We start from the raw sequence: 143,699 nt of genomic DNA on the forward strand, positions 1-143,699 counted from the left end.
AATTATGAAATGCATGGACCACAGAAACAAATAAACTAAGAGTACTGTAATCCTTGAAATGCACCGTACACATATAGTCTCTACTATTTTATTCTTTCAACAGAAGTAATAACAGTCCAACCATGTATGTGAAAAACACACAGCCTCTGTGTTTGGGGAATGAGAGAGACAGCACACTCTCACTTTAAGCAGAGACCTCACTAATCAGAAGGTTTGTTGAGTCCATCAGCAGCACTCAGCATCTGCTACTCATAACCCAGAGGCAACATCACAGATGCCTGTCACACCCCCACACCCCCCAAACATCAGTCCCTGCCCTCTGCACAGCAGACAAGAAGTTCCCATGACCAGCTTTGCATGGAGCTGCGCCAAGCGCAGGGGCACTGATACAGAGGGCACCAGGGAGCCATGCCCCATTGCTTCTAATATCACTTTTTACAAGCCATAAGGGCAAGAAACATCCCTATTTCTCAACAGGACAGGATTCAGGACACACCTCGTGTTCCCATGAGGCATACTATTGATGACACACCTCTTGTTTATGTAGGGTTAGTATTCAGGACACAACTCTTGTTTCCGGAGGGGACACTATTCAGTACACATCCCTTGTTCCCAGGAGTGATATTGATGACGGACATCTTGTTTTTGCAAGGACATTATTCGTGTCACACCTCTCATTTCCAGTGGGGATGGAATTTGTGACACATCTCTTGTTTCTGGAGGGGACACTATTCAGGACACACTCCTTGTTCCCAGGACGACTACTATTGATGACACCTCTCTTGTTTCTGGGGGTGGCAGTATTCAGGATACACTTCTTGTTTCTAGGGGGACTGCAATTCACGACTCACCCTTGTTTTCTGGGAGGGGACAGTATTCAGGACACACCCTTTGTTTCTGGGGGGACTCCAATTCACGACTCACCCTTTGTTTCTGGGTGAGGGACATTATTCAGGATACACCTCTTGTTTCTAGGGGGACTGCAATTCACGACTCACCCTTTGTTTTCTAGGGGGAAAAGTATTCAGGTTACACCTCTTGTTTCTGAGGAGACTGCAGTTCACGACACACCCTTTGTTTCTGGGGAGACAGTATTTAGGATACACCTTTTGTTTCTGGGGGAGACAGTATTCAGGATACACCCCTTGTTTCTGGGGGGACTCCAATTCACAACACACCCTTGGTTTCTGGGGGCACTGCAATTCACGACACACCCTTTGTTTCTGGGGGGACTAAAATTCACGATACACACTTTGTTTCAGGAGGAGACATTATTCAGGACACACCCCTTGTTTCTGGGGGGACTCCAATTCACAACACACCCTTTGTTACGTGTGGAGGGGGCATTATGCAGGATACAGCTCTTGTTTCTGGGGGGACTAGAATTCAGGATACACCTCTTGTTTCTGGGGGGACTGCAATTCACAACACATTCTGTTTCTGGGGGACTACAATTCACGACTCTCCCTTTGTTTCTGGGGGGACTGCATTTCACGACACACCCTTTGTTTCTGGGGAGACAGTATTCAGGATACACCCCTTGTTTCTGGTGGGACTACAATTCAGGTCATATCCTTTGTTTCTGGGGGGACTCCAATTCACGACACATTTTGTTTCTGGGGGACTACAATTCAGGTCATATCCTTTGTTTCTGGAGGAGACATTATTCAGGATACACCTCTTGTTTCTGGGGGGACTGCAATTCACGATACACCCTTTGTTTCTGGAGGGGACATTATTCAGGATACACCCCTTGTTTCTAGTAGGACTACAATTCAGGACACACCCTTTGTTTCTGGGGGGACTCCAATTCACGACTCTCCCTTTGTTTCTGGGGGGACTGCATTTCACAACACACCCTTTGTTTCTGGAGGGGACATTATTCAGGATACACCTCTTGTTACTGGGGGAAACAGTATTCAGGATAAACCCTTTGTTTCTGGTGGGACTCCAATTCACGACTCACCCTTGCTTTCTGGGGGGGGACAGTATTCAGGTTACACCTCTTGTTTCTGAGGAGGCTGCAATTCACGACACACCCTTTGTTTCTGGGGGGACTCCAATTTGCAACTCACCCTTTGTTTCTGGGGAGACTGCATTTCATGACACACCCTTTGTTTCTGGGGGAGACAGTATTCACGATACACCTCTTGTTTCTGGGGGGACTGCAATTCAGGACTCACCCTTTGTTTCTAGGTGGGGGGACATTATTCAGGATACACCTCTTGTTTCTGGGGGGACTGCAATTCACGACACACCCTTTGTTTCTGGGGGGACTCCAATTTGCAACTCACCCTTTGTTTCTGGGGAGACTGCATTTCATGACACACCCTTTGTTTCTGGGGGAGACAGTATTCACGATACACCTCTTGTTTCTGGGGGGACTGCAATTCACGATACACCCTTTGTTTCTGGAGGGGACATTATTCAGGATACACCCCTTGTTTCTAGTAGGACTACAATTCAGGACACACCCTTTGTTTCTGGGGGGACTCCAATTCACGACTCTCCCTTTGTTTCTGGGGGGACTGCATTTCACAACACACCCTTTGTTTCTGGAGGGGACATTATTCAGGATACACCTCTTGTTACTGGGGGAAACAGTATTCAGGATAAACCCTTTGTTTCTGGTGGGACTCCAATTCACGACTCACCCTTGCTTTCTGGGGGGGGACAGTATTCAGGTTACACCTCTTGTTTCTGAGGAGGCTGCAATTCACGACACACCCTTTGTTTCTGGGGGGACTCCAATTTGCAACTCACCCTTTGTTTCTGGGGAGACTGCATTTCATGACACACCCTTTGTTTCTGGGGGAGACAGTATTCACGATACACCTCTTGTTTCTGGGGGGACTGCAATTCAGGACTCACCCTTTGTTTCTAGGTGGGGGGACATTATTCAGGATACACCATTTGATTCTGGTGGGACTACAATTCACGGTACGCCCTTGTTCTCTGGGGGGGGACATTATTCAGCATACACTTCTTGTTTCTAGGGGGACTGCAATTCACGATACACCCTTTGTTTTTGGAGGGGACAGTATTCAGGATACACCCTTAGTTTCTGGTGGGACTGCAATGCACGACTCACCCTTTGTTTCTGCAGGGGACAGTAGTCAGGGGTCACCTCTTCTTTCTATTCATGACACAGCCCTTACATCCAGAGGGCAGGGGAGTCATAACACATCTCATGTTCCTACAAAGGACACTATTCAGCACACACCCCTTGTTCCCAGGAGGAGTACTATCTATGACACACCTCTTGTTTCTGCAGGGGGACCGCAATTCATGACGCACCCCTTGTTTCTTCAGGGAGCACTATTCAGGGGACACCGCTTGTTTCCAGAGGGGCCAGTATTTGTGACTCACCCCTTGTTTCTGGAGGGCAGAGTACTCATAACACATCTCACGTGCCCAGCAGGGACAGTACACAGGCCACACCGGTTCTTCTCACGAGGAGTACTATTGATCACACGTCCCTGCTTTCTGGAGGGAATGTTATTCAAGACACACCTCTTGTTTCCAGAGGGGACAGTATTCAGAACTCATCCCTTGTTCCCAGGAGGAGTAATACTGATAAAACACATGTTTCGGGGAGGGGGGGCAACAGGGAGGAGACAGTATTTGTGTTACACCTGTCGTTTCTGAAGGAGACATTATTCAGGGGACACCTCTTGTTGCCAAAGTATTCATGCCACACTCCATGTCTCCGGAGGACACTGTACTCATAACACATCTCTTGTTGCCAGAAAGGACAGTATTCAGGCCACACCTCTTGTTCTCAGGAGGACTACTATTAGAAGGGGTGACTCATTGTCTGGAGGGGACACTATTTGAGACACACCGCTCCAGAGGGAACAATATTCAGAACATACCTTTTGGTCCCGATGGGGACAGTATTTGTGACACACCTTGTGTTTCTACGAGAAGTACTATTGATAACACACCCTTTATTTCTGGAGGCGACAGAATTTGAGACACACCTCTCCTTTCCATAGGGGACACTGTTCGGGATTCACTTCTTTCGAATTAGGCTTCACAGAATTTACAAAGGACCCTCGGGGGTATGACAGGAAGCTCACACTGAGACAGATATATCCTTAAAGACTTTTTATTAAAATCAATGAAATAGTAAGTAAATAGTAAAATACCCAGAGTTACAAAGGTACAATTGCATTACTGCTATTCAAAAGATACATATGATAATATAGTATTATATGCAGCAAATCTTTGGTTAACATACTTACACCCTTTCTTTAAAAGCAGCAAAGAATCCTGTGGCACCTTATAGACTAACAGACCTTTTGCAGCATGAGCTTTCCTGGGTGAATACCCACTTCTTCAGATGCAAGTAGTGGAAATTTCCAGGAGCAAGTATATATGCAAGCAAGAAGCAAGCTAGAGATAACAAGGTTAGCTCAATTAGGGAGGATGAGGTCCTGTTCTAGCAGTTGGTCCATGTATAGGTCCATGTGGCAGGTGCCATCTCACCTCCAAATATACCTTGAGCAGGGCACCTGCCACCTATGAACAGAACATTAAAAACACCTCACAGACTGACCAGGGTGCCTAGTGACTGCACTCTGTGTGTGACCTGCTGTTGATCCTGCCCCCATGTCTGTACCCTGGTGATGGTGAATGTCCTACGCAATTACAACCCCCCTCCCCCTTCACACAAAGTCTTCTGCAAAGAAACATGGCGGAAACAGTAATTAACAGCAAACTACTTTTAATACTCAACAACACAATTGGGGGATGAAACTGGGATTTGGGCTTGGGTGAGCCAGAAAGGTAGGGACTTTTCAAAATTTATGGACTGAGCGCTTTTGGGTAATTGAGCTCTCTGCTGAGGTGCAGTGACAGTTTTCACGGCCCCTTGCGCCCCTCCTTCTGGTTATTTTGGGTGAGGGGGGTATTGGACTTTGTGGCGGGGGAGGGCGGTTGCAGATACAGTGCAGGGGGGGCTCTGTCCTCCTGCCTGCAGTCCTGCAGAACATCGACAAGGCGCCTGAGCGTGTCCGTTTGCTCCCTCGTTAGTCCAAGCAGCATTTGAGTTGCCTGCTGGTCCTCCTGACGCCATCTGTCCTCCCGTTCGCTGTGTGAGCGCTGCTGCTGAGTGAGGTTCTCCCTCCGCTGGCTCTGCTGGTCCACCTAGGCTCGGGAGCAGCCCATAAGTTCAGCGAACATCTCGTCCCGTGTCCTTTTCTTGCGCCGCCTAATCTGCGCCAGCCTCTGTGAGGGGGATGCTGGGGCAAGTCTGGAGACAGTCGCAGCTGTGAGATGGGAAAAAGGGAGTGAATTCCTTGCAAAGATACATTTTTGCGAACAATGAACATAGTCTAATCAGTGTCTGTTAACAAGACCATGCACAGCACCTATCTCATGCGAACTCACTCAGGGAAAGTTTGATTTTTCTGAATTCGCTTTCATTGCCTGGGGTATTGCACTGCAGATCAGAGAAGCGGGGCAGGACAGCAGAATCCGTGGAGCAGCCAGGCATGGTAAGCCAAAGACTTTTGGCTGCTTAAAAGTGAATGTATAGCTCTGTCCTCTTGCTGCAGGCAATCCTGAAAGCATAAACTCTGCCCCTGTTCCACCCCCTCGTGGCTCTTCCCTGGGAAAGATCCCTGTATGCTGCCACTCTGCAGCCCCCACCACATGGCTGTAAAGTGACGCTTCTTGTTGTGCAAAGGAACAGTGAAGCACTACCAGTACTAATAGTACACAAATCACTCTACTTAAATGCAGGAGTTTGCGCGCGAGATCACCCTGAGGAAGGTCAGTGAGGCAGACAGAGAGCGCATGCTGCATGAAAGCCAGCACAAACCAGGGGCCTTTCCTGCCATGCTCGTGAAGGCAATGGTCCCGGAGTACCAGGTGAGAGCCTGGCACGGAAAAGTGTGCTACCACGGAGCACCCAATAAGCCAGCTCTCCCCAGGAACCTCCTGCGGAGGCTTTTCGATTACCTCCAGGACAGCTTCCTGGAGATCTCCGAAGAAGATGCCTGTTCCGTCCCCCTATATATAGACCTTCTTTTCACCTAGCTTATATTCCTGTTTTGTTAAAAAATAAATGTTAACATGTTTAAATCACTTACCGACTGATCCTTCTCCTGATTCAGGGTCCATGGTAACGGCTGGGGAGGGTTGGTAGGGGATCTCAGTGAGGGTGATGAAGAGATCCCGGCTGTCGGGGAAATCAGCATTGTAAGCGCTGTCGCCTGCCTCGTCCTCCTCACACCCTTCCTCATCTTCCCCGTCCACGAACATCGCCAAGGAACTGGCCGTCAACACTATCCCATCGTCAGAGTCCATGGACACTGGTGGGGCGGTTGTAGCAGACCCACCGAGAATGGCATGCAGTGACTCGTAGAAGCGGCATGTCTGGGGCTGGGCTCCGGAGCGTCCATTTGCCTCTTTGATTTTTTGGTAGCCTTGTCTCAGGTCCTTGACTTTCACGCAGCACTGCATTGCATCCCGGCTGTATCCTCTGAGTGCCATGGCTTTGGAGACCTTCTCATAGGTCTTTGCATTCCGTTTGTGGGAGCGCAGCTCCAAAAGCACAGACTCATCGCCCCACACAGCAATCAGATCCAAGACTTCCCGGTCAGTCTATGCTGGGTCCCTCTTTCTATTCAGAGGCCTGGTCTACACTAGGCGTTTAACCCGGTTTTAGGAGCGTAAAACCGATTTAACGCCACACCCATCCACACTGAGAGGCCCTTTATATCGGTATAAAGGGCTCTTTAAACCGGTTTCTGTACGCCTCCCTAACGAGAGGAGTAGCGCTAATATCGGTATTACCATATCGGATTAGGGTTAGTGTGGCCGCAGATTGATGGTATTGGCCTCTGGGCGGTATCCCACAGTGCACCACTGACCGCTCTGGACAGCAATCTGAACTCGGATGCAGTGGCCAGGTAGACAGGAAAAGCCCCGCGAACTTTTGAATATTTCCTGTTTGCCCAGCGTGGAGCTCCGATCAGCACGTGTGGCGATGCAGTTAAAAATCAAAATAAAGAAAGAGCTCCCGCATGGACCATGCGGATGTGATCGCTGTAAGGGCAGGCAAATCTGTTCTATCAGCGCTCCGTTACAGAAGACGAAATTCAAAATCATTTCTAAAAAATCTCCAGACAGACGCCATAGCAGGGGCTCAGCGCACTGCTGCGTGACAAGCGTAATGGAAAGCCAAAGAATCAAATGGATGCTCATGGACTGGAGGACTCAAGCTATCCCACAGTCCCTGCAGTCTCTGAAAAGTATTTGCATTCTTGGCTGAGCTCCAAATGCTTCTAGGGTCAAACACATTGTCCGCGGTGGGTCAGGGCATAGCTCGGCAATTTACGCAAGCCCCCCCCCCCCCGAAGTGAAAGGGAAAAAAAATCCTCTCTTGACTCTTTAACATGTCACCCTATCTTTACTGAATGCTGCAGATAGACGCGATGCTGCAGCACTCAACACCAACATCCTTGCTCCCCCCCGCCATGGGTGGCTGACGGTACAATATGACTGGTATCCGTCCTCGTCATCAGCCTATTGGCACATGGGGCAGTGCAAAAGGACTGGTAACCATGCAGACTAGCATCGGTGAGGTCTATCAAGGGCGCCTGGCCCTAATTTTTCCTGGTAGATGGTGCAGTATGGCTGGTAACCATCATCATCATAGCAACAGGGGGCTGAGCTCCATCAGCCCCCACCCTTCATGTGTAAAGAAAAGATTCAATTGCCCCTGGACTAGCAGATGGATGCTGGGCTCCTCTCCTCCACACGCCTTACTGTCCTGTCATAAGAACATAAGAAAGGCCGTACCGGGTCAGACCAAAGGTCCATCTAGCCCAGTATCTGTCTACCGACAGTGGCCAATGCCAGGTGCCCCTGAGGGAGTGAACCTAACAGGCAATGATCAAGTGATCTCTCCCTGCCATCCATCTCCATCCTCTGACGAACAGAGGCTAGGGACACCATTCTTACCCATCCTGGCTAATAGCCATTTATGGACTTAGCCACCATGAATTTATCCAGTCCCCTTTTAAACATTGTTATAGTCCTAGCCTTCACAACCTCCTCAGGTAAGGAGTTCCACAAGTTGACTGTGCGCTGCGTGAAGAAGAACTTCCTTTTATTTGTTTTAAACCTGCTGCCTATTAATTTCATTTGGTGACCCCTAGTTCTTGTATTATGGGAATAAGTAAATAACTTTTCCTTATCTACTTTCTCAACATCACTCATGATTTTATATACCTCTATCATGTCCCCCCTTAGTCTTCTCTTTTCCAAACTGAAGAGTCCTAGCCTCTTTAATCTTTCCTCATATGGGACCCTCTCTAAACCCCTAACCATTTTAGTTGCTCTTTTCTGAACCTTTTCTAGTGCTAGAATATCTTTTTTGAGGTGAGGAGACCACATCTGTACACAGTATTCGAGATGTGGGCGTACCATGGATTTATATAAGGGCAATAATATATTCTCAGTCTTATTCTCTATCCCCTTTTTAATGATTCCTAACATCCTGTTTGCTTTTTTGACCGCCTCTGCACACTGCGTGGACATCTTCAGAGAACTATCCACGATAACTCCAAGATCTTTTTCCTGACTCGTTGTAGCTAAATTAGCCCCCATCATGTTGTATGTATAGTTGGGGTTATTTTTTCCAATGTGCATTACTTTACATTTATCCACATTAAATTTCATTTGCCATTTTGTTGCCCAATCACTTAGTTTGGTGAGATCTTTTTGAAGTTCTTCACAGTCTGCTTTGGTCTTGACTATCTTGAGTAGTTTAGTATCATCTGCAAACTTTGCCACCTCACTGTTTACCCCTTTCTCCAGATCATTTATGAATAAATTGAATAGGATTGGTCCTAGGACTGACCCTTGGGGAACACCACTAGTTACCCCTCTCCATTCTGAGGACTATCTGGACTATCATTGTAGCTGGAGGCTGCCTTCCACTCATTTCTCACTAACAAGTCACTGTGTCTTATTCCTGCATTCTTTATTACTTCATCACACAAGTGGGGGTACAATGCTATGGTAGCACAGGAAGGCTGGGGGAAGAACGGAATCAACAGGTGGGGTTGTTGCAGGAGCACCCCCTGTGAATAGCATACAGCTCATAATTTCTGTGGGATCTGACACAGAGCAGCTGTGCTCTCTGACTCTATGATACAGTGGTTCTCTAGTACACTTGCCCATATTCTAGGCAGGACTGATTCTATTTTTAGATACCAAAAAGGAGGGATTGACTCAGGGAGTCACTCCCAATTTTGGCTTTTGCGCCCCTGGCTGATCGGCCAGGGGCACTTATGACAGCAGCAAATGGCACAGTGCAAAAGAACTGGTAACCATGATCATCTTATTACCAATTTATGGTATGGTAGATGGTACAGTATGGCTAGTAACCATTTCTGCTGCCATGCAAAAGCAAAAGCATGCCTCTGTGAGCAGCATCTAGTACACATACGGTGATAGTCACAAAAGGCAAAACAGGCTCCATAATTGCCATGCTATGGCATCTGCCAGGGCAATCCAGGGAAAAAAGGTGCGAAATGCTTCTCTGCTGTTGCTTTCCCAGAGGAAGGAGTGACTGACGACATTTACCCAGAACCACCCGCGACAATGGTTTTTGCCCCATCAGGCACTGGGATCTTAACCCGGAAATTCCAAGGGGCGGGGCAGGCTGCGGGAACTATGGGATAGCTACAGAACAGCTACCCACAGTGCAACGCTCCAGAAATCGACGCTAGCCTCGGACCGTGGACGCACACCACCGATTTAATGTGTTTAGTGTGGCCGCGCACACTCGATTTTATACAATCTGTTTTACTATACGGGATTATTCCGAATTTACATAAACCGGTTGTGTAGACATACCCAGAGATTACATGAACTCCTCTGCTGGAGAGCTCTGCATTGCTGCCGGTGCTGCTGAGCTCGCCCCGATGTCCAACCACGAAATGAGATTCAAACTGTCCAGACTTGAATTCCTTTTCCTATTTTCCCGGGGCTTTTCCTGTGTGGCTGATCAGAACATCCAAGCTCGGACTGCTGTCCAGAGCGTCAACAGAGTGGTGCACTGTGGGATAGCTCCCGGAGCTACTATGTTCGATTTGCATCCACACCTAGCCTAATTCGACATAGCCATGTCGAATTTAGCGCTACTCCCCTCATTGGGGAGGAGTACAGAATTCGAACTAAAGAACCCTCTATGTCGAATTAAATGGCTTCCTGGTGTGGACGGGTGCACGGTTAATTCAAATTAACACTGCTAAATTCGAATTAAAGTCCTAGTGTAGACCAGGCCTCAGAGGAACAGTGACACCATGTGGCCACGCAGGGTAATGCACAGAGCTTTTCCTGCATGGAGCTACAGTGACACCATCTGGCCATGCAGGGTAATGCACAGAGCAGTTCCTGGAGCAAAGTGGGCAGTGAGCAGAGCAATCACCAAAACAGACACTTATCTCATTGAGAGTGGTGGCTGCTCCACTCCCAGCTGGACGGCTCTTACCTGGCATCAGTAATGCTTGCTATCTCATCGCTCTCACTCGCTTTCCATTGCAGGAGAGGAGCGGACGCTGACCCTCCACTTCTTTTCTATTGGTACTAACCCAGCACAAAGGGGGGAAACAAACAGGTTAGCATCTCAGTCTGCAACGTTACATAGGTTCTTCTCCCATTTTCCACACCCCAGACCTCCACCCATAACCCTTTTTCCATTACACCTTCAGGACCACAACTAGAAAGAAGCCTGTTGCAACTACACGCAAAACAGCCACTCTGAACAGGAGACTTGTGCCTTTCCCTCATCTGAATCCCACAGAGCCACATACCCTACGAAGAACAAAACTGGAGTGACAACAGAGGAGGAATTCCAAGCTCTAACCGCTTACTCACACCCCGTTATGTGGAAGGTAGAAAGTTGAGGCCTGTTAATCTCTGCTTAGAAGGATGTCCCGGCTGCTCAGGTCCATGTCTGCCAATTTCTCCTCTGGCTGCTGCTCCTGGATGATCCCTCTGCAAATGCAGCAAGTAACCCAAGCAAAAGCCATCACGACACAAAATTCAATTGGTGCACGAAATCTTGCCCTCATCCCTGCCTCCCTCTCCCATCACATCTGCTTCAGCTGCACTAGAGCAGAGACTCAATCAACACCCACAGTCACCGTTGCACTCTAGTGCCCACTACCCTGCATGATTTCGGTCCCTTCCTACTTGTTCATAGCTCCCGAGACCAAGCCTGTGGGGATGCACACCTACCACACCTGTCCATGTCCTAAAAAAGGAGACAGCACAAGGAAAAAGCAAGGACAGAGAGAGAGTGACAGACAGAGTGTGTGTTGGCCAACACATTAGAAGAGAGACAGAAAAACGTGGGAGGAAGTCAAGAAACTCACTAGCTGGAGTCATCCCCCTGGGTCCAACCCTCTGCTGCGTAGGACACACTGCTTGTGGACGGAGAAATGACCAGCCTCTGAAAACGGGAACCTTGTCTCCCTCGTAACCACAGCTAGTCAGGAATCTTTTCCTACAAACCGAGCCACATTTAATGACCAGTCCAACCCTGGAGGCAGGTGTGCCGTTACCAGAGTCTTCAGCAAACTAGACACTTATCTCACTGGTGGTGATGGCTGCTCCGCTCCCAGCTCGATGGCATCGCCATAGCCTGGCATCAACAACGCTCGCTGTCTCACGGCTCTTGTGTGCTTTCCATCTCACAACGGGGACCTTGACTTCTCTCTCTGTGGTACTAAGCACAACACAAGAGGGAAAAACAAAGGTTATCATCGGAATCTGCTGTGTTGTGTAGGTTCTTCTTCTCTCATCTCCCATTACACCTTTATAGATACAATTAAAAAGCACACAACGCACACTTGACATGTGGAGCTCCTTGCCAGAGAATGCTGTGAAAGCCAAGACTATAACAGGGTTCAAAAAATAACTAGGTAAATTCATGGAGGACACGTGCATCAATGGCTATTGCTGAGGATGGGCAGGGATGGTGCCCTTAACCTCTGTTTGCCAGAAGCTGGGAATGGGCGACACAGGATGGATCACTTCTTGATTCCCTGTTCTGTTCATTCCCTCTGAAGCACCTGGCGTTAGCCAGTCAGAACACAGGATACTGGGGTACATGGACCCTTGGTCTGCATAACATTTTGAATGTAAGAATGGCAGTGCTTGGTCAGTCTATTGCACCTGCACCCAATAGAGCAGGGGTCCCCAACCTTTTAGTGTGGCGGGCACCAGACAACTAGCCACCGAAGAGCTTGGTCACCAAACAAGCAGCCGCTGAGAACCAGCTTCATCATTGCCGAGAACCAGGGTCATTGAGAGGCGCAGCCGCCAAAAATCAGCAACATTTCGGCGGCAACGCTTCTTGATGACGCTGGTTCCAGGTGGTATTTCGGCCGCTGCTTGTTTGGCAATTAGTAGGCAGGTGCACATAGCTGTCTCGGCAGGCATCATGGCACCCACAGGCACCGCATTGGGGACTCCTGCAATAGAGTCACACTAAAGGAGACTATTGTCTCTTCTCCTCATCATAATCCCACAGCTACTCCCACAATAGTGAAATTCTCCTCCCACATCCAGAACAAGGAGGAAAACTTTTATGAGAAACCAAACCCACCTAAAGGGAAGCAGCCGCCTGTACTCAGCTTCTACCCTGCATTTACCTTAGGCTTCAGATGTGACGCTAAAAGTCGTGCAGTGTAGTTATGCAGAAGGCAGAAAGTGAGGACTGTTCATGTCTGCTTAGAACAATGTCCAAGCTGCTCAGATGCAGTTTCTCCTCCAGCTACGGCTCCAGAACAACAATTCTTCTGTAAGAACAGCTAAAAAAGCCAAGCATGAGCCGTCATTACACAGAGCTCTTGCCCTCATCCCTGCCTCCCTCTTCCATCCTACCTTCATCGGCCCCCCACGATGAGACCAAGTTAACAGTGACAGTCACCGCTCCACTCGCACCGACAGCCCTCCATGATTTTCGTCCCCTCCTACTACTCCCTGGCTCACGAGACATGCAATACACACGTGCCAGTGTTCTATAAAGGGAGACGGCACAAGAAGGGGGGCGAAGAGAGAGAGTGTGTTGGCCAACACACTAGAGTAGAGAGCGAGAGAGAAACATGGGAGGAAGTCAAGCAACTCATCACCTGGAGTCATCCTCCTCAATACAACCTTCTGCTGCGGGGGAGAAACTGTTCCTGACCAGAGAAGTGAGCCATCTCTGAAAATGGGACCTTTTCTCACTCGTAACCCACAGCTAGTGGGGAACCTTTTCCTACACACCCAGCCCTACATTACCGGGCTACCCAACTTGAACTCAGGCGGGGTGTGAGCAGAGCCCTCCCCAAACCAGACACTTATGTCACTGACAGTGGCCTCTACTCAGCTCCCAGATGGATGGCGCTTGTCTGGGATCAACAATGATCGCAGTCTCACAGCTCTCACTTACTTTTCACCATGTCACGGCAGTAGACTGACTCTTGACTTCTTTTCCCTTGGTACTAAACCCAGCACATAGAGAAAAAACCCAAAAAATTAGCATCACCATCTGCAATGTGTTGTAGTCTTTTCATTTCACTTCTCCCATATCCCACGGCTCCGCTCGCAACCCGTCTCCCATTACTACTATAGAACTGCAACTAGAAGGGAGCCATTGTAACGGCACGCAAAATAGTCACTTAGTTCAGGAGATTCTTGTCCCTTCCCCAGCCTTAATACCAGAGCCTCTTACCCAGTCAGAAACATGAGAATTATTCACATCTCTTTAGAAGGATGCCCAAGCTGCTCAGATCCACTTCTGATATAGTCTCATCCAGCTAAGTCTCCTAGACAATTCCTCTGCAAACTAATGAAGCCAAACAAGAACTATCACTACACACAGCACTATTGGTGCTTGGAATCTTGCACTCATCCCTTCCTCCCTCTTCCATCCCATCTACATCGGCCCCACTCGATGAACAGAGACCAAGTTAACACCAACTGTCATTGCTCCACTTTAGCATCCACAGCCCCACATGACTTTCGTCCCCTCCTACTACTCCAGGGCTCCCAAGACCTAACCTGTGGCGATGCACACCTAGCATGCCTGCCCATGTCCTACAAAGGCAGATAGTGCAAGGACAGAGAACGGGTGTGTGTTGGCCAATATAGTAGGGAACAGAGAGAGAGAGAGACAGACAGACAGACATGGGAGGAAGGCACGCAACTCTCCACCTGCAGTCATCCTCCTGGATCTAACCTTCTGCTGCAGAGGACACAGCGCTACTGGCCAGAGAACTGAGCAGCCCCTGAAAATAGGTATCCTGTCTCCCTCATAAGCACAGCTACTCAAAAAACAGAGCAATCACCAAGACAGACACTTATCTCATTGAGAGTCATGTCTGTTCTGCCAGTTGCACGGCTTGTTCGTGGCAGCAATAATTCTCATGGTCCCATTGCTCTCGCTTGATTTCCATCGCATGAGGGCAGTAGACTGATGTGAGCTCTCTTTTCCCTTGGTACTAAATCCAGCAGAAGGGGAAAAAACAAACAAGTTACCATCTCTGTTGGCAACGTTGGGGAGGCTCTTCTTTCTACCTCTCCCACACAGTGGTGATCTGCCCTGAACCCTCCTCCCATCGCACCTTTAGCATTACAATCAAAAAGCATCCCTTGAAACAATGCCTGAAATACTCAACTCTGCACAGCAGAATCTGGCCAGACGCATCAAATCTTATGAAAGGAGGAGAGCGGACTCTGACTCTCCACTTCTTCTCCATTGGTACTGAACCTAGCACAAGGGGGAAAACAAATCCGTTACCATCTCAGTCTGCAACATGCATAGGTTCTTCTTGCATCTACCACACCTCACGGCTCCACCCTCAACCGTTCCTCCCATTACAGCTTTAGCACCGCAACTAAAAAGCAGCCTGTTGCACCTACATCCAAAATACTCACTCTGCACAGGAGACTTGTGCCTTTCCCTAGTCTGAATCCCACAGAGCACCGTGTTCAACTAGGAAGTTCACAGTCTCTGAACAAAACCGAAGCGAGTAGAGATGAGGAATTCCAAACACTGACCCCTTACTCACAGCCAGTTATGCAGGAGGCAGAAAGCTGAGGACTGTTCATGTCTGCTTAGGATGTCCAGACTGCTCAGGTTCCCTTCTGCAACTTTCTCCTCTGGCTGGGGCTCCTGGACAGCTCCTCTGGAAGCGCAGCTGCAAAAGCCAAGCATGAGCCATCACTACACAAAGTTCTATTGGTGGTTGAAATCTTGCCCTCATCCCTGCCTCCCTCTCCCATCCCATCCACATCGGTGCCACTCGATGAATAGAGACCAAGTTAACACCGACAGTCACCACTCCACTCTCGCACCCACTGCCCCGCGTGAGTTTTGTCCCCTCCTACTTCTTCCTAGCGCCCGAGACACAGCCTGTGGGGATGCAAAGAAGCATGCCTACCCATGTCCTATGAAGGGAGACAACACAAGGAGAGGAGAGGAGAGAGAGACAGAGAATTGGCCAACACACTAGAATACAGAGAAAGAGAGAGAAAAACCATGGGAGGAAGGCAAGAAACTCATCAGCTGGAGTCATCCCCCTGGATCCAATGTTCTGCTGCAGAGGACACACACTCCTAGCCACAGATATAACCAGCCCCTGAAAAGCTTGTCTCCCTAGTCAGGACTCTTTTCCAACAAACCGAGCCCCAGCTAACGTTAATTCCCGGCCTAGAGGCACGTAGACAGTTACCAGAGTCCTTCCCAAACCAGACCTTATCTCACTGACGGTGACGGCTGCTCCACTCCCCGCTCGACATCATCTGCATAGCCTGGCATCAACAATGCTCACTGTCTCATGGTTCTTGTGCACTTTCCATCTCACAACGGGGGTGGGCTCTTACCCTTCACTTCTTTCTCGTTGCTACAAAGCACAACCAGGAGGGAAAATCAAACGTTATCATCGGAATCTGCAGTGTTGTGTAGGCTCTTCTTCTCTCATCTCCCATTACACCTTTACAGGTACAATTAAAAGCACACAACGCACACTCAACCTGTGGAACTCCTCGCCAGAGAATTATGTGAAGGTCAAGCTTAATGGAGTTCAAAAAATAACTAGAGAAGTTCATGGAGATCCATCAGCTATTTGTCAAGATGGGCAGGGGTGGTGCCTTTATCCTCTGTTTGCCAGGAGCTGGGAATGAGTGACAGCAGATGGATCACTTGGTTATTGCCTGTTCTGTTTGTTCCCTCTGGGGCACCTGGCATTAGCCACTGTCTGAAGAAAGTAGCCCATTGCACCTACATCCAAGAGAGACTCACTGTGCAGAGGAGACTATTGTCCCTTCCCCTGGTCATAATGCCACAGAGCCCCATGCCCAACAAGGAGGCTCACAACCTCTGAAGAAATCTAGAGTGGTACGGATGAGGAATAGAGTGCCGTAATTGTTCACTCACAGCCAGTCATGGAGAAGAGAGAACGTAAGAATGGCCATAGTGGGTCAGACCAAAGGTCCATCCAGCCCAGTATCCTGCCTACTGACAGTTACCAATGCCAGCTGCCCCAGAGGGAGTGAACCTAACAAGTATATGATCAAGTGATCTCTCTCCTGCCATCCATTCCACCCTCTGACAAACAGAGGCTAGGGACACCATTCCTTACCCATCCTGGCTAATGGACTTAGCATTTAAAAGAGAACTGGATCAATTCATGCAGGTTGTTAGTCCTAGCCTTCACAACCTCCTCAGGCAAGGAGTTCCACAGGTTGACTGTGCGCTGCGTGAAGAAGAACTTCCTTGTATTTATTTTCAACCAGTTGCCCATTAATTTCATTTGGTGGCCCCTAGTTCTTATATTATGGGAACAAAGTAAATAAATTTTTCCTAATTCACTTTCTCCACACCACTAGTGATTTTATATACTTTTATCATATCCCCCCTTAATCTCCTCTTTTCCAAGATGAAAAGTCCTAGCCTCTTTCAGCTCTCTTCATATGGGCAATGTTCCAAACTCCTAATCATTTGAGTTGTCCATCTCTGAACTTTTTCTAGTACCAGTATATCTTTTTTTTTAGATGAGGAGATCACATCTGTACAAAGTATTCGAGATGTGGGTGGGCCATGGATTTATATAAGGGCAATAAGATATTCTCTGCCTTATTCTCTATCACTTTTTTAATGATTCCAAACATCCTGTCTGCTTTTTTAACTGCCGCTGCACACTGCGTGGACATCTTCAGAAAACTATCCATGATGACTCCAATATGTCTTTCCTGATAAGCTGTAGTTAAATTAGCCCCCATCATATTGTGGGTATAGTTGGGGATATTTTTTCCAATACGCATTACTTTACATTTATCCCCATTACATTTCATTTGCCATTTTGCTGACCAAACACTTAAACCCAAAGAAGACTGTGAAGAACTTCAAAAACATCTCACAAACTATCTTGAGCAGTTTAGTATCATCTGCAATCTTTGCCACCTCACCTTTCTCCAGATTATTTATGAATAAATTGAATAGGAGTGGTCCTAGGATTGACCCTTGGGGAACACAACTAGTTACTCCTCTCCATTCTGAAAATTTACCATTTATTCCTACCTTTTGTTCCCTCTCTTTCATCCAGTTCTTAATCCGTGAAAGGATCTTCCCTCTTTTCCAATGGCTATTTTATTTACCTAAGGTCCTTCACTAAAGGCTCTTATCAAAGGCTTTCTGGAAATCTAAGTACACTATGTCCCAAAATAGTCACTTTGTTCAGGAGTCTCTTGTCCCTTCCCCGGCCTTAATCCCAGAGCCTCGTACCAAACGAGGAAGCACACTGCCTGTGAAGAAAACTACAGTGAATACAAGTGAGGAATTGAAAGCACTCACCTCTTACTCACAGCCCAGTTATGCAGAAGGAAGAAATCTGAGGACTATTCAAGTCTCCTTAGAAGGATGTCCAGGCTGCTTAGGTCCAGTTCTGCATATTCTCGTCCGGCGAGGGCTCCTGGATGATTCCTCTGCAAACTAATAAAGGCAAGCAAGTACCATCACTACACCGAGCTCTATTGGTGCATTTAATCTTGCCCTCATCCCCGCCTCCCTCTCTCATCCCATCTACATCACCCCACAAGGGCAGAGACTCAGTCAACACCCACAGTCACTGCTGCACTCTAGTGCCCACTGCCCTGTACTATTTCGGTCCCCTACTTGTTCACAGCTAACAAGACCTAGCCTGTGGGGATGCACACCTACCACACCTGCCCATGTCATGTGAAGGGATACAGTACAAGGTGAGGCAAGGACAGATAGAGAGAGAGAGAGACAGAGAGACAGAGACAGTGTGTGTGTTGGCCAACACATTAGAGGAGAGAGAGAGAAAACGGTGGGATAGAATCAAGAAACTCAGCAACTGGAGTCATCCTACTGGATCTAATATGCTGAGGAGGACACACCAGTCCTGGCTAAAGACATGAGCAGCCCCTGAAAATGGGGACCTTGTCTCCCTCAAAACCACAGCTAGTCAGGAACCTTTTCTTACCAACCCTGCCCCAGCCGATGGTGCGTCTCTACCTGGAGTCAGACGGAGCGTGAGCAGAACCCTCAACAAAACAGAAACTTATCTCAGTGTCGGTGGCGTCAGCTTGGCTCCCAAATGGACTGCTCTTGCCTGGCATGAACAATGCTCACAGGCTCGCTGCTCTCACTCACTTTCCATCGCATGAGGGCAATAGAATCTGACGTGTGACTTCATTTCCCTCGGCACTAAACGCAGCAGAGGGGAGAAGAACAAAGTAAATTAGCCTCTCTGTCTGCAGTGTTGAGTAGTCTTCATTTCACAGCTCACGTATCCCATGGCTCCGCCCTCAACTACTTCACACCTGCAACTAGAAGGGACCCATTGTAACTGCACCCAAAATAGTCACTTTGCTCAGTAGACTCTTGTCCCTTCCCCAGCCTTAATCCCAAAGAGCCTCGTACCCAACTGTGACCAAGTGGGAATGTTCGCAATGTTTTCTCTGAATACTGTGTGGGTGCCTCAGTTTCCCCTACGCCTTTATTAAATATCTAGGTGTGGGGGATCAGGGTGTATGATTTTTGCAGAGCCTTAGAGGGCCCCTGTGATACTGTCTGCATAGAGAATGGCCGGCACTCTCTCCTGGCAACTAACAGCCTGGGCCCCTCCTCTGTTCTCTGACACCTTCAGTTGGCCCCTTTGCAAAGAGATCCGGTGACCTCCTGGCCCGGGAAAGAGACAAAGGCCAGAGAGGAGGGGCTGGAGAGTCTCCGATTTGAGCTGGCTGGGAAAATGGAGGGGAGCCCAGACGGGGCTCTGGCCTCCCTGGGGCCCCCCAAGATGGACCTACCTGAAAGGGTCCTGTGATCTGTACTTGCAAGACCTGTCTTGGACTGTGTTCCTGTCATCTAAATAAGCCTTCTGTTTTACTGGCTGGCTGACAGTCATCATGAATCGCAGGAAGCCGGGGGTACAGGGCCTTGTCTCCCCCAAACTCCGTGACACCAACGAGGAAGCACACGGCCTGTGAAGAAAACTACAGCGAGTACAGATAAGGAATTGAAAGCACTGACCTCTTACTCACAGCCAGTAAAGCGGGAGGCAGCAAGCTGAGGACTGTTCATGTTTGCTTAGAAGGATGTTCAGGCTGAGCAGGTCCACCTCTGCCAGCTTCTTCTCCGTCGAGGGCTTCTGGACAATTCCTCTGGAAGAGCAGCTGGAAAAGCCATACATGAGCCATCACTACACACAGCTCTATTGGTGCTTGAAATCTTGCCCTCATCCCCGCCTCCCTCTTCCATCCCATCTACATCAGCCCCACTCGATGAACAGAGACCGAGTTAACACCGACAGTCACCACTCCGCTCCCGTGCCCATTACTCTGCATTATTTTAATCCCCTTCTACTTCTTCATGGCTCCTAATACATAGGCCGTGGGGATGCAATCCGAGCATGCCTGCCCGTGTGCTACGAAGGAAGACAGCACAAGGAAAGACAAGGACAGACAGACAGACAGACAGACAGAGAATGTTGGCCAACACAGTAGAAAAGAAAGAGAGAAACATGAGAGGATGGCAAGCAACTTTCCAACTGCAGTCATCCTCCCGGATCTAACTTCCGCTGCAGAGGACACACTGCTACTGGCCAGAGAACTGACCAGCCCCTGAAAATGGGGACCTTGTCTCCCTCATAATGACAGCTACTCAGGAACCTTTTCTTACAAACCCAGCCCCAGCTAACAGGATGTCCCTACCTGGAGGAGCAGAACCCTCAGCAAAAGAGATACTTATCTCAGTGATAGTCGCGGCTGTTCTGCTCCCAGATGGACGGCTGCCGCCTGGCACCAACAACGCTCACCGTCTCGTCACTCTCACTCATTTTCCATCACGAGGGCTGTAGACTCTCACACGTGAAGTCTTTTTCCTTCACACTAAAACCAGGGGATAAAACAAGTAAGTTACCAGCTCAGTCGGCAACATCTCGTAGGCTCTTCTTTTCGCCTCTCCTGCACAGCGGGGCTCCACCCTCAACCCTCTTCCCATTACACCTTTAGGACTACAAGTAGAAAGCACACCTTGCAACTACACCCAACAGAGTCTCTCTGCACAGCAGACTCTGGCCACTCCCCAGCCTTAATCCCACAGAGCCCCGTACCCAACAAGGAACCACATAGTCTGAAGAAAACTACAGTAAGTACAGATGAGGAATTGAAAGCACTGACGGCTTACTCATAGCCACTTAAGCGGGAGGCAGAAAGCTGATATCTATTCATGTCTCCTTAGAAGGCTGTCCAGGCTTCTCAGGTCCACTTCTGCCATATTCTCGACCAGTGAGGGCTCCTGGATGATTCCTCTGCAAACTAATAAAGCCAAGCAAGAACTATCACTACACAGAGCTCTATTGCGGTGTTTAATCTTACCCTCATCCCTGCATCCCTCTGCAGTCCCATCTACATCTGCCCCACTCGATGAACAGAGACTGAGTCAACGCCAACAGATACCGCTCTACTCCACTATCCACTACCCTGCAGGATTTTTGTCCCCTCCTACTTCTTCACAGCTCCCGATACACAGCTTTTGGGGCTGCACACCTAGCACGCCTGCCCGTGTCCTAGGAAGGGAGACAGCACAAGGAGAGGAAAGGAGAGAGAGAGTCCATGGGGCTGATCAATGGACAAGTTCAGTAGGAATTTGGGGTCCGTGCATCAGTGGCTTAGTTGTATGATATTTGGGGGTGGGGACTGCACTGTGAGGTAGAGGGGTTTAGGGTTCCCAAGCTGTACTGAGGGAATGTGGGATTCATAAGCTTTGGAGAGTAAGGGCAGGGTGGAGGGGGTTGAAAGGCCCCAGTGTGGCTGGGAAAGGTAACAGGAATTGGAGAGGGAAGCCTGGCTGGCTGTGGGTGGCATGGGGAAATGCGGTGCTGGGGAAGTGGGGCCCAGCAAAGGAGAAATAGGTTGGAGCCAACTGGGGTTGAGGTGTAGGGATTGGGTGTCATGGAGAATGTTGGGGTGCCCTGAGATGGGGAACAGATGGGGTGGATTGGAGGGCCACATGCAGGGGGCAGATTGGGGTCGGGTGAGCGGAGTGCTGGCAAGTCTGGGGATGGTGTCCCTAGCCTCTGTTCGTCAGAGGATGGAGATGGATGGCAGGAGAGAGATCACTTGATCATTGCCTGTTAGGTTCACTCCCTCAGGGGCACCTGGCATTGGCCACTGTCGGTAGACAGATACTGGGCTAGATGGACCTTTGGTCTGACCCGGTACGGCCTTTCTTATGTTCTTATGTTCTTATGATGCCGGAGCAGGTTGGAGGAGGTTGAATGGGTCCCGGTGGGGGGCAGGCTGGAATGCACTGAATGAGATGCTGGGTGCATTACCTCGAGTGGCCACCTGGTGTCACTAAGTATTTTCCTCCCAGAGCAAGAGTGAAACCGGGTGGCCAGTCCAGATAACTCACAAACCATTTCCCCTCATCAAGGGACAGTGACAATGAGGGGCCACTCGGGGTTAATGCACAAAATATTTCCCTCATGGAACAGCAGTGTCAGTGGGTGGCCTCGTGGGAGAATGCAGAGAGCATTTATCTCATGGAGCAAGACACACACCGGGTGGGCCAGGGCTGGCTCCAGACCCCAGCGCACCAAGCGTGTGCTTGGGGCGGCCTTCCGCGGGGGGCGCTCTGCCTGTCGCTGGGAGTGCAGCAGGCGACTTCGGTGGACCTCCCGCAGGCATGCCTGCGGATGCTCCACCAGAGCCGTGGGACCAGTGACTGCCAGTGCACCCCCCGCGGCATGCCGCCGTGCTTGGGGTGGCAAAATTGTTAGAGCTGCCCCTGGGGTGGGCACTCTGACTACTGGACAAAGCATTTCCTTCTTGGAGCAACTGTGCATCACCCTGCGTGGCCATACGTTGTCACTGTTGCTCCACGCAGAAACTGCTCTGTGCAATACCCTGCGTGGCCACACGGTGTCACTGTTGCTCCACGCAGGAAATGCTCTGTGAAATACCCTGCGGGGCCACACGATGTCATTGTTGTTCCATGCGCAAAATGCTCTGTGCAATACCCTGCGTGGCCACATGGTGTCACTGTAGCTCCACGCAGGAACTGCTCTGTGCAATACCCTGCATGGCCACACGGTGTCACTGTTGCTCCACGCAGGAACTGCTCTGTGCATTACCCTGCGTGGCCACACGGTGTCACTGTTGCTCCACGCAGGAAATGCTCTGTGCAATACCCTGAGTGGCCACACGGTGTCACTGTAGCTCCACGCAGGAAATGCTCTGTGCCTTACCCTGCGTGGCCACACAGTGTCACTAGTTATTTCCCTCATGGAGCCACAGAGACACTAGGTCAGGGGTCAGCAACCTCCGGCAGCCACGTGCCAAAGACGTGACGGGAGCCGATTTTCAATGGCACGCGGCTGCCTGCCGGGACTCCAGGGTGCCATTAAAAATCCTGCCAGCACGGCAAGCCGCAGGGTCCGCGCTCCCGGGCTGGAGCACCAGGTTGAGCGCAGCAAGCCGCCGGCCCCTCCCCCGGATCCCTGCCGCCACGCGCAGAGCTCTGGGGCCGGGGCTGCGCGCTCCCGTGGGGCAACGTTTGGCTCTGCAGGGAGGCAAAGACGCTCCCTGCTTGTCCGGAGCCCTGCCCCCGCACGCGCAGCGCTCTGAGGGGTGGGGCTGTGCGCTCCCGCGGGGCAGCATAGGCTGGCTCTGCTTGGAGGCTTATGTTAAGGTGATCTGGGGCCAGGCAGGTTGAGTAAGGGGTGGCGGCAGTCAGGGGACAGGGAGCAGAGTTGGTTGGATAGGGGGTGGGATCCCGGGGGGTGGCTAGGGGCGGGGGTCTCTGGAGGCGGCAGACAAGGAACAGGGGCGTGGATGGGGCAAGGGAATTCCGGGGTCTGTCAGGTGGTGGGGGCTGGATAGGGGTCAGGGGGGTCAGGGGACACTTAGGGTGGGGGGCTCTCTGGAGGAGATGGTTAGGGGACAAGGAGCTGCGGCGGTTGGATGAGTCAGGAGTTTGGGGGGGGCTGTCAGGAGGCAGGGGGAGGGTTGTATGGCTCAGGAGTTCTAGGGGTCCTGTCAGGGAGTGGGGGTGTGGACAAGGGTTGGGGCAGTCAGGGGACAAGAACAGGGAGGCTTAGATAGGGGATAGGGTTCTGGGGGCCAGTTATGGGCAGGGGTCCCAGGAGGGGGTAGGCAGGGGACAAGGAGCGGCAGGGGGTTGGGGGAGCGGAGCAGTCACCCCGCCCTCTGCCCTGAGCCCTAACCCCCCCCCCACACACACACAGGCCCCTGCCCTGAGCCCGGTACCTCCCTCATACACACCCAGCTCTCTGTTGACTCCTTCACACACACACACCCCCGACCCCAGCCCTGACTCTGGTACCCCCACACATACCCAGCCCCCCCGCCCTGACACCTGCACCCCCCTCACATGGCCCCAGTCCTCTGCCCTGACTCTTGCACCCCTACACATCCCCACCCCCACCCTGAGCACCAGAGGGGAGCTCCTGCACCCCCACTCACATTCCCACCTGCACCTCTCACACCAAATGGGAGCTGCCCAGGTAAGTGCCCCCACACCCAGACTTCCTGCCCCAACCCTGAGCCCCCTCCCTCATTCTAGCTCCTGGGCCAGACCCTTCAGCCCCAGCCCTGTGCTCGGTCCACTCCAACCCTCAGCTCAGTGCAGCGAGAGGAAGAGAATGGGCCAGAACCAGGGAGAAGGTAGCTACCGGCTGAATGTGGGCAGGGCCCCGCCCAGCCTGCTGGCGGCCTAGTGGAACAGAACCCCAGACCAGCAGCGGGTTGAGCAGGCCAGGGGTGTAAGATCAACATTTTAATTTAATTTTAAATGAAGCTACTGAAACATTTTGAAAACCTTATTTATTTTACCATACAAGACTGGTTTCTATGTCTATATATTATAGACCTAAAGAGACCTTCTGAAAAACATTAAGGTTTTGCGTGCCCGTAATACATTTTAGAGTGAATAAATGAAGATTCGGCCCACCGCTTGTGAATGGTTGCCGACCCCTGATATAGACAATAACGCTATTTCACTCCAGTGTCTTCCTAAATGTTAATAGTGCTGTTTTGATCTTTGAATCACAGCTATAGAAATAGAGATAGAAGGGTAAGTGTTAGCTCGGGTCTTGTCTAACAATGCAGGCTGCATTTCAAACCTCTATTCCTTTACAGATCTTCCTAACCAGTCTTTAAAGTTCAGCCATGGGTCAAGGTCAGTTTGTGAGTTAACTAACTCTTGCAGGCCCCATCACCTTACAATGAGATATTACATTACACGCAGATCACCACAAGGTCTCTGTGGCTTTGAGCTCCTTAGGACCTAGCCTTTAAAATGCTCTTTGCCACTGACCAATCCCTGTGAGAAGGGTGCAGGTCTCCCCTTTCTAGCTCCTCTTGGGCCGCTGGCACTTGCTGGGCAATGAGACCACACGCTCCTGAGGGAACAGAGGTCTCTCATTTACGGCGCTTTTCTCTCTGCCCCATTCGAACGCCCCTGGCTTAAGGACCACCCTGTAAGGAAGGTTTGGGTCTCCTTTGCCAAGCAAATTAAACCACAGGTCACTTTGACACGCCCGGCAAAATGACTGCCCTGTAACCAGGGTGTAAGGTCTTATCCCTCGCACGCTTAAACTAGAGGAGCCTTTTTGTGCCTGTGGCTGAGTGACACCCCACCGCTTGAGAAGGCTTGAGCTTCTGTTTCTCTTAGTGACAGGAAATTCCCCCACAATTATTTCTACTGGACTTTTTTGAGATTTGAAGTGAAATCTTACTTGCATCTGACCTGGATAGGTCACAACATGGTGTGGCGAAGGGGCAGCTGTAAGGGGATGGTGGTGGCCGTGGAAAAGTCGCCCCTTTTCTCAAAAAAGCCAAGAAATGGCCCAACCCATGCAAATGTCACACCGTCTGGAAATGAACAGGTGAAGTGGGGGGCTCCTTTCAGACCCTCACTTCCACCTCATCTTTTCTCAAGTCCTTTTGCCCTGCCCAACTTACACCGCTCAACCAACCACAACTTTGACCCTGTGTTTTCTTGTGCACAAGAAACACACCGTCGCACTGATGAGTGTTCAACTGTAGACATTCGGACAGCTCCCTCAGCTGTGTCCAAATTCCAGGCCTTGTGTCTCTTTGGAGATAGACAGAGGAGATTCCTAGGGCTACGTCCGAAGGGATTGATATGGCTATCCTTTCTGAAATGTGTTGATGTTCAGGTGTTGTAATCACATGCGGTGGTATTCAGAGCCAGCACGTGGGTGCACCTAACCCTACTAACAGGACTGCGTCACAAGGAAGAGGGGTCTTTTCTGGTAAAGGTTAGGGAGCACTAAGTTATTTTCTTAGGGTTAGGGTAGGAAGGTAGGAAGGTAAGTCCGGAAGGGTGTTGCTGAGAGATGGAGGATTCATCGGAAAGGAGACACTCAGCAGGATCCCTCCCTTACCTGTTCATTTCCAGATCTTTTCACATTGGGGACTTCACCCCGCCCCCCACACACACCGAGTTTAAAGGAGGCGTATTTTACTAAAGAAAGGGTGACCGCCCTGTAATCAGAGTTCAGGCCCCTTTTCTCCTGTCTACATTGGCCCTCTTAATGGCACCCAACATAGTCACTCTGCAGAGCAGATTCTGGCCCCTCCCCAGCCACAGAGCCCCGTACCCAAGGAGGAAACACACGGCCTATGAAGAAAACTACAGCAAGTACAGATGAGGAACAGCCAGTTATGCAGAAACCCAAGGACTACTCATGTCTCCTTAGAAGGATGTCCAGGCTCCTCAGGTCTGCGTCTGCCGCTTTCTCCTTCAGCTGCTGCTCCTGGACAATTCCTCTGCAAGCGCAGGAAATGAGCGTAGCAAGGGCCATCACTACACAAAATTCAATTGGTGCAGGTAATCTTGCCCTCATTCCTGCCTATCTACATCAGGCCCACTTGAAGAGAGACAGTCAACATCCACAGTCACCCCTCCACTCTAGCGCCCACTACGATGCATGATTTCCGTCCCCTCCTACTTGTTCATAGCTCCCGAGACCTAGCCTGAGGGGATGCACACGTAGCACTCCTACCCGTGCCCTATGAAGGGAAACAGCAAAGAGAGTGTGTGTGGGTCAACACAGTAGAGTAGAGTAGAGTAGAGAAGACACAGAGAGAAACAGAGGAGGAAGGCAAGCAACTCACCACCTGGAGTCATCCCTCATGGATCTAACCTTCTCCTGCCGAGGACACACCGATCCTGGCCAGAGAAATGATCAGTCGCTGAAAATGGGGACCGTGTCTCCCTCAAAACCACAGCTAGTCAGGAACCTTTTCTTACAAACCCAGCCCCACCTAACGGGGTGTCTCTACCTGTAGCCAGGTGGGCCGTGAGCAGAACCCTCAGCAAAACAGATACTTATCTCAGTGATAGTAGCAGCTGTTCTGCTCCCAGAGGGACAGCTCCTGCCTGGCACCAACAACGCTCGCAGTCTCGTCACTCTCACTCATAAGGGCAGTAGACTTTGACATGTGACGTCTTTTTGCTTGGTACTAAAACCAGGGGATAAAACAAGTAAGCTACCGTCTCAGTCAGAAATGTCTCGTAGGCTCTTCTTTTCCCCTCTCACGCACGGCGGGGTTCCGCCCTCTACCCATTACACCTTTAGGACTAAAAGTACAAAGCACCTCTTACAACAACACCCAACAGAGTCACTCTGCAAAGCAGACTCTGGCCCCTCCTCACCCTTAATCCCACAGAGCCCTGTACCCAACAAGAAACCACACGGTCAATGAAGAATACTACAGTGAGTACAGATGACTCTGTGACTTCAAAGCACTGAGCCCTTACTCACAGTCAGTTATGCAGAAGGCAGAAACCTGAGAACTATTCTTGTTTCCTTAGAAGGATATCCAGGCTGCTCAGTTCCACTTCTGACATTCTCATCCGGCTGGGGCTCCTGGACAATTCCACTGCAAACTAATAAAGCCAAGCAAGAACTGTCACTACACAGAGCTCTATGAATGCCCTCATCCCTGCCTGCCTCTCCCATCTCATCTACATCAGCCCGACTCGATGAACAGAGACTGAGTAAACATTGACGGTCACCATTCCACTCTAGCGCCCACTACCCTGCATGATTTTCATCCCCTCCTACTTCTTCATAGTTCCTGAGACCTAGCCTGTGGGGATGCACACCTAGCACTCCTGCCCGTGTCCTATCAAGGGAGACAGCACAAGGAGAGGCAAGGACAGACAGAGAGTGTTGGCCAACACACTAGAGAAGAGAGAGAGAGAAACACAGAGAAAGGCAAGAAACTGATATGGGCCGTGAGCAGAACCCTCAGCAAAACAGACACTTATCTCACTGACAGTGGCGTCTGCTCGACCCCCACATTGACGGCTGTTGCCTGGCATGAACAATGCTCACAGGCTCGCTGCTCTCACTCACTTTCCATCGCACGAGGGCAGTAGACTCTGATGTGTGACTGCTGGGTTTAGTACCAAGGAAGAAGTAAAAGGAAGAAAAAAATAAAATAAAATTACCATCTCCGTCTGCAATGTCCCATAGTCTCTTCATTTCACATCTCCCGTATCCCACAGCTCTGCCCTCAACCCTCTCCCAGTACTTCTTTACAGCTGCAACTAGAAGAGACTCATTTTAACTGCACCCAAAATAGTCACTTTGCTCAGGAGACTCTTGTCCCTTCCCCAGCCTTAATCCCAAAGAGCCTCGTACCCAACGAGGAAGCAGACGGCCTATGAAGGAAACAAGAGTGAGTACAGATAAGGAATTGAAAACACTGACTTCTTACTCATAGCCAGTTATCCAGAATGCAGAAAGCTGAGGACTGTTCATGTCTCCTTAGAAGGATGTCCAGGCAGTTCAGGTCCACTTCTGCCAGCTTCTTCTCCAGCTGACACTCCTGGACAATTCCTCTGCAAACTAATAGAGGCAAGCAAGAACTATCACTACACCAGTGGTTCTCAACCTTTTGTACTGATGGTCCCTTTTACATAGCAAGCTTCTGAGTGTGACCCTCCCCTTATAAATAAAAAACACTTTTTGTATATTCAACACCATTATAAATGCTGGAAGCAAAGTGATGTTTAGGATGGAGGATGACATTTCACAACCCATCAAATAACAACCTTGCGGCCCCCTGACAGGACCTAAACCCCAGTTTGAGAACTCCTGCACTACATAGAGCCCAATTAAGGCCCTTTTCCCTGCGTCACTTTCGATCTGTCTTAGCCCCACAACACCCACAGTCACCGCTCCACTCTAGCGCCCACTGCCCTGCATCATTTCGGCCCCCTACTTGTTCATAGCTCACAAGACCTAGCCTGTGGGGATGCACACGTAACACACCTGCCCGTGTCCTACGAAGGAAGACAGCACAAGAAGAGGCAAGGACAGAGAGAGAGAGAGAAAGAAAGGCAGACAGACAGAGTGTGTGTTGGCCAACACATTAGAGGAGAGAGAGAGAAAAACGTGGGAGGGAGTCAAGAAACTCACCAGCTGGAGTCATCCCCCTGGATCTAATATGCTGCGGAGGACACACTGGTCCTGGCCAGAGACATGAGCAGCCCCTGAAAATGGGGCCATCGTCTCCCTTGTAACCGCAACTAGTCAGGAACCTTTTCTTACAAACCCAGTCCCAGCTAACGGGGCATCCCTACCGGGAGCAAGATGGGCTTTGAGCAGAGCAATCGCCAAAGAAGACACTTATCTCATTGAGAGTGGTGGCGGTTCCGCTCCCAGATGGACGCCTTCTGCCTCGCATCAACAACGCTTGCAGACTCATCGCTCTTGCTCTCTTTCCATTGCAGGAGGGCAGTAGACTCTGGCCTGTGACTTCTTTTCTCTTGCTACTAAACCCAGCACAAGGGGGGAAAACAAATCAGTTACCCTTTCAGTCAGCAACTTTGGGTAGGCTCTTATTTTCCCCTCCCGCACACAGTGGGGCTCCGCCCTCAACCCTATTCCTATTACACCGGTAGGACTACAAGTAGAAAGCACCCCTTGCAACGACACCCGAAATAGTCACTTTGCACAGCAGACTTTGGTCACAGAAACCAAATCTCAAGGGGGAAAATAAAACATAGAAATTGGGCTTGTTTTTGACCTGTACCTTATTGCTCATTGTAGCTTGCTGCTTCCGGCAAGCAGGGGCAAAGGGGGGAGAGAGAGTCAGGGGTGCACAGTGGACCCACCACAGTCCCAGCCTGCACGCCAGGAGAGATCTAGTCATTGAGTGTTGGGGTTCTTAGGAATCGGCTTGTTTTGGCCTTATTGGAAATAGGATTAGCTTGATTTTTGGAATACTGTGAATTCAGGGTTCTTATCTACCCAGTGAAAGTTGGCAAGTATGACTCTGGTCTCTTCCCCAGCCTTAATCCCACAGTGCCCCATACCAAACAAGGAAGGCAACGGCCTATGAAGAAAATTACAGTGAGTACAGATGAGGAATTCCAAGCACTCACCGCTTACTCACAACCAGTTAGGCAGAAGGCAGAAACCTGAGGACTGTTGAGGTCTCCTCAGAAGGATGTCCAGGCTGCTCACGTCCACTTCTGCATATTCTCATCCGGCAAGGGCTCCTGGATGATTCCTCTGCAAACTAATAAAGTCAAACAAATACAATCACTACACATAGCACTACTGGCGCATTTAACCTTGCCCTCATCCCTGCCTCCCTCTCCCATCCCATCTACATCCGCTCGACTCGATGAACAGAGACTGAGTCAACATCCACAGATACCGCTCCACTCTAGCGCCCAATACCCTGCATGATTTTCATCCCCTCCTATTTGTTCATAGCTTCCGAGATCTAGCCTGTGGGGATGCACACCTAGCACTCCTATCCGTGTCCTATGAAGGGAGACGGCACAAGAAGCAGCAAGGACAGAGACAGAGTGAGAGAGAGAGACAGACAGACAGTGTGTTGGCCAACACATTAGAGGAGAGAGAGAGAGAGAGAGAGAGAGTAAAAAACACAGGAGGGAGTCAAGAAACTCGTAAGCTGGAGTCATCCCCCTGGATCCAACCTTCTGCTGCAGAGGACACACCCCTCCTGGCCAGAGAAATTACCAGCCCCTGAAAATGGGGACCTTGTCTCCTTCATAACCACTAGTTAGGAACCTTTTCTTACAAACCCAGACCTTGCTAATGAGGCATCCCTACCAGGAGCTGAGACGTGAGCAGAACCCTCAGCAAAACAGACACTTATCTGAGTGACAGTGGCATCTCCTCGGCTCCCAGATGGACGGCTCTTGCCTGGCCTGAACAATGCTCACAGGCTCGCTGCTCTCACTCACTTGCCATGGCATGAGGGCAGTAGACTCTGACGTGTGACTTCTTTTTCCTTGGTACTTAACCCAGCAGAGGGGAGAAAAAGAAAAAAAAAATAGCATCTCGGTCTGCAATGTCGCGTAGTCTCTTCATTTCACGTCTCCTGTATCCCACAGCTCCGCCCTCAAACCAACTCCCCTTACTACTTTACACCTGCAACTAGACAGGACCCATTGTAACTGCACCCAAAATGGTCGCTTTGCTCAGGACACTCCTGTCCCTTCCCCAGCCTTAATACCACTGTGCCCGGTACCCAACGAGGAAGCACATGGCCTGTGAAGAAAACTATAGCAAGTACAGATAAGGAATTGAAAGCACTGACTGCTTACTCACAGCCAGTTGTTCAGAAGGCAGGAAGCTGAGGGCTGTTCATATCTCCTTAGAAGGATGTCCAGGCTGCTCAGATCCACTTCTGCCAGTTTTTCCTTGGGCTGGGGCTCCTGGACAATTCCTCTGCAAGCGCAGCTGCAAAAGCCAAGCATGAGCCATAACTACACACAGCTCTATTGGTGCTTGAAATCTTGGCTTCATCCCTGCCTCCCTCTTCCATCCCACCTACATCGGCCCCACTCGACGAACAGAGACCGAGTTAACACCAACAGTCACCGCTCCACTTTAGCGCCTACTGCCCAACATGGTTTTCGTCCCCTCCTACTCCTCCAGGGCTTCCAAGACCTAACCTGTGGGGATGCACACCTAGCACACCTGCCCATGTCCTAAGACGGGAGACAGCATAAGGAAAGGCAAGGATAGAGACAGGGTGTGTGTTGGCCAACATACTAGAGAACAGAGAGAGAGAGAGAGAGAAACACAGGAGGAAGGCAAGCAACTCTCCACCTGCAGCCATTCTCCTGGATCTAACCTTCTGCTGCAGAGGACACATTGCTCCTGGCCAGAGAACTGAGCAGCCCTGAAAACGGGGACCTTGTCTCCCTCATAACTACTAGTCGGGAACCTGTTCTTACAAACCCAGCCCCAGCTAACGGAGCATCGCTACCAGAAACAAGGGGGCCATGAGCAGAGCAATCACCAAAACAGACACTTATCATTGAGAGTAGCAGCTGTTCCACTCCCAGTTGGACGGCTTTTCCGTAGCATCAATAGTTCTCGCGGTCCGATCACTTTTGCTCACTTTCCAACGTATGAAGGGAGTAGACTCTGACGCCTGATTTCTTTTCCCTTGGTACTAAAGCCAGCACAAGGGGAAAAAATAAGTTACCATCTAAGCAGGCAACGTCACATTAGCTCTTCTTTTCACCTCTCCCACACGGCGGCGCTCCACCCTCAACGCTCTTCCCATGACACCTTTAGCATTTCAGCCAAAAAGCAGCCCTTGCAACAGCACCCAACAGTCACTCTGAACAGCAGACTCTGGCCACTCTCCAGCCTTAATACCACAGAGTCCTGTACCCAACAGGGAAGCACACGGCCTGTGAACAATACTAGAGCAAGTAAAGATGAGGAATTAAAAGTATCACTTTTAAACAAACAATTTAATACTGTAACCAGTAATGATGATTGTGAAGCTTGGTTGAGGTGGTGCAGACAGAGGGTGGGATGTTTCCCAGAGAATGCCTTACTGCTAAATGATGAACTAGCACTCAGCTGGGCCCTCAAGGGTTAACGCATTGTTGTTAATGTAACCTCACACTCTACAAGGCAGCACGAATGGAGGGAGGGAGGGCAGACAGCATGGCAGAGAGAGACAGAGACACACCCTGTGTGTGTGGGGGGGAAGAGAGTGAGAGATGCACATTGCCCCTTCAAGTGCGCTGACACCACTTTAAGGACATTGCCTTTTTAAGTAGGTCAGGAAGTTGAGACAGCAGCTGCAGGCAGCAGACTCTCTCCACCCTGTCGAAGAAAAACTCAGTTCTCGCTTTTCGTTTGGGTGCAGCAAAACCAAATACTTTATTATTTCTCCAGTAATTACCATGGAGGGAGAGAGTGCCATAGGACACAGGGTCACCCCAGTCCTGGACAGGTCTCTCAACTGGTAAACAATCACAGCAAGCCTTTATACCTTTTACAGACAATTTCTAACAATAATACAGACAGTAAAAAGCAACAAATACATTTTGTTTATACATAAGCTTCTCTGCTATCTCACTAGAAAAACAAGACTGCAAGACTGCATATTGCAAGGTCGTAATAACTTTCACACAATTCCCTCTGTCTTACATTATCTTGCTTCCTCACGTCACCAGGGTCACAGTTAACCTAACTCATGCTAACTAACATTCATTAAGATCTCTTTAAAACCTTGTTAATTATTTACTGGCTTCCACACTCCCCCCTTTTGTACTTCTAGTACAACAAACAATTTCAACTCTCAATTCGCATGAAACCATGGACTTCAGATTCTACAGCAAACATGTCAACCGTCATGGGACGTAATGACAATGCATGATTAGAATGAACATGAAAGGTATTGCTATTCTTACGTTATTTACAACAACAACAACAATAATATAATCCTAAATTAACTAATAACATTACAAACAATAACAATCCCATAGGAATAATATAATGGGGCTGTTGTACAATTGCGAACACAAAGCACAAAACATCATACCTAGTACATAAAGTAAACACTCTATAAGCTGTATGAAAGGCATTCCTTCCAGCTTGATATATATTCTAAAGCATGGGAATTTGCCCTTGCAATTCAGAGATTCTTAGAACCTTTGGTAACAATGAAAGCAAATTTTGAAACCGATCAGGCATTATTCTAGTCCAATCAAAATATACCTAAAATCTAAGAGCTACTTGCAATATTTTATCTGCATTCTATCTACATTCTATCTGCAGGCCAGTAAATGATATAATTGCCTGCAGCAGTGGTAAAATCAATATGTATATCCCATCAGGTGTTATTCTAGGGGTACTGTCTATAAATCAGGTAGGTATACCAGGTGGTCTAATTTCCCAGATGTCTCGGTAAATAATTCAGTTCCACATGCATCCTCCCCATGGACCCAGCAGGATTCGGTATGTGGGAGCCCACAGTCCCTAACTGGTCCATATGCTTGGAAGGAGCACTTGGAATGTCCACACTTCCATCCAGAAAGTGTCCAAGTATGTCTTCATGACCACAGATCAGATGGTACTCCTGACGTGTCTGTAAGGGCAGTGGGCCAAGTCTGGTCCAGATCCCACTGCAATGCCTTCCCAGCCTCAGTGATATTCAATACCATCTCTGTCAGTTTCCTTCTGGGTCATAGAACTAAGGGTGGAAACGACAATCTGGGTATGTAGAAAACTGGATGAGGGCAATGTCAGTTAAAATCCAATTAAGGAGGGCAATACATACTGAAGGATTTATCCAGAACACAGGGCGCAGCCTGTAGAATAAACCCCAAAATCCAATTAATACCACAGTCCCAAGCATGGGTCCCACAAATTTCTTCCTGCCAGAATGTAATTCTTTGTTTCTTCACCAGGGTCAGTTCTCAATGTCCTTTTCAGTCAGGAATTCCTGGACTTTGGCAATGTCAGTGGAGTGAGTGCTTCTTCTTCTTTCCCAAAACAATCAAGGTTCAGCATCCTACAGGGGAGAGGTTTCCAGCACATATCACCCTGTAATAGCTGTGCTTTTTCTAGAAAAGTCTAAAGGCACAGTTGGTCTGTCAGTGGACAAGGGAGCTTTTTCCCTGCTGTCCAGAAGCACAGTAGAACTAGAAGAAAGAATAGGCTAAGCATCAATAGGAAAATTCGTCTGATGTGGAGGGGTGTTTTTGCAGTGAGAATCCTGGGTCCAAGCAGTCAGTCTGTGGCACTGCACAGCGGTGTCGGTAGTCAGCAGGACTTGGAAAGGGCCTTTCCAGCATGGAGCCAAGGCAGTCTTTCGCTGATGGATCGTTATGTAGACCCAGGCTCCTGGTTCCAACGAGTGGCAAGGTTGCACAGGATCCTTTGGTAGTGCTTCCATCACCTGTGTATAAAAAGACTTAACACATTTCATTAGTGCCTGACAATATTTAAGCATTATGTTATCCAGCAAATGAATGTCCATCTGAGCTGGGGTTAGTGGGGATGCAGTTGGTAGTCACATTGGGCGTCCTGTCAAAACTGCATGAGGGCTGAGTCCAGTCTTTCGATTGGGAATGGCTCTCATACACATCAGTGCCAAAGGAAAGGCATCTGGCCACTTCAAGTGTGTCTCAGCACAAATCTTGGCCAGTTCATTTTTTTGTAAGTCCCGTTCCGGCGTTCCACTGTCCCAGCAGACTGTGGGTGGTGAGGGCAGTGAGTTGCACATAACCCCTTTACAATCTGTCCAGTAAAATGAGTTCCATGACCACTGTTGATAGTCACAGGGATGCCAAAACGTGGTACAAAATCTGTAAGCAAAGACATCTACTGTCCTGCAGGGAAAAGCTTCAACCCAAGTGGTAAATACATCAATTAAAACTAATACATATTCATAACCACAACATTTAGACATTTAAATAAAATCAATCTGAATATTTACAAAAGGTCCCAAGGAGGAGAGTGGGCTGGCCGGTGCACACCAATCTCGTGTAACTGCAGCAAGCATTCCCCCCCCCCTTCCCTTGGTAGGCAGCCAAGCGGTGTCCTTGACTGGGGCCAGCGCATGTTAGCCATTCTCTTCTTGGCTTTTTTTTTTTTTTTTTTCATTTTACCTACAAAGGAAACTTTTACTCTTCAATTATACACCTTTTTCATACCATGAACACATAAACAGTACTGTTATACAGTACAGAAGTATTATCATTCAATGTATGCCACATATACCCTTTCACTAAAATAACCTTATTACAGAACTTTGGAAGAACAAGCCAGGACAAGCACACCCACTTTGAGAAGTCCACTTAATATAACTTCTAGTCCAATAGCTATCCACCATCCCCAGCCCTCTGGCTAAAAGTCTGAGGTAGCCAGAAGGATCCCTTGTACAATATGGGGAGTGGGTTAACTTTTCATGTCCTCGCTTCCAATTAACCCTGTCAGTATGCAAATTTTAACAACAATTCTCAATTAAAAGATGTGGCCAATGTAGTTTCTTTCTCTTACTTAAGAAAATGTATTAGACTTTAGTATATCACATTTTCTGATGTAACCAAACACTTTGTATTCTAAATTGAACAAAACAAGTATCTGCATCTCAATCCAACATTTCCGCTTGATATCAAATCAGACCATCTCATGAAAATATTAAACACAACAATTCTGGCTACGAAAAAAAAAACACAACAAGACAGAACATAGAACACACAACATAATTTTTTACTGTGCCAGTAAATCAAGGTACGTTGAATGCTGTGCTGCTGGCATTAGTTTTCTTTGATTATCTGAAAGACAAACAGAGGTCCACCCCGTCTGGGCAATTAAATACTTAAAATATACAAATACTCTTGTTGATTCTAGGCAAAACAGAGGAATTACCCCATATTTTCTCGTATGTGTTTCTTAGACAGCCTTGGTTTCAGAGGCCTTTACCTTATCAGTTAGTTAATTTGCAGTAACACAGATTATTTCTGGCTTGCTTTTTATTTCTTCTAACTCCTGCTTTTAAACACTGAAAGAAAACATCACCACTTATAGTGCCTGTAGAGCCTAATAAAATTTTCATTACATAGCACTGTATACAGTTTTCAACTGATTTAACAAAATTGGTCACAGCCAAATTATTACAATCTAATAAATTTATTTGCCTGAAGTTATTTACAAACAGTTCAAAGACACCAAAACTGTTCTCTTAAAAATCACTCGCTTTTCCCTTCCAACAGCCACTTTACCAATTCAAATCACCATTCCAAATATCCTCTTGAGTATTTGAAATTCTCATGCTTATATTCACTTACTCCTTCTTTCCACTACACCCTCAAAAGTTTCCAACCTGTTTTCCAATCACTCTGTCTGTTGCCTGGTCGCCTGGGCCTGATCCTTTTTTCTCGCTGAATCGTCCCGTCCATGGACACTAGCTTGTTCCACAACCAGTTTAGCTAGGATGGTGAGCTTCTCAACTAGCCCCACCCTACTGGTCTTTTCCCCAAAATATTTCTACTCACAAGACTACCTGAGTCCTCCCTAGTAAGGCTTGCCACCTGGGCAAAAATACATGGCCATTCACTTAACACATAATCCAGACCCCTTTGGGGGTCTACCCAGAGACCCACCCATTTGTCTGCTGACACTTAAACAGAAAAGAAAATTACACAAAAAGCAAAAAATTACAGTCTAAGCCAAATTTTTCTACTTCTATTATATTGTCCGCTACGCGGGGGCGGGACTGTAAAAATCTCAGGACAACCTCAGAGCTTCATCGCACACATGGCTTCCACCCTGAGGAATTACGAACGAGAAGTTCAGTTCCGCTCACTCACCTAACGCCCAAATGAACAGAGCAGAAAAACATCAGTAACCGGTTAAACAAAACAGAGCCAAAGCTAAATAGTGTTTCCTTATTCTATTAGAGCTCACCTTTAATCATGCAACCAACAATACCAAACAAAGCAAACACAAAATAACAAGGGTAAACAGAGAGATGGTGTAAATTCTGCAGGGCCCCCCCATTATTAATTGCACACCAAACTGTGACAAATTCCTGTTACTAATTTATCCCTCATGTCAGGTGATCAGACTGACAGAGCATACAATCAAATTTTAAAGCTTCATTAAAATAATAAAACAACAATGGAGAGTATTGGGAATGCTCCCACCTCACACAGGAAAACATGAATGCCCCAAGCCTTAAACCACTTCAATACTCACACATGTCTCACTGGGAAGTTAAGCTTTGCAAATATAATTCCAATTCTGTAACTTGTACAGCCTTTGCACTTAGCATAGTCCGCACTGATTCATGACCTTGAAGACAAAACAACTTCTCCTTTATCTCAGGGCTAAGCCGAATTTCAAATTAACCCGTTCCTAGACAAATTGCTCACACTGTGTCAGAGGCTTTTCTCTGTGATTAAAGCTCCACTGAGATATATGATCTTATCTAGATTGAAGGTACCTTCTAATGGGCATTGTTTAAATGAATTTTTCACGCATGTACAGATTCCAATCATTTAAATACCTGCAGATTTTAGAACCATAATGTACGTACATGTAATATGCTGGGGTACCCTTAGGGGGTGAGGTGGAATATTTAGACAGTCCCTTACCCATTTTCCACTCACACAGGAGAAACTCACAAGGAAAGGGGAGGGAAGATGGGTTCACACACTCCTAGACCCAGGCAGCTTCCTCGCCGGACAATGCCTGGCCGAGTCAGCCCACTGTGGGTCAGATCTCCTAAAGATCCACTAGTTACCGGGCTAGCCCGGTAACAGCCACTCACACTGGTGTACACACACACACACCAAGGCCTCTTTTTCTTCCTTTTCTTTTTTCTTTTTAACCCTTTTTTTTTTTTTTTTTTTAACCTTTTTATCTCTTTTTTTATTTTAACCATGATGCATCTTTACCTGGTCCGGACCAATACCATGAGGCGGTATGACAACCCCTCTTGAGGCGGTAAAAACCCCTCAGCACCGGTGCATTCTAATGCATTTACCTATGCATTACCTTATGCATTTACCTATGCATTTACCTTGGCCAACTCAGCAGTTCCCAGTACTGCTATAAACTAACCTTATTGGGGCCTCTCCCCAATACCACTTTGCATCTGATCCTGCTGCACAGTCAATAAGTTCAGATGGCGTGAGCCCAACAGAGACAGACGTCCTCACGGAAAGTCCTCCTCCGATACCCCAATAGAGATTTCAAAAGGTCTCATACCTCTCATGTGGCGCCATGGGGTTCGAAGGGGAATGATCCGTAGTAGCCGTCTGTGGGTCCGTGGGCGTTGCCATCCCGGACGAGCCCCCAAATTGTCGAAGAAAAACTCAGTTCTCGCTTTTCGTTTGGGTGCAGCAAAACCAAATACTTTATTATTTCTCCAGTAATTACCATGGAGGGAGAGAGTGCCATAGGACACAGGGTCACCCCAGTCCTGGACAGGTCTCTCAACTGGTAAACAATCACAGCAAGCCTTTATACCTTTTACAGACAATTTCTAACAATAATACAGACAGTAAAAAGCAACAAATACATTTTGTTTATACATAAGCTTCTCTGCTATCTCACTAGAAAAACAAGACTGCAAGACTGCATATTGCAAGGTCGTAATAACTTTCACACAATTCCCTCTGTCTTACATTATCTTGCTTCCTCACGTCACCAGGGTCACAGTTAACCTAACTCATGCTAACTAACATTCATTAAGATCTCTTTAAAACCTTGTTAATTATTTACTGGCTTCCACAACCCTGAGCCCTGTCCTGTCCCCACCCTGCTCTAGATGAAGGGGTAAGTGGGGGGCAGGAGTAGGGGGACACCCTGACATTAGCCCCCCTTTCCCCTCTCCCCTGTACAGCAAGCACGAGGCTCCGGGGAGCAGCTCCAAGGCAGAGGGCAGGAGCAGCACATGGCAGTGGGGGGGAAGGGACAGCTCAACTGCCAGCAACTTAGGGGGGCAGGGAGCTGATGGGGGGCTGCCGGTCCACCCTGGTTCCAAGCCCCCACCAGCGAGCTGAAACGGGCTGCTTTTCCTGCAAGGACTGGATAAACCAGGCAGCTGCCAAGCAACGTTATAAGGGAGCATTGCGCAATGTTACACAAGCATGTTCCCTAATTGATCAGCAACGTAACAACTTTAACCGGGGCAACTTTAAGTGAGGAGTTCAGTGCTTTGAATACAGTATCACTTACTCACAGCCAGTTATGTGCAAGGCAGAAAGCCGAGGACTGTTAATCTCTGCTTAGAAGAATGCCCAAGCTACTCAGGTCCACATCTGCCACCTTCTCCTTCGGCTGCTGCTCCTCCATGATTCCTCTAGAAGCGCAGCTGCAAAAGCCAAGCATGAGACATCACTACATACAGCTGTATTGGTGTGTGAAATCCACTCAATGAATACAGACCGAGTAAACATTGAGTCACCGTTCCACTCTCGCACCCATTGTCCAGCATGATTTTCATCCCCTCCGACTTGTTCATAGCTCCCAAGACCTAGCCTGTGGGGATGCACACCTAGCACGCCTGCCCGTGTGCTATGAAGGGAGAAGGGATAAGGAGAGGCAAGGACAGAGACAGACAGAGAGAGAAAGAGAGTGTTGGCCAACATACTAGAGAAGAGACAGACAGAGAGAGAAACATGGGAGGAAGGGAAGCAACTCGTCACCTGGAGTCATCCCCCTGGATCTCACCTTCTGATGCAGAGGACACACTGCTACTGGCCAGAGAACTGAGCAGCCCCTGAAAATGGGGACCTTGTCTCCCTCATAAACAAACACTTTCTCACAAACAGCCCCAGCAAATGGAGCGTCCCTACCAGGAGCAAGGTGGGCCGGGAGCAGAGCAATCACCAAAACAGACACTTATCTCATTGAGAGTGGTGACTGTTCCACTCCCAGTAGGACAGCTTTTCCTTGGCATCAGTAGTTCTTAAGGTTCCATCGCTCTCGCTCGCTTTCCATGACATGAAGGCAGTAGACACTGACACGTGACTTCTTTTCCCTTGGTACTAAACCCAGCATGAGGGGAAAAAACAAGTGAGTTACCATCTCAGTGGGCAATGTTGGGGAGGCTCTACTTTTCGCCTCTCCCACACAGTGAGGCTCTGCCCTGAACCCTCATCCCATCACACCTTTAGGACTACAAGTAGAAAGCAACCCTTGGAATGAGACCTTAAAACAGTCACTCTGCACAGCACACTCTGGTCACACACACACCACACCTGTGGGGATAAGCATGATTTGGCTTGTAACTTATTGCTTTCTGTAGCTTGTTGCTTCCAGCAAGCAGACGCAAAGGGGGGGGCGAGAGTCAGGGGTGCACAGCGGGCCCACCACAGTTCCAGAATGCAGACGCCAGGAGAGATCTAGAGACTCTGGTCCCTTCAAGCCTTAATCACACAGAGCCCCATAGACAATGAGGAAGCAAACAGAGTGTGAAGAAAATTGCAGTGAGTACAGATGAGGAATTACAAGCCCTGACCTCTTACTCACAGGCAGTTACGTGGGAGGCAGAAAGCTGAAGACTGTTCATGTCTGCTTAGAAGGATTTTCAGGCGGCTCAGGTCCACTTCTGCCAATTTCTCCTCCGGCTGCTGCTCCTGGATGATTCCTCTGCAAACGCAGGACGTAACCCAAGAAAAAGCCATCACTACACAAAATTCAACTGGTGCATGAAATCTTGCCCTCATTCCTACCTCCCTGTCCCACACCATCCACATCAGCCCCACTAGAGCAGAGACTCCATCAACACCCACAGTCACCGCTGCACTCTAGCGCCCACCACCCTGTGTGATTTTGGTCCCCTCCTACTTGTTCATTGCTCCCAAGACCTAGCCTGTGGGGATGCACAGCTACCACACCTGCCCATGTCCTACGAAAGGAGACAGGACAAGGAGAGGCAAGGACAGAGACAAACAGACAGAGAGTGTGTTGGCCAACACATTAGAGGAGAGAGAGAAAAACGTGGGAGGAAGTCAAGAAACTCACCAGCTGGAGTCATCCCCCTGTATCCAACCTTCTGCTGCAGAGAACACACTGCTTGTGGACAGAGAAATGACCAGCCCCTGAAAATGGGGACCTTGTCTCCCTTGTAACTACAGCTATTCAGGAACCTTTTCCTACAAACTCAGCCCCAGCTAACGATAAGTCCTGGCCTGGAGGCAGGTGGACCGTTACAAGAGTCCTCATGAAACCAGACACTTATCTCACTGATGGTGACGTCTGCTCCACTCCCAGCTTCATGGCATCTGCATAGCCTGGAATCAACAATGCCACAAGCCAGCTGATTGCCACAGGCAGGAGGCCATGGGGGAAGGCACTGATCCGCGGGGTCTGCTGGCGGGCGGGAAGTGCTGGGGTGGGGGGGCATAGGAGAGCTGATGGGGGGCTGCCGACTGTGGACAAAGCAGGCAGCCAAACGCCGTTATAGCGAAGCATTGCACAACTTTAAATACAGCATGTTCTGTAATTGACCAGGGACCTAAGATTGAAACAATGTTAAGCGAGAGGATGTTAAGTGGAGAGTTACTGTCAATTCATGGAGGATGAGTCCATCAACGACTATGAGTCAGGATGAGCAGGGATCGTGTCCCTGGCCTCTGTTTGCCAGGAGCTGGGAATGGGTGACAGTGGATGGATCACTTGGTAATTTCCTGTTCTGTTCATTCCTTCTGGGGCACCTGACATTAGCCACTGTCGGTAGACAGGATACTAGGCTAGATGGACCTTTGATCTGACCCAGTCTGGCCATTCTTACGTTCATATGTTAAGCAGCCTGTTGCACCTGCATCCAAGACAGTCACTGAGCAGAGGAGACTGTTGTCCCTTCCCTTGGTCGTAATCCCACAGAGCCCCATGGCCAACAAGGAGGCTCACGGCCTCTGAAGAAAACTTGAGTAGTAACGGATGAGGGATAGAGGCCATAATTGTTCACTCACAGCCAGTCATGGAGAAGGCAGAAAGCTGAGGACTCTTCATCTCTGCTTACAAGGATGTCCAGGCTGCTCAGGTTCACTTCTTCCAGTTTCTCCTCCGGCTCCAGCTCCTGGACAATTCCTCTGCAAACTAATAAAGACAAGCAGGAACTATCACTACACAGAGCTCTATTAACACCCTCATCCCTGCCTCCCTCTCCCATCCCATCTACAGCCACCCCAGTCGAGGAACAGAGACTGAGCCCACACTATCAGTCACCGCTCCACTCTACAATCCACTGCTCCCCACGGGTTTCGTCCCCTAGCTCGCCTGCCCGTGTGCTAGGAAGGGTTAGTGTTGGGCAGGAAGGAGAGAGAAGGGCTGAGGGGCCCCATGGGTGGAGGGAGGAATGGGGGTGCAGGTTGGGGAATGTTGTACAAAGGAGAAAAGGGCACTGGGCGTCCCACAGATCTAGGGACAGAGTGGGGTGCAGGTTGCGGTGGGAGGGAGGAAAAAGGGGACTGAGGGGCCCAATGGATGGGGGAATGAACTGGGGGGGCTGTTGGGGAGGAAGGGGAGCTGAGCAGTCCCTACAGGTGGGGGCATGGATGGAGGCGCAGGTTGTGGTGAGCTGGGAGGATGTTGGAGAGAGATGGGATCTGAGGAGTCCCTTGAATGGAGGAATGAACTGGGGGATACAGGCGTGTAGGTTGGGGACAGTTGTTGCAGGCTGGGGGGTGTTGGGGAGGGAGGTAGGGAGGGGGGCGGAAGGGGGCTATGGGAGAAGGCATGTACGGGGGAAAGTAGGGATGGGGTGCAGGTTGGGGTGGCCTAGGTGGTGTTGGAGGGAGAAGAAAGGACTGAGGGGCCCAACGGATGGGGGGATAGATGGGCGTGGGCTGGTTTCGGCTAGAGGAACGGGCGTTCAGATTAGAGAAGGCTGCAGGCATAGGGGGCGGGGTGGGTGGGTTGGGGACTGGGGAAGCGGGTTGGGGAAGGTTGGGGCGGGCTGGGGATTAAAGGGGGGGGACGAGAAAAGTCAGGGCGGGCTGGGGGGTGTGGGAGGGAAGAGGAAGTTTGTGAGGGGCTGAGGGGGGTTAGAGAATGTCACAGGGAGCTGGGGAGGTTGGGGGTGGGGAAGGTGGCGGCGCACTAGGGGGGCTGGGGGCACCAAGGGGGCTTGGGAAATTCACAGTGTGCTGGGGGCTCCGTGGGGGAAGGGAAGCTTGCGGCACACTGCAGATGTGTGGGGAAGGTGGTGGCCCATGAGGAGCTGGGGAAGCTCACAGCAGTGCGGGGGCACTGGGGGCGGGGCATGGGGGGCTGGGGAAGGTTGCAGGGGCTGTGGCTGGGCGGGGGGCTGTGGGAGCCTGGGGGGGGGAGAAAAGGCACGCTGGGAGGGTGGGGGGCATGGCTGGGTGAGAGAAGCTGTGGGGATGGGGGGGCTGTGGTTAGGCAGGGGGGGAGGAAAGGTGTGCTGGGGGTGCCGGGGGGGGTATGGGAGCCTGTGGGGGGGAGGAAAGACACACTGGGGGGGCTGTGGCTGGGTGAGGGAAGCAGTGCAGATGGGGGGGCTGTGGCTGGGCGGGGGGGAGGAAAGGTGCACTGGGGGGAGGAAAGACGCGCTGGGGGGTGATGGGGGTGCCTGGGGGGCCCGTCAGGGGAGGGAAGCTTGTGGCACACTGAAGGTGTGTGGGGAAGGGGGTGGCCCATGAGGAGCTGGGGAAGCTCACAGCAGTGCGGTGGCACGGGGGGTTGGGGAAGGTTGCAGGGGCTGTGGGAGCCTGGGGGGGAGGAAAGGCAGACTGGGAGGGTCGGGGGCTGTGGCTGGGTGAGGGACGCTGTGGAGAGGGGGGGGGTTGTGGCTGGAGGGTTATGGGGGTGCTGGGGAGGAGGGGAAGAGGGGGCTGTGGCTAGGCGAGGAGAGGCGCGCTGGGGGTGCCGGGGTGGGAGGAAAGATGCGCCAGGGGGGGCTGTGGCTGGAGGTGCCGAAGGGGAAAAGGTGGGGGTGGGGAGGGGGCTGTGGCTGGGCGGGGGGGAGGAAAGACACGCCGGCGGGGGAGGCGGGGTGACTGTGGGAGCAGGTCGGGGGGGCGGGGGGGCCGGTCCCAAACACTCCGGGGGGGCGGGGTCGCTGCGGGGGCCCCACGTCCCGGCACCGCAGCGCCTCCCGCCCACCGCACTAGCGTCCCCCGGTTACCACGGGCGGCCTCCAGACCGCTGACGTCACTTCCGCTCCAGGCCCCGCCCTGCGAGCGCAGCCCGTCACGCCCAAAGCGCCGCCCGCTGGGTCCGCAGGGGCTGATGGGAGTTGTAGGCCGGGGTGCACTGCTACTCCAACAAGCCCCTGCGTCCTCCCGCCCTGCGCCCCTCCCCGCAGCGGGGGCTGGGGGCTCTGGCTGGGACCCCCGCTATTAACCCTCCCCCGCCCTGGTGAAGGATTGAACAGCTGGAGACTGGGGCCGTGTGCAGAACAGATGCAGAACTCTGCAAAAACCACCAGTGCCCAAGAGCGAGAGGGACATGGATCGATCCTATCGGCTTTAGATCTACAGACTGGAGCCAATGAGGCAAACAGTGACACCGCGTGGCCACGAAGGGTAATGCACAGAACAGTTCCTGCATGGAGCTACAGTGACACCGTGTGGCCACGACGGGTAATGCACAGAGCATTTCTCTCAAAGGAACAGTGACACCATGTGGCCATGGAGGGTAATGCACAGAACAGTTCCTGCATGGAGCAACAGTGACACCATGTGGCCACCCAGAGTAATGCACAGAAGAGTTCCTGCATGGAGCAACAGTGACACCGTGTGGCCACGACGGGTAATGCACAGAGCAGTTCCTGCATGGAGCAACAGTGACACCGTGTGGCCACAACGGGTAATGCACAGAGCATTTCTCTCAGAGGAACAGTGACACCATGTGGCCACGTAGGGTAATGCACAGAGCATTTCTCTCAGAGGAACAGTGACACCGTGTGGCCACGCAGGGTAATGCACAGAGCATTTCTCATGGAGGAATAGTGACACCGTGTGGCCACGCAGGGTAATGCACAGAACAGTTCCTGCATGGAGCAACAGTGACATCGTGTGGCCATGACGGGTAATGCACAGAGCAGTTCCTGCATGCAGCTACAGTGACACCGTGTGGCCACGCATGGTAATGCACAGAACAGTTCCTGTGTGCAGCTACAGTGACACCGTGTGGCCACGCAGGGTAATGAACAGAACAGTTCCTGCATGTAGCTACAGTGACACCGTGTGGCCACGACGGGTAATGCACAGAGCATTTCTCTCAGAGGAACAGTGACACCATGTGGCCACGCAGGGTAATGCACAAAGCACTTTTCACGAAGCAACAGTGACATCGTGTGCCCACGCAGGGTAATGGTGTGTCTGTTCCTCTGAGAGAAGTGCTCTGTGCAATACCCTGCGTGGCCACACGGTGTCACTGTTGCTCCGTGAGAAATCGTCTGTGCATTACCCCACATGGCCACACGGTGTCACTAGTTATTTCCCTCATGGAGCCACAGAGACACTAGGTCAGGGGTCAGCAACCTCCAGCAGCCGCGTGCCAAAGACGTCACAGGAGCCGATTTTCAATGGCACGCGGCTGCCTGCCGGGACTCCAGGGTGCCATTAAAAATCCTGCCAGCACGGCAAGCCGCAGGGTCCATGCTCCCAGGCTGGAGCATCGGGCCCAGCGCAGCAAGCCGCCGCCCCCTCCCCCGGATCCCTGCCGCCACGCGCAGAGCTCTGGGTCCGGGGCTGCGTGCTCCTGTGGGGGAGCGTTTGGCTCTGCAGGGAGGCAAAGACGCTCCCCACTCATCCAGAGCCCTGCCCCCGTGCGCGCCGCACTCTGAAGGGCGGGGCTGTGCGCTCCCAAGGGGCAGCATAGGCTGGCTCTGCTTGGAGGCTTATGGTAAGGGGATCTGGGGCTGGGGAGCTTTGGTAAGGGATGGCGGCAGTCAGGGAACAGGGAGCAGGGTTAGTTGGATAGAAGGTGGGATCCTGGGCGGGTGGCTAGGGGTGGGGGTCTCTGGAGGCAGCAGGCAGGGAACAGGGGGGTGGATGGGGCATGGTAATTCCAGGGTCTGTCAGGGGGTGAGGGCTGGATAGGGGTCAGGGGACAGTTAGCGTGGGGGGGTCTCTGGAGGAGGCTGTCAGGGGACAAGGAGCTGGGGCGGTTGGATGAGTCAGGAGTTTGGGGGGGCTGTCAGGAGACAGGGGTGTGGAGGGGGTTGCGGCAGGCAGGGAGCAGGGTGAGGATTGTATGGGTCGGGAGTGCTGGGGGTCCTGTTGGGGGTGGGGAGTGGTTGGATGGGGCGTGGGAGTCCGGAGGTCTGTCTCGGGGTGTGGATAAGGGTTGGGGCAGTCAGGGGACAGGTAAGGGGTAGGCTTCTAGGGGGGCAGTCAGGGGACAAGAACAGGGAGGCTTAGATAGGGGATAGGGTTCTGGGGGGCAGTTGGGGGCAGAGGTCCCAGGAGGGGGTAGTCAGGGGACAAGGAGCAGAGGGGGTTGGAGGTTCGGAGGGGGGCAGTCACCCAGCCCTCTGCCCTGACACCCCCCTCACACACACACACACAGGCCCCTGCCCTGAGCCCTGTACCTCCCTCATACACACCCAGCCCTCTGTTGACTCCTTCACCCCCCCCCGGCCCCCAGCCCTGACTGTGGCACCCCCACACATACCCAGCCCCCCCGCCGTGACACCTGCACCCCCCTCACATAGCCCCAGTCCTCTGCCCTGACTCTTGCACCCCTACACATCCCCACCCCCACCCTGAGCACCAGAGGGGAGCTCCTGCACCCCCACTCACATTCCCACCTGCACCCCTCACACCAAATGGGAGCTGCCCAGGTAAGTGCCCCCACACCCAGACCTCCTGCCCCAACCCTGAGCCCCCTCCCTCATTCTAGCTCCTGGCCAGACCCTTCAGCCCCAGCCCTGTGCTCAGTCCACTCCCACCCTCAGCTCAGTGCAGAGAGAGGAAGAGAATGGGCCAGAACCAGAGAGAAGGTAGCTACCCGCTATATGTGGGCAGGGCCCCGCACAGCCTGCTGGCGGCCTAATGGAACAGAACCCCAGACCAGCAGATGGTTGAGCAGGCCAGTGGTGTAAGATCAACATTTTAATTTAATTTTAAATGAAGCTACTTAAACATTTTGAAAACCTTGTTTATTTTACAATACAACACTAGTTATATAATATATAGACATAGAAACTAAAGAGACCTTCTGAAAAACATTAAGGTTTCGCGTGCCAGTAATAAATTTTAGAGTGAATAAATGAAGACTCGGCACACCACTTGTGAAAGGTTGCCGTCCCCGATATAGACAATAACGCTATTTCACTCCAGTGTCTTCCTAAATGTTAATATTGCTTTTTTGATCTTTGAATCACAGCTATAGCAATAGACAAGACCTGAGGTAACACTTACCCTTCTATCTCTAACAATACAGGCTGCATTTCAAACCTCTATTCCGTTACAGATCTTCGTAACCAGTCTTTAAAGTTCGGCCATGGGTCAAGGTCAGTTTGTGAGTTAATTAACTCTTGCTGGCCTCGTCACCTTATAGTGAGATATTACATTACACGCAGATCACCACAAGGTCTCTGTGGCTTTGACCTCCTTAGGACCTAGACTTTAAAACGCTCTTTGCCACTGACCAATCCCTGTGAGAAGGGTGCAGGGCTCCTCTTGGGCCGCTGGCACTTGCTGGGCAATGAGACCACGCTCTCCTGAGGGAACAGAGGTCTCTCCTTTACGGCGCTTTTCGCTCTGCCCCATTCGAACGCCCCTGCCTTAAGGACCACCCTGTAAGGAAGGTTTGGGTCTCCTTTGCCAAGCAAATTAAACCACAGGTCATTTTGACACACCCGGCAAAAGACTGCCCTGTAACCAGGGTGTAAACCTCCAACGCTTAAACTAGGGGAGCCTTTTTGTGCCTGTGGCTGAGCGACACTTCACCCCTTGAGAAGGCTTGAGCTTCCATTTCTCTTAGTGACAGGAAATTCCCCCACAATTATTTCTACTGGACTTTTTTGAGATTTGAAGTGAAATCTTACTTGCGACCTATCCAGGTCAGATGCAACATGGTGTGGCGAAGGGGCAGCTGTAAGGGGATGGTGGAGGCCGTGGAAAATTCGCCCCTTTTCTCAAAAAAGCCAAGAAATGGCCCAACCATGCAAATGTCACACCGTCTGGAAATGAACAGGTGAGGTGCCGGGCTCCTTTCAGACCCTCACTTCCACCTCATCCTTCCTCAAGTCCTTTTGCCCTGCCCAATTTACACCGCTCAACCAACCACAACTTTGACCCTTTGTTTTCTTGTGCACAAGAAAGACACCATCGCACTGATGAGTGCTCAACTGTAGACATTCGGATAGTTCCCTGAGCTGTGTCCAAATTCCAGGCCTTGTGTCTGTCTCTTTGGAAATAGACAGAGGAGATTCCTAGGGCTACGTCCGAAGGGATTGATGTGGCGGTCCTTTCTGAAATGTGTTGATGTTCAGGTGTTGTAATCACATGCGGTGGTATTCAGAGCCAGCATGTGGGTGCACCTAACCCTACTAACAGGACTGCGTCACAAGGAAGAGGGGTCTTTTCTGGTAAAGGTTAGGGAGCACCAAGTTATTTTCTTGGTGAGGTAGGAAGGTAAGTCCGGAAGGGTGTCGCTGAGAGATGGAGGATTGATCGGAAAGGAGACACTCAGCAGGATCCCTCCCTCACCTGTTCATTTCCAGATCTTTTCACATTGGGGACTTTCCGCCCCACCCACACCGAGTTTAAAGGAGGAGTATTTTACTAAAGAAAGGGTGACCACCCTGTAATCAGGGTTCAGGCCCCTTTTCTCCTCTCTGCATTGGCCCTCTTAATGGCACCCAACATAGTCACTCTGCAGAGCAGATTCTGGCCCCTCCCCAGCCACAGAGCCCCGTACCCAAGGAGGAAACACACGGCCTATGAAGAAAACTACAGCAAGTACAGATGAGGAACAGCCAGTTATGCAGAAACCCGAGACCAATTCATGTCTCCTTAGAAGGATGTCCAGGCTTCTCAGATCCACTTCTGCATATTCTCCTCCAGCGAGGGCTCCTGGACAATTCCTCTGCAAACTAATAAAGCCAAGCAAGGACCATCACTACACCGAGCTCTATGAATGTCCTCATCCCTGCCTCCCTCTCCCATTCCATCTATATCCGCCGGACTCAATGAACAGAGACTGAGTCAACATCCACAGACACTGCCCCACTCTAGCGCCCACTATCCTGCATGATTTTCATCCCCTCCTACTTGTTAATAGCTCCCGAGACCAAGCCTGTGGGGATGCACACCTAGCACTCCTGCCCCTGTTCTATGAAGGGAGATGACACAAGGAGAGGCAAGGACAAAGACAGAGAGAGAAAGAGTGTTGGCCAACACACTAGAGAAGGGAGAGAGAGAGAGAGAGAGAAACACAGGAGAAAGGCAAGTAACTCACCATCTGGAGTCATCCTCCTGGATCCAACCTTCCGCTGCAGAGGACTCACCGGTACTGGCCAGAGGACTGAGCAGCCCCTGAAAATAGGGACCTTGTCTCCCTCGTAACCACAGCAGAGCCTTCACCTAACAAGACACTTATCTCACGGACAGTGGTCCTTGCTCCACTCCCAGCTGGATGGCTCTTCCCTGGCATCAACAATGCTCAGAATCTCCCAGTTCTCGCTCCCTTTCCATGGCATGTGCAGAGTGGACTCTGACTCTGCACTTGGTACTAAACCCAGCACTAGGGGGAAAAACAAATCAGTTAGCATCTCAGTCTGCAACGTGCATAGGTTCTTCTTCTCCCATCTACCACACCTCAGGGCTCCGCCCTCAACCCTCCTCCCATTACAGCTTTAGCACTACAACTAAAAAGCAGCCCACTGCACCTACATCCAAGATACTCACTCTGCACAGGAGACTTGTGCCTTTGCCTCGTCTGAATCCCACAGAGCACCGTGTCCAATGACGAAATTCAGAGCCTCTGAAAAAAAACCGGAGCCAGTACAGATAAGGGCAGAAATCTGAGGACCATTCATGTCTGCTTAGAAGGATGTCCAGGCTCCTCAGGTCCGCGTCTGCCACTTTCTCCTTCAGCTGCTGCTCCTGGACAATTCCTCTGCAAGCGCAGGAAATGAGCGAAGCATGAGCCATCACTACACAAAATTCAATTGGTGCAGGTAATCTTGCCCTCATCCCTGCCTATCTACATCAGGCCCACTTGAAGTGAGACAGTCAACATCCACAGTCACCCCTCCACTCTAGCACCCACTACGATGCATGATTTCCGTCCCCTCCTACTTGTTCATAGCTCCCGAGACCTAGCCTGAGGGGATGCACACGTAACACTCCTGCCCGTGCCCTATGAAGGGAGACAGCCAAGAGAGAGAGAGAGAGAGAGAGAGAGAGAAAGAGAGAGAGAGAGAGAGAGAGTGTGTGTGTGTGTTGGCCAACACAGTAGAGTAGAGTAGAATAGAGAAGACAGAGAGTAACAGAGGAGGAAGGCAAGCAACTCACCACCTGGAGTCATCCCTCATGGATCTAACCTTCTCCTGCCGAGGACACACCGATCCTGGCCAGAGAAATCATCAGCCCCTGAAAATGGGGACTGTCTCCCTCAAAACCACAGCTAGTCAGGAACCTTTTCTTACAAACCCACTCCACCTAACGGGGTGTCTCTACCTGTAGCCAGGTGGGCCGTGAGCAGAACCCTCAGCAAAACAGATACTTATCTCAGTGATAGTAGCAGCTGTTCTGCTCCCAGATGGACGGCTCCTGCCTGGCACCAACAACGCTCGCAGTCTCGTCACTCTCACTCATAAGGGCAGCAGACTTTGACATGTGACGTCTTTTTGCTTGGTACTAAAACCAGGGGATAAAACAAGTAAGCTACCGTCTCAGTCAGAAATGTTTCTTAGGCTCTTCTTTTCCCCTCTCACGCATGGCGGGGTTCCGCCCTCTACCCATTACACCTTTAGGACTAAAAGTACAAAGCACCTCTTACAACAACACCCCACAGAGTCACTCTGCAAAGCTGACTCTGGCCCCTCCTCACCCTTAATCCCACAGAGCCCTGTACCCAACAAGAAACCACACAGTCAATGAAGAATACTACAGTGAGTACAGATGACTCCGAGTTCAAAGCACTGAGCCCTTACTCACAGCCAGTTATGCAGAAGGCAGAAACCTGAGAACTATTCTTGTTTCCCTAGCAGGATGTCCAGGCTGCTCAGGTCCACTTCTGACATTCTCATCCGGCTGGGGCTCCTGGACGATTCCTCTGCAAACTAATAAAGCCAAGCAAGAACTGTCACTACACAGAGCTCTATGAATGCCCTCATCCCTGCTTCCCTCTCCCATCTCATCTACATCAGCCCGACTCGATGAACAGAGACCGAGTCAACACTGACGGTCACTGCTCCACTCTAGCGCCCACTACCCTGCATGATTTTCATCCCCTCCTACTTCTTCATAGCTCCTGAGACCTAGCCTGTGGGGATGCACACTTAGCACTCCTGCCCGTGACCTATGAAGGGAGACACCACAAGGAGAGGCAAGGACAGAGACAGAGAGTGTTGGCCAACACACTAGAGAAGAGAGTAAGAGAGAGAGAGAGAGAGAAACAGAGAAAGGCAAGAAACTCATATGGGCCGTGAGCAGAACCCTCAGCAAAACAGACACTTATCTCACTGACAGTGGCGTCTGCTCGACCCCCACATTGACGGCTGTTGCCTGGCATGAACAATGCTCACAGGCTCGCTGCTCTCACTCACTTTCCATCGCATGAGGACAGTAGACTCTGATGTGTGACTGCTGGGTTTAGTACCAAGGAAGAAGTAAAAGGAAGAAAAAAAAAATAAAATTACCGTCTCCGTCTCCAATGTCACAGTCTCTTAATTTCACATCTCCCGTATCCCACAGCTCTGCCCTCAACCCATCTCCCATTACTTCTTTACAGCTGCAACTAGAAGAGACCCATTTTAACTGCACCCAAAATAGTCACTTTGCTCAGGAGACTCTTGTCCCTTCCCCAGCCTTAATCCCAAAGAGCCTCGTACCCAATGAGGAAGCACACGGCCTATGAAGGAAACAAGAGTGAGTACAGATAAGGAATTGAAAACACTGACTTCTTACTCATAGCCAGTTATCCAGAATGCAGAAAGCTGAGGACTGTTCATGTCTCCTTAGAAGGATGTCCAGGCAGTTCAGGTCCACTTCTGCCAGCTTCTTCTCCAGCTGAGACTCCTGGACAATTCCTCTGCAAACTAATAAAGGCAAGCAAGAACTATCACTACACCAGTGGTTCTCAACCTTTTGTACTGATGGTCCCTTTTACATAGCAAGCTTCTGAGTGTGACCCTCCCCTTATAAATTAAAAACACTTTTTGTATATTCAACACCATTATAAATGCTGGAAGCCAAGTGATGTTTAGGATGGAGGATGACATTTCACAACCCCCCAAATAACAACCTTGCAGCCCCCTGACAGGACCTAAACCCCAGTTTGAGAACTCCTGCACTACATAGACCCCAATTAAGGCCCTTTTCCCTGCGTCACTTTCGATCTGTCTTAGCCCCACAACACCCACAGTCACCGCTCCACTCTAGCGCCCACTGCCCTGCATCATTTCGGCCCCCTACTTGTTCATAGCTCACAAGACCTAGCCTGTGGGGATGCACACGTAACACACCTGCCCGTGTCCTACGAAGAAAGACAGCACAAGAAGAGGCAAGGACAGAGAGAGAGTGAGAGACAGACAGACAGAGTGTGTTGGCCAACACATTAGAGGAGAGAGAGAGAGAGAGAAAAACGTGGGAGGGAGTCAAGAAACTCACCAGCTGGAGTCATCCCCCTGGATTTAATATGCTGCGGAGGACACACTGGTCCTAGCCAGAGACATGAGCAGCCCCTGAAAATGGGGACATCGTCTCCCTTGTAACCGCAACTAGTCAGGAACCTTTTCTTACAAACCCAGCCCCAGCTAACGGGGCGTCCCTACCGGGAGCAAGATGGGCCTTGAGCAGAGCGATCACCAAAGAAAACACTTATCTCATTGAGAGTGGTGGCGGTTCCGCTCCCAGATGGACGCCTTCTGTGTCGCATCAACAACGCTTGCAGACTCATCGCTCTTGCTCTCTTTCCATTGCACGAGGGCAGTAGACTCTGGCCTGTGACTTCTTTTCTCTTGCTACTAAACCCAGCACAAGGGGGAAAAACAAATCAGTTACCCTTTCAGTCAGCAACTTTGGGTAGGCTCTTATTTTCCCCTCCCGCACACAGTGGGGCTCCGCCCTCAACCCTATTCCCATTACACCGGTAGGACTACAAGTAGAAAGCACCCCTTGCAACGACACCCGAAATAGTCACTTTGCACAGCAGACTCTGGTCACACATACCAAATCTCAAGGGGTAAAATAAAACATAGAAATTGGGCTTGTTTTTGATCTGTACCTTATTGCTCGTTGTAGCTTGCTGCTTCCGGCAAGCAGGGGCAAAGGGGGGAGAGAGTCAGGGGTGCACAGCAGACCCACCACAGTCCCAGACTGCACGCCAGGAGAGATCTAGTCATTGAGTGTTGGGGTTCATAGGAATTGGCTTGTTTTGGCCTTATTGGAAATAGGATTAGCTTGATTTTTGGAATACTGTGAATTCAGGGTTCTTGTCTACCCAGTGAAAGTTGGCAAGTATGACTCTGGTCTCTTCCCCAGCCTTAATCCCACAGGGCCCCATACCAAACAAGGAAGGAAACGGCCTATGAAGAAAATTACAGTGAGTACAAAAATTCCAAGCACTCACCGCTTACTCACAGCCAGTTAGGCAGAAGGCAGAAACCTGAAGACTGTTGAGGTCTCCTCAGAAGGATGCCCAGGCTGCTCAGGCCCACGTCTGCCAATTTCTCCTCCGGCTGCTGCTACTGGACAATTCCTCTGCAAGTGCAGCAAATAAGCCAACCAAGAGCCCTCACTACAAAAAATTCAATTGGTGCGTGAAATCTTGCCCTCATCCCTGCCTCCCACATCAGCCCCACTAGAGCAGAGACTCAGTCAACACCCACAGTCACCGCTCCACTCTAGCGCCCAATACCCTGCATGATTTTCATCCCCTCCTATTTGTTCATAGCTCCCGAGATCTATCCTGTGGGGATGCACACCTAGCACTCCTATCCGTGTCCTATGAAGGGAGACGGCACAAGAAGCAACAAGGACAGAGACAGAGTGAGAGAGAGAGACAGACAGACAGTGTGTTGGCCAACACATTAGAGGAGAGAGAGAGAGAGAAAGAGAGAGAGAGTAAAAAACACAGGAGGGAGTCAAGAAACTCATAAGCTGGAGTCACCCCCCTGGATCCAACCTTCTGCTGAGCTTCTACCAGGAGCTGAGCCGTGAGCAGAACCCTCAGCAAAACAGACACTTATCTCAGTGACAGTGGCATCTCCTCGGTTCCCAGACGGACGGCTCTTGCCTGGCCTGAACAATGCTCACAGGCTCGCTGCTCTCACTCACTTGCCATGGCATGAGGGCAGTAGACTCTGACGTGTGACTTCTTTTTCCTTGGTACTAAACCCAGCAGAGGGGAAAAAAAGTAAAAAAAAAATAGCATCTCGGTCTGCAATGTCGCGTAGTCTCTTCATTTCACGTCTCCTGTATCCCACAGCTCCGCCCTCAAACCATCTCCCGTTACTACTTTACACCTGCAACTAGACAGGACCCATTATAACTGCACCCAAAATGGTCACTTTGCTCAGGAGACTCCTGTCCCTTCCCCAGCCTTAATACCACTGTGCCCTGTACCCAACGAGGAAGCACACGGCCTATGAAGGAAACAAGAGTGAGTACAGACAAGGAATTGAAAACACTGACTTCTTACTCATAGCCAGTTATCCAGAAGGCAGAAAGCTGAGGACTCTTCATGTCTCCTTAAAAGGAAGTCCAGGCAGTTCAGGTCCACTTCTGCCAGCTTCTTCTCCAGCTGAGACTCCTGGACAATTCCTCTGCAAACTAATAAAGGCAAGCAAGCAAGAACTATCACTACACCAGTGGTTCTCAACCTTTTGTACTGATGATCCCTTTTACATATCAAGCTTCTGAGTGTGACCCTCCCCTTATAAATTAAAAACACTTTTTATATATTCAACACCATTATAAATGCTGGAAGCCAAGTGATGTTTAGGATGGAGGATGACATTTCACAACCCCCCAGATAACAACCTTGCGGCCCCCTGACGGGACCTAAACCCCAGTTTGAGAACTCCTGCACTACATAGAGCCCAATTAAGGCCCTCTTCCCTGCGTCGCTTTCGATCTGTCTTAGCCCCACAACACCAACAGTCACCGCTCCAGTCTCGCACTGACTGCCCTGCATGATTTTCGTCCCCTCCTACTTCTTTATGGCTCCCAAGACACAACCTGTGGGGGTGCACACCTAGCTCGCCTGCCAATATCCTAAGAAGGGAGACGGCACAAGGAAAGGCAAGGACAGATTGAGAAAGAGTGTTGGCCAACACACTAGAGAAGAGAGAGAAACACGAGAGGAAGGCAAGCAATTCACCACCTGGACTCATTCTCCTAGATGCAACCTTCTGCTGCGTAGGACACACTGCTCCTGGCCAGAAAACTGAGCAGCCCCTAAAAATAGGGACCTTCTCTCTCTCAAAACCACAGCTAGTCAGGAACCTTTTCTTACAAACACAGCCTCAGCAAACGGGGCATCCCTTTCAGGAGCAAGGTGGGCCGTGAGCAGAGCAATCACCAAAACAGACACTTATCTCATTGACAGTGATGACTGTTCCATTCCCAGTCGTACGGCTTTTTCAAGGCATCAATAATTCTCGCAGTCCCATCACTCTCGCTCGCTTTCCATCGCATGAGGGCAGTAGACTCTGACTTGTCACTTCTTTTCCCTTGGTACTAAATCCAGCGGAAAAACAAGTCAGTCACCATCTCAATTGGCAATGTTGGGCAGCCGCTTTTTTTTGCCTCTCCCACATGGTGCCCTGAACCCTCCTCCCATCACGCCTTTCTGACTACAAGTAGAAAGCACCCCTTGCGACGACACCTGAAATAGTCACTCTGCACAGATGACTCTGGTCAGACACACCAAACCTGTGGGGAAAACACATAGAAATTGTGCTTCTTTTTGCCTTGTAACTTATTGCTTCTTGTAGCTTTTTGCTTCCAGCAAGCACGGACAAGGAGGAGCAAAGAGGACGGCTAGTTGAGGTGCACAGCGGGCCCACCACAGTCCCAGACTGCACGCCAGGGGAGATCTAGTCATTGAGTGTTGGGGTTCTTAGGGATTGGCTTGTTTTGGCCTTGTTTTCAAATGGGTTTCTCTTGATTTTTGGCTTATTGTCAAAGTAGGGGTACTTATTTCCCCAGTGAAAGTTAGCAATTGTGACTCTGGTCCCTTCCCCAGCCTTAATCCCAAAGAGTCACACACCCAACAAGGAAGCAAACAAAGTGTGAAGAAAATCACAGCAAGTACAGATGAGGAATTCCAAGCACTCACCGCTTACTCACAGCCAGTTAGGCAGAAGGCAGACCCTGAAGACTGTTGAGGTCTCCTCAGAAGGATGCCCAGGCTGCTCACGTCCACTTCTGCATATTCTCGTCCGGCGAGGGCTCCTGGATGATTCCTCTGCAAACTAATAAAGTCAAGCAAATACAATCACTACACAGCACTACTGGTGCATTTAATCTTGCCCTCATCCCTGCCTCCCTCTCCCATCCCGTGAACATCCACAGACACCGCTCCATTCTAGCGCCCAATACCCTGCATGATTTTCATCCCCTCCTATTTGTTCATAGCTCCCGAGATCTAGCCTGTGGGGATGCACACCTAGCACTCCTATCCGTGTCCTATGAAGGGAGACGGCACAAGAAGCAGCAAGGACAGAGACAGAGTGAGAGAGAGACAGACAGACAGACAGAGTGTGTGTTGGCCAACACATTAGAGGAGAGAGAGAGAGTAAAAAACACGGGAGGGAGTCAAGAAACTCATAAGCTGGAGTCATCCCCCTGGATCCAACCTTCTGCTGCAGAGGACACACCCCTCCTGGCCAGAGAAATTACCAGCCCCTGAAAATGGGGACCTTGTCTCCTTCATAACCACTAGTTAGGAACCTTTTCTTACAAACCCAGACCTTGCTAATGGGGCGTCCCTACCAGGAGCTGAGCCATGAGCAGAACCCTCAGCAAAACAGACACTTATCTGAGTGACAGTAGCATCTCCTCGGCTCCCAGATGTACGGCTCTTGCCTGGCCTGAACAATGCTCACAGGCTCGCTGCTCTCACTCACTGTCCATCGCATGAGGGCAGTAGACTCTGACGTGTGACTTCTTTTTCCTTGGTACTAAACCCAGCAGAGGGGAGAAAAAGAAAAAAAAATAGCATCTCAGTCTGCAATGTCGCGTAGTCTCTTCATTTCACGTCTCCTGTATCCCACAGCTCCGCCCTCAAACCATCTCCCGTTACTACTTTACACCTGCAACTAGACAGGACCCATTGTAACTGCACCCAAAATGGTCACTTTGCTCAGGAGACTCCTGTCCCTTCCCCAGCCTTAATACCACTGTGCCCGGTACCCAACGAGGAAGCACATGGCCTGTGAAGAAAACTACAGCAAGTACAGATAAGGAATTGAAAGCACTGACCGCTTACTCACAGCCAGTTGTTCAGAAGGCAGGAAGCTGAGGACTGTTCGTATCTCCTTAGAAGGATGTCCAGGCTGCTCAGATCCACTTCTGCCAGTTTCTCCTTGGGCTGGGGCTCCTGGACAATTCCTCTGCAAGCGCAGCTGCAAAAGCCAAGCATGAGCCATAACTACATGCAGCTCTATTGGTGCTTGAACTCTTGGCCTCATCCCTGCCTCCCTCTTCCATCCCATCTACATCGGCCCCACTCGACGAACAGAGACCGAGTTAACACCAACAGTCACCGCTCCACTTTAACGCCTACTGCCCAACATGGTTTTCGTCCCCTCCTACTACTCCAGGGCTTCCAAGACCTAACCTGTGGGGATGCACACCTAGCACACCTGCCCATGTCCTAAGAAGGGAGACAGCATAAGGAAAGGCAAGGATAGAGAGAGGGTGTGTGTTGGCCAACATACTAGAGAACAGAGAGAGACAGCGAGAGAGAGAGAGAGAGAGAGAAACACAGGAGGAAGGCAAGCAACTCTCCACCTGCAGCCATTCTCCTGGATCTAACCTTCTGCTCCAGAGGACACACTGCTCCTGGCCAGAGAACTGACCAGCCCCTGAAAATGGGGACCTTGTCTCCCTCATAACCACTAGTCGGGAACCTTTTCCTACAAACCCAGCCCCAGCTAACGGAGCACCGCTACCAGAAGCGAGGGGGCCATGAGCAGAGCAATCACCAAAATAGACACTTATCATTGAGAGTAGCAGCTGTTCCACTCCCAGTTGGACGGCTTTTCCGTAGCATCAATAGCTCTCGCGGTCCGATCACTTTTGCTCATTTTCCAAAGTATGAAGGGAGTAGACTCTGACGCCTGATTTATTTTCCCTTGGTACTAAAGCCAGCATAAGGGGAAAAAACAAGTAAGTTACCATCTCTGTGGGCAATGTTGGGGAGGCTCTACTTTTCGCCTCTCCCACACAGTGAGGCTCTGCCCTGAACCCTCATCCCATCACACCTTTAGGACTACAAGTAGAAAGCAACCCTTGGAATGACACCTTAAACAGTCACTCTGCACAGCACACTCTGGTCACACACACACCACACCTGTGGGGAAAAGCATGTTTTTGGCTTGTAACTTATTGCTTCTTGTAGCTTGTTGCTTCCAGCAAGCAGAGGCAAAGGTGGGTGAGAGTCAGGGGTGCACAGCGGGCCCACCACAGTCCCAGACTGCAGACGCCAGGAGAGATCCAGAGACTCTGGTCCCTTCAAGCCTTAATCACACAGAGCCCCATAGACAACGAGGAAGCAAACAGAGTGTGAAGAAAATTGCAGTGAGTACAGATGAATTCCAAGCCCTGACCTCTTACTCACTGGCAGTTATGTGGGAGGCAGAAAGCTGAGGACTGTTGATCTCCACTTAAGAGGATTTCCAGGCGGCTCAGGTCCACTTCTGCCAATTTCTCCTCCGGCTGCTGCTCCTGGATGATTCCTCTGCAAATGCAGGACGTAACCCAAGAAAAAGCCATCACTACACAAAATTCAACTGGTGCATGAAATCTTGCCCTCATCCCTACCTCCCCGTCCCATGCCATCCACATCAGCCCCGCTAGAGCAGAGACTCAGTCAACACCCACAGTCACCGCTGCACTCTAGCGCCCACCACCCTGTGTGATTTTGGTCCCCTCCTACTTGTTCATCACTCCCAAGACCTAGCCTGTGGGGACGCACAGCTACCACACCTGCCCATGTCCTACGAAAGGAGACAGGACAAGGAGAGGCAAGGACAGAGAGAGAGAGAGAGACAGACAGAGAGTGTGTTGGCCAACACATTAGAGGAGAGAGAGAGAGAAAAACGTGGGAGGAAGTCAAGAAACTCACCAGCTGGAGTCATCCCCCTGGATCCAACCTTCTGCTGTAGAGAACACACTGCTTGTGGACAGAGAAATGACCAGCCCCTGAAAACGGGGACCTTGTCTCCCTCGTAACTACAGCTATTCAGGAACCTTTTCCTATAAACTCAGCCCCAGCTAACGACAAGTCCTGGCCTGGAAGCAGGTGGGCCGTTACCAGAGTCCTCCCCAAACCAGACACTTATCTCACTGATGGTGACATCTGCTCCACTCCCAGCTTCATGGCATCTGCATAGCCTGGAATCAACAACACTCACTGTCTCACAGCTCTTGGGCGCCTTCCATCTCACACGCTCCTGTGTGATAAGAGGACCGGGGGGGGGGTGTGAAGGGAACCCAAACCCCGACCAGCCCCAGCCTGAATCCCAGGCCCAGCGGGCGTCTGTGTGAGCCTGTCCGTGAACACACAGCCCTGTTTATACCCCAAACACAGACTGTAACAATGTGATTCCCTCCCGGCCCCAGCCCTGCCGGTGTCCCTCACTCTTACCCTTCACTTCTTTCTCCGTTGTACTAAGCACAACACAAGAGGGAAAAACAGAAGTTATCAGCGGAATCTGGTATCAGAGGGGGAGCCGTGTTAGTCTGGATCTGTAAAAGCAGCAAAGAATCCTGTGGCACCTTATAGACCAACAGACGTTTTGCAGCATGAGCTTTCGTGGGTGAATCTGCAGTCTTGTGTAGGTTCTTCTTCTCCCATCTCCCATTACACCTTTATAGATACAATTAAAAAGCACGCAACCCACACTCAGCCTTTGGAGCTCCTGGCCAGAGAATGCTGTGAGAGCCAAGACTATAATGGGGTTCAAGTAAGAACTAGGTACAGTAACTCCTCACTCAACGTTCTCGTTATGTTCCTGAAAAATGCAACTTTAAGTGAAACGATGTTAAGCGAGTCCAATTTCCCCATAAGAATGGATGTAAATGGGGGGTTACGCTGCAGGGAATTATTTTTTGCCATACAGTACAGTACTATAGTTGGGGGGTGCCCCCGCCTAACCCCACATGGGCACAGCCCACTGGCACTGGCAACAATGAGGCAGGCAAGGAGGCTGAAGGTGCTGTAGGCTAGCAGAAGCACGTTGCACAGGAGCAGCGGCAGCTTCCCCTCTCTGCAAGCACCAGGGTCGGGGGCCTCAACCCTCTGCCGCCTCTTCCCCCAAGCCCCCACCCTTAACCTGCCTCTTCTTCCCCCCTCCTTCCCCTTTACTTCACACACTGGGTCCTCGCTCCTGCCCGCAGCCATCAGCTGGCTTGCGGTGTTTGGAAGCAGGGGAGGGAGGGGGAGCCTGCACAACGAGTCTTCACTCCCCATCCCTGGACACCACAAGCCAGCTGATTGCCACAGGCAGGAGGCCGTTGGGGAAGGCACTGATCCGTGGGGTCTGCTGGCGGGCGGGAAGTGCTGGGGGGGGGCATAGGAGAGCTGATGGGGGGCTGCCAACTGTGGACAAAGCAGGCAGCCAAACGCCGTTATAGCCAAGCATTGCACAACTTTAAATACAGCATGTTCTGTAACTGAGCGGGGACCTAAGATTGAAACAATGTTAAGCGAGAGGATGTTAAGTGGAGAGTTACTGTCAATTCATGGAGGATGAGTCCATCAACGACTATGAGTCACGATGAGCAGAGATCGTGTCCCTGGCCTCTGTTTGCCAGGAGCTGGGAATGGGTGACAGTGGATGGATCACTTGGTAATTTCCTGTTCTGTTCATTCCTTCTGGGGCACCTGATATTAGCCACTGTCGGTAGACAGCATACTAGGCTAGATGGACCTTTGATCTGACCCAGTCTGGCCATTCTTACGTTCATATGTTAAGCAGCCTGTTGCACCTGCATCCAAGACAGTCACTGAGCAGAGGAGACTGTTGACCCTTCCCTTGGTCGTAATCCCACAGAGCCCCATGGCCAACAAGGAGGCTCACGGCCTCTGAAGAAAACTTTGAGTGGTACGGATGAGGGATAGAGGCCATAATTGTTCACTCACAGCCAGTCATGGAGAAGGCAGAAAGCTGAGGACTCTTCATCTCTGCTTACAAGGATGTCCAGGCTGCTCAGGTTCACTTCTTCCAGTTTCTCCTCCGGCTCCAGCTCCTGGACAATTCCTCTGCAAACTAATAAAGACAAGCAGGAACTATCACTACACAGAGCTCTATTAACACCCTCATCCCTGCCTCCCTCCCCCATCCCATCTCCAGCCGCCTCAGTCGAGGAACAGAGACTGAGCCCACACTATCAGTCACCGCTCCACTCTACAATCCACTGCTCCCCACGGGTTTCGTCCCCTAGCTCGCCTGCCCGTGTGCTATGAAGGGTGAGTGTTGGGCAGGAAGGAGAGAGAAGGGCTGAGGGGCCCCATGGGTGGAGGGAGGGATGGGGGTGCAGGTTGGGGAATGTTGGACAAAGGAGAAAAGGGCACTGGGGGCCCACAGATCTAGGGACAGAGTGGGGTGCAGGCTGCGGTGGGAGGGAGGAAAAAAGGGGACTGAGGGGCCCAATGGATGGGGGAATGAACTGGGGGGTGCTGTTGGTGAGGAAGGGGCGCTGAGCAGTCCCTACAGGTGGGGGCATGGATGGAGGCGCAGGTTGTGGGTGAGCTGGGAGGATGTTGGAGAGAGATGGGGTCTGAGGAGTCCCTTGAATGGAGGAATGAACTGGGGGATACAGGCGTGTAGGTTGGGGACAGTTGTTGCAGGCTGGGGGGTGTTGGGGAGGGCGGGGGGCGGAAGGGGGCTATGGGAGAAGGCCTGTACGGGGGAAAGTAGGGATGGGGTGCAGGTTGGGTGGCCTAGGAGGTGTTGGAGGGAGAAGAAAGGACGGAGGGGCCCAACGGATGGGGGGATAGACGGGCGTGGGCTGGTTTTGGCTAGAGGAACGGGCGTTCAGATTGGAGAAGGCTGCAGGCATAGGGGGCGGGGTGGGGGTTACAGGGGGGACGAGGAAGGTTGTGGGGGGCAGCCTGAGGGGGACTAGAGAATGTCACGGGGAGCTGGGGGGGTTGGGGGTGCGGGGGGGAAGGTCACAGCGTGCTAGCGGTGCGGAGACACCGGGGGGGCTGGGGAAGGTCGCGGCGCACTAGGGATGCAGGGGAGCTGGGGGTGCGGGGGCACCAAGGGGACTTGGGAAATTCGCCGTGTGCTGGGGGCGCCGTGGGGGAGGGAAGCTTGTGGCACACTGAAGGTGTGTGGGGAAGGGGGTGGCCCATGAGGAGCTGGGGAAGCTCACAGCAGTGCGGGGGCACCGGGGGGGGGCCATGGGGGGCTGGGGAAGGTCGCTGTGGCTGGGCAGGGGGGGAGGAAAGGCACTGGGGGGAGGCGGGGGGGCTGTGGGAGCACTTGGGGGGGGTGCTTATCACGGGCGGCCTCCAGCCCGCTGACGTCACTTCCGCTCCAGGCCCCGCCCTGCGAGCGCAGCCCGTCGCGCCCAACGCGCCGCCCGCTGGGTCCGCGGGGGCTGATGGGAGTTGTAGGCCGGGGCGCACAGCCACTCCCACAAGCCCCTGCGTCATCCGGCCCTGCGCCCCTCCCCGCAGCGGGGGCTGGGGGCTGGGGGCTCTGGCAGGGACCCCCCGCCCACTATTAACCCCGCCCCCGGGTGAAGGATTGAACAGCTGGAGACCGGGGCCGTGTGCGGAACAGATGCAGAACTGTGTAAAAACAGAGAGAGATGGACCCGGATCGACCCTATCGGCTTTAAACACAGAACCACAGACTGGAGCCAAGGGGGCAACACGGGGGGGGGGGACGCGGCGGGGAGGGTTTTGCTAGGGGAACAGCTGCTATTACTGAGAACATACAGACAGGGAACTCACTGCCCCCCCCTCCCCGGGGGATCCCAGCCCTCTCCCCCCCTCGTCACCCCCCAATTCCTCCCCCCACGAGCCACGTCATCCCCCGATTCCTTCCCCCTCCCCAGCCCCGACACTCTCTGATTCCCCCCTCCCCATCTTACCTGGGAGACAGCTGCAGAGCCCAGCGTCCTTGGCCCCAGCGCTACCTTCCCCCGCAGCCCCCCGAACCTCATCACCCCCAATTCCTCTCACCCCACGAGCCTCCTCAACCCTGGATTCTCCCCTCCCAGTCGCGTCTTACCTTGGGCTCCCGCAGGCTGATTGAATCAGCTCCGGCAGGCTGAGAGCTGCAGCCTGATTCAATCAGCCGGCCACAAAACCCTCCGAAGTGCCCGGGACCCTACAGCCCGGACGTAGGTATCTGTGCACCCCACGAACCCCCTAAGCCCTCCAGGGACCTCTACAGCCTGGAGGTTGGTATCTTTGCCCCTAATAAAACCCCTAAGCCCTCCGGGACCCTTCCAGCCTAGACGTAGATATCTGTGCCCGTCAGAAACCCCCTAACCCCCGGGGAAACCCTACAGCCTAGAGGTAGGTATCTGTGCCCCCCACAAACTCCCTAAGCCCCCCAGGTACCCCTACATCTTGGACGTAGATACCTGTGCCCCCACGACCCCCAAAGCCCCCCGGCACCCCTACAGCTTGGAAGTCGGTATCTCTGCACCCCAAAAACCCCATAAGCCACCCAGGGACCTCTACAGCCTGGACATTGGTATCTATGCCCCCCATAAACCCCCTAAGCCCCCCGGGACCCCTACAGTCTGTACGTAGGTATATGTGCCCCTCAGAAACCCCTTCATCCCCCAGAAACCCTAACAGCTTGGATGTAGGTATCTCTGCCCACCACAAACTCCCTAAGCACCCCATTGACCCTTCCAGCCGGGACGAAGGTATCTGTGCCCCCCACGAACACCCTAACCCCCCTAGCGACCCCTACAACCTGGACATAGGAATATGTGCTCCCCACAAACCCCCTAAGCCCCTGAGGGACTTCTACAGCCTGGAAGTAGGTATCTGTGCCCCCCACGAAACCCGTAAGTTCCCATGGGACCCCTAAAGCCTGGACGTAGGAATATGTGCTCTCCACAAACCTCCTAAGCCCCCGAGGGACCCCTACACCCTGGATGTAGGTATCTATAACCCCCACGACCCCCTAAGCACCTCCGAGAAACCTACAGCCTGGACGTAGGAATGTGTGCCCCCCACAACCCCCTAAGACCTCCGGGACCCCTACAGCCTGGACGTAGGTATCTGTTCCCCGCACAAACCCCCTAAGACCGCCAGGGACGCTCCAGCCTGGATGTAGGTATCTGGGACCCCACACACCATCTAAGCCCCCCAGGGACCCCTACATTCTAAACGTAGGTATGTGTGGCCCCCATAAACCCTGAAAGCCCCCCAGGGACCTCTATAGCCTGGACCTTGGTATTTGTGACCCCCATAAACCCCCTAAGCCCCCCGGGATTCCTCCAATCTGTTCATAAGTATCTGTACCTCCCGCAAACACCCTAAGCCCACCAGGGACCCCTACATCCTGGATGCAGGTATATGTGCCTCCCACAAATCCCCTAAGCCCCCGAGGGAACACTCCAGCCTGGATGTAGGTATCTGGGCCCCCCACAAACCATCTAAGCCCCCCAGGGACCTCTACATCCTAAACGTAGGTATCTGTTGCCCCCACAAACCCCCTAAACCCCCCAGGGACCTCTACAGCCTGGACATAGGTATCTGTGCCCCCAACGAACCCCCTAATCTCCCCGGGACCCCTAAGGCCTGGACCTAGGTATCTGTGCCCCCCACAAAACCCGTAAGCCCCTGAGGGATCCCTACAGCCTGGAGATAGTTATCTGTGCCCTTCCCCGAACCTCATAAATACCCCCGGGTCCACTCCAGGGTGGACGTAGGTATCTGTGCCCCTCACAAACCCCCTAAGCCCCCCAGGGTCACCTAAACCCTGGAAGTTGGTATCTGTGCCCTCAAAAAACCTTGTAAGCCCTCCAGGGGCCCCTACAGACTGGATGTAGGTATCGGTGCCCCCCACAAATCACCTAAGCCTCCCAGGACCCCTCCAGCCTGGACGAAGGTATCTCTGCCCCCCGCAATCATCATAAGCCCCTCAGGGACCACTCCAGTTTAGCCTTAGGTATCTGGGCCCCCCACAAAGCCCCTAAGCCCCCAAGGTACCCCTGCAGCCTGGACGTAGGAATATGTGCTCCCCACGAACACCCTAAACCCCAGAGGAAACCCTACAGCTTGGATGTAGATATGTGTGCCCCCCACGAACCCCCTAAGCCTCCCAGGGACGTCTAAAGCCCAGAGATAGGAATCTGTGCCCCCCCCCTGAAATCCATAAGCTGCTCTGGGACCCCTACAGCCTGGACAGAGGTACCTGTGCCCCCCACGACACCCTAAGCCCCCACCCTGGGGCCCCTACACCCTGGACATAGCTATCTGTGCACCCCCGAACTCCATAAGCACACCCGGGACCCCTACAACCAGGACGCAGGTATCTGTGCCCCCCCAAAACCCCCTAAGCACCCTGGGGGTCCTCCAGTTGGTACATAGGTATCTGTGCCTCCCACAAACCCTCTAAGCTCCCCAAGGACTGCTCCAGCCTGGACGTAGTTATAACCCTTCTGCCAGGCTGAATTGAGAGCAGCAAGGGCCGGGTTCAATACATAGGGGACCCTTCCCTACAACATAATGCAAACCAGCTCGAGCCCCCACCCAGTGATCTGGAAAATCTTACACACACACCCCTGGGTGCCTCAAAGAGGCAATAGCTCCCCTCTCCCAAGCACCAGCCGTCCCTCGATCCGCTCCAGCCATCCCACAAACTGCTCCGCTCTGCCAGCTGCGCTGCTCCACCAGCCATCCTGTGATCTGCTCCAGCCGTCCCCACAAACTGCTCTGCTCTGGCAGCTGCTCTGCTCCACCAGCCGTCCCTCGATCCGCTCCAGCCGTCCCACAAACTGCTCCGCTCTGCCAGCTGCTCTGCTCCACCAGCCGTCCTGTGATCTGCTCCAACTGTCCCACAAACTGCTCCACTCTGCCAGCTGCTCTGCTCTGCAATATAGCTTCAGGCTCCCCCACTACTTAGAACAGCTCTTTAGGAATTTCAGCTCTTTAGTGATTCCAGTTCAGGAACCTAGAACTTAGATTCTTAAGAGAATCCAAAATCAGCTCTGGTATTCAACACCAGGAAGAAAAAACAAGTGCAATTGGTGTTTCTGGCTCACCCAAGGAGCCCACTCCCTTGTCTAGCGAGTACCACTCCATTGATGGTGAGATTCCCTGTCACAAAGCAGTTTCACAGTTCCTCATCCACACAGTCAGGGTGACAACACTCCCCTTCTGCCGCCCTAACAACAAAGAAACTGGGGATCCCACAGCTGCCAAAGGAACCATCCCAGGATGCCGTGGGCTGTGCCTATGCAAACACCATCAGCCCCTGAAATTATTTTCCACACTCGCCATAATTCACCACCAGATGTCAGGGTAGAGCTCATCCTGACTCTGCTTACATAGGTATCTGTGCCTCCCACAAACCCCTAATCCCCGCGGGACCCATCTAGCCTGGACGAAGGTATTTCTGCCACCCACAACCCCCTAAGCCTCCCAGGGACAACACCACCATGGACGTAGGTATCTGTGCCCCCCACAAACCCCATAAACCCCCAGGGAACACTGCACCCTGGATGTAGGTATCTGTGTCCCCACTAAACCCCTAATCCCCCCAGGAATGTCTACAGCCTGAATATAAGTATCTGGGCCCAGCCCCAAACCCACTAATCCCCTCAGGACCCATCCAGCCTGGACGTAGGTATCTCTGCACCCCACGAATCCCCTAAGACCACCTGAGACCCCTAAAGCCTGGAGGCTGGTATCTGTACACCTCAGAAACCCCCTAAACCCCAAGGGATGCCTCCAGTCTAGACATAGTTATCTGTGCCTCCCACGAACCCCCTAAGCCCCCCAGGAACCCTACAGCCTAGAGAGAGGTATCTGTGCCCCCCACGAACCCCCTAAGCCCCCCCTGGGAACCCCTGAAGCCTGGAGAGAGGTATCTGTGTCTCCCACGAACCCCCTAAATCCCTCCTGGACCCCTACAGCCTGGAGAGAGGGCTAGGGGGCCCCACCAAACCCCCTAACCACCTAACCCCCCAGGACACCTACAGCCTGGAGACAGGGCTTGAGGGACCCCCAAAACCCCCTAAGCCCCCCTGATACCCCAACAGCTTAGGGCATTCTGGGGGGCCCCCCAGCCCTCTCTCCAAGTCCCCCCAGAACCCTACAGCCTGGAGAGAGGGCTGGGGAGCCCCTGGAATCCCCTAAGCCCCTCCAGGACCCCTACAGCCTGGAGAGAGGGCTGCGGGGTCCCCCCAAACTCCCTAAGCCCCCCGGGACCCCTACAGCCTGGACAGAGATCTAGGGGGCCCCCCTGAACTCCTGATCCCCCCCAGGACCCCTACAGCCTGGAGAGACATCTGGGGGGACTCCCGGAACACCCTAAACCACCCCGGGAACCCTACAGCCTGGAGAGAGGGCTGGGGGTCACCCCCAGAACCCCCTAAGCCCCCCCCCCAGGACTCTACAGCCTGGAAAGAGGGCTGGGGGGCCCCCAGAAAACCCTAAGCCCCCTTGGGATCCCTACAGCCTGGAGAGGGCGCTGGGGCCCCCCCGATGCCCGAAGCCCCACTGGGACCCCTACAGCCTGGAGAGATGGCTGGGGGCCTGCCTGGGACCCCTACAGCCTGGAGAGGAGGCTGGGAGCCCCCCCAGAACCCCCTCAGCCCCCTGGGACCCCTACAGCCAGGAGAGAGGACTGGGGAGTCCCCCAGAACCCCCTAAGCACCCCCAGGACACCTACAGCCTAGAGAGTGGGCTGGAGGCCCCCCCAGAACCCCATAATACCCCCTGGAACCCCTACAGCCTGGTGAGACGGCTGGGGCCCCCCCGAACCGCCTAAATCCCCTGGGACCCCTACAGCCTGGAGAGAGGCCTGGGGGCCCCTCCGGAACCCCCTCAGGCCCCCCGGGACACTTGCAGCAGCGGAGAGAGTGCTGGGGGGCCCCTCCAAATCCCCTAAGCACCATCGGGACGCCTACATTCTGGAAACAGGGCTGCGAGGGCCCCTGGAACCTCGTAAGACACAGTGACAGCTGCACTGACACCGTGTGGCCACGAAGGGTAATGCACTGAGCATTTCTCTCAGAGGAACAGTGACACCATGTGGCCACGAAGGGTAATGCACAGAACAGTTCCTGCATGGAGCCACAGTGACACCATGTGGCCACGCAGGGTAATGCACAGAGCATTTCTCTCACTGGAACAGTGACACTGTGTGGCCACGAAGGGTAATGCACAGAAGAGTTCCTGCATGGAGCCACAGTGACACCATGTGGTCACGCAGGGTAATGCACAGAGCATTTCTCTCAGTGGAACAGTGACACCGTGTGGCCACGAAGGGTAATTCACAGAGCAGTTCCTGCATGGAGCAACAGTGACATCATGTGGCCACAATGGGTAATGCACAGAGCAGTTCCTGCGTGCAGCTACAGTGACACCGTGTGGCCACACAGGATAATGCACAGAGTATTTCTCCTGGAGCAAGCGTGACACCGTGTGGCCACGAGGGTAATGAACATGGAATTTCTCACGGCTCAACAGTGACACCATGTGGCCACGCAGGGTAATGCACAGAGTATTTCTCACGGAGCAAGAGTGACACCGTGTGGCCACGCAGGGAAATTCACAGACCATTCCTGCATGGAGCTACAGTGACATGGTGTGGCCACGTTTGGTAATGCACAGAGCAGTTCCTGCGTGCAGCTACAGTGACACCATGTGGCTACGCAGGGTAATGCACAGAGTATTTCTCATGGAGCAAGTGTGACACCGTGCGGCCATGAGGGTAATGCACATGGGATTTCTCACAGCACAACAGTGACACCATGTGGCCACGCAGGGTAATGCACAAAGCATTTCTCTCAGAGGAACAGTGACATCATGTGGCCACGAAGAGTAATGCACAGAAGAGTTCCTGCATTTAGCTACAGTGACACCGTGTGCCCACGCAGGGTAATGATCAGAGCATTTCGCATGGAGCAAGAATGACACCGTGTGGCCACGCAGGGTAATGCACAGAGCATTTCTCTTGGAGCAACAGTGACACCGTGTGGCCACGCAGGGTAATGCACAGACCATTTCTCATGGAGCAACAGTGACACCATGTGGCCACGACGGGTAATACACATGGGATTTCTCACGGAACAACAGTGACACCATGTGGCCACGCAGGGTAATGCACAGAGGAGTTCCTGCATAGAGCTACAGTGACATCATGTGGCCACGAACGGTAATGCACAGAGGAGTTCCTGCATAGAGCTACAGTGACATCATGTGGCCATGCAGGGTAATGCACAGAGCATTTCTCTCAGTGGAACAGTGACACCGTGAGGCCACACAGGGTAATGCACAGAACAGTTCATGCATAGAGCTACAGTGACATCATGTGGCCACGCAGCGTAATACAGAGCATTTCTCTCAGTGGAACAGTGACACCGTGTGGTCTCAAAGGGTAATGCACAGAGCAGTTCCTGCATGGAGCAACAGTGACATCGTGTGGCCATGACGGGTAATGCACAGAGCAGTTCCTGCATGGAGCAACAGTGACACCATGTGGCCACGACGGGTAATGCACAGGATCAGTTCCTGCGTGCAGCTACAGTGACACCGTGTGGCCACGCAGGGTAATGCACAGAGTATTTCTCTTGGAGCAACAGTGACACCGTGTGGCCACGCAGGGTAATGCACAGACCATTTCTCATGGAGCAACAGTGACACCATGTGGCCACGACGGGTAATACACATGGGATTTCTCACGGAACAACAGTGACACCATGTGGCCACGCAGGGTAATGCAGATGGGATTTCTCACGGAGCAAGAGTGACACCATGTAGCCACGACGGGTAATGCACAGGAGCAGTTCCTGCGTGCAGCTACAGTGACACCGTGTGGCCACGCAGGGTAATGCACAGAACAGTTCCCGCATGTATCTACAGTGACACCATGTGGCCACGCAGGGTAATGCACATGGGATTTCTCACGGAGCAAGAGTGACACCCTGTGGCCACACAGGGAAATTCACAGAGCAGTTTCTGCATGGAGCAACAGTGACACCATGTGGCCACGACGGGTAATGCACAGAGCAGTTCCTGCATGAAGCCACAGTGACATCGTGTGACCACGCAGGGTAATGCACAGCGTATTTCTCATGGAGGAAGCGGGACACCATGTGGCCACGAGGCTAATGCACATGGGATTTCTCACGGCGCAAGAGTGACACCATGTGGCCAGGCACGGTAATGCACAGAGCATTTCTCTCAGAGGAACAGTGACACCATGTGGCCAAGTATGGTAATGTATAGACCATTTCCTATATTGAGCAACAGTGACACCATGTGGCCATGAAGGGTAATGCACAGACCATATCTCATGGAGCAACAGAGACACCGTGTGGCCACGCAGGGTAATGCACAGAGTAGTTCCTGCATGGAGCAACAGTGACACCGTGTGGCCACGCTGGGTAATGCACATGGGATTTATCACGGCGCAACAGTGACACCATGTGGCCACGCAGGGTAATGCACAGAACAGTTCTCGCATGTAGCTACAGTGACACCATGTGGCCCCGCAGGGTAATGCACAAAGCATTTCTCTCAGAGGAACAGTGACACCGTGTGGCCATGAAGGGTAATGCACAGAGCATTTCTCACGGAGGAATAGTGACACCGTGTGGCCACGAAGGGTAATGCACAGAGCATTTCTCTCAGAGGAACAGTGACACCGTGTTGCTACGCCTGGAAATTCACAGAGCAGTTTCTGCATGGAGCAACAGTGACACCGTGTGGCCACGCAGGGTAATGCACAGAACAGTTCCTGCATGGATCAACAGTGACACCGTGTGGCCACGCAGGGTAATGCACAGAACAGTTCTCGCATGTAGCTACAGTGACACCATGTGGCCCCGCAGGGTAATGCACAAAGCATTTCTCTCAGAGGAACAGTGACACCGTGTGGCCATGAAGGGTAATGCACAGAGCATTTCTCACGGAGGAATAGTGACACCTTGTGGCCACGTAGGGTAATGCACAGAGCAGTTCCTGCATGGAGCAACAGTGACACCGTGTGGCCACGCAGGGTAATGCACAGAATAGTTCCTGCATGGATCAACAGTGACACCGTGTGGCCACGCAGGGTAATGCACAGAACAGTTCTCGCATGTAGCTACAGTGACACCATGTGGCCCCGCAGGGTAATGCACAAAGCATTTCTCTCAGAGGAACAGTGACACCGTGTGGCCATGAAGGGTAATGCACAGAGCATTTCTCATGGAGGAATAGTGACACCGTGTGGCCACGTAGGGTAATGCACAGAGCAGTTCCTGCATGGAGCAACTGTGACACCATGTGGCCACGAAGGGTAATGCTCAAAGCACTTTTCACGGAGCAACAGTGACACCGTGTGGCCACGCATGGTAATGCACAGAGCAGTTCCTGCATGGAGCAACTGTGACACCATGTGGCCATGCAGGGTAATGCACATGGGATTTCTCACGGAGCAACAGTGACACCGTGTGGCCACGCAGGGTTATGCACAGAACAGTTCCTTCATGGAGCAACTGTGACACCGTGTGGCCAAGTAGGGTAATGCACAGAACAGTTCCTGCATGTTGCTACAGTGATACCGTGTGGCCAAGTAGGGTAATGCACAGAGCAGTTCCTGCATGGAGCAACAGTGACACCATGTGACCACGGAGGGTAATGCACAGAGCAGTTCCTGCGTGCAGCTACAGTGACACCATGTGGCAGGGGCGGCTCTAGAGCCCAGCGGGGCAAGCACCCGCCTGGGGCGGCCCTTTCCCAGGGGGGTGGCAGGCTGGGCCGGTGGACCTGCCGCAGTCATGCCTGCGGGAGGTCCACTGGAGCCTGGGGACGACCGGACCTGCCGCAGGCATTACTGCGCACGGTTCGCTGGTCCCGCAGCTCTACTGGACCTCCCGCAGGCATGACTGCGGCAGCTCAACCGGAGCCGCCGGACCAGCGAACCGCCGGCACCTGCGGAGGTCCAGCTGAGCCGCGCGACCAGCGGACCCTCCGCAGTCATGCCCGCGGCAGTTCTGCTGCTCCCGCGGCTCGGGGGCGCCTCCCGGGCATGATTGCTTGGGGCGGCCAAATTTGTAGAGCAGCCCCTGCCATGTGGCCACGCAGGGTAATGCACATGGGATTTCTCACGGAACAACAGTGACACCATGTGGCCACGCAGGGTAATGCACATGGGATTTCTCACGGAGCAACAGTGACACCCTGTGGCCACGACGGGTAATGCACAGAGCAGTTCCTGCATGGAGCAACAGTGACACCGTGTGGCCACGCAGGGTAATGCACAGAACAGTTCCTGCATGGATCAACAGTGACACCGTGTGGCCACGCAGGGTAATGCACAGAACAGTTCTCGCATGTAGCTACAGTGACACCATGTGGCCCCGCAGGGTAATGCACAAAGCATTTCTCTCAGATGAACAGTGACACCGTGTGGCCATGAAGGGTAATGCACAGAGCATTTCTCACGGAGGAATAGTGACACCGTGTGGCCACGTAGGGTAATGCACAGAGCAGTTCCTGCATGGAGCAACTGTGACACCATGTGGCCACGAAGGGTAATGCACAAAGCAGTTCCTGCGTGCAGCTACAGTGACACCATGTGGCCACGCAGGGTAATGCACATGGGATTTAACACGGAACAACAGTGACACCATGTGGCCACGCAGGGTAATGCACATGGGATTTCTCACGGAGCAACAGTGACACCCTGTGGCCACGCAGGGAAATTCACAGAGCACTTTCTGCATGGAGCAACAGTGACAACCTGTGGCCACGCAGGGAAATTCACAGACCATTTCTCATGGAGCAACAGTGACACCATGTGGCCACGACGGGTAATGCACAGAGCAGTTCCTGCACGAAGCCACAGTGACATCGTGTGACCACGCAGGGTAATGCGCAGAGTATTTCTCATGGAGAAGCGGGACACCGTATGGCCACGAGGCTAATGCACATGGGATTTCTCACGGCACAAGAGTGACACCATGTGGCCAGGCAGGGTAATGCACAGAGCATTTCTCTCAGAGGAACAGTGACACCATGTGGCCAAGTAGGGTAATGCATAGACCATTTCCTATATTGAGCAACAGTGACACCATGTGGCCATGAAGGGTAATGCATAGACCATTTCCTATATTGAGCAACAGTGACACCATGTGGCCATGAAGGGTAATGCACAGACGATATCTCATGGAGCAACAGAGACACCGTGTGGCCGCGGAGGGTAATGCACAGAGCATTTCTCTCAGAGCAACAGTGACACCGTGTGGCCACGCAGGGTAATGCACAGAGTAGTTCCTGCATGGAGCAACAGTGACACCATGTGGCCACGCAGGGTAATGAACAGAGTTTTGCTCACGGAGCAACAGTGACACCGTGTTGCTACGCCGGAAAATTCACAGAGCAGTTTCTGCATGGAGCAACAGTGACACCGTTTGGCCACACAGGGTAATGCACAGAACAGTTCCTGCATGGATCAACAGTGACACCGTGTGGCCACGACGGGTAATGCACAGAGCAGTTCCTGCGTGCAGCTACAGTGACACCGTGTGGCCACGCAGGGTAATGCACAGACCATTTCTCTTGGAGCAACAGTGACACCATGTGGCCACGACGGGTAATTCACAGAGCAGTTCCTGCGTGTAGCTACAGTGACACCGTGTGGCCAAGTAGGGTAATGCACAGAACAGTTCCTGCATGTTGCTACCGTGACACCGTGTGACCAAGTAGGGTAATGCACAGAGCAGTTCCTGCATGGAGCAACAGTGACACCATGTGGCCACGGAGGGTAATGCACAGAGCAGTTCCTGCGTGCAACTACACTGACACCATGTGGCCACGCAGGGTAATGCACATGGGATTTCTCACGGAACAACAGTGACACCATGTGGCCATGCAGGGTAATGCACATGGGATTTCTCACGGCGCAACAGTGACACCCTGTGGCCACGACGGGTAATGCACAGAGCAGTTCCTGCATGGAGCAACAGTGACACCGTGTGGCCACGCAGGGTAATGCACAGAGCAGTTCCTGCGTGCAGCTACAGTGACACCATGTGGCCACGCAATGTAATGCACATGGGATTTCTCACGGAACAACAGTGACACCATGTGGCCACGCAGGGTAATGCACATGGGATTTCTAACGGAGCAACAGTGACACCCTGTGGCCACACAGGGAAATTCACAGAGCAGTTTCTGCATGGAGCAACAGTGACACTATGTGGCCCCGCAGGGTAATGCACAGACCATTTCTCATGGAGCAACAGTGACACCATGTGGCCACGATGGGTAATGCACAGAGCAGTTCCTGCGTGCAGCTACAGTGACACCGTGTGGCCATGCAGGGTAATGCACAGAATAGTTCCCGCATGTATCTACAGTGACACCGTGTGGCCATGCTGGGTAATGCACATGGGATTTCTCACGGTGCAACAGTGACACCATGTGGCCACGCAGGGTAATGCACAGAGCATTTCTCTCAGATGAACAGTGACACCGTGTGGCCAAGTAGGGTAATGCACAGAGTATTTCTCATGAAGCAAGCGGGGCACCGTGTGGCCATGAGGCTAATGCACATGGGGTTTCTCACGGTGCAACAGTGACAGCACGTGGCCACACAGGGTAATGCACAGAACAGTTCCTGCATGTAGCTACAGTGACACCATGTAGCCATGCAGGGTAATGCACAGAGCATTTCTCTTAGAGGAACAGTGACACCGTGTGGCCAAGTAGGGTAATGCATAGAGCATTTCCTATATGGAGCAACAGAGACACCGTGTGGCCACGAAAGGTAATGCACAGAGCAGTTCCTTCTTGGAGCTACAGTGACACCGTGTGCCCACGCAGGGTAATGGTGTGTCTGTTCCTCCGAGAGAAATGCTCTGTGCATTTCCCTGCGTGGCCACACAGTGTCACTGTTGCTCCATGAGAAATGGTCTGTGCATTATCCTGCGTGGCCACACGGTGTCATTATTGCTCCATGCAGGAACTGCTCAGCGCATTACCCCACATGGCCACACGGTCTCACTAGTTATTTCCCTCATGGAGCCACAGAGACACTAGGTCAGGGGTCAGCAACCTCTGGCAGCCGCGTGCCAAAGACGTCACTGGAGCCGATTTTCAATGGCACGCGGCTGCCTGCCAGGACTCCAGGGTGCCATTAAAAATCCTGCCAGCACGGCAAGCCACAGGGTCCGCGCTCCCAGGCTGGAGCACCGGGCCGAGCACAGCAAGCCCCCAGCCCCTCCCCCAGATCCCTGCCGCCACGCGCAGAGCTCTGGGTCCGGGGCTGCGTGCTCCCATGGGGCAGCATAGGCTCATGGTAAGGGGATCTGGTGCTGGGGGGCTTTGGTAAGGGGTGGGGGCAGTCAGGGAACAGGGAGCAGGGTTGGTTGGATAGGGGGTGGGATCCTGGGGGGGTGGCTAGGGTTGGGGGTCTCTGGAGGCAGCAGACAGGGAACAGGGTCAGGGGACAGTTAGTGTGGGGGGGGTCTCTGGAGGAGGTGGTCAGGGGACAAGGAGCTGGGGGGGTTAGATGAGTCAGGAGTTTGTGGGGTCTCTCAGGAGGCAGGGGTGTCGAGGGGGTTGCGGCAGGCAGGGAGCAGGGGGAGGGTTGTACGGGTCGGGAGTGCTGGGGGTCCTGTCGGGGGTGGGGAGTGGTTGGATGGGGCGTGGGAGTCCGGGGGTCTATCTCGGGGTGTGGATAAGGGTTAGGGCAGTCAGGGGATAGGTAGGGGGTAGACTCCTAGGGGGGCAGTGAGGGGACAAGGAACTCGGGGGGTTGGATGAGTCAGGAGTTTGGGGAGGGGCTGTCAGGAGAAGGGTTGTATGGCTCAGGAGTTCTGGGGGTCCTGTCAGGGGGTGGAGGTGTGGATAAGGGTTGGGGCAGTCAGGGGACAGGTAGGGGGTAGGCTCCTAGGGGGGCAGTCAGGGGACAAGAACAGGGAGGCTTAGATAGGGGATAGGGTTCTGGGGGCAGTTAGAGGCAGAGGTCCCAGTAGGGGGTAGTCAGGGGACAAGGAGTAGAGGGGGTTGGAGGTTCTGAGGGGGGCAGGCACCCAGCCCTGAGCCCTGACACCGCCCTCCCCCCCCACACACACACACCCAGGCCCCTGCCCTGAGCCCTGTACCTCACTCATACACACCCAGCCCTCTGTTGACTCCTTCACCCCCCCAACCCCAGCCCTGTGGCACCCCAACACATACCCAGCCTCCCCACCCTGACACCTGCACCCCACTCACATGGCCCCAGTCCTCTGCCCTGAATCTTGCACCCCTGCACATCCCCACCCCCACCCTGAGCACTAAACGGGCGCTCCTGCACCCCCACTCACATTCCCACCTGCACCCCTCACACCAATTTGGGGGCTGCCCAGGTAAGTGCCCCCACCCCCAGACCTCCTGCCTCAACCCTGAGCCCCCTCCCTCATTCTAGCTCCTGGGCCAGACCCTTCAGCCCCAGCCCTGTGCACTCCCTGTGCATCTCCACAGGTTAGGTCGTGAAAGCCCTGGAGTAGTAGGAGGGGACAAAAACCATGCGGGGTAGTGGGTGCGAGAGTGCAGCAGTGACTGTCAGTGTTGAATCGGTCTCTGTTCAAGTGGGGCTGATGTAGATGGGTGGAAGAGGGAGGCAGGATTGAGGGCAACATTTCAAGCCCGTCCACTCCCACCCTCAGCTCAGTGCAGAGAGAGGAAGAGAATGGGCCAGAACCAGGGAGAAGGTAGCTACCCGCTGTATGTGGGCAGGGCCCCACCCAGCCTGCTGGCGGCCTAATGGAACAGAATCCCAGACCAGCAGCGGGTGGAGCAGACCAGTGGTGTAAGATCAACATTTTAATTTAATTTTAAATGAAGCTACTTAAACATTTTGAAAACCTTGTTTATTTTACAATACAACACTAGTTATATAATATATAGAGATAGAAAGTAAAGAGACCTTCTGAAAAACATTAAGGTTTCGCGTGCCAGTAATACATTTTAGAGTGAATAAATCAAGACTCGGCACACCACTTGTGGAAGGTTGCTGTCCCCGATATAGACAATAATGCAATCTCACTCCAGTGTCTTCCGAAATGTTAATATTGCTTTTTTGATCTTTGAATCACAGCTATAGCAATAGACAAGACCCGAGCTAACATTTACCCTTCTATCTCTAACAATGCAGGCTGCATTTCAAACCTCTATTCCTTTACAGATCTTCCTAACCAGTCTTTAAAGTTCCGCCAAGGGTCAAGGTCAGTTTGTGAGTTAATTAACTCTTGCTGGCCTCGTCACCTTACAATGAGATATTACATTACACGCAGATCACCACAAAGTCTCTGTGGCTTTGAGCTCCTTAGGACCTAGACTTTAAAACGCTCTTTGCCACTGACCAATCCCTGTGAGAAGGGTGCAGGTCTCCCCTTTCTAGCTCCTCTTGGGCCGCTGGCACTTGCTGGGCAATGAGACCACGCTCTCCTGAGGGAACGGAGGTCTCTCCTTTACAGCGCTTTTCTCTCTGCCCCATTCAAACGCCCCTGGCTTAAGGACCACCCTGTAAGGAAGGTTTGGGTCTCCTTTGCCAAGCAAATTAAACCACAGGTCACTGACACGCCCGGCAAAATGACTGCCCTGTAACCAGGGTGTAAGGTCTTATCCCTCGCACGCTTAAACTAGGGGAGCCTTTTTGTGCCTCTGGCTGAGCGACACCCCACCCCTTGAGAAGGCTTGAGCTTCCGTTTCTCTTAGTGACAGGAAATTCCCCCACAATTATTTCTACTGGACTTTTTTGAGATTTGAAGTGAAATCTTACTTGCGACCTATCCAGGTCAGATGCAACATGGTGTGGCGAAGGGGCAGCTGTAAGGGGATGGTGGAAGCCGTGAGAAAATTTGCCCCCTTTCTCAAAAAAGCCAAGAAATGGCCCAACTATGCAAATGTCACTCCCTCTGGAAATGAACAGGTGAGGTGGGGGGCTCCTTTCAGACCCTCACTTCCACCTCATCCTTCCTCAAGTCCTTTTGCCCTGCCCACTTTACACCGCTCAACCAACCACAACTTTGACCCTTTATTTTCTTGTGCACAAGAAAGACACCATCGCACTGATGAGTGTTCAACTGTAGACATTCGGACAGTTCCCTGAGCTGTGTCCAAATTCCAGGCCTTGTGTCTCTTTGGAGATAGACAGAGGAGATTCCTAGGGCTACGTCCGAAGGGATTGATGTGGCTTTCCTTTCTGAAATGTGTTCAGGTGTTGTAATGTGTTCAGGTGTTCAGGTGTTGTAATCACATGCGGTGGTATTCAGAGCCAGCACGTGGGTGCACCTAACCCTACTAACAGGACTGCGTCACAAGGAAGGGGGGTCTTTTCTGGTAAAGGTTAGGGAGCACCAAGTTATTTTCTTGGTGAGGTAGGAAGGTAAGTCCGGAAGGGTGTCGCTGAGAGATGGAGGATTGATCGGAAAGGAGACACTCAGCAGGATCCCTCCCCTACCTGTTCATTTCCAGATCTTTTCACATTGGGGACTTCCCCCCACCCCCTGCACACACCGAGTTTAAAGGAGGAGTATTTTACTAAAGAAAGGGTGACCGCCCTATAATCAGAGTTCAGGCCCCTTTTCTCCTCTCTGCATTGGCCCTCTTAATGGCACCCAACATAGTCACTCTGCAGAGCAGATTCTGGCCCCTCCCCAGCCACAGAGCCCCGTACCCAAGGAGGAAGCACACGGCCTATGAAGAAAACTACAGCAAGTACAGATGCGGAACAGCCAGATATGCAGAAACCCGAGGACTATTCATGTCTCCTTAGAAGGATGTCCAGGCTTCTCAGATCCACTTCTACATATTCTCCTCCGGCAAGGGCTCCTGGACAATTCCTCTGCAAACTAATAAAGCCAAGCAAGGACCATCATTACACAGAGATCTATTAATGTCTTCATCCCTGCCTCCCTCTCCCATTCCATCTATATTCGCCGGACTCAATGAACAGAGACTGAGTCAACATCCACAGACACTGCCCCACTCTAGCGCCCACTATCCTGCATGATTTTCATCCCCTCCTACTTGTTCATAGCTCCTGAGACCAAGCCTGTGGGGATGCACACCTAGCACTCCTATCCGTGTCCTATGAAGGGAGACAGCCAAGAGAGAGTGAGTGTGTTGGCCAACACAGTAGAGTAGAGTAGAGTAGAGTAGAGTAGAGTAGAGTAGAGAAGACAGAGAGAAACAGAGGAGGAAGGCAAGCAACTCACCACCTGGAGTCATCCCTCATGGATCTAATGTTCTCCTGCCGAGGACACACCGATCCTGGCCAGAGAAATCGTCAGCCCCTGATGGGACTGTCTCCCTCAAAACCACAGCTAGTCAGGAACCTTTTCTTACAAACCCACCCACCTAACGGGGTGTCTCTACCTGTAGCCAGGTGGGCCGTGAGCAGAACCCTCAGCAAAACAGATACTTATCTCAGTGATAGTAGCAGCTGTTCTGCTCCCAGATGGACGGCTCCTGCCTGGCACCAACAACGCTCGCAGTCTCGTCACTCTCACTCATAAGGGCAGTAGACTTTGACATGTGACGTCTTTTTCCTTGGTTCTAAAACCAGGGGATAAAACAAGTAAGCTACCGTCTCAGTCAGAAATGTCTCTTAGGCTCTTCTTTTCCCCTCTCACGCACGGCAGGGTTCCACCCTCTACCCATTACACCTTTAGGACTAAAAGTACAAAGCACCTCTTACAACAAAACCCAACAGAGTCACTCTGCACAGCAGACTCTGGCCCCTCCTCACCCTTAATCCCACAGAGCCCTGTACCCAACAAGAAACCACACCATCAGTGAAGAATACTACAGTGAGTACAGATGACTGAGTTCAAAGCACTGAGCCCTTACTCACAGTCAGTTATGCAGAAGGCAGAAACCTGAGGACTATTCTTGTTTCCTTAGAAGGATGTCCAGGCTGCTCAGGTCCACTTCTGACATTCTCATCCGGCTGGGGCTCCTGGACGATTCCTCTGCAAACTAATAAAGCCAAGCAAGAACTGTCACTACACAGAGCTCTATGAATGCCCTCATCCCTGCCTCCCTCTCCCATCTCATCTACATCAGCCCGACTCGATGAACAGAGACTGAGTCAACACTGACGGTCACCGCTCCACTCTAGCGCCCACTACCCTGCATGATTTTCATCCCCTCCTACTTCTTCATAGCTCCTGAGACCTAACCTGTGGGGATGCACACCTAGCACTCCTGCCCGTGTCCTATGAAGTGAGACAGCACAAGGAGAGGCAAGGACAGAGACAGAGTGTTGGCCAACACACTAGAGAAGAGAGTGAGAGAGAGAGAGAGAAACACAGAGAAAGGCAAGAAACTGATATGGGCCGTGAGCAGAACCCTCAGCAAAACAGACACTTATCTCACTGTAGACTTATCTCACAGTAGACTCTGATGTGTGACTGCTGGGTTTAGTACCAAGGAAGAAGTAAAAGGAAGAAAATAAAATAAAATTACCATCTCCGTCTGCAATGTCACATAGTCTCTTCATTTCACATCTCCCGTATCCCACAGCTCCGCCCTCAACCCATCTCCCATTACTACTTTACAGCTGCAACTAGAAGGGACCCATTTTAACTGCACCCAAAATAGTCACTTTGCTCAGGAGACTCTTGTCCCTTCCCCAGCCTTAATCCCAACGAGGAAGCACACGGCCTATGAAGGAAACAAGAGTGAGTACAGATAAGCAATTGAAAACACTGACTTCTTACTCATAGCCAGTTATCCAGAAAGCAGAAAGCTGAGGACTGTTCATGTCTCCTTAGAAGGATGTCCAGGCAGCTCAGATCCACTTCTGACAGCTTCTTCTCCAGCTGAGACTCCTGGACAATTCCTCTCCAAACTAATAAAGGCAAGCAAGAACTATCACTACACCAGTGGTTCTCAACCTTTTGTACTGATGGTCCCTTTTACATAGCAAGCTTCTGAGTGTGACCCTCCCCCGTTATAAATTAAAAACACTTTTTGTATATTCAACACCATTATAAATGCTGGAAGCAAGGTGATGTTTAGGATGGAGGATGACATTTCACAACCCCCCAAATAACAACCTTGCGGCCCCCTGGCGGGACCTAAACCCCAGTTTGAGAACTCCTGCACTACATAGACCCCAATTAAGGCCCTTTTCCCTGCGTCACTTTCGATCTGTCTTAGCCCCACAACACCCACAGTCACCGCTCCACTCTAGCGCCCACTGCCCTGCATCATTTCGGCCCCCTACTTGTTCATAGCTCACAAGACCTAGCCTGTGGGGATGCACACGTAACACACCTGCCCGTGTCCTACGAAGGAAGACAGCACAAGAAGAGGCAAGGACAGAGAGAGAGAAAGAAAGGCAGACAGACAGAGTGTGTGTTGGCCAACACATTAGAGGAGAGAGAGAGAAAAACGTGGGAGGGAGTCAAGAAACTCACCAGCTGGAGTCATCCCCCTGGATCTAATATGCTGCGGAGGACACACTTGTCCTGGCCAGAGACATGAGCAGCCCCTAAAAATGGGGCCATCGTCTCCCTTGTAACCGCAACTAGTCAGGAATTTTTTCTTACAAACCCAGTCCCAGCTAACAGGGCATCCCTACCAGGAGCAAGATGGGCCTTGAGCAGAGCAATCACCAAAGAAGACACTTATCTCATTGAGAGTGGTGGCGGTTCCGCTCCCAGATGGACGCCTTCTGCCTCGCATCAACAACGCTTGCAGACTCATCGCTCTTGCTCTCTTTCCATTGCACGAGGGCAGTAGACTCTGGCCTGTGACTTCTTTTCTCTTGCTACTAAACCCAGCACAAGGGGGAAAAACAAATCAGTTACCCTTTCCGTCAGCAACTTTGGGTAGGCTCTTATTTTCCCCTCCCGCACACAGTGGGGCTCCGCCCTCAACCCTATTCCCATTACACCGGTAGGACTACAAGTAGAAAGCACCCCTTGCAACGACACCTGAAATAGTCACTTTGCACAGCAAACTTTGGTCACAGAAACCAAATCTCAAAGGGGAAAAACAAAACATAGAAATTGGGCTTGTTTTTGACCTGTACCTTATTGCTCGTTGTAGCTTGCTACTTCCAGGAAGCAGGGGCAAAGGGGGGAGAGAGTCAGGGGTGCACAGCGGACCCACCACAGTCCCAGACTGCATGCCAGGAGAGATCTAGTCATTGAGTGTTGGGGTTCTTAGGAATTGGCTTGTTTTGGCCTTATTGGAAATAGGATTAGCTTGATTTTTGGAATACTGTGAATTCAGGGTTCTTATCTACCCAGTGAAAGTTGGCAAGTATGACTCTGGTCTCTTCCCCAGCCTTAATCCCACAGTGCCCCATACCAAACAAGGAAGGAAACGGCCTATGAAGAAAATTACAGTGAGTACAGATGAGGAATTCCAAGCACTCACCGCTTACTCACAGCCAGTTAGGCAGAAGGCAGAAACCTGAAGAGTGTTGAGGTCTCCTCAGAAGGATGTCCAGGCTGCTCACGTCCACTTCTGCATATTCTCGTCCAGCAAGGGCTCCTGAATGATTCCTCTGCAAACTAATCAAGTCAAGCAAATACAATCACTACACACAGCACTACTGGCGCATTTAATCTTGCCCTCATCCCTGCCTCCCTCTCCCATCCCATCTACATCCGCTCGACTTGATGAACAGAGACTGAGTCAACATCCACAGACACCGTTCCACTCTCGCGCCCAATACCCTGCATAATTTTCATCCCCTCCTATTTGTTCATAGCTCCCGAGATCTAGCCTGTGGGGATGCACACCTAGCACTCCTATCCGTGTCCTATGAAGGGAGACAGCACAAGAAGCAGCAAGGACAGAGACAGAGTGAGAGAGAGAGAAACAGACAGTGTGTGTTGGCCAACACATTAGAGGAGAGAAAGAGAGAGAGTAAAAAACACAGGAGGGAGTCAAGAAACTCATGAGCTGGAGTCATCCCCCTGGATCCAACCTTCTGCTGCAGAGGACACACCCCTCCTGGCCAGAGAAATTACCAGCCCCTGAAAATGGGGACCTTGTCTCCTTCATAACCACTAGTTAGGAACCTTTTCTTACAAACCCAGACCTTGCTAATGGGGCGTCCCTACCAGGAGCTGAGCCGTGAGCAGAGCAATCACCAAACCAGACACTTATCTCTGTGACAGTGGCCTCTGCTCGGCTCCCAGATGGACGGCTCTTGCCTGGCATGAAGAATGCTCACAGGCTCGCTGCTCTCACTCACTTTCCATCACATGAGGGCAGTAGACTCTGATGTGTGACTGCTGGGTTTAGTACCAAGGAAGAAGTAAAGGGAAGAAAAAAAATAAAAATTACCATCTCTGTCTGCAATGTCATGTAGTTTCTTCATCTCACATCTCCCGTATCCCACAGCTCTGCCCTCAACCCATCTCCCATTACTACTTTACAGCTGCAACTAGAAGGGACCCATTTTAACTGCACCCAAAATAGTCACTTTGCTCAGGAGACTCTTGTCCCTTCCCCAGCCTTAATCCCAACGAGGAAGCACACGGCCTGTGAAGGAAACAAGAGTGAGTACAGATAAGCAATTGAAAACACTGACTTCTTACTCATAGCCAGTTATCCAGAATGCAGAAAGCTGAGGACTGTTCATGTCTCCTTAGAAGGATGTCCAGGCAGTTCAGGTCCACTTCTGCCAGCTTCTTCTCCAGCTGAGACTCCTGGACAATTCCTCTGCAAACTAATAAAGGCAAGCAAGAACTATCACTACACCAGTGGTTCTCAACCTTTTGTACTGATGATCCCTTTTACATAGCAAGCTTCTGAGTGTGACCCTCCCCTTATAAATTAAAAACACTTTTTGTATATTCAACACCATTATAAATGCTGGAAGCAAAGTGATGTTTAGAATGGAGGATGACATTTCACAACCCCCAAAACAACCACCTTGCGGCCCCCTGACAGGACCTAAACCCCAGTTTGAGAACTCCTGCACTACATAGAGCCCAATTAAGGCCCTCTTCCCTGCGTCGCTTTCGATCTGTCTTAGCCCCACAACACCAACAGTCACCGCTCCAGTCTCGCACCGACTGCCCTGCATGATTTTCGTCCCCTCCTACTTTTTTATGGCTCCCAAGACACAACCTGTGGGGGTGCACATCTAGCTCGCCTGCCAATATCCCAAGAAGGGAGACAGCACAAGGAAAGGCAAGGACAGTTTGAGAAAGAGTTTTGGCCAACACACTAGAGGAGAGAGAGAGAAACACGAGAGAAAGGCAAGCAATTCACCACCTGGACTCATTCTCCTAGATGCAACATTCTGCTGCGTAGGACACACTGCTCCTGGCCAGAAAACTGAGCAGCCCCTAAAAATGGGGATCTTCTCTCTCTCAAAACCACAGCTAGTCAGGAACCGTTTCTTACAAACACAGCCTCAGCAAACGGGGCATCCCTTTCAGGAGCAAGGTGGGCCGTGAGCAGAGCAATCACCAAAACAGACACTTATCTCATTGACAGTGATGACTCTTCCATTCCCAGTTGGACGGCTTTTTCAAGGCATCAATAATTCTCGCAGTCCCATCACTCTCGCTCGCTTTCCATCGTATGGGGGCAGTAGACTCTGACTTGTCACTTCTTTTCCCTTGGTACTAAATCCAGCAGAAAAACAAGTCAGTCACCATCTCAATTGGCAATGCTGGGTAGCCGCTTCTTTTCGCCTCTCCCACATGGTGGGGCTCTGCCCTGAACCCTCCTCCCATCACGCCTTTATGACTACAAGTAGAAAGCACCCCTTGCAATGACACCTGAAATAGTCACTCTGCACAGATGACTCTGGTCACACACACCAAACCTGTGGGGAAAACACGTAGAAATTGTGCTTCTTTTTGGCTTGTAACTTATTGCTTCTTGTAGCTTTTTGCTTCCAGCAAGCACGGACAAGGAGGAGCAAAGAGGACGGCTAGTTGAGGTGCACAGCGGGCCCACCACAGTCCCAGACTGCACGCCAGGGGAGATCTAGTCATTGAGTGTTGGGATTCTTAGGGATTGGCTTGTTTTGGCCTTGTTTTCAAATGGGTTTATCTTGATTTTTGGCTTATTGTCAAAGTCGGGGTGCTTATTTCTGTTGCATCGCAGGAGAGCATGGACAGCGTCTGACAACCCATGTGATCATAAGCAGAGAGTTCTTTATTCATTTCCAGCATGCTCTTATATACAATTATGGCAAGCAATTAGACAGTTGCTAATTGGTTAACTAAATTTACACAGCCGCAGCTGTAACCCCATAGGGTAATTATCATCCTACACACCTGTTTGACTTATCATCCTATTTACAGTTAGCTGGCCGATGAGAACGGGCCCAAGGCCAACCCTTTACACACAGTTCCCAGCGTAATCGGCTCGTCCCAGAAGCCTAAACAATCTCAGCATTTCACATTCTATTCCCACACCTCCCCCTTCTACTCAAATCAAAAAAGAAGAGAAAGAAAAAAGGGATAAAACATTAGCAAAACATTTCCAACTTATAACAACATAACACCACAATCTATCACAAGCCAAAATTAAAACTTTATAAAAGCCAACCTATATAACCATGCAATTCTTAACATAACCCCAACAACACCAAACAAAAACAAAACACAACAAATAAATGGTGTAAAATCTACAGGATTCCCCCCTCCTCTATAGCACACCAACTTGTGGCAAACTTCTATTACCAAATCATCCCTCAGATGTCAGGCGATCAAACTGACACTGAGGGAGGGGGGGTCCTAGAAAAAACACAACATAAACCACATAAAACGCAAAAAACAATTCTGGCCAGAAAACAAACAAACAAACACCACAAAACAAAACATAAAACACATAACATAAATTTAACTCTGTAAATAAATGCATGGTATATCAAATACTAAGCAGCTAACATCCATATTCCTCAATTATCTAAAAAACAAAAAACAGGTCTACCCCTACTGGGCAATCAATCATGACTAAAAACATACAAATACCTCTATAAATCAAACATGTATCAATAAAATCAATTGCTAATACAATAAAATTATGCATAATCAAACAATTACAAACTAATATCTTGGCAAATCACCATATCAAATATTCCCCCGAATATTTGAAACTCCCAAATTTATGCTTAATTACCTTGGCTATCTACTACACCCTCAAGAGTTTCCAGCCCGCTTTCCAAGCCTTATCTGTTGCCTGTCCACTTGGGCCCGATCCTTACTTCCTTTCCAAATTCTCTGTCTGTTGCCTGCCTGCCTGGGCCCGATCCTTTTTTCCTCTTGCTAAACCATTCCTTTCATGGACACTAACTTATTCCACGATCAATTAGCTAGGAGGGTGTACCTCTTAACTAGCCCCCACCCTTCTAGTCTCTGCTACAAGCAATTATCTGTACTTTCCCACCGTGGGGGCTACATTTTTATGCATAACTGTAATTACAACATCTGCTTTCAACCTATCTATTATAATATAGGCTACATCTAATATCAAGCAATCTACAACAGCCAATAATCAGCACATAACACAAAATTAACAAAATCTAATAAGGCTAACAAAAGCACTTTACATAAAGGTACTTCGGGTCACATAAATTCAAAGCCATTCTCCCAAATTACCTAAATTTATGCCTAAATAACCTACAACTCCCCCCTTTGAGAATACTCAACAAGCCTTTTGGCTGAGTGTTCTCAAACTTCAAAAACAAAGGTAACCAAGCTCCAGAGAGCCGGGGCAAGTAATGGGGGGGCAATCAATCATGACTTAAAACACACAAATACCCTATACATTCAGGCAAAGCAAAAATTTTTCTCAATTAATAAATCATTCAGGGAGGATCAAACAAAAAGAATCCTGGCATAGCAAACAAGCAACTATCCTCCAGGGGCCCAGGTTGTGTACATCTTGTGGCTCTTTCAGACATTCCATCCACCATTGCAGCAGACATCTCTGATATTGACACAGTTGCAATTGCTTCACTCCTACTGCTTGCAGCCTCAAATCCCGAATGAGCAGCGGTAATATCGTGGACTAGTTCAGAAAATAATATTTCAGGCACTGCTTCTAAAGGCTTTAAAATTTCAGCCGAGGTTTCCATAGGCGTTACAGTTTCTGCAATGATTTGTCCTTCAATTGCTGCAGCTGTAACAGGCACAAATGTTTTTTGAGCCCCAGAGCTTTCAATACTAAAAATGGGTGAGCCAGTATCTGCCAGCTGCACAGCGAAACTCTCTTGCTGCACTGGAGTTGAATAAAATTTATCACCGCTTGCAAGTTCCAATTTTCCAGATTCAAACAAATCCTTTTCCACTTCCGTCCTTAGCTCAAACTTGGTTTCCCCTCGCTGATTGTCACTTGAACTTGTCGCAGTCAGTAGAAATGTTTGTTTTGCGTCCATAGGCTCCTCTTCGTCTCCCTTTCCACACACAGGCAGTTCTTGAGGACTCATGTCGCTCTGTAGAGGGGCCCCATTTACAACTGCCCCTGGGCATTCTGATACTAGGTTAAATGGTGCATCTCCAACATCATTCTGCATGGGGGCCTCAGCTGCAACCGCTTCAGTGGGCTCTGATTCCAAGGTAAACACAGTATCTTCTACCTCTGTCATCACAGGTGCCTCAGTTACCCCACTCTGCATTGCATCCCCAATAAAAGCTTCCTGAGTGATCTGCCGCCCATCGGATCCCTGAAGCCGAGCAGTTCGGGTGGGCTTGCGCAAAGTGATGTCCATAGCAAAGGCAGTGTGGGGAGGGCCAGTGGATCCAAACCCTCGAGACCCGCGGTCAATCGGGGTCGATCGGGGCACACATCCCTTGAAAGGTATTAACTGAGCAAGACGTGTACCAGCAGTTATAGTCACAGGGGGACAGAGGGCACGTACCATTATCCCAATATTCCCCGTATAGTCGGCATCAATAAGGCCAGGCAAAACAAAAATACCTTGTTTCGATGTTGACGAACGGCCAATCAAAAGGGCACTCAGTCCAAATCCTAATGGACCATCGATGTTGGAAGGAAGAACTTGAACCTTGTCAGTCTCTAAAACCACATCTGTCGCTGTGGCCAAGTCCACTCCGGCACTGCCACGGGTTGCTCCGGTGAGGTGTTCCAGGCAGCCGGGTTGGCGGGTGGAGGCACTTGTGTCGTCGCGCTCCTCCGAGGGGCGCTCCGCGATCCGTTTCCCGGCAGCGGTGTTCCATCCTTCTTGTAAGGCGACCAACAGTCAACGGCGCGATGTCCAAACTTATCACATCGTGTACAAGCGCCGGTAGCGGCCTTAGGTGACACATCAGAGGCCCGCTGCCCAGTTTGCATAGGGCAGTCGCGCCGGAAATGCCCGGATTTTCCACAACCAAAACAGGGGCCGGCTGGCCGGGTCGGTCTTCTAGCCCCCCGCTGTCGCCCGAGCAGGGGTTGTAACGCCATGGCCAGTGTAGAGGCCTGTGCCTTAGCATGAATTGCCGCCTTATCCATCTCCTCAAGCATAGCGGCCCTACCACATGCCTCAATCATTTCCATCAGGGTCGCAGTCTTGGGCAAGGTGGCTAATATACGGCGGCAAGTGGGATTTGCATTCTGGGTGGCAAGATCAAGCCCAACTGCAGTTCTGGCTTCTGGCGTCAGATTGGGAGATCTATCAATAGCCTCTCGAAGGCGATCCAAAAAGGTGGAATACGGTTCCGATGGGCCTTGTGTAATTTTAGCGTAGGGAGGGACCGGCTTTCCCATCTGGGGCACCGCTTTAAAGGCAGCCAAAGCTAGTTCCTGTGATTGCTGCAGGATCCGGGGCTCAAGACGAGCTTGCAAGTGCGGGTCAACAAAGCGACCGGCTCCCAAAAGCATCTCAGCAGTGGCCACGCGCCGAGGATCATCATCCGATAAATCCAAATTGCGGACAAGAGCCAAGTCAACCCTCTTAGCCCAATCATCTTTCCACAACAGTTTCTGTGTAGGCGTAAGAAGCATATCAGCCAGTTTAATTGCATCGTATGGGCACATTGCTTGTCCAGCAAACACCTGTTCAATGAGAGACTGTACATACGGATTATCTAGTCCATAAGCCATAATCGATTTCTGCGCCTCACGGATCAACTTCCAGTCCAAGGGAGCCCACTGTCGATGATTAGGATGTCAAGGGTCTGGCGTAATCACTGGAAAGGCCTCGGGTGTCAAGCCTTCAAGAATAGCTTCCCTTATAACCCCATGCCAGCGCTGTACCGGGTCCGGAGGGTCCCCGGTTGGAGCGTCCCCGGGGCCAGGCGGGGCGGGGGGGCGAGTCGAATGAAAGCACTTGTGAAGATGCGACCGTGATAATCCAGGTGGAAAACCTTCCAATTGGTCCAACTTATCACACATATGCTGCAGCTGTCGACCCTGGCGCTCCATCTCCTTATAGAAGGCATCAGACTGAGTAAACTGAGTAAACGTAGTCAAATCAGGATATGGGTTTGAGGGCACATGTTCCACCCGAGCCTCCTCTGTCCCCCCGCAAGCGTGGCACCCCCAGGCCCCGTGGACACGGCATGGCTTTGGAGGGGGTGCATACGGCAAGGCTGTCTCCATAGGCTCGGGTGTATCGGGGGGTAACGGGACCGGTGCAGGATCAATCATGTCGGGGCCGATAGCCACATTGGAGGGTAGTGGGGCCGTAGCAGGGGCAACATCATCCATAGGGTAGGGGTTGGAAGCCAAAGGTATCACCGCGTCCTCACCACCGAAAAACTCTCTGGCTCCAACCGGCAACACAGAAGGCATTCCGGGCGTTGGGCGGCAAAGCTCAGAAAGGGCCGCCTGCACTCCTGCCTCGGCCGCGAGAGTTTCTATTATCTCCTTCGCCTTATTCCATACTGGACTCAGGGAGAAGGCCTCCTTATCGCCCTGAGCCACCGACTTCCAAAGCTCGGAGCCTAACCACTCCCAAACAGTTTTATCAAAAATTGTACTTGGTTGAACAGAAAGTCCCCTTCTCCGTCCCCACCGCAGCAGACGGAATAACGCATCAGAGGGGAGCTTCTCTCCCTGCCGCTCCGCGATGCATATCAGATATTCATGCACCGTCCTTTCTTCCGCTGATGCAGCGGTTCCCATGGTAGCTATTCACCTCTGGGTTCGGGTGTGCCTCCCTTTTTAGTCGCCCTGCGGCCACCGCTCGACACTGAGCTCAGGTGCGCCCTTCTTTTCGGACGCCCTGCGGCTCCTAGCCGCTCGACACTGAGACTCAAGTGCACCTCCGTTTCTTCGTTTCAGTTCAGGCCACCGGCACTGTCCTTATTCAATCACGTCGGGGTCACCATTTGTTGCATCACAGGAGAGCATGGACAGAGTCTGACAACCCATGTGATCATAAGCAGAGAGTTCTTTATTCATTTCCAGCATGCTCTTATATACAATTATGGCAAGCAATTAGACAGTTGCTAATTGGTTAACTAAATTTATACAGCCGCAGCTGTAACCGCATAGGGTAATTATCATCCTACACACCTGTTTGACTTATCATCCTATTTACAGTTAGCTGGCCGATGAGAACGGGCCCAAGGCCAGCCCTTTACACACAGTTCCCAGCGTAATCGGCTCGTCCCAGAAGCCTAAACAATCTCAGCATTTCACATTCTATTCCCACATATTTCCCCAGTGAAAGTTAGCAATTCTGACTCTGGTCCCGTCCCCAGCCTTAATCCCAAAGAGCCCCACACCCAACAAGGAAGCAAACAAAGTGTGAAGAAAATCACAGCAAGTACAGATGAGGAATTCCAAGCACTGACCACTTACCCACAGCCAGTTATGCACGAGGCAGAAAGCTGAGGACTGTTCATGTCTCCTTAGAAGAATGTCCAGGCTCCTCCGGCTGCTGCTCCTGGACAATTCCTCTACAAGTGCACCAAATAAGCCAACCAAGAGCCCTCACTACAAAAAATTCAATTGGTGCATGAAATCTTGCCCTCATCCCTGCCTCCCACATCAGCCCCACTAGAGCAGAGACTCAGTCAACACCCACAGTCACCGCTTCACCCTAGCGCCCACTGCCCTGCATCATTTCGGTCCCCTACTTGTTCATAGCTCACAAGACCTAGCCTGTGGGGATGCACACCTAACACACCTGCCCGTGTCCTATGAAGGAAGACAGCACAAGAAGAGGCAAGGACAGAGAGAGATTGAGACAAACAGACAGAGTGTGTGTGTTGGCCAACACATTAGAGGAGAGAGAGAGAGAGAAACGTGGGAGGGAGTCAAGAAACTCACCAGCTGGAGTCATCCCCCTGGATCTAATATGCTGCGGAGGACACACTGGTCCTAGCCAGAGACATGAGCAGCCCCTGAAAATGGGGACATCGTCTCCCTTGTAACCACAACTAGTCAGGAACCTTTTCTTACAAACCCAGCCCCAGCTAACGGGGCGTCCCTACCGGGAGCAAGATGGGCTTTGAGCAGAGCGATCACCAAAGAAGACACTTATCTCATTGAGAGTGGTGGCGGTTCGCTCCCAGATGGACGCCTTCTGCGTCGCATCAACAACGCTTGCAGACTCATCGCTCTTGCTCTCTTTCCATTGCACGAGGGCAGTAGACTCTGGCCTGTGACTTCTTTTCTCTTGCTACTAAACCCAGCACAAGGGGGAAAAACAAATCAGTCACCCTTTCAGTCAGCAACTTTGGGTAGGCTCTTATTTTCCCCTCCCGCACACAGTGGGGCTCCGCCCTCAACCCTATTCCCATTACACCGGTAGGATAACAAGTAGAAAGCACCCCTTGCAACGACACCCGAAATAGTCACTTTGCACAGCAGACTTTGATCACAGAAACCAAATCTCAAGGGGGAAAATAAAACATAGAAATTGGGCTTGTTTTTGGCCTGTAGCTTATTGCTCATTGTAGCTTGCTGCTTCCGGCAAGCAGGGGCAAAGGGGGGAGAGAGTCAGGGGTGCACAGCGGACCCACCACAGTCCCAGACTGCACGCCAGGAGAGATCTAGTCATTGAGTGCTGGGGTTCTTAGGAATTGGCTTGTTTTGGCCTTATTGGAAATAGGATTAGCTTGATTTTTGGAATACTGTGAATTCAGGGTTCTTATCTACCCAGTGAAAGTTGGCAAGTATGACTCTGGTCTCTTCCCCAGCCTTAATCCCACAGTGCCCCATACCAAACAAGGAAGGAAACGGCCTATGAAGAAAATTACAGTGAGTACAGATGAGGAATTCCAAGCACTCACTGCTTACTCACAGCCAGTTAGGCAGAAGGCAGAAACCTGAAGACTGTTGAGATCTCCTCAGAAGGATGCCCAGGCTGCTCACGTCCACTTCTGCAGATTCTCGTCCGGCGAGAGCTCCTGGATGATTCCTCTGCAAACTAATAAAGTCAAGCAAATACAATCACTACACACAGCACTACTGGCGCATTTAATCTTGCCCTCATCCGTGCCTCCCTCTCCCATCCCATCTACATCCGCTCGACTCAATGAACAGAGACTGAGTCAACATCCAAAGACACTGCTCCACTCTAGAGCCCAATACCCTGCATGATTTTCATCCCCTCCTATTTGTTCATAGCTCCCGAGATCTAGCCTGTGGGGATGCACACCTATCACTCCTATCCATGTCCTATGAAGGGAGACAGCACAAGAAGCAGCAAGGACAGAGACAGAGTGAAAGAGAGACAGACAGAGTTTGTGTTGGCCAACACATTAGAGGAGAGAGAGAGAGAGAGAGAGAGAGAGAGTAAAAAACACAGGAGGGAGTCAAGAAACTCATGAGCTGGAGTCATCCCCCTGGATCCAACCTTCTGCTGCAGAGGACACACCCCTCCTGGCCAAAGAAATTACCAGCCCCTGAAAATGGGGACCTTGTCTCCTTCATAACCACTAGTTACGAACCTTTTCTTACAAACCCAGACCTTGCTAATGGGGCGTCCCTACCAGGAGCTCAGCCGTGAGCAGAGCAATCACCAAACCAGACACTTATCTCAGTGACAGTGGCCTCTGCTCGGCTCCCAGATGCACGGCTCTTGCCTGGCATGAACAATGCTCACAGGCTCGCTGCTCTCACTCACTTTCCATCGCACGAGGGCAGTAGGCTCTGACGTGTGATGCTGGGTTTAGTACCAAGGAAGAAGTAAAAGGAAGAAAAAAAATAAAATTACCATCTCCGTCTGCAATGTCACGTAGTCTCTTCATCCCACATCTCCCGTATCCCACAGCTCTGCCCACAACCCATCTCCCATTACTACTTTACAGCTGCAACTAGAAGAGACCCATTTTAACTGCACCCAAAATAGTCACTTTGCTCAGGAGACTCTTGTCCCTTCCCCAGCCTTAATCCCAACGAGGAAGCACACGGCCTATGAAGGAAACAAGAGTGAGTACAGACAAGGAATTGAAAACACTGACTTCTTACTCATAGCCAGTTATCCAGAATGCAGAAAGCTGAGGACTGTTCATGTCTCCTTAGAAGGATGTCCAGGCAGTTCAGGTCCACTTCTGCCAGCTTCTTCTCCAGCTGAGACTCCTGGACAATTCCTCTGCAAACTAATAAAGGCAAGCAAGCAAGAACTATCACTACACCAGTGGTTCTCAACCTTTTGTACTGATGATCCCTTTTACATAGCAAGCTTCTGAGTGTGACCCTCCCCTTATAAATTAAGAACACTTTTTATATATTCAACACCATAATAAATGCTGGAAGCAAAGTGATGTTTAGGATGGAGGATGACATTTCACAACCCCCCCGATAACAACCTTGCAGCCCCCTGACGGGACCTAAACCCCAGTTTGAGAACTCCTGCACTACGTAGAGCCCAATTAAGGCCCTCTTCCCTGCGTCGCTTTCGATCTGTCTTAGCCCCAAACACCAACAGTCACCGCTCCAGTCTCGCACCGACTGCCCTGCATGATTTTCGTCCCCTCCTACTTCTTTGTGGCACCCGAGACACAACCTGTGGGGGTGCACACCTAGCTCGCCTGCCAATATCCTAAGAAGGGAGACGGCACAAGGAAAGGCAAGGACAGATTGAGAAAGAGTGTTGGCCAACACACTAGAGAAGAGAGAGAAACACGAGAGGAAGGCAAGCAATTCACCACCTGGACTCATTCTCCTAGATGCAACATTCTGCTGCGTAGGACACACTGCTCCTGACGAGAAAACTGAGCAGCCCCTAAAAATAGGGACCTTCTCTCTCTCAAAACCACAGCTAGTCAGGAACCTTTTCTTACAAACACAGCCTCAGCAAACGGGGCATCCCTTTCAGGAGCAAGGTGGGCCGTGAGCAGAGCAATCACCAACACAGACACTTATCTCATTGACAGTGATGACTGTTCCATTCCCAGTTGGACGGCTTTTTCAAGGCATCAATAATTCTCGCAGTCCCATCACTCTCGCTCGCTTTCCATCGCATGGGGGCAGTAGACTCTGACTTGTCACTTCTTTTCCCTTGGTACTAAATCCAGCGGAAAAACAAGTCAGTCACCATCTCAATTGGCAATGTTGGGTAGCCGCTTCTTTTCGCCTCTCCCACATGGTGGGGCTCTGCCCTGAACCCTCCTCCCATCACACCTTTATGACTACAAGTAGAAAGCACCCTTTGCGACGACACCTGAAATAGTCACTCTGCACAGATGACTCTGGTCAGACACACCAAACCTGTGGGGAAAACACATAGAAATTGTGCTTCTTTTTGCCTTGTAACTTATTGCTTCTTGTAGCTTTTTGCTTCCAGCAAGCACGGACAAGGAGGAGCAAAGGGGACAGCTAGTTGAGGTGCACAGCGGGCCCACCACAGTCCCAGACTGCACGCCAGGGGAGATCTAGTCATTGAGTGTTGGGGTTCTTAGGGATTGGCTTGTTTTGGCATTGTTTTCAAATGGGTTTCTCTTGATTTTTGGCTTATTGTCAAAGTAGGGGTACTTATTTCCCCAGTGAAAGTTAGCAATTGTGACTCTGGTCCCTTCCCCAGCCTTAATCCCAAAGAGTCACACACCCAACAAGGAAGCAAACAAAGTGTGAAGAAAATCACAGCAAGTACAGATGAGGAATTCCAAGCACTCACCGCTTACTCACAGCCAGTTAGGCAGAAGGCAGACCCTGAAGACTGTTGAGGTCTCCTCAGAAGGATGCCCAGGCTGCTCACGTCCACTTCTGCATATTCTCGTCCGGCGAGGGCTCCTGGATGATTCCTCTGCAAACTAATAAAGTCAAGCAAATACAATCACTACACAGCACTACTGGTGCATTTAATCTTGCCCTCATCCCTGCCTCCCTCTCCCATCCCGTGAACATCCACAGACACCGCTCCATTCTAGCGCCCAATACCCTGCATGATTTTCATCCCCTCCTATTTGTTCATAGCTCCCGAGATCTAGCCTGTGGGGATGCACACCTAGCACTCCTATCCGTGTCCTATGAAGGGAGACGGCACAAGAAGCAGCAAGGACAGAGACAGAGTGAGAGAGAGACAGACAGACAGACAGAGTGTGTGTTGGCCAACACATTAGAGGAGAGAGAGAGAGTAAAAAACATGGGAGGGAGTCAAGAAACTCATAAGCTGGAGTCATCCCCCTGGATCCAACCTTCTGCTGCAGAGGACACACCCCTCCTGGCCAGAGAAATTACCAGCCCCTGAAAATGGGGACCTTGTCTCCTTCATAACCACTAGTTAGGAACCTTTTCTTACAAACCCAGACCTTGCTAATGGGGCGTCCCTACCAGGAGCTGAGCCGTGAGCAGAACCCTCAGCAAAACAGACACTTATCTCAGTGACAGTAGCATCTCCTCGGTTCCCAGATGGACGACTCTTGCCTGGCCTGAACAATGCTCACAGGCTCGCTGCTCTCACTCACTGTCCATCGCATGAGGACAGTAGACTCTGACGTGTGACTTCTTTTTCCTTGGTACTAAACCCAGCAGAGGGAAGAAAAAGAAAAAAAAATAGCATCTCGGTCTGCAATGTCACGTAGTCTCTTCATTTCACATCTCCTGTATCCCACAGCTCCGCCCTCAAACCATCTCCCATTACTACTTTACACCTGCAACTAGACAGGACCCATTGTAACTGCACCCAAAATGGTCACTTTGCTCAGGACTCTCCTGTCCCTTCCCCAGCCTTAATACCACTGTGCCCTGTACCAACGAGGAAGCACATGGCCTGTGAAGAAAACTACAGCAAGTACAGATAAGGAATTGAAAGCACTGACCGCTTACTCACAGCCAGTTGTTCAGAAGGCAGGAAGCTGAGGACTGTTCATGTCTCCTTAGAAGGATGTCCAGGCTGCTCAGATCCACTTCTGCCAGTTTCTCCTTGGGCTGGGGCTCCTGGACAATTCCTCTGCAAGCGCAGCTGCAAAAGCCAAGCATGAGCCATAACTACACACAGCTCTATTGGTGCTTGAACTCTTGGCCTCATCCCTGCCTCCCTCTTCCATCCCAACTACATCGGCCCCACTCGACGAACAGAGACCGAGTTAACACCAACAGTCACCGCTCCACTTTAACGCCTACTGCCCAACATGGTTTTCGTCCCCTCCTACTACTCCAGGGCTTCCAAGACCTAACCTGTGGGGATGCACACCTAGCACACCTGCCCATGTCCTAAGAAGGGAGACAGCATAAGGAAAGGCAAGGATAGAGAGAGGGTGTGTGTTGGCCAACATACTAGAGAACAGAGAGAGACAGCGAGAGAGAGAGAGAGAGAGAAACACAGGAGGAAGGCAAGCAACTCTCCACCTGCAGCCATTCTCCTGGATCTAACCTTCTGCTCCAGAGGACACACTGCTCCTGGCCAGAGAACTGACCAGCCCCTGAAAATGGGGACCTTGTCTCCCTCATAACCACTAGTCGGGAACCTTTTCCTACAAACCCAGCCCCAGCTAACGGAGCACCGCTACCAGAAGCGAGGGGGCCATGAGCAGAGCAATCACCAAAATAGACACTTATCATTGAGAGTAGCAGCTGTTCCACTCCCAGTTGGACGGCTTTTCCGTAGCATCAATAGCTCTCGCGGTCCGATCACTTTTGCTCATTTTCCAAAGTATGAAGGGAGTAGACTCTGACGCCTGATTTATTTTCCCTTGGTACTAAAGCCAGCATAAGGGGAAAAAACAAGTAAGTTACCATCTCTGTGGGCAATGTTGGGGAGGCTCTACTTTTCGCCTCTCCCACACAGTGAGGCTCTGCCCTGAACCCTCATCCCATCACACCTTTAGGACTACAAGTAGAAAGCAACCCTTGGAATGACACCTTAAACAGTCACTCTGCACAGCACACTCTGGTCACACACACACCACACCTGTGGGGAAAAGCATGTTTTTGGCTTGTAACTTATTGCTTCTTGTAGCTTGTTGCTTCCAGCAAGCAGAGGCAAAGGTGGGTGAGAGTCAGGGGTGCACAGCGGGCCCACCACAGTCCCAGACTGCAGACGCCAGGAGAGATCCAGAGACTCTGGTCCCTTCAAGCCTTAATCACACAGAGCCCCATAGACAACGAGGAAGCAAACAGAGTGTGAAGAAAATTGCAGTGAGTACAGATGAATTCCAAGCCCTGACCTCTTACTCACTGGCAGTTATGTGGGAGGCAGAAAGCTGAGGACTGTTGATCTCCACTTAAGAGGATTTCCAGGCGGCTCAGGTCCACTTCTGCCAATTTCTCCTCCGGCTGCTGCTCCTGGATGATTCCTCTGCAAACGCAGGACGTAACCCAAGAAAAAGCCATCACTACACAAAATTCAACTGGTGCATGAAATCTTGCCCTCATCCCTACCTCCCCGTCCCATGCCATCCACATCAGCCCCGCTAGAGCAGAGACTCAGTCAACACCCACAGTCACCGCTGCACTCTAGCGCCCACCACCCTGTGTGATTTTGGTCCCCTCCTACTTGTTCATCACTCCCAAGACCTAGCCTGTGGGGACGCACAGCTACCACACCTGCCCATGTCCTACGAAAGGAGACAGGACAAGGAGAGGCAAGGACAGAGAGAGAGAGAGACAGACAGAGAGTGTGTTGGCCAACACATTAGAGGAGAGAGAGAGAGAAAAACGTGGGAGGAAGTCAAGAAACTCACCAGCTGGAGTCATCCCCCTGGATCCAACCTTCTGCTGTAGAGAACACACTGCTTGTGGACAGAGAAATGACCAGCCCCTGAAAACGGGGACCTTGTCTCCCTCGTAACTACAGCTATTCAGGAACCTTTTCCTATAAACTCAGCCCCAGCTAACGACAAGTCCTGGCCTGGAAGCAGGTGGGCCGTTACCAGAGTCCTCCCCAAACCAGACACTTATCTCACTGATGGTGACATCTGCTCCACTCCCAGCTTCATGGCATCTGCATAGCCTGGAATCAACAACACTCACTGTCTCACAGCTCTTGGGCGCCTTCCATCTCACACGCTCCTGTGTGATAAGAGGACCGGGGGGGGGGTGTGAAGGGAACCCAAACCCCGACCAGCCCCAGCCTGAATCCCAGGCCCAGCGGGCGTCTGTGTGAGCCTGTCCGTGAACACACAGCCCTGTTTATACCCCAAACACAGACTGTAACAATGTGATTCCCTCCCGGCCCCAGCCCTGTCGGTGTCCCTCACTCTTACCCTTCACTTCTTTCTCCGTTGTACTAAGCACAACACAAGAGGGAAAAACAGAAGTTATCAGCGGAATCTGGTATCAGAGGGGGAGCCGTGTTAGTCTGGATCTGTAAAAGCAGCAAAGAATCCTGTGGCACCTTATAGACCAACAGACGTTTTGCAGCATGAGCTTTCGTGGGTGAATCTGCAGTCTTGTGTAGGTTCTTCTTCTCCCATCTCCCATTACACCTTTATAGATACAATTAAAAAGCACGCAACCCACACTCAGCCTTTGGAGCTCCTGGCCAGAGAATGCTGTGAGAGCCAAGACTATAATGGGGTTCAAGTAAGAACTAGGTACAGTAACTCCTCACTTAACGTTCTCGTTATGTTCCTGAAAAATGCAACTTTAAGTGAAACGATGTTAAGCGAGTCCAATTTCCCCATAAGAATGGATGTAAATGGGGGGTTACGCTGCAGGGAATTATTTTTTGCCATACAGTACAGTACTATAGTTGGGGGGTGCCCCCGCCTAACCCCACATGGGCACAGCCCACTGGCACTGGCAACAATGAGGCAGGCAAGGAGGCTGAAGGTGCTGTAGGCTAGCAGAAGCACGTTGCACAGGAGCAGCGGCAGCTTCCCCTCTCTGCAAGCACCAGGGTCGGGGGCCTCAACCCTCTGCCGCCTCTTCCCCCAAGCCCCCACCCTTAACCTGCCTCTTCTTCCCCCCTCCTTCCCCTTTACTTCACACACTGGGTCCTCGCTCCTGCCCGCAGCCATCAGCTGGCTTGCGGTGTTTGGAAGCAGGGGAGGGAGGGGGAGCCTGCACAACGAGTCTTCACTCCCCATCCCTGGACACCACAAGCCAGCTGATTGCCACAGGCAGGAGGCCGTTGGGGAAGGCACTGATCCGTGGGGTCTGCTGGTGGGCGGGAAGTGCTGGGGGGGGGGGCATAGGAGAGCTGATGGGGGGCTGCCAACTGTGGACAAAGCAGGCAGCCAAACGCCGTTATAGCCAAGCATTGCACAACTTTAAATACAGCATGTTCTGTAACTGAGCGGGGACCTAAGATTGAAACAATGTTAAGCGAGAGGATGTTAAGTGGAGAGTTACTGTCAATTCATGGAGGATGAGTCCATCAACGACTATGAGTCACGATGAGCAGAGATCGTGTCCCTGGCCTCTGTTTGCCAGGAGCTGGGAATGGGTGACAGTGGATGGATCACTTGGTAATTTCCTGTTCTGTTCATTCCTTCTGGGGCACCTGATATTAGCCACTGTCAGTAGACAGCATACTAGGCTAGATGGACCTTTGATCTGACCCAGTCTGGCCATTCTTACGTTCATATGTTAAGCAGCCTGTTGCACCTGCATCGAAGACAGTCACTGAGCAGAGGAGACTGTTGTCCCTTCCCTTGGTCGTAATCCCACAGAGCCCCATGGCCAACAAGGAGGCTCACGGCCTCTGAAGAAAACTTTGAGTGGTACGAATGAGGGATAGAGGCCATAATTGTTCACTCACAGCCAGTCATGGAGAAGGCAGAAAGCTGAGGACTCTTCATCTCTGCTTACAAGGATGTCCAGGCTGCTCAGGTTCACTTCTTCCAGTTTCTCCTCCGGCTCCAGCTCCTGGACAATTCCTCTGCAAACTAATAAAGACAAGCAGGAACTATCACTACACAGAGCTCTATTAACACCCTCATCCCTGCCTCCCTCTCCCATCCCATCTACAGCCGCCTCAGTCGAGGAACAGAGACTGAGCCCACACTATCAGTCACCGCTCCACTCTACAATCCACTGCTCCCCACGGGTTTCGTCCCCTAGCTCGCCTGCCCGTGTGCTATGAAGGGTGAGTGTTGGGCAGGAAGGAGAGAGAAGGGCTGAGGGGCCCCATGGGTGGAGGGAGGGATGGGGGTGCAGGTTGGGGAATGTTGGACAAAGGAGAAAAGGGCACTGGGGGCCCACAGATCTAGGGACAGAGTGGGGTGCAGGTTGCGGTGGGAGGGAGGAAAAAAGGGGACTGAGGGGCCCAATGGATGGGGGAATGAACTGGGGGGTGCTGTTGGTGAGGAAGGGGCGCTGAGCAGTCCCTACAGGTGGGGGCATGGATGGAGGCGCAGGTTGTGGGTGAGCTGGGAGGATGTTGGAGAGAGATGGGGTCTGAGGAGTCCCTTGAATGGAGGAATGAACTGGGGGATACAGGCGTGTAGGTTGGGGACAGTTGTTGCAGGCTGGGGGGTGTTGGGGAGGGAGGGGGGGCGGAAGGGGGCTATGGGAGAAGGCCTGTACGGGGGAAAATAGGGATGGGGTGCAGGTTGGGTGGCCTAGGAGGTGTTGGAGGGAGAAGAAAGGACGGAGGGGCCCAACGGATGGGGGGATAGACGGGCGTGGGCTGGTTTTGGCTAGAGGAACGGGCGTTCAGATTGGAGAAGGCTGCAGGCATAGGGGGCGGGGTGGGGGTTACAGGGGGGACGAGGAAGGTTGTGGGGGGCAGCCTGAGGGGGACTAGAGAATGTCACGGGGAGCTGGGGGGGTTGGGGGTGCGTGGGGGAAGGTCACAGCGTGCTAGCGGTGCGGAGACACCGGGGGGGCTGGGGAAGGTCGTGGCGCACTAGGGATGCAGGGGGGCTGGGGGTGCGGGGGCACCAAGGGGGCTTGGGAAATTCACAGTGTGCTGGGGGCGCCGTGGGGGAGGGAAGCTTGCAGCACACTGAAGGTGTGTGGGGAAGGGGGTGGCCCATGAGGAGCTGGGGAAGCTCACAGCAGTGCGGGGGCACCGGGGGGGGGCCATGGGGGGCTGGGGAAGGTCGCTGTGGCTGGGCAGGGGGGGAGGAAAGGCACTGGGGGGAGGCGGGGGGGCTGTGGGAGCACTTGGGGGGGGTGCTTATCACGGGCGGCCTCCAGCCCGCTGACGTCACTTCCGCTCCAGGCCCCGCCCTGCAAGCGGAGCCTGTCGCGCCCAACGCGCCGCCCGCTGGGTCCGCGGGGGCTGATGGGAGTTGTAGGCCGGGGCGCACTGCCACTCCCACAAGCCCCCGCGTCATCCGGCCCTGCGCCCCTCCCCGCAGCGGGGGCTGGGGGCTCTGGCTGGGACCCCCCGCCCACTATTAACCCCGCCCCCGGGTGAAGGATTGAACAGCTGGAGACCGGGGCCGTGTGCGGAACAGATGCAGAACTGTGTAAAAACAGAGAGAGATGGACCCGGATCGACCCTATCGGCTTTAAACACAGAACCACAGACTGGAGCCAAGGGGGCAACACGGGGGGGGGGACGCGGCGGGGAGGGTTTTGCTAGGGGAACAGCTGCTATTACTGAGAACATACAGACAGGGAACTCACTGCCCCCCCCTCCCGCGGGATCCCAGCCCTCTCCCCCCCTCGTCACCCCCCAATTCCTCCCCCCACGAGCCACGTCATCCCCCGATTCCTTCCCCCTCCCCAGCCCCGACACTCTCTGATTCCCCCCTCCCCATCTTACCTGGGAGACAGCTGCAGAGCCCAGCGTCCTTGGCCCCAGCGCTACCTTCCCCCGCAGCCCCCCGAACCTCATCACCCCCAATTCCTCTCACCCCACGAGCCTCCTCAACTCTGGATTCTCCCCTCCCAGTCGCGTCTTACCTTGGGCTCCCGCAGGCTGATTGAATCAGCTCCGGCAGGCTGAGAGCTGCAGCCCGATTCAATCAGCCGGCCACAAAACCCTCCGAAGTGCCTGGGACCCTACAGCCCGGACGTAGGTATCTGTGCACCCCACGAACCCCCTAAGCCCTCCAGGGACCTCTACAGCCTGGAGGTTGGTATCTTTGCCCCTAATAAAACCCCTAAGCCCTCCGGGACCCTTCCAGCCTAGACGTAGATATCTGTGCCCGTCAGAAACCCCCTAACCCCCGGGGAAACCCTACAGCCTAGAGGTAGGTATCTGTGCCCCCCACAAACTCCCTAAGCCCCCCAGGTACCCCTACATCCTGGACGTAGATACCTGTGCCCCCACGACCCCCAAAGCCCCCCGGCACCCCTACAGCCTGGAAGTCGGTATCTCTGCACCCCAAAAACCCCATAAGCCACCCAGGGACCTCTACAGCCTGGACATTGGTATCTATGCCCCCCATAAACCCCCTAAGCCCCCCGGGACCCCTACAGTCTGTACGTAGGTATATGTGCCCCTCAGAAACCCCTTCATCCCCCAGAAACCCTAACAGCTTGGATGTAGGTATCTCTGCCCACCACAAACTCCCTAAGCACCCCATTGACCCTTCCAGCCGGGACGAAGGTATCTGTGCCCCCCACGAACACCCTAACCCCCCTAGCGACCCCTACAACCTGGACATAGGAATATGTGCTCCCCACAAACCCCCTAAGCCCCTGAGGGACTTCTACAGCCTGGAAGTAGGTATCTGTGCCCCCCACGAAACCCGTAAGTTCCCATGGGACCCCTAAAGCCTGGACGTAGGAATATGTGCTCTCCACAAACCTCCTAAGCCCCCGAGGGACCCCTACACCCTGGATGTAGGTATCTATAACCCCCACGACCCCCTAAGCACCTCCGAGAAACCTACAGCCTGGACGTAGGAATGTGTGCCCCCCACAACCCCCTAAGACCTCCGGGACCCCTACAGCCTGGACGTAGGTATCTGTTCCCCCCACAAACCCCCTAAGACCGCCAGGGACGCTCCAGCCTGGATGTAGGTATCTGGGACCCCACACACCATCTAAGCCCCCCAGGGACCCCTACATTCTAAACGTAGGTATGTGTGGCCCCCATAAACCCTGAAAGCCCCCCAGGGACCTCTATAGCCTGGACCTTGGTATTTGTGACCCCCATAAACCCCCTAAGCCCCCCGGGATTCCTCCAATCTGTTCATAAGTATCTGTACCTCCCGCAAACACCCTAAGCCCACCAGGGACCCCTACATCCTGGATGCAGGTATATGTGCCTCCCACAAATCCCCTAAGCCCCCGAGGGAACACTCCAGCCTGGATGTAGGTATCTGGGCCCCCCACAAACCATCTAAGCCCCCCAGGGACCTCTACATCCTAAACGTAGGTATCTGTTGCCCCCACAAACCCCCTAAACCCCCCAGGGACCTCTACAGCCTGGACGTAGGTATCTGTGCCCCCAACGAACCCCCTAATCTCCCCGGGACCCCTAAGGCCTGGACCTAGGTATCTGTGCCCCCCACAAAACCCGTAAGCCCCTGAGGGATCCCTACAGCCTGGAGATAGTTATCTGTGCCCTTCCCCGAACCTCATAAATACCCCCGGGTCCACTCCAGGGTGGACGTAGGTATCTGTGCCCCTCACAAACCCCCTAAGCCCCCCAGGGTCACCTAAGCCCTGGAAGTTGGTATCTGTGCCCTCAAAAAACCTTGTAAGCCCTCCAGGGGCCCCTAGAGACTGGATGTAGGTATCGGTGCCCCCCACAAATCACCTAAGCCTCCCAGGACCCCTCCAGCCTGGACGAAGGTATCTCTGCCCCCCGCAATCACCATAAGCCCCTCAGGGACCACTCCAGTTTAGCCTTAGGTATCTGGGCCCCCCACAAAGCCCCTAAGCCCCCAAGGTACCCCTGCAGCCTGGACGTAGGAATATGTGCTCCCCACGAACACCCTAAACCCCAGAGGAAACCCTACAGCTTGGATGTAGATATGTGTGCCCCCCACGAACCCCCTAAGCCTCCCAGGGACGTCTAAAGCCCAGAGATAGGAATCTGTGCCCCCCCCTGAAATCCATAAGCTGCTCTGGGACCCCTACAGCCTGGACAGAGGTACCTGTGCCCCCCACGACACCCTAAGCCCCCACCCTGGGGCCCCTACACCCTGGACATAGCTATCTGTGCACCCCCGAACTCCATAAGCACACCCGGGACCCCTACAACCAGGACGCAGGTATCTGTGCCCCCCCAAAACCCCCTAAGCACCCTGGGGGTCCTCCAGTTGGTACATAGGTATCTGTGCCTCCCACAAACCCTCTAAGCTCCCCAAGGACTGCTCCAGCCTGGACGTAGTTATAACCCTTCTGCCAGGCTGAATTGAGAGCAGCAAGGGCCGGGTTCAATACATAGGGGACCCTTCCCTACAACATAATGCAAACCAGCTCGAGCCCCCACCCAGTGATCTGGAAAATCTTACACACACACCCCTGGGTGCCTCAAAGAGGCAATAGCTCCCCTCTCCCAAGCACAGAGTCTGGGTGTAGCAGAAAATGTTTAATAACATGAGATAAACAACATAGCATTAAATTGGGAAAACACCTCAACTAGGCCGAGTCCTTTTCTCTGGGCTCTTGAGTCCAGCAACCCCCAAATCACCCCAAGACTCCAAAGTCCAATGCCTCAAATATCCCGAGTCCAGCAACCCAAAAATCAACCACAGTCTCACAGCCCCAGAGTTCATGAGTCTCTCTGCAGGTGTTTCCCCCCTGCCAGCCTGGGTAGAAAGGGGAACCTTACGTGGTCCAGGGCTGACTGCCCTACCTCTCTGTGGGATTCTGCTTCCGCCTTCCCCACGAACTGCTCACCTCTGCTCCACCGGCTGCTCTACTCCACCAGCCTTCCTGTGATCTGCTCCAGCCGTCCCCACAAACTGCTCTGCTCTGGCAGCTGCTCTGCTCCACCAGCCGTCCCTCAATCCGCTCCAGCCGTCCCACAAACTGCTCCGCTCTGCCAGCTGCTCTGCTCCACCAGCCTTCCTGTGATCTGCTCCAACTGTCCCACAAACTGCTCCGCTCTGCCAGCTGCCCTCCTCCACCAGCCGTCCTGTGATCTGCTCCAACTGTCCCACAAACTGCTCCACTCTGCCAGCTGCTCTGCTCTGCAATATAGCTTCAGGCTCCCCCACTACTTAGAACAGCTCTTTAGGAATTTCAGCTCTTTAGTGATTCCAGTTCAGGAACCTAGAACTTAGATTCTTAAGAGAATCCAAAATCAGCTCTGGTATTCAACACCAGGAAGAAAAAAACAAGTGCAATTGGTGTTTCTGGCTCACCCAAGGAGCCCACTCCCTTGTCTAGCGAGTACCACTCCATTGATGGTGAGATTCCCTGTCACAAAGCAGTTTCACAGTTCCTCATCCACACAGTCAGGGTGACAACACTCCCCTTCTGCCGCCCTAACAACAAAGAAACTGGGGATCCCACAGCTGCCAAAGGAACCATCCCAGGATGCCGTGGGCTGTGCCTATGCAAACACCATCAGACCCTGAAATTATTTTCCACACTCGCCATAATTCACCACCAGATGTCAGGGTAGAGCTCATCCTGACTCTGCTTACATAGGTATCTGTGCCTCCCACAAACCCCTAATCCCCGCGGGACCCATCTAGCCTGGACGAAGGTATTTCTGCCACCCACAACCCCCTAAGCCTCCCAGGGACAACACCACCATGGACGTAGGTATCTGTGCCCCCCACAAACCCCATAAACCCCCAGGGAACACTGCACCCTGGATGTAGGTATCTGTGTCCCCACTAAACCCCTAATCCCCCCAGGAATGTCTACAGCCTGAATATAAGTATCTGGGCCCAGCCCCAAACCCACTAATCCCCTCGGGACCCATCCAGCCTGGACGTAGGTATCTCTGCACCCCACGAATCCCCTAAGACCACCTGAGACCCCTAAAGCCTGGAGGCTGGTATCTGTACACCTCAGAAACCCCCTAAACCCCAAGGGATGCCTCCAGTCTAGACGTAGTTATCTGTGCCTCCCACGAACCCCCTAAGCCCCCCAGGAACCCTACAGCCTAGAGAGAGGTATCTGTGCCCCCCACGAACCCCCTAAGCCCCCCCTGGGAACCCCTGAAGCCTGGAGAGAGGTATCTGTGTCCCCCACGAACCCCCTAAATCCCTCCTGGACCCCTACAGCCTGGAGAGAGGGCTAGGGGGCCCCACCAAACCCCCTAACCACCTAACCCCCCAGGACACCTACAGCCTGGAGACAGGGCTTGAGGGACCCCCAAAACCCCCTAAGCCCCCCTGATACCCCAACAGCTTAGGGCATTCTGGGGGGCCCCCCAGCCCTCTCTCCAAGTCCCCCCAGAACCCTACAGCCTGGAGAGAGGGCTGGGGAGCCCCTGGAATCCCCTAAGCCCCTCCAGGACCCCTACAGCCTGGAGAGAGGGCTGCGGGGTCCCCCCAAACTCCCTAAGCCCCCCGGGACCCCTACAGCCTGGACAGAGATCTAGGGGGCCCCCCTGAACTCCTGATCCCCCCCAGGACCCCTACAGCCTGGAGAGACATCTGGGGGGACTCCCGGAACACCCTAAACCACCCCGGGACCCCTACAGCCTGGAGAGAGGGCTGGGGGTCACCCCCAGAACCCCCTAAGCCCCCCCAGGACTCTACAGCCTGGAAAGAGGGCTGGGGGGCCCCCAGAAAACCCTAAGCCCCCTTGGGATCCCTACAGCCTGGAGAGGGCGCTGGGGCCCCCCCGATGCCCGAAGCCCCACCGGGACCCCTACAGCCTGGAGAGATGGCTGGGGGCCCGCCTGGGACCCCTACAGCCTGGAGAGGAGGCTGGGAGCCCCCCCCAGAACCCCCTCAGCCCCCTGGGACCCCTACAGCCAGGAGAGAGGACTGGGGAGTCCCCCAGAACCCCCTAAGCACCCCCAGGACACCTACAGCCTAGAGAGTGGGCTGGAGGCCCCCCCAGAACCCCATAATACCCCCTGGAACCCCTACAGCCTGGTGAGAGGTCTGGGGCCCCCCCGAATTGCCTAAACCCCCTGGGACCCCTACAGCCTGGAGAGAGGCCTGGGGGCCCCTCCGGAACCCCCTCATGCCCCCCGGGACACTTGCAGCAGCGGAGAGAGTGCTGGGGGGCCCCTCCAAACCCCCTAAGCACCATCGGGACGCCTACATTCTGGAAACAGGGCTGCGAGGGCCCCTGGAACCTCGTAAGACACAGTGACGGCTGCACTGACACCGTGTGGCCACGAAGGGTAATGCACTGAGCATTTCTCTCAGAGGAACAGTGACACCATGTGGCCACGAAGGGTAATGCACAGAACAGTTCCTGCATGGAGCCACAGTGACACCATGTGGCCACGCAGGGTAATGCACAGAGCATTTCTCTCACTGGAACAGTGACACCGTGTGGCCACGAAGGGTAATGCACAGAAGAGTTCCTGCATGGAGCCACAGTGACACCATGTGGTCACGCAGGGTAATGCACAGAGCATTTCTCTCAGTGGAACAGTGACACCGTGTGGCCACGAAGGGTAATTCACAGAGCAGTTCCTGCATGGAGCAACAGTGACATCATGTGGCCACGATGGGTAATGCACAGAGCAGTTCCTGCGTGCAGCTACAGTGACACCGTGTGGCCACACAGGATAATGCACAGAGTATTTCTCCTGGAGCAAGCGTGACACCGTGTGGCCACGAGGGTAATGAACATGGAATTTCTCACGGCTCAACAGTGACACCATGTGGCCACGCAGGGAAATGCACAGAACAGTTCCTGCATGTAGCTACAGTGACACCATGTGGCCACGCAGGGTAATGCACAGAGTATTTCTCACGGAGCAAGAGTGACACCGTGTGGCCACGCAGGGAAATTCACAGACCATTCCTGCATGGAGCTACAGTGACATGGTGTGGCCACGTTTGGTAATGCACAGAGCAGTTCCTGCGTGCAGCTACAGTGACACCGTGTGGCTACGCAGGGTAATGCACAGAGTATTTCTCATGGAGCAAGTGTGACACCGTGCGGCCACGCAGGGTAATGCACAAAGCATTTCTCTCAGAGGAACAGTGACATCATGTGGCCACGAAGGGTAATGCACAGAAGAGTTCCTGCATTTAGCTACAGTGACACCGTGTGCCCACGCAGGGTAATGATCAGAGCATTTCTCATGGAGCAAGAGTGACACCGTGTGGCCACGCAGGGTTATGAACAGAACGGTTCCTGCATGAAGCTACAGTGACATCATGTGGCCACGAACGGTAATGCACAGAAGAGTTCCTGCATAGAGCTACAGTGACATCATGTGGCCACGCAGGGTAATGCACAGAGCATTTCTCTCAGTGGAACAGTGACACCGTGAGGCCACGCAGGGTAATGCACAGAACAGTTCATGCATAGAGCTACAGTGACATCATGTGGCCATGCAGCGTAATACAGAGCACTTATCTCAGTGGAACAGTGACACCGTGTGGTCTCGAAGGGTAATGCACAGAGCAGTTCCTGCATGGAGCAACAGTGACATCGTGTGGCCATGACGGGTAATGCACAGAGCAGTTCCTGCATGGAGCAACAGTGACACCATGTGGCCACGACGGGTAATGCACAGGATCAGTTCCTGCGTGCAGCTACAGTGACACCGTGTGGCCACACAGGGTAATGCACAGAACAGTTCCCGCATGTATCTACAGTGACACCATGTGGCCAGGCACGGTAATGCACAGAACAGTTCCTGCATGGATCAACAGTGACACCGTGTGGCCACAACGGGTAATGCACAGAGCAGTTCCTGCGTGCAGCTACAGTGACACCGTGTGGCCACGCAGGGTAATGCACAGACCATTTCTCATGGAGCAACAGTGACACCATGTGGCCACGACGGGTAATACACATGGGATTTCTCACGGAACAACAGTGACACCATGTGGCCACGCAGGGTAATGCAGATGGGATTTCTCACGGAGCAACAGTGACACCATGTAGCCACGACGGGTAATGCACAGGAGCAGTTCCTGCGTGCAGCTACAGTGACACCGTGTGGCCACGCAGGGTAATGCACAGAACAGTTCCCGCATGTATCTACAGTGACACCAGGTGGCCACACAGGGTAATGCACATGGGATTTCTCACGGAACAACAGTGACACCATGTGGCCACGCAGGGTAATGCAGATGGGATTTCTCACGGAGCAACAGTGACACCATGTAGCCACGACGGGTAATGCACAGGAGCAGTTCCTGCGTGCAGCTACAGTGACACCGTGTGGCCACGCAGGGTAATGCACAGAACAGTTCCCGCATGTATCTACAGTGACACCAGGTGGCCACGCAGGGTAATGCACATGGGATTTCTCACGGAGCAAGAGTGACACCCTGTGGCCACGCAGGGAAATTCACAGAGCAGTTTCTGCATGGAGCAACAGTGACACCATGTGGCCACGACGGGTAATGCACAGAGCAGTTCCTGAATGAAGCCACAGTGACATCGTGTGACCACGCAGGGTAATGCACAGCGTATTTCTCATGGAGGAAGCGGGACACCGTATGGCCACGAGGCTAATGCACATGGGATTTCTCACGGCGCAAGAGTGACACCATGTGGCCAGGCACGGTAATGCACAGAGCATTTCTCTCAGAGGAACAGTGACACCATGTGGCCAAGTAAGGTAATGTATAGACCATTTCCTATATTGAGCAACAGTGACACCATGTGGCCATGAAGGGTAATGCACAGACCATATCTCATGGAGCAACAGAGACACCGTGTGGCCACGCAGGGTAATGCACAGAGTAGTTCCTGCATGGAGCAACAGTGACACCGTGTGGCCACGCAGGGTAATGGACAGAGTTTTTCTCACGGAGCAACAGTGACACCGTGTTGCTACGCCGGGAAATTCACAGAACAGTTCCTGCATGGATCAACAGTGACACCGTGTGGCCACGCTGGGTAATGCACATGGGATTTATCACGGCGCAACAGTGACACCATGTGGCCACGCAGGGTAATGCACAGAACAGTTCTCGCATGTAGCTACAGTGACACCATGTGGCCCCACAGGGTAATGCACAAAGCATTTCTCTCAGAGGAACAGTGACACCGTGTGGCCATGAAGGGTAATGCACAGAGCATTTCTCACGGAGGAATAGTGACACCGTGTGGCCACGAAGGGTAATGCACAGAGCATTTCTCTCAGAGGAACAGTGACACCGTGTTGCTACACCTGGAAATTCACAGAGCAGTTTCTGCATGGAGCAACAGTGACACCGTGTGGCCACGCAGGGTAATGCACAGAACAGTTCCTGCATGGATCAACAGTGACACCGTGTGGCCACGCAGGGTAATGCACAGAACAGTTCTCGCATGTAGCTACAGTGACACCATGTGGCCCCGCAGGGTAATGCACAAAGCATTTCTCTCAGAGGAACAGTGACACCGTGTGGCCATGAAGGGTAATGCACAGAGCATTTCTCATGGAGGAATAGTGACACCGTGTGGCCACGTAGGGTAATGCACAGAGCAGTTCCTGCATGGAGCAACTGTGACACCATGTGGCCACGAAGGGTAATGCACAAAGCAGTTCCTGCGTGCAGCTACAGTGACACCATGTGGCCACGCAGGGTAATGCACATGGGATTTAACACGGAACAACAGTGACACCATGTGGCCACGCAGGGTAGTGCACATGGGATTTCTCATGGAGCAACAGTGACACCATGTGGCCACGACGGGTAATGCACAGAGCAGTTCCTGCACGAAGCCACAGTGACATCGTGTGACCACGCAGGGTAATGCGCAGAGTATTTCTCATGGAGAAGCGGGACACCGTATGGCCACGAGGCTAATGCACATGGGATTTCTCACGGCACAAGAGTGACACCATGTGGCCAGGCAGGGTAATGCACAGAGCATTTCTCTCAGAGGAACAGTGACACCATGTGGCCAAGTAGGGTAATGCATAGACCATTTCCTGTCTTGAGCAACAGTGACACCATGTGGCCATGAAGGGTAATGCACAGACCATATCTCATGGAGCAACAGAGACACCGTGTGGCCGCGGAGGGTAATGCACAGAGCATTTCTCTCAGAGCAACAGTGACACCGTGTGGCCACGCAGGGTAATGAACAGAGTTTCTCTCACGGAGCAACAGTGACACCGTGTTGCTACGCCGGGAAATTCACAGAGCAGTTTCTGCATGGAGCAACAGTGACACCGTTTGGCCACGCAGGGTAATGCACAGAACAGTTCCTGCATGGATCAACAGTGACACTGTGTGGCCATGACGGGTAATGCACAGAGCAGTTCCTGCGTGCAGCTACAGTGACACCGTGTGGCCACGCAGGGTAATGCACAGAGTATTTCTCTTGGAGCAACAGTGACACTGTGTGGCCACGCAGGGTAATGCACAGACCATTTCTCATGGAGCAACAGTGACACCATGTGGCCACGACGGGTAATTCACAGAGCAGTTCCTGCGTGCAGCTACAGTGACACCGTGTGGCCAAGTAGGGTAATGCATAGAACAGTTCCTCCATGTTGCTACAGTGACACCGTGTGACCAAGTAGGGTAATGCACAGAGCAGTTCCTGCATGGAGCAACAGTGACACCATGTGGCCACGGAGGGTAATGCACAGAGCAGTTCCTGCGTGCAGCTACAGTGACACCATGTGGCCACGCAGGGTAATGCACATGGGATTTCTCACGGCGCAACAGTGACACCCTGTGACCAAGTAGGGTAATGCACAGAGCAGTTCCTGCATGGAGCAACAGTGACACCGTGTGGCCACGCAGGGTAATGCACAGAGCAGTTCCTGCGTGCAGCTACAGTGACACCATGTGGCCACGCAATGTAATGCACATGGGATTTCTCACGGAACAACAGTGACACCATGTGGCCACGCAGGGTAATGCACATGGGATTTCTCATGGAGCAACAGTGACACCCTGTGGCCACGCAGGGAAATTCACAGAGCAGTTTCTGCATGGAGCAACAGTGACACTGTGTGGCCCCGCAGGGTCATGCACAGACCATTTCTCATGGAGCAACAGTGACACCATGTGGCCACGATGGGTAATGCACAGAGCAGTTCCTGCGTGCAGCTACAGTGACACCGTGTGGCCATGCAGGGTAATGCACAGAACAGTTCCCGCATGTATCTACAGTGAGACCGTGTGGCCATGCTGGGTAATGCACATGGGATTTCTCACGGTGCAACAGTGACACCATGTGGCCACGCAGGGTAATGCACAGAGCATTTCTCTCAGATGAACAGTGACACCGTGTGGCCAAGTAGGGTAATGCACAGAGTAGTTCCTGCATGGAGCAAAAGGGATACCATGTGGCCACGCAGGGTAATGCACAGAGTATTTCTCATGAAGCAAGCGGGGCACCGTGTGGCCATGAGGCTAATGCACATGGGGTTTCTCACGGTGCAACAGTGACAGCACGTGGCCACACAGGGTAATGCACAGAACAGTTCCTGCATGTAGCTACAGTGACACCATGTAGCCACGCAGGGTAATGCACAGAGCATTTCTCTTAGAGGAACAGTGACACCGTGTGGCCAAGTAGGGTAATGCATAGAGCATTTCCTATATGGAGCAACAGAGACACCGTGTGGCCACGAAAGGTAATGCACAGAGCAGTTCCTTCATGGAGCTACAGTGACACCGTGTGCCCACGCAGGGTAATGGTGTGTCTGTTCCTCCGAGAGAAATGCTCTGTGCATTTCCCTGCGTGGCCCCACAGTGTCACTGTTGCTCCATGAGAAATGGTCTGTGCATTATCCTGCGTGGCCACACGGTGTCATTATTGCTCCATGCAGGAACTGCTCAGCGCATTACCCCACATGGCCACACGGTCTCACTAGTTATTTCCCTCATGGAGCCACAGAGACACTAGGTCAGGGGTCAGCAACCTCTGGCAGCCGCGTGCCAAAGACGTCACTGGAGCCGATTTTCAATGGCACGCGGCTGCCTGCCAGGACTCCAGGGTGCCATTAAAAATCCTGCCAGCACGGCAAGCCACAGGGTCCGCGCTCCCAGGCTGGAGCACCGGGCCGAGCACAGCAATCCCCCAGCCCCTCCCCCAGATCCCTGCCGCCACGCGCAGAGCTCTGGGTCCGGGGCTGCGCGCTCCCATGGGGCAGCATAGGCTCATGGTAAGGGGATCTGGTGCTGGGGGGCTTTGGTAAGGGGTGGGGGCAGTCAGGGAACAGGGTTGGTTGGATAGGGGATGGGATCCTGGGGGGGTGGCTAGGGTTGGGGGTCTCTGGAGGCAGCAGACAGGGAACAGGGTCAGGGGACAGTTAGTGTGGGGGGGGTCTCTGGAGGAGGTGGTCAGGGGACAAGGAGCTGGGGGGTTAGATGAGTCAGGAGTTTGTGGGGTCTCTCAGGAGGCAGGGGTGTCGAGGGGGTTGCGGCAGGCAGGGAGCAGGGGGAGGGTTGTACGGGTCGGGAGTGCTGGGGGTCCTGTCGGGGGTGGGGAGTGGTTGGATGGGGCGTGGGAGTCCGGGGGTCTATCTCGGGGTGTGGATAAGGGTTAGGGCAGTCAGGGGACAGGTAGGGGGTAGACTCCTAGGGGGGCAGTGAGGGGACAAGGAACTCGGGGGGTTGGATGAGTCAGGAGTTTGGGGAGGGGCTGTCAGGAGAAGGGTTGTATGGGTCAGGAGTTCTGGGGGTCCTGTCAGGGGGTGGGGGTGTGGATAAGGGTTGGGGCAGTCAGGGGACAGGTAGGGGGTAGGCTCCTAGGGGGGCAGTCAGGGGACAAGAACAGGGAGGCTTAGATAGGGGATAGGGTTCTGGGGGGCAGTTAGGGGCAGGGGTCCCAGGAGGGGATAGTCAGGGGACAAGGAGCAGAGGGGGTTGGAGGTTCTGAGGGGGGCAGTCACCCAGCCCTCTGCCCTGAACCCTGACACCCCCCAACACACACACAGGCCCCTGCCCTGAGCCCTGTACCTCCCTCATACACACCCAGCCCTCTGTTGACTCCTTCACCCCCCCCCCGACCCCAGCCCTGACTCTGGCACCCCCACACATACCCAGCCCTGATACCTGCACCCCCCTCACATGGCCCCAGTCCTCTGCCCTGAATCTTGCACCCCTGCACATCCCCACCCCCACCCTGAGCACCAAACAGGAGCGCCTGCACCCCCACTCACATTCCCACCTGCACCCCTCACACCAAATGGGAGCTGCCCAGCTAAGTGTCCCCACACCCAGACCTCCTGCCCCAACCCTGAGCCACCTCCCTCATTCTAGCTCCTGGGCCAGACCCTTCAGCCCCAGCCTTGTGCTCGGTCCACTCCCACCCTCAGCTCAGTGCAGAGAGAGGAAGAGAATGGGCCAGAACCAGGGAGAAGGTAGCTACCCTCTGTCTGTGGGCAGGGCCCCGCACAGCCTGCTGGCGGCCTAGTGGAACAGAACCCCAGACCAGCAGCAGGTTGAGCAGGCCAGCGGTGTAAGATCAACATTTTAATTTAATTTTAAATGGAGCTACTTAAACATTTTGAAAACCTTGTTTATTTTACAATACAACACTAGTTATATAATATATAGACATAGAAACTAAAGAGAACTTCTGAAAAACATTAAGGTTTCGCATGCCAGTAATACATTTTAGAGTGACTAAATGAAGACTCAGCACACCACTTGTGAAAGGTTGCTGACCCCTGATATGGACAATAACGTTATCTCACTCCCGTGTCTTCCGAAATGTTAATATTGCTTTTTTGATCTTTGAATCACAGCTATAGCAATAGACAAGACCCGAGCTAACATTTACCCTTCTATCTCTAACAATGCAGGCTGCATTTCAAACCTCTATTCCTTTACAGATCTTCCTAACCAGTCTTTAAAGTTTGGCCATGGGTCAAGGTCAGTTTGTGAGTTATCCGAAGAAGTGGGTATTCACCCACTTGCATCTGAAGAAGTGGGTATTCACCCACGAAAGCTCATGCTGCAAAACTTCTGTTAGTCTATAAGGTGCCACAGGATTCTTTGCTGCTTCTACAGAACCAGACTAACACGGCTACCCCTCTGATTCTTTGTGAGTTAATTAACTCTTGCTGGCCTCGTCACCTTACAATGAGATATTACATTACACGCAGATCACCACCAGGTCTCTGTGGCTTTGAGCTCCTTAGGACCTAGCCTTTAAAACGCTCTTTGCCACTGACCAATCCCTGTGAGAAGGGTGCAGGTCTCCCCTTTCTAGCTCCTCTTGGGCCGCTGGCACTTGCTGGACAATGAGACCACGCTCTCCTGGGGGAAGGGAGGTCTCTCCTTTACAGTGCTTTTCTCTCTGCCCCATTCGAACGCCCCTGGCTTAAGGACCACCCTGTAAGGAAGGTTTGGGTCTCCTTTGCCAAGCCAATTAAACCACAGGTCACTTTGACACGCCCGGCAAAATGACTGCCCTGTAACCAGGCTGTAAGGTCTTATCCCTCGCACGCTTAAACTAGGGGAGCCTTTTTCTGCCTGTGGCTGAGCGACACCCCACCCCTTGAGAAGGCTTGAGCTTCCGTTTCTCTTAGTGACAGGAAATTCCCCCACAATTATTTCTACTGGACTTTTTTGAGATTTGAAATGAAATCTTACTTGCGGCCTATCCAGGTCAGATGCAACATAGTGTGGCAAAGGGGCAGCTGTAAGGGGATGGTGGAAGCCGTGGGAAAATGCGCCCCTTTTCTCAAAACAGCCAAGAAATGGCCCAACCATGCAAATGTCACACCGTCTGGAAATGAACAGGTGAGGTGGGGGCTTCTTTCAGACCCTCACTTCCACCTCATCCTTCCTCAAGTCCTTTTGCCCTGCCCAATTTACACCGCTCAACCAACCACAACTTTAACCCTTTGTTTTCTTGTGCACAAGAAACACACCGTCGCACTGATGAGTGTTCAACTGTAGACATTCGGACAGCTCCCTCAGCTGTGTCCAAATTCCAGGCCTTGTGTCTCTTTGGAGATAGACAGAGGAGATTCCTAGGACTACGTCCGAAGGGATTGATGTGGCTATCCTTTCTGAAATGTGTTAATGTTCAGGTGTTGTAAGCACATGCGGTGGTATTCAGAGCCAGCACGTGGGTGCACCTAACCCTACTAACAGGACTGCGTCACAAGGAAGAGGGGTCTTTTCTGGTAAAGGTTAGGGAGCACCAAGTTATTTTCTTGGTGAGGTAGGAAGGTAAGTCCAGAAGGGTGTCGCTAAGAGATGGAGGATTGATTGGAAAGGAGACACTCAGCAGGATCCCTCCCTTACCCGTTCATTTCCAGATCTTTTCACATTGGGGACTTCCCCCCGCACCGAGTTTAAAGGAGGAGTATTTTACTGAAGAAAGGGTGACCGCCCTGTAATCAGGGTTCAGGCCCCTTTTCTCCTCTCTGCATTGGCCCTCTTAATGGCACCCAACAGTCACTCCGCAGAGCAGATTCTGGGCCCTCCCCAGCCACAGAGCCCCGTACCCAAGGAGGAAGCACACGGCCTGTGAAGAAAACTACAGCAAGTACAGATGAGGAACAGCCAGTTATGCAGAAACCCGAGGACTATTCATGTCTCCTTAGAAGGATGTCCAGGCTTCTCAGATCCACTTCTGAATATTCTCCTCCGGCGAGGACTCCTGGACGATTCCTCTGCAAACTAATAAAGCCAAGGAAGGACCATCATTGCACAGAGCTCTATGAATGTCCTCATCCCTGCCTCCCTCTCCCATTCCATCTATATCCGCCGGACTCAATGAACAGAGACTGAGTCAACATCCACAGACACTGCCTCACTCTAGCGCCCACTATCCTGCATGATTTTCATCCCCTCCTACTTGTTCATAGCTCCCGAGACCAAGCCTGTGGGGATGCACACCTAGCACTCCTGCCCGTTCTATGAAGGGAGACGGCACAAGGAGAGGCAAGGACAGAGACAGAGAGAGAAAGAGAGTGTTGGCCAACACACTAGAGAAAAGAGAGAGAGAGAGAGAGAAACACAGGAGAAAGGCAAGTAACTCACCATCTGGAGTCATCCTCCTGGATCCAACTTTCTCCTGCAGAGGACACACTGCTTGTGAACAGAGCAATGACAAGCCCCTGAAAATGGGGACCTTGTCTCCCTTGTATCCCCAGCTAGTCAGGAAACTCTTCTGACAAACCAGCCCCAGCGTCTGTACCTGGAGTCAGATGGGCTGTTAACAGAACCCTCAGCAAAACAGACACTTATCTCACTGACAGTGGCATCTGCTTGGCTCCCAAATGAACGGCTCTTGCCTGGCATGAACAATGCTCACAGGCTCGCTGCTCTCACTCACTTTCCATTGCATGAGGGCAGTAGACTCTGACATGTGACTTATTTTTCCTTGGTTCTAAACCCAGCAGAGGAGAGAAAAACAAACAAATTAGCATCTCCATCGGCAATGTCACGTAGTTTCTTCATCTCCCATATTCCACGGCTCCGCCATCAAACCATCTTTTATTACTACTTTACATCTGCAACTAGAAGGGATCCATTATAACTGCACCCAAAATAGTCACTTTGCTCAGGAGACCCTTGTCCCTTCCCCAGCCTTAATACCACAGTGTCCTGTACCCAGCGAGGAAGCACAAGGCCTGTGAAGTAAACTACAGCGAGTACAGATAAGGAATTGAAAGCACTGACCGCTTACTCACAGGCAGTTGTTCAGAAGGCAGAAAGCTGAGGACTGTTCCTGTCTGGTTAGAACCGTGTCCAAGCTGCTCAGATCCACCTCTGCCAGTTTCTCCTCCGGCTCGAGCTCCTGGACAATTCCTCTGGAAATGCAGCTGCAAAAGCCAAGCATGCGCCATCTCTACACACAGTTCTAATGGTGCTTGAAATGTTGCCCTCAATCCTGCCTCCCTCTTCCACCCATCTACATCAGCCCCACTTGAACAGAGACCGATTAAAACACTGACAGTCACTGCTCCACTCTCGCACCCACTACCCCTCATGGTTTTCGTCCCCTCCTACTACTTCAGGGCTTTCAAGACCTAACCTGTGGAGATGCACATCTCGCAGGCCTGCCTGTGTCCTAAGAAGGGAGACGGCACAAGGAAAGGACAGATTAAGAGAGCGTTGGCCAACACACTAAAGAGACAGAGAGCGAGAAAATGAGAAACACGGGAGGAAGGCAGGCAAGCAACTTGTCACCTGGAGTCATCCTCCTGGATCCAACCTTCCGCTGCAGAGGACACACGGTACTGGCCAGAGGACTGAGCAGCCCCTGAAAATAGGGACCTTGTCTCCCTCGTAACCACAGCAGAGCCGTCACCTAACAAGACACTTATCTCACTGACAGTGGTCCTTGCTCCACTCCCAGCTGGATGGCTCTTCCCTGGCATCAACAATGCTTAGAATCTCCCAGCTCTCACTCCCTTTCCATGGCATGTGCTGAGTGGACTCTTGGTACTAAACCCAGCACTAGGGGGAAAAACCAATCAGTTAGCATCTCAGTCTGCAACGTGCATAGGTTCTTCTTCTCCCATCTACCACACCTCAGGGCTCCGCCCTCAACCCTCCTCCCATTACAGCTTTAGCACTACAACTAAAAAGCAGCTCACTGCACCTACATCCAAGATACTCACTCTGCACAGGAGACTTGTGCCTTTGCCTCGTCTGAATCCCACAGAGCACCGTGTCCAATGAAGAAATTCAGAGCCTCTGAACAAAACCGGAGCCAGTACAGATGGGGGATTACAAGCACTGACCGCTTACTCACAGCCAGTTGTGCGGGAGGCAGAAATCTGAGGACCATTCATGTCTGCTTAGAAGGATGTCCAGGCTCCTCAGGTCCGCGTCTGCCATTTTCTCCTTCAGCTGCTGCTCCTGGACAATTCCTCTGCAAGCGCAGGAAATGAGCGAAGCAAGAGACATCACTACACAAAATTCAATTGGTGCAGGTAATCTTGCCCTCATCCCTGCCTCCCTCTCCCATCCTATCTACATCAGGCCCACTTGAAGAGAGACAGTCAACATCCACAGTCACCCCTCCACTCTAGCGCCCACTACGATGCATGATTTTTGTCCCTTCCTACTTGTTCATAACTCCCGAGACCTAGCCTGAGGGGATGCACACCTAGCACTCCTGCCCGTGCCCTATGAAGGGAGATAGCCGAGAGAGAGAGAGAGTGTGTGTTGGCCAACACAGTAGAGTAGACTAGAGAAGAAAGAGAGAAACAGAGGAGGAAGGCAAGCAACTCACCACCTGGAGTCATCCCTCATGGATCTAACCCTCTCCTGCTGAGGACACACCGATCCTGGCCAGAGAAATCAGCCCCTGAAAATGGGGACCGTGTCTCCCTCAAAACCACAGCTAGTCAGGAACCTTTTCTTACAAACCCACTCCACCTAATGGGGTGTCTCTACCTGTAGCCAGGTGAGCCGTGAGCAGAACCCTCAGCAAAACAGATACTTATCTCAGTGATAGTAGCAGCTGTTCTGCTCCCAGATTGATGGCTCCTGCCTGGCACCAACAACGCTCGCAGTCTCGTCACGCTCACTCATAAGGGCAGTAGACTTTGACATGTGACGTCTTTTTCCTTGGTTCTAAAACCAGGGGATAAAACAAGTAAGCTACCGTCTCAGTCAGAAATGTCTCGTAGGCTCTTCTTTTCCCCCTCTCACGCACGGCGGGGTTCCGCCCTCTACCCATTACACCTTTAGGACTAAAAGTACAAAGCACCTCTTACAACAACACCCCACAGAGTCACTCTGCACAGCAGACTCTGGCCCCTCACCCTTAATCCCACAGAGCCCTGTACCCAACAAGAAACCACACGGTCAATGAAGAATACTACAGTGAGTACAGATGACTGAGTTCAAAGCACTGAGCCCTTACTCACAGCCAGTTATGCAGAAGGCAGAAACCTGAGGACTATTCTTGTTTCCTTAGAAGGATGTCCAGGCTGCTGAGGTCCACTTCTGACATTCTCATCCGGCTGGGGCTCCTGGACGATTCGACTCGATGAACAGAGACTGAGTCAAGATCCACAGACACCGCTCCACTCTAGCGCCCAATATCCTGCATGATTTTCATCTCCTCCTATTTGTTCATAGCTCCTGAGACCTAGCCTGTGGGGATGCACACCTATCACTCCTGCCCGTGTTCTATGAAGGGAGACAGCACAAGGAGAGGCAAGGACAGAGACAGATTGTTGGCCAACACACTAGAGAAGAGAGTGAGAGAGAGAGAGAGAAACAGAGAAAGGCAAGAAACTCATATGGGTCGTGAGCAGAACCCTCAGCAAAACAGACACTTATCTCACTGACAGTGGCGTCTGCTCGACCCCCACATTGACGGCTGTTGCCTGACATGAACAATGCTCACAGGCTCGCTGCTCTCACTCACTTTCCATCGCATGAGGACAGTAGACTCTGATGTGTGACTGCTGGGTTTAGTACCAAGGAAGAAGTAAAAGGAAGAAAAAAAAATAAAATTACCATCTCCGTCTGCAATATCACGTAGTCTCTTCATTTCACATCTCCCGTATCCCACAGCTCCGCCCTCAACCTATCTCCCATTACTACTTTACAGCTGCAACTAGAAGGGACCCATTTTAACTGCACCCAAAATAGTCACTTTGCTCAGGAGACTCTTGTCCCTTCCCCAGCCTTAATCCCAAAGAGCCTCGTACCCAACGAGGAAGCACACGGCCTATGAAGGAAACAAGAGTGAGTACTGATAAGGAATTGAAAACACTGACTTCTTACTCATAGCCAGTTATCGAGAATGCAGAAAGCTGAGGACTGTTCATGTCTCCTTAGAAGGATGTCCAGGCCGTTCAGGTCCACTTCTGCCAGCTTCTTCTCCAGCTGAGACTCCTGGACAATTCCTCTGCAAACTAATAAAGGCAAGCAAGAACTATCACTACACCAGTGGTTCTCAACCTTTTGTACTGATGATCCCTTTTACATAGAAAGCTTCTGAGTGTGACCCTCCCCTTATAAATTAAACACACTTTTTGTATATTCAACAGCATTATAAATGCTGGAAGCCAAGTGATGTTTAGGATGGAGGATGACATTTCACAACCACCCAAATAACAACCTTGCGGCCCCCTGACAGGACCTAAATCCCAGTTTGAGAACTCCTGCACTACATAGAGCCCAATTAAGGCCCTCTTCCCTGCGTCGCTTTCGATCTGTCTTAGCCCCACAACACCAACAGTCATCGCTCCAGTCTCACACCGACTGCCCCGCATGATTTTCGTCCCCTCCTACTTCTTTATGGCTCCCAAGACACAATCTGTGGGGGTGCACACCTAGCTCGCCTGCCGATATCCTAAGAAGGGAGACAGCACAAGGAAAAGCAAGGACAGATTGAGAAAGAGTGTTGGCCAACACACTAGAGGAGAGAGAGAGAAACACGAGGGAAAGGCAAGCAATTCACCACCTGGACTCATTCTCCTAGATGCAACCTTCTGCTGCGTAGGACACACTGCTCCTGGCCAGAAAACTGAGCAGCCCCTAAAAATGGGGATCATCTCTCTCTCTCTCAAAACCACAGCTAGTCAGGAACCTTTTCTTACAAACAGCCTCAGCAAACGGGGCATCCCTTTCAGGAGCAAGGTGGGCCGTGAGCAGAGCAATCACCAAAACAGACACTTATCTCATTGACAGTGATGACTGTTCCCTTCCCAGTTGGACGGCTTTTTCAAGGCATCAATAATTCTCGCAGTCCCATCACTCTCGCTCGCTTTCCATCGCATGGGGGCAGTAGACTCTGACTTGTCACTTCTTTTCCCTTGGTACTAAATCCAGCGGAAAAACAAGTCAGTCACCATCTCAATTGACAATGTTGGGCAGCCGCTTCTTTTCGCCTCTCCCACATGGTGCCCTGAACCCTCCTCCCATCACGCCTTTATGACTACAAGTAGAAAGCACCCCTTGCAATGACACCTGAAATAGTCACTCTGCACAGATGACTCTGGTCAGACACACCAAACCTGTGGGGAAAACACGTAGAAATTGTGCTTCTTTTTGCCTTGTAACTTATTGCTTCTTGTAGCTTTTTGCTTCCAGCAAGCACGGACAAGGAGGAGCAAAGGGGACGGCTAGTTGAGGTGCACAGCGGGCCCACCACAGTCCCAGACTGCACGCCAGGGGAGATCTAGTCATTGAGTGTTGGGGTTCTTAGGGATTGGCTTGTTTTGGCCTTGTTTTCAAATGGGTTTATCTTGATTTTTGGCTTATTGTCAAAGTCGGGGTGTTCATTTCCCCAGTGAAAGTTAGCAGTTGTGACTCTGGTCCCTTCCCCAGCCTTAATCCCAAAGAGCCCCACACCCAACAAGGAAGCAAACAAAGTGTGAAGAAAATCACAGCAAGTACAGATGAGGAATTCCAAGCACCGACCACTTACCCACAGCCAGTTATGCACGAGGCAGAAAGCTGAGGACTGTTCATGTCTCCTTAGAAGAATGTCCAGGCTCCTCAGGCCCACGTCTGCCAATTTCTCCTCCGGCTGCTGCTCCTGGACAATTCCTCTACAAGTGCAGCAAATAAGCCAACCAAGAGCCCTCGCTACAAAAAATTCAATTGGTGCGTGAAATCTTGCCCTCATCCCTGCCTCCCACATCAGCCCCACTAGAGCAGAGACTCAGTCAACACCCACAGTCACCGCTTCACTCTAGCGCCCACTGCCCTGCATCATTTCGGTCCCCTACTTGTTCATAGCTCACAAGACCTAGCCTGTGGGGATGCACACCTAACACACCTGCCCGTGTCCTACGAAGGGAGACAGCACAAGAAGAGGCAAGGACAGAGAGAGAGTGAGAGAGACAGACAGACAGAGTGTGTGTTGGCCAACACATTAGAGGAGAGAGAGAGAAAAACGTGGGAGGGAGTCAAGAAACTCACCAGCTGGAGTCATCCCCCTGGATTTAATATGCTGCGGAGGACACACTGGTCCTAGCCAGAGACATGAGCAGCCCCTGAAAATGGGGACATCGTCTCCCTTGTAACCACAACTAGTCAGGAACCTTTTCTTACAAACCCAGCCCCAGCTAACGGGGTGTCCCTACCGGGAGCAAGATGGGCCTTGAGCAGAGCGATCACCAAAGAAGACACTTATCTCATTGAGAGTGGTGGCGGTTCCGCTCCCAGATGGACGCCTTCTGCGTCGCATCAACAACGCTTGCAGACTCATCGCTCTTGCTCTCTTTCCATTGCACGAGGGAAGTAGACTCTGGCCTGTGACTTCTTTTCTCTTGCTACTAAACCCAGCACAAGGGGGGAAAACAAATCAGTTACCCTTTCAGTCAGCAACTTTGGGTAGGCTCTTATTTTCCCCTCCCGCACACAGTGGGGCTCCGCCCTCAACCCTATTCCCATTACACCAGTAGGACTGCAAGTAGAAAGCACCCCTTGCAACGACACCCGAAATAGTCACTTTGCACAGCAGACTCTGGTCACACACACCAAATCTCAAGGGGGAAAATAAAACATACAAATCAGGCTTGGTTTTGGCCTGTAGCTTATTGCTCGTTGTAGCTTGCTGCTTCCGGCAAGCAGGGGCAAAGGTGGGAGAGAGTCAGGGGTGCACAGCGGACCCACCACAGTCCCAGACTGCACGTCAGGAGAGATCTAGTCATTGAGTGCTGGGGTTCTTAGGAATTGGCTTGTTTTGGCCTTATTGGAAATAGGATTAGCTTGATTTTTGGAATACTGTGAATTCAGGGTTCTTGTCTACCCAGTGAAAGTTGGCAAGTATGACTCTGGTCTCTTCCCCAGCCTTAATCCCACAGTGTCCCATACCAAACAAGGAAGGAAATGGCCTATGAAGAAAATTACAGTGAGTACAAAAATTCCAAGCACTCACCGCTTACTCACAGCCAGTTAGGCAGAAGGCAGAAACCTGAGGACTGTTGAGGTCTCCTCAGAAGGATGTCCAGGCTGCTCACATCCACTTCTGCATATTCTCGTTCGGTGAGGGCTCCTGGATGATTCCTCTGCAAACTAATAAAGTCAAGTAAGTACCATCACTACACAAAGCACTACTGGTGCATTTAATCTTGCCCTCATCCCTGCTTCCGTCTCCCATCCCATCTACATCCGCTCGACTCGAACAGAGACGGAGTCAACATCCACAGACACCGCTCCACTCTAGCACCCAATACCCTGCATGATTTTCATCTCCTCCTATTGGTTCATAGCTCCCGAGATCTAGCCTGTGGGGATGCACACCTAGCACTCCTATCCGTGTCCTATGAAGGGAGACAGCACAAGAAGAAGCAAGGACAGAGACAGAGTGAGAGACAGACAGACAGAGTGTGTGTTGGCCAACACATTAGAGGAGAGAGAGACAGAGAAAAAAACATGGGAGGGAGTCAAGAAACTCACGAGCTGGAGTCTTCCCCCTGGATCCAACCTTCTGCTGCAGAGGACACACCCCTCCTGGCCAGAGAAATGACCAGCCCCTGAAAATGGGGACCTTGTCTCCTTCATAACCACTAGTTAGGAACCTTTTCTTACAAACCCAGACCTTGCTAATGGGGTGTCCCTACCAGGAGCTGAGCCGTGAGCAGAGCAATCACCAAACCAGACACTTATCTCAGTGACAGTGGCCTCTGCTCAACTCCCAGATGGATGGCTCTTGCCTGGCATGAACAATGCTCACAGGCTCGCTGCTCTCACTCACTGTCCATCGCATGAGGGCAGTAGACTCCGACGTGGGACTTCTTTTTCCTTGGTACTAAACCCAGCAGAGGGGAGAAAAGCAAAAAAAGAAAACAGCATCTCCGTCTGCAATGTCGCGTAGTCTCTTCATTTTACAGCTCCTGTATCCCACGGTTCTGCCCTCAACCCATCTCCCATCACTACTTTACACTTGCAACTAGAAGGGACCCATTGTAACTGCACCCAAAATAGTCACTTTGCTCAGGAGACTCTTGGCCCTTCCCCCACCTTAATGCCAAAGAGCCTCATGCCCAACGAGGAAGCACACGGCACGTGAAGAAAAGTACAGCAAGAACAGATGAGGAATTCAAAGCACCGACAGCTAACTCACAGCCAGTTATGCGGGAAGCAGAAAGCCGAGGACTGTTCGTGTCTGCTCAGAAGGATGTTCAGTTTCCTCATGTCCACATCTGCCAACCTCTCCTCTGGCTACGGCTCCTGGGAAATTCCTCTGGAAATGGATCTGCAAAAGCCAAGCATGAGCCATCACTACGCACATCTCTGTTGATGCTTGAAATCTTGCCCTCATCCCTGCCTCCCTCTTCCAGCCCATCTACATCTACCCCACTTGATGAACAGAGAGCAAGTTAACACTGACAGTCACCCCTCCACTCCCGCTACCTTGCACAATTTTCATCCCCTCCTACTTCATCATGGCTTCCGAGACCTACTCTGTGGGGGTGCACACGTGCTCGTGTTGTACGAAGGGAGACAGAACAAGGAAAAGCAAGGACAGAAAGAGAAAGGGTGTGTGTTGGCCAACGTACTGGAGAAGAGAGAGAAAGAAAAAACACAGGAGGAAGGCAAGCAACTCGCCACCTGGAATCAACCTCCTGGATCCAACTTTTTCTGCAGAGGACACAGCGCTTGTGAACAAAGAAATGAGCAACCCCTGAAAATTGGGACCTTGTCTCCTTCAGAACCCACACCTAGTCAGGAATATTTTGTTACAAACCCAGTCCCAGCTAATGGGGCATTTGTATCTGGATTCAGGTGGGCAGTGAGCAGAGCAATCACCAAAACAGATACTTATCTCATTGACAGTGGTGGCTGCTCCACTCCCAGCTGGACGGCTCTTGCCTGGCATCCAAAATGCTTGCAATCTCGTCGCTCTCACTCGCTTTCCATAACATGAGGTGAGCCGACGCTGACCCTCCACTTCTTTTCTCTTGGTCCTGAACCCAGCACAAGGGGGTGGAGGAGAAACAAACAAGTTAGCATCTCAGTTGGCAACATCACATAAGTTCTTCTCCCATTTACTGCACCCATAACCCTTCTTCCGTTACACCTTCAGGACCACAACTAGAAAGCAGCCTGTTGCACCTACACTCAAAATAGCCACTCTGCACAGGAGACTTGTGCCTTTCCCTCCTCTTAACCCCACAGAGCCATGTACCCGACCAGGAACAAAACTGGAGCAAGAACAGATGAGGAATTCGAAGCACCGACCGCTTACTCACAGCCAGTTACGTGGAAGGCAGAAAGCTGAGGACTGTTAATCTGTGCTTAGAAGGATGTCCAGGCTGCTGAGGTCCGCATCTGCTAGTTTCGCCTCCTGCTGCTGCTCCCCGATGATTTCTCTGCAAGTGCAGCAAATAAGCCAAGCAAGAGCCATCACTACACAAAATACAATTGATGCGTGAAATCTTGCCCTCATCCCTGCCTCCCTCTCCCATCCCATCCACATCAGCCCCACTAGAGCAGAGACTCAGTCAACACCCACAGTCACCGCTTCACTCTAGCGCCCACTGCCCTGCATCTTTTCGGTCCCCTACTTGTTCATAGCTCACAAGACCTAGCCTGTGGGGATGCACACCTAACACACCTGCCCGTGTCCTACGAAGGGAGACAGCACAAGGAGAGGCAACGACAGAGACAGACAGACAAACAAACAGAGTGTGTTGGCCAACACATTAGAGGAGAGAGAGAGAAAAATGTGGGATGGAGTCAAGAAACTCAACAGCTGGAGTCATCCTCCTCCATTCAACCTTCTGCTGCGTAGGACACACTGTTTGTGGACAGAGAAAAGACCTGCCCCTGAAAATGGGGACCTTGTCTCCCTCGTAACTACAGCAGGTCAGCAATCTTTTCCTACAAACCAAGCCCCAGCTAATGACAAGTCTCAGCCTGGAGGCAGCTGGGCCGTTACCGGAGTCCTCCCCAAACCAGACACTTATCTCACTGATGGTGACGGCTGCTCCACTCCCAGATCGACGGCATCGCCATAGGCTGGCATCGCCAACGCTTGTGGTTTCCCGGCTCTTCGTGCTTTCCATCTCACAATGGGGGTGGGCTCTTACCCTTCACTTCTTTCTCCGTGGTACTAAGCACAACACAAGAGGGAAAAACAGAAGTTATCATCGTAATCTGCAGTGTTGTGTAGGTGGTTGTTCTCCCATCTCCCATTACACCTTTATAGCTCCATGGAGTCATGAAGAATCCCCGAGCTACCACCTGAGCTGGAACAAGAGCTGTACCAGGGAAAGCATTGTGCCCAAGCCTGAATGGGGTTCAGTCTGAGGAAAAAACTTACTGAAGCATCTCTGAGGGTGAGATTATCTATGTTCAGTTTGATTAGACATAGATTTGCGCTTTTTAATTCGCTTGGTGACTCACCTTGTTCTGTCTGTTACTATTTTGCAACCACTTAAATCCTACTTTCCGTATTGATAAAATCACTTTTTACTTATTAATTAACCCAGAGTTAAGCTGGAGGGGGGGCAAACAGCTGTGCATCTCTATCAGTGTTATAGAGGATGAACTATTTTTGAGTTTACTCCCTATAAGCTTTATGCAGGGTAAAACGGATTTATTTGTGTGTGTACACCATTGGGAGTTGGGCATCTGAGTGCTAAAGACAAGCACACTTCTGTGAGCTGTTTTCAGGTAAACCTGCAGCTTTGGGGCAAGTAATTCAGACCCTGGGTCTATGTTGGAGCAGATGGGAGCATCTGGCTCAGCAAGAGAGGGTGCTAGAGTCCTGAGCTAGCAGGGAAAGCAGGGGCAGAGGTAGACTTGGCACATCAGTTGGCAGCTCCCAGGGGGGTGTCTGTGATCCAACCCATCACAGGGGCCGTCACTGCCCCAAGTTCTATTGGTGTGTGAGATGCCGCCCTCCCTCTCCCACCCACTGTACATCAGCCCCACTTGATGAACAGAGTCAGAGTCAACTGCCACAGTCACCCCCACCACTACCAATGGAGGATCTAGTACCCATCATGCTTCTCTTCCCCCTCCCAATGCCCCAGTGGGATGCAGGCTCTCCAGCCCTAGACTGTGAGCATCCACCATTGCCCATGTTCTATGCAAGGAGAGAGGCAGAAAGAGAGAGCGCGCACATGTTGGCCAACATATGAGAGCAGAGATACACGTACAGGAAGGAGGCAAACTCAGCACCTGTAGTCACCTTCCTGGCTCTCCACAAAGAGTTATCGCACTTTGGGAAGACTCCATAGCACCTGACAATTCCTTGAGAGGGCACAAAGGATTCCCCCGAGCTTATCGTGCCCCCGTGAGATGCTGAGGCTTTTCCTCAGGGGCCCTCCCCATACTCACAAATTCTCTCCATTGACAAGAGTATTTGCAGCCCTCCCTCAATACTGAACTTCAGCAAGTTTCCATTTGCTCTTACTCTGCAGATCACTGTCCGGCTTCCATCCCTAGGGATGGGCTCCGGGTGGCTGTTCCTTCCTTGGTCTCTGCCACAGGTTGGCCGATCTCTCATCTGACCCATCTCAGTACAACTGAAGAGAGAGAGAGAGAGAGAACACGAACACACACTTGTAAGCTAGGTCACCACTTGTGCATGGAAGAACAACGGAGACACACGTCACTGGCTGCTGCTCCCTCCTTTATTCTTCTTCAGCTTACCCAGGCCTAAAATACTCACCACTCCTAAGGAGCTACAGCCCTCCAGGAAAGGGACAATCCCAGACCACTGCCAGCCACAGCCAGAGCTGGACCTTCCCCAGGACCCATCCCATGGATAGGAGAAGCATCTCTCTGCTCTCCACGAGGCACCTCACTCTGCAGATACTGGATAGAGAAATATCATTTCACAAAAACACGCACCTGCTCCTCCAACATTACAAGAGCGCTCCTCGGCTCCACTGCAAAGCGAAAGAGCTAGATTGTGCAGGTCCGCTTCCTGCAGATGCTCCGCTGCCCTCTGCAAAACAGCAAACCACCTATGGAAGAGCCATCACTGCCAAAAACACTACAGGTGCACAAGACCTTCCAGTACCTGCCTCCACTCTCACACCCACTTCCCTGCATTATTTTCGTCCTCTCCTACTTCGCCATGCTTCCCGAGACCTGGCCTCTGGGGAAACACAGCTAACTCACCTGCCTGTGTGCAATGAAGTGAAACAGCAGAAAAAGAGGCAAGGACAGACTGACAGAGTGTGTTGGCCAACACTAGAGAAGAGAGAGAGAGAGAGAGAGAGCAACACGGGAGGAAGGCAAGCAACTCGCCACCTGGAACCTACCTTTTCTGCAGAGGACACATCGCTTGTCAGCAGAGCAATGAGCAGACCCTGAAAATGAGGACCCAGTCTTCCTCATAACCACAGCTAGTCATGAACATTTTGTTACAAACCCAGGCCCAACTAACAAGACATCCCTATCTGGAGCCAGGTGGGCCGTAAGCAGAGCTCTCACCCGGACACTTATCTCACTGACAGCAGTAGCTGCTCCGCTCCCAGATGCATGCCTAATGCTTGACTTTGACAATGCTCGTGGTCTCATCACTCTCGCTTGCTTTCCATCGCATGAGGACAGTAGACTCTGACCGTGACTTCTTTTTCCTTGGTACTAATCTCAGCAGAGGGAGGGAAACAAAAAAAAAATTAGCATCTCCAACTGCAATGTCATGTAGTCTCTTCATTTCACGTCTCCCGTATCCCAGCCCTCAACCCATCTCCCTTTACTACTTTACAATTGCAACTGGAAGGCACCCATTGTAAAGGCACCCATTAAAACATAAGAATGGCCAAACTGGCTCAGACCAAAAGATCCATCCAGCCCAGTATCCTGGCCATTGCCAGGTGCCCCAGAGGAAATTAACCCAATGGGTAATGATCAAGTGATCTCTCTCCTGCCATCCATCTCCACCCTCTGAAAAACAGAGGCTAGGGCCATCATTCCTTACCCATCCTGGCTAATAGCCATTAATGGCCCTAACCTATACGAATTTATCCAGTTCTCTTTTAAACCCTGTTATAGTCCTGGCCTTCACGAGTTCCACAGGTTGACTGTGCGCTGCGTGAAGAAGAACTTCCTTTTATTTATTTTAAACCTGCTGCCCATTAATTTCATTTGGTGGCCCCTAGTTCTTATATTATAGGAAGTAAACTTATTTTTCCTTATTCACTTTTTCCACACCTCTCATGATTTTATATACACCTCTATCATATGCCCCCTTAATCTCCTCTTTTCCAAGCTGCAAAGTCCTAGCCTCTTTAATCTCTCCTCATATGGGATCCATTCTGAACCCCTAATCATTTTAGTTGCCCTTCTCTGAACCTTTTCTAATGCCAGTATATCTTTTTTGAGATGAGGAGACCACATCTGTACCCAGTATTCGAGATGTGGGAGTACCATGGATTTATATAAGGACAGCAAGATATTCTCTGCCTTATTCTCTATTCCTCTTTTAATGATTCCAAACATCCTGTTTGCTTTTTTGACTGCCGCTGCACACTGCGTGGACATCTTCGGAAAACTATCCACGATGACCCTAAGATCTCTTTCCTGATTAGTTGTAGCTAAATTAGCCCCCATCATATTTTATGTATAGTTGGGGTTGTTTTTTCCAATGTGCATTACTTCACATTTATCCACATGAAATTTCATTTGCCATTTTGTTGCCCAATCACTTAGTTAAATCCAATGAACACTGAATAACTTCAAAAAGTTCCCATAAACTATCTTGAGCAATTTAGTATCATCTGCAATCTTTGCCACCTCATCTTTCTCCAGATTATTTATGAATAAATTGAATAGGATTTGTCCTAGCATTGACCCTTGGGGAACACAACTAGTTACCCCTCTCCATTCTGAAAATTTACCATTAATTCCTACCCTTTGTTCCCTGTCTTTGAAGCAGTTCTCAATCCATGAAAGGATCTTCACTCTTTTCCAGTGATAACTTTATTTACATAAGAGCCTTTGGTGAAGGACCTTATCAAAGGCTTTCTGGAAATCTAAGTACACTTTGTCCCAAAATAGTCACTTTGTTCAGGAGATTCTTGTCCCTTCCCCAGCCTTAATCCCAGAGTCTCATAACAAACGAGGAAGCACACGGCCTGTGAAGCAAACTACAGCGAGCAGAGGTGAGGAATTGAAAGTGCTCATCTCTTACTCACAGGCAGTTATGCAAAAGGCAGAAAGATGAGGAATATTCATGTCTCCTTAAAAGGATGTCCAGGCTGCTGAGGTCCACTTCTGCATATTCTCGGCCGGCGAGGGCTCCTGGATGATTCCTCTGCAAACTAATAAAGTCAAGTAAGTACCATCACTACACAGAGCTCTATTAGTGCATTTAATCTTGCCTTCATGCCCGCCTCCCTCTCCCATCCCATCTACATCACCCCCACTTGATGAACAGTAACCAAGTCAACATCGACAGTCTACACTCCACTCTAGTGCCCACTACTCTGCATGATTTTCATCCCCTCTTACTTGTTCATAGCTCCCGAGACCTAGCCTGTGGGGATGCACACGTAACACACCTGCCCGTGTGCTATGAGGGGAGACAGCACAAGGAGATGCAAGGACATAGAGAAAGAAAAAGTGTTGGCCAACACACTAGAGAAGAGACAGAGAGAGAAAGAGCAAGGCAAGAAACTCACCAGCTGGATTCATCCCTCTGGATCCAACCTTCTGCTGCAGAGGACACACTGCTTGTCAACAGACCAATAACCAGCCCCTGAAAATGGGGACCTTGTCTCCCTCATAACAGCAGCTAGTCAGGAATCTTTTCTTACAAACCCAGCCCCAGCTAATGGAACATCCCTACCTGGAGCCAGGTGGGCCATGAGCAGACCCCTCACCAAACCAGACATTTATCTCACTGACAGCGGTGACTGCTCCGCTCCCAGATGTACAGCTAATGCCTGATTTCGACAATGATCGCGGTCTCGTCGGTCTCGCTTTCCTTCGCATGAGGACAGTAGATTGATACGTGACTTCTTTTCCCTTGGTACTAAACCCCGCACAAGGAGAAAAACAAGCAAGTTACCATCTCAGTAGGCAAATGTCACGTTGGCTCTTCTTTTCCCCTCTCCCACACGGGGGAACTCTGCCCTCAACACTCTTCCCATTACACCTTTAGCATTACAGCCAAAAAGCAGCCCTTGCAACAGCACCCGACAGTCACTCTGCGTAGCAGACTCTGGCCCCTCCACAGCCTTAATACCACAGAGCCCCGCACCCAACAAGGAGACACACGGCCTGTGAAGAATACTACACTGAGTATAGATGAGATATTCCACTGGCACCGACCGCTTACTCACAGCCAGTTATGCAGGAGGCAGAAAGCTGAGGACTGTTCATGTCTGCTTAGAAGGATGTTCAGGTCCACTTTTGAGAGTCTCTCCTCCAGACAGCGCTCCTGGACAATTCCTCTGCCAGTGCAGTTGCAAAAGCCAAGGATGAGACAGCATTATACAAAGCTCTGAAGGTACGTGAAATCTTGCCCTAATCTCTGCCTCCCTCTCTCATTTGGTCTACATCATCCCCAGGTGATGATTAAAGACCAAGTCAACACCCACAGGCACTGCTCCACTGTGGCACCCACTAATATGCATGATTTTCATACCCTCCTAATTTTTTATGGGTCCCAAAGACGTAGACTGTGTGGATGCACACCTAGCACCCTTTTCCCGCGTCCTGCGTAGAGACAGCACCAGGAAAGGCAAGGAAGAGAGAATGAAAGAGCGAGAGTGTTGGCCAACACAATAGAGAAGACAGAGAAACATGGGAGGAAGGCAAGTAACTCGACACCTGGAGTCATCCTCTAGATGCTACTTTCTGCTGCATAAGTCACACTGCTCCTGACCAGAGGAATCATCAGCCCCTGAAATTGGGAACCTTGTCTCTCTTACAACCACAGCTAGTCAGGAACCTTTTCTTACAAACCCAGCCCTAGCTAACGGGGCATCCCTACCAGCATCAACGTGGGCCATGAGCAGAGCCCTCACCAAAACAGACACTTATCTCACTGACAGCGACGGCTCTTCTGCTGCCAGATGGACGGCTTTTGCGTGGCATCAACCATGCTCACGGTCTCATCGCTCTCGCTCGCTTTCCATCACATGAGGGCAGTAGACTGGCACATGACTTCTTTTCCTTTGGTACCAAATCCAGAAGAGGAGGGAAAAAACAAAAAAAATATAGCATCTCCATCTGCAATGTCGCATAGTCTCTTCATTTCCCATCTCCCGTATCCCAGGGCTTCACCCTCAACCCATCTCCCATTACTGCTTTACAACTGCAAGTCGAAGATACCCATTGTAACAGCACCCAAAATAATCACTTTCTCAGGAGACTCTGGCCACTCCCTAGCCTTAATCCCACAGAGCCTTGTACCCAACGAGGAAGCACACGGCCTGTGAATAAAAGTACAGCGCTTACTCACAGCCATTTATGCAGGAGGCAGAAAGCTGAGGACTGTTCATGTCTGCTTAGAAGAATGTTCAGGCTGATCAGGTTCACTTCTGAGTCTCTCTCCTCCGGGTAGGGTTCCTGGACAATTCCTGTACCAGCGCAGCTGCAAAAGCCATGCATGATCCAGCATTACACAGTTGTGAAGGTGTGTGAAATCTTGCCCTCATCTCTCGCTCCCTCTGCCATTCCATTTACATCAGCCCCACTTGATGAACACAGATCGACTCAAAACTGACAGTCTCCAATCCACTCTCATCCCTTCTACCCCACATAATTTTTGTCCCCTCCTACTTCTTCATTACTCCCGAGACCCAAGCCTGTGGGGAGCACACCTAGCACACCTGCCCATGTGCCATGAAGCAAGACAACGCAAAATGAGGCAAGGACAGATTTAGAGAGAGTGTGTTGGCCAACACACAGAGGAGAGAGAGAGAGAGAGAGATTAACACGGGAGGAAGGCAAGCAACTCCTCACCTGGAATCATCCTCCTGGATCCAAGCTTTTCTGCAGAGGACACACCGCTTGTGAACGGAGAAATGAGCTGATGCTGAAAATGGGGACCTTGTCTCCCACATATCCACAGCTCATTTTGTTACACACTGAGCCGTAGCTAACTGGGCATCCGTACCTGAAGCCAAGTGAGAAGTGAGCAGAGCCCTCACCTAACAAGACACTTATCTCACTGACAGTGACGGCTACTCGGCTCCAAGCTGGACGGCTCTTGCCTGGCATCAGTAACGTTCGCTGTCTCCCCGCTCTTACTTGCTTTCCATCGCATGAGGGGAGCAGACTCTGACCCTCCACTTCTTTTCCCTTGGTACTAAACCCACAGAGCACCGTGTTCAACGAGGAAATTCACAGCCTCTGAACAAAACTGAAGCGAGTACAGATGAGGGATTGCAAACACTGACTGCTTAATAAGAGTCACATGCTTAACAGCCTCACCTGACTCTTAGCAGGTTAATTGGAGTCAGGTGTTCTCATTAGCTCCCTGCTCTGGTCACTCAGGGAACAGAAAACTACTTATCCAGTGGCAGGTTTATCTCCCTTCTACTACTCTGCTGTTCCCAACTTGCCTGGGTCTATCACCGCAGATACTGGATAGAGAGAGATTTCACAAAAACACACACCTGCTCCTCAAATATCACAAGAGCACTCCTTAGCTCCACTGCCAAGTGAAAAACATCTAGATTGTGCAGGTCTGGTTCCTCCAGATGCTTCTCCTCTGTCTGGGGCGGCTCCATTGGCCTTGAGCGGGCCTCTGCAAGAACAGCAAACCACATATGGAAGAGCCATCACTGTCCAACATGCTACCGTGCTAGATATTTTACAATACCTGCCTCCACTCTCGCACCCACGACCCCACATGATTTTCATCCCCTCCTACTTCTTCCTGCCTCCCGAGACCTAGCCTGTGGGGATCCACACCTACCCGTGTCCTATAAAGGGAGAAAGCACAGGGAGAGGCAAGGACACAGACAGGGAAAGAGAGTGTGTGCTGGCCAACACAGTACAGGAAGAGAGAGGGAGGGAGGGAGAGAAACAAAGGAGATGGGGAAGGAGCTCGCCAGGTCGAGGCATCCCCCTGGATCCAACCTTCTCTTGCGGAGGACACACTGCTTGTGGATAGAAAAATGAGCAGCCCCTGAAAACGGGGACCTTGTCTCCCTCGTATCCACAGCTAGTCAGGAACCTTTTCTTACAAACCCAGCCCCAGCTAACAGGATGTCTCTACCTGGAGTCAGATCGGCCGTGAGCAGAACCCTCAGCAAAACAGACACTTATCTCACTGACAGTAGCATCTCCTCGGTTCGCAGATGTACGGCTCTTGCCTGGCCTGAACAATGCTCACAGGCTCGCTGCTCTCACTCACTTGCCATCGCATGAGGCAGTAGACTCTGACGTGTGACTTCTTATTCCTTGGTACTAAACCCATCAGAGGGGAGAAAAAGCAAAAAAAAAATAGCATCTCGGTCTGCAATGTCGCATAGTCTCTTCATTTCACATCTCCTGTATCCCACAGCTCCGCCCTCAAACCATCTCCCGTTACTACTTTACACCTGCAACTAGAAGGGACCCATTGTAACTGCACCCAAAATGGTCACTTTGCTCAGGAGACTCCTGTCCCTTCCCCAGCCTTAATACCACTGTGCCCGGTACCCAACGAGGAAGCACATGGCCTGTGAAGAAAACTACAGCAAGTACAGATAAGGAATTGAAAGCACTGACCGCTTACTCACAGCCAGTTGTTCAGAAGGCAGGAAGCTGAGGACTGTTCATGTCTCCTTAGAAGGATGTCCAGGCTGCTCAGATCCACTTCTGCCAGTTTCTCCTTGGGCTGGGGCTCCTGGACAATTCCTCTGCAAGCACAGCTGCAAAAGCCAAGCATGAGCCATAACTACACACAGCTCTATTGGTGCTTGAAATCTTGGCCTCATCCCTGCCTCCCTCTTCCATCCCATCTACATCGGCCCCACTCGACGAACAGAGACCGAGTTAACACCAACAGTCACCACTCCACTTTAACGCCTACTGCCCAACATGGTGTTCGTCCCCTCCTACTCCTCCACGGCTTCCAAGACCTAACCTGTGCGGATGCACACCTAGCACACCTCCCCATGTCCTAAGAAGGTAGACAGCATAAGGAAAGGCAAGCATAGAGAGGGTGTGTGTTGGCCAACGTACTAAAGAACAGAGGAACACAGGAGGAAGACAAGCAACTCTCCACCTGCAGCCATTCTCCTGGATCTAACCTTCCGCTGCAGAGGACACACTGCTCCTGGCCAGAGAACTGAGCAGCCCCTGAAAATGGGGACCTTGTCTCCCTCATAACTACTAGTCGGGAACCTTTTCTTACAAACCCAGCCCCAGCTAACGGAGCACAGGGAACTTAGGGGGTCGGGGAGCTGATGGGGGGCTGCCCGTCCACCTTGGTTCCAAGCCCCCACCAGCTAGCTGAAACGGGCTGCTCTTCCTGCAAGGACTGGATAAACCAGGCAGCTGCCAAGCAACATAATAAGGGAGTGTAATCTATCGCGCCGGGGCTCGACCCTCCTGAGGGCAGGAGGGGAGCCACACCGACTCACTCCACGTCTTCTGTGGAACCGGCTGAACAACAGTAAACAGGGTAAGGAAGCTCAGGCCCTCGGGTGCAGGGGCTCAGCAGCAACCAGCACAAGGAGCTCAGGCCCTCGGGTGCAGGGGCTCAGCAGCAACCAGCACAAGGAGCTCAGGCCCTCGGGTGCAAGGGCTCAGCAGCAAACAAACGGTAGTTATATAGGCCCAGGTCCCTAGACCGGAGCATTGGGTGAGGGGGAAAACTGCCACCCGTGAGTGGGGTGGCAGGGGGGACACAGGCCCACCCACTCCACTGTGTCCTAGCCCGGGGCCCTAGCAGCAGCTGTCACCGCTGCTGGTCAGTGGGGTCCTGACCGCAACACACTGACATCGGGACCTCTGCGTCTGCAGCCTGACAAGGGTCGGCTACCCCCGGGCTACTTCCACTTTCCCCCTCAGGGCTTACCTCGTCTAGGGCACCGGGTCCAGGCCAGTCAATCAGCATAGGCTCCTCAAGGCCAGGGCTTGGTGGCAGGTCCGGCAGCTCCTCGGGGAAGTCCGGCCAGGCGTGCTCGGGCGGCTCCTCCAGGTAACAGCAGGGACGGGGAGGCTCCGACAGCTCCTCTTCGTAGTGGGCGCGGGGGAGTTCCGGCAGCTCCTCCCAGTACCGGGCCCAGGGAAGCTCCGGTGGTTCCTCTTCGTAGCGGGCGCGAGGAAGCTCCGGCCAATCAGGACAGCTGCCTCGGGCCCTGGAGAGTTCCCAGTCAGGAGCTCCCGACGGCACGTCTGCTCCCTGTGGCGGCTGGGCTCTGACTGAGCTCTGGCAGCCAGCTTTTCTACTTCCTGTCCCGCCCCTTGACTTCCGGGGGGCGGGGACAGGTGGTGGTGGCTCCGCCCACTTACGTGTCTGCAAGGGCACTCCCTCTGCTGGGCAGGAGGGGAGCCACACCAACTCACTACAGGGAGCATTGCGCAATGTTAAACGAGCATGTTCCCTATTTGATCAGCAACGTAACAACGTTACAACGTTAACCGGGGCGACTTTAAGTGAGGAGTTCAGTGCTTTGAATATAGTATCGCTTACTCACAGCCAGTTATGTGCAAGGCAGAAAGCTGAGGACTGTTAATCTCTGCTTAGAACAATGTCCAAGCTGCTCAAGTCCACGTCTGCCACCTTCTCCTTCGGCTGCTGCTCCTCCATGATTCCTCTAGAAGCGCAGCTGCAAAAGCCAAGCATGAGACATCACTACATACAGCTCTATTGGTGCGTAAAATCCACTCAGTGAATACAGACCGAGTAAACACTGAGTCACCGCTCCACTCTCGCACCCACTGTCCAGCATGATTTTCATCCCCTCCTACTTGTTCATAGCTCCCAAGACCTAGCCTGTGGGGATGCACACCTAGCACGCCTGCCCGTGTGCTATGAAGGGAGAAGGGAGAAGGAGAGGCAAGGACAGAGACAGAGAGAGAGTGTTGGCCAACATACTAGAGAAGAGACAGACAGAGAGAGAAACATGGGAGGAAGGGAAGCAACTCGTCACCTGGAGTCATCCCCCTGGATCTCACCTTCTGATGCAGAGGACACACTGCTACTGGCCAGAGAACTGAGGAGCCCCTGAAAATGGGGACCTTGTCTCCCTCATAAACACAGCTAGTCAAAAACACTTTCTTACAAACACAGCCCCAGCAAATGGAGCGTCCCTACCAGGAGCAAGGTGGCCCGGGAGCAGAGCAATCACCAAAACAGACACTTATCTCATTGAGAGTGGTGACTGTTCCACTCCCAGTAGGACAGCTTTTCCTTGGCATCAGTAGTTCTTGAGGTCCCATCGCTCTCGCTCGCTTTCCATGACATGAAGGCAGTAGACAGTGACACGTGACTTCTTTTCCCTTGGTACTAAACCCAGCACCAGGGGAAAAACAAGTAAGTTACCTTCTCAGTGGGCAATGTTGGGGAGGCTCTACTTTTCGCCTCTCCCACACAGTGAGTCTCTGCCCTGAACCCTCATCCCATCAGACCTTTAGGACTACAAGTAGAAAGCAACCCTTGGAATGACACCTTAAACAGTCACTCCGCACAGCACACTCTGGTCACACACACCACATCTGTGATGAGCATGATTTGGCTTGTAACTTATTGCTTTCTGTAGCTTGTTGCTTCCAGCAAGCAGAGGCAAAGGGGGGCAAGAGTCAGGGGTACACAGTGGGCCCACCACAGTCCCAGACTGCAGATGCCAGGAGAGATCCAGAGACTCTGGTCCCTTCAAGCCTTAATCACACAGAGCCCCATAGACAATGAGGAAGCAAACAGAGTGTGAAGAAAATTGCAGTGAGTACAGATGAGGAATTACAAGCTCTGACCTCTTACTCACAGGCAGTTACGTGGGAGGCAGAAAGCTGAAGACTGTTCATGTCTGCTTAGAAGGATTTCCAGGTGGCTCAGGTCCACTTCCGCCAATTTATCCTCTGGCTGCTGCTCCTGGATGATTCCTCTGCAAACGCAGGACGTAACCCAAGAAAAAGCCATCACTACACAAAATTCAACTGGTGCATGAAATCTTGCCCTCATCCCTACCTCCCCGTCCCACGCCATCCACATCAGCCCCACTAGAGCAGAGACTCCGTCAACACCCACAGTCACCGCTGCACTCTAGCGCCCACTGCCCTGCATCATTTTGGTCCCCTCCTACTTGTTCATCGCTCCCAAGACCTAGCCTGTGGGGATGCACAACTACCACACCTGCCCATGTCCTACGAAAGGAGACAGGACAAGGAGAGGCAAGGACAGAGACAGACAGACAGAGTGTGTTGGCCAACACATTAGAGGAGAGAGAGAGAAAAAAACGTGGGAGGAAGTCAAGAAACTCACCAGCTGGAGTCATCCCCCTGGATCCAACCTTCTGCTGCAGAGAACGCACTGCTTGTGGACAGAGAAATGACCAGCCCCTGAAAACGGGGACCTTGTCTCCCTCGTAACTACAGCTATTCAGGAACCTTTTCCTACAAACTCAGCCCCAGCTAACGACAAGTCCTGGCCTGGAAGCAGGTGGGCCGTTACCAGAGTCCTCACGAAACCAGACACTTATCTCACTGATGGTGACATCTGCTCCACTCCCAGCTTCATGGCATTTGCATAGCCTGGAATCAACAACGCTCACTGTCTCACGGCTCTTGGGCGCCTTCCATGTCACAATTGGGGTGGGCTCTTACCCTTCACTTCTTTCTCCGTGGTACTAAGCACAACACAAGAGGGAAAAACAGAAGTTATCATCAGAATCTGCAGTGTTGTGTAGGTTCTTCTTCTCCCATCTCCCATTACACCTTTATAGATACAATTAAAAAGCACGCAACGCACACTCAGCCTTTGGAGCTCCTGGCCAGAGAATGCTGTGAAAGCCAAGACTATAATGGGGTTCAAGTAAGAACTAGGTACAGTAACTCCTCACTTAACGTTCTCGTTATGTTCTTGAAAAATTCGACTAAGTGAAACGATGTTAAGCAAGTCCAATTTCCCCATAAGCATGAATGTAAATGGGGGGTTACGCTGCAGGGAATTATTTTTTGCCATACAGGACAGTACTATAGTTGGGGGGTGCCCCCGCCTTACCCCACACGGGCACAGTCCACTGGCACTGGCGACAATGAGGCAGGCAAGGAGGCTGAAGGTGCTGTAGGCTAGCAGAAGCACGTTGCACAGGAGCAGCGGCAGCTTCCCCTCCCTGCAAGCACCAGGGTCGGGGGCCTCAACCCTCGGCCGCCTCTTCCCCCAAGCCCCCACCCTTAACCTGCCTCTTCTTCCCCCCTCCTTCCCCTTTACTTCACACACCGGGTCCTCGCTCCTGCCCACAGCCATCAGCTGGCTTGTGGCGTTTGGAAGCAGGGGAGGGAGGGGGAGCCTGCACAATGAGTCTTCACTCCCCGTCCCCGGACGCCACAAGCCAGCTGATTGCCACAGGCAGGGGGCCGTGGGGGAAGGCACTGATCCGCGGGGTCTGCTGGGTTGTGGTAAGCTGGGAGGATGTTGGAGAGAGATGGGGTCTGAGGAGTCCCTTGAATGGAGGAATGAACTGGGGGATACAGGCGTGTAGGTTGGGGAAAGTTGTTGCAGGCTCGGGGGTGTTGGGGAGGGAGGGAGGGGGGCAGAAGGGGGCTATGGGAGAAGGCATGTACGGGGGAAAGTAGGGATGGGGTGCAGGTTGGGGTGGCCTAGGAGGTGTTGGAGGGAGAAGAAAGGACGGAGGGGCCCAACGGATGGGGGGATAGACGGGGGCGGGCTGGTTTCGGCTAGAGGAACGGGCGTTCAGATTGGAGAAGGCTGCAGGCATAGGGTGCGGGGTGGGTGGGTTGGGGACCAGGGAAGCGGGTTGGGGAAGGTTGGGGCAGGCTGGGAGTTAAAGGGGGGGGACGAGGAAAGTCAGGGCGGGCTGGGGGGTGTGGGAGGGAAGAGGAAGGTTGTGGGGGGCTGAGGGGGCTTAGAGAATGTCACGGGGAGCTGGGGGTGGGGAAGGTCGTGGCGCACTAGGGATGCAGGGGGGCTGGGGGCACCAAGGGGGCTTGGGAAATTCACAGTGTGCTGGGGGCGCCGTGGGGGGAGGGAAGCTTGCGGCACGCTGCAGGTGTGTGGGGAAGGGGGTGGCCCATGAGGAGCTGGGGAAGCTCACAGCAGTGCAGGGGCATGGGGGGGGCATGGGGGGTTGGGGAAGGTTGCAGGGGCTGTGGCTGGGCGGGGGGCTGTGGGAGCCTGGGGGGGGAGGAAAGGCACGCTGGAAGGGTGGGGGGGCGTGGCTGGGTGAGAGAAGCTGTGGGGATGGGGGGGCTGTGGTTAGGCAGGGGGGGAGGAAAGGCGCGCTGGGAGTGCCGGGGGGGCTGTGGGAGCCTGTGGGGGGGAGGAAAGACACGCGGGGGGGGCCTATGGCTGGGTGAGGGAAGCGGTGGAGATGGGGGGGCTGTGGCTGGGCGGGGGGGGAGGAAAGACATGCTGGGGGTGATGGGGGTGCCGGGAGGCACCGTGGGGGCCCATCGGGGGAGGGAAGCTTGTGGCACACTGAAGGTGTGTGGGGAAGGGGGTGGACCATGAGGAGCTGGGGAAGCTCACAGCAGTGCGGGGGCATGGGGGGGGACATGGGGGGTTGGGGAAGGTTGCAGGGGCTGTGGCTGGGTGGGGGGCTGTGGGAGCCTGGGGGGGGAGGAAAGGCACGCTGGGAGGGTGGGGGGCTGTGGCTGGGTGAGGCAAGCTGTGGGGATGGGGGGGCTGTGGCTAGGGGAGGAGAGGCGTGCTGGGGGTGGGGAGGGGGCTGTGGGAGCCTATGGGAGGGAGGAAAGACACGCTGGAGGGGCCTGTGGCTGGGTGAGGGAAGCGGTGGAGATGGGGGGGCTGTGGCTGGGTGGGGGGGGAGGAAAGACGTGCTGGGGGTGATGGGGGTGCCGGGGGGCACCGTGGGGGCCCATCGGGGGAGGGAAGCTTGTGGCACACTGAAGGTGTGTGGGGAAGGGGGTGGACCATGAGGAGCTGGGGAAGCTCACAGCAGTGCGGGGGCATAGGGGGGGACATGGGGGGTTGGGGAAGGTTGCAGGGGCTGTGGCTGGGCGGGGGGCTGTGGGAGCCTGCGGGGGAGGAAAGGCATGCTGGGAGGGTGGGGGGCTGTGGTTGGGTGAGGCAAGCTGTGGGGATGGGGGGGCTGTGGCTAGGGGAGGAGAGGCGTGCTGGGGGTGGGGGGGGGGCTGTGGGAGCCCATGGGGGGGAGGAAAGGGGCACCGGGAGTGGGGGCTGTGGCTGGGTGAGGGAAATGGTGGAGATGGGGGTGGGGCTGTGGCTGGAGGGTAAGGGGGGTGCCGGGGGAAGGGGGCTCTGGCTAGGCGAGGGGGAGGAGAGGTGAGCTGGGGGCGCCGGGGGGGGAGGGAGCTGTGGGAGTCCGGGGGGGGGGGAGAAAGACGCGCCGGGGGGGCTGTGACTGGAGGTGCCGGGGGGGAGGTGGGGAGGGGGCTGGGGGAGCCCGTGGGGGGGAGGAAAGGGGCACCGGGGGTGGGGGCTGTGGCTGGGTGAGGGAAGCGGTGGAGATGGGGGGGGCTGTGGCTGGAGGGTTATGGGGGTGCCGGGGGGAGGGGGCTCTGGCTAGGCGAGGGGGAGGAGAGGTGAGCTGGGGGTGCCGGGGGGGAGGTGAGGAGGGGGCTGGGGGAGCCCGTGGGGGGGAGGAAAGGGGCACCGGGGGTG

At 52.2% G+C, this 143,699-nt stretch overlaps 10 long non-coding RNA genes across 12 annotated transcripts; all 10 read right to left on the reverse strand.

The window, feature by feature from the left end:
- Positions 1–10,508: 10,508 nt before the first annotated feature.
- LOC123356744 lies at positions 10,509–13,995 on the reverse strand. Its single transcript, XR_006575440.1, has 4 exons — positions 13,745–13,995; positions 13,463–13,514; positions 12,681–13,049; positions 10,509–11,752 (listed from the first exon to the last, which is right to left on the reverse strand). It is a non-coding gene; the product is annotated as an uncharacterized LOC123356744 (long non-coding RNA).
- A 387-nt stretch (positions 13,996–14,382) lies between these two features.
- Positions 14,383–15,284, reverse strand: LOC123356728. Its single transcript, XR_006575435.1, has 3 exons — positions 15,084–15,284; positions 14,691–14,782; positions 14,383–14,513 (listed from the first exon to the last, which is right to left on the reverse strand). It is a non-coding gene; the product is annotated as an uncharacterized LOC123356728 (long non-coding RNA).
- An 11,017-nt stretch (positions 15,285–26,301) lies between these two features.
- LOC123356721 lies at positions 26,302–27,644 on the reverse strand. Its single transcript, XR_006575426.1, has 3 exons — positions 27,354–27,644; positions 26,704–27,051; positions 26,302–26,355 (listed from the first exon to the last, which is right to left on the reverse strand). It is a non-coding gene; the product is annotated as an uncharacterized LOC123356721 (long non-coding RNA).
- A 2,425-nt stretch (positions 27,645–30,069) lies between these two features.
- On the reverse strand, positions 30,070–50,761 carry LOC123356722. Its single transcript, XR_006575427.1, has 3 exons — positions 50,234–50,761; positions 49,785–50,069; positions 30,070–30,123 (listed from the first exon to the last, which is right to left on the reverse strand). It is a non-coding gene; the product is annotated as an uncharacterized LOC123356722 (long non-coding RNA).
- Positions 50,762–50,885: 124 nt separating this feature from the next.
- Positions 50,886–52,507, reverse strand: LOC123356723. Of its 2 annotated transcripts, none has more exons than XR_006575428.1 (4): positions 52,460–52,507; positions 52,020–52,135; positions 51,488–51,612; positions 50,886–51,187 (listed from the first exon to the last, which is right to left on the reverse strand). It is a non-coding gene; the product is annotated as an uncharacterized LOC123356723 (long non-coding RNA). The 2 variants fall into 2 exon arrangements; XR_006575429.1 differs by having other exon boundaries at positions 52,020–52,138; positions 52,460–52,505.
- Positions 52,508–55,395: 2,888 nt separating this feature from the next.
- LOC123356727 lies at positions 55,396–57,104 on the reverse strand. The gene is made up of 3 exons (XR_006575434.1): positions 56,835–57,104; positions 56,382–56,428; positions 55,396–56,233 (listed from the first exon to the last, which is right to left on the reverse strand). It is a non-coding gene; the product is annotated as an uncharacterized LOC123356727 (long non-coding RNA).
- Positions 57,105–116,555: 59,451 nt separating this feature from the next.
- Positions 116,556–118,753, reverse strand: LOC123356720. Its single transcript, XR_006575425.1, has 3 exons — positions 118,741–118,753; positions 118,088–118,436; positions 116,556–117,724 (listed from the first exon to the last, which is right to left on the reverse strand). It is a non-coding gene; the product is annotated as an uncharacterized LOC123356720 (long non-coding RNA).
- A 6,967-nt stretch (positions 118,754–125,720) lies between these two features.
- Positions 125,721–127,469, reverse strand: LOC123356725. Its single transcript, XR_006575432.1, has 3 exons — positions 127,222–127,469; positions 126,093–126,936; positions 125,721–125,777 (listed from the first exon to the last, which is right to left on the reverse strand). It is a non-coding gene; the product is annotated as an uncharacterized LOC123356725 (long non-coding RNA).
- Positions 127,470–132,799: 5,330 nt separating this feature from the next.
- On the reverse strand, positions 132,800–135,933 carry LOC123356726. The gene is made up of 6 exons (XR_006575433.1): positions 135,559–135,933; positions 134,903–135,056; positions 134,400–134,531; positions 133,963–134,110; positions 133,276–133,386; positions 132,800–132,965 (listed from the first exon to the last, which is right to left on the reverse strand). It is a non-coding gene; the product is annotated as an uncharacterized LOC123356726 (long non-coding RNA).
- Positions 135,934–138,573: 2,640 nt separating this feature from the next.
- Positions 138,574–140,754, reverse strand: LOC123356724. Of its 2 annotated transcripts, XR_006575431.1 has the most exons (4): positions 140,699–140,752; positions 140,358–140,626; positions 139,861–139,980; positions 138,574–138,705 (listed from the first exon to the last, which is right to left on the reverse strand). It is a non-coding gene; the product is annotated as an uncharacterized LOC123356724 (long non-coding RNA). The 2 variants fall into 2 exon arrangements; XR_006575430.1 differs by having other exon boundaries at positions 140,358–140,754.
- Between the last annotated feature and the right edge of the window lie 2,945 nt (positions 140,755–143,699).

Source organism: Mauremys mutica, chromosome 26, assembly GCF_020497125.1.
Source record: "Mauremys mutica isolate MM-2020 ecotype Southern chromosome 26, ASM2049712v1, whole genome shotgun sequence".
NCBI lineage: Eukaryota > Metazoa > Chordata > Testudines > Geoemydidae > Mauremys > Mauremys mutica.